This window comes from Pan troglodytes, chromosome 4 (genome assembly GCF_028858775.2).
Source record: "Pan troglodytes isolate AG18354 chromosome 4, NHGRI_mPanTro3-v2.0_pri, whole genome shotgun sequence".
NCBI classification, from domain to species: domain Eukaryota; kingdom Metazoa; phylum Chordata; class Mammalia; order Primates; family Hominidae; genus Pan; species Pan troglodytes.
The window spans coordinates 92,077,496-92,211,283 of NC_072402.2; the positions used below are offsets into that span (position 1 = coordinate 92,077,496).

Sequence of the window (133,788 nt, forward strand, 5' to 3'; positions counted from 1 at the left end):
AGGATGGGGACCAAGAGTTAAGGAATGTCGATAGCCTCTGGAAGCTGAAAAAGTCAAGGAAATAAATTATTTCTTCTAGCCTCTAAAGAGGAACACTGCAGCCCTTTCAACATTGGGATTTTAGTTCAGTGAGACCCATATTGGACTCCTAACTTATAGATCTGTAAGATGACGAACTTTTCTCGTTGTAAGCTGCCAAGTTTGTGGTAATTCAATACTTCAGCAATACAAAAATAATACACAGCTCAAAAGCCTCAGCTATTCAAAAATCTACATTTCAATGTATTATTACCTTTCAGGATCCAGATTGTCAATGGACCTTACCACCAATATCCTCTCCATCTACTCATATATTGTTCAGATAAAACAAAGTATGGGAACTAATCAATCTAAGAGCATACTAAATCTGGGCAAAGGCTGCTTTTCTTTTTTTTTTTTTTTTTGAGATGGAGTCTCCCTCTGTCACACAGGCTGGAGTACAGGGGTGTGATCTCAGCTCACTGCAACCTCCCCCTCCCAGGTTCAGGCAATTCTCCTGCCTCAGCCTCCCGAGTAGCTGGGATTACAGGTGCATGCCACCATGCCCGGCTAATTTTTGTTTTTTTAGTAGAGTCGGGGTTTCACCATGTTGGCCGGGCTGGTCTTCAGCTCCTGACCTCAAGTGATCCACCCGCCTCGGCCTCCCAAAGTGCTGGGATTACAGGTCTGAGCCATCTTGCCCAGCCAAGACTGCTCTTTTTCAGGTGGCCAAGGCAATTTTCAAATGTGATGTGATTTCTCTTATTTTTTACAAACATACAAACCTTCCCTATGTGGAATTAGTGTCTATATTTCAGAAAAATTAAGTTTCTTGTAAAGTGACTTTATTTACCAGGTGGTCATTTATGCATAAATTTACATCTTTTCATATAATAATTATGTAGTTTCCTAGAGCCAATTTAATTTCTCTTAAAATAATTTATTTTGAGATGACCGTTATCTGATTTCATATGTGGAAATTCATAGAATGCAGAAATTCCAAACCTGCATTTCCTAAATATTTTTCATAAGACCTTCTATATAAATAATTCTGACCCATTTAGGGAATAATCTAATTTACTTGAATATTTTTTCTGTTAATCTACTATAAAACAAAGAAATAATATATGGATTAATTACAATCAGAGATTTTGGTTACAACCATGGATATATTATGAATGTTCACCTCTTGACACTAGATTATAGAAGAAATAAGACTGAAGTGAGGGATTTAGGAGAAATATACTTACATACACAAACAATCATATATATATATATTTATAAACATACGTATGTGTGCAACACATACATAGTGTATAAATAATAATTTTATCAATCGCATTTTCACATTTGTTCTTAAAAACACCAAATAAGTCAGTGCCTTCTGTATCTCTTTAGAATTTTTGTAGGTTTGATTTTAAATTAAATAACTATATATTTCAGTTTAAAGTTATCAAATCAATGTCTACTATCTGATCATATTTATTTCAGAAAAAAACTGTGTATTTGAAATTAATAAACAACCTATAATGTTGTTTACTATGTATTAATCACGATTTTAAAAACATACAACAATAGCAAACAAACTTGAACAAAGACATGCAACTCATTCCAGAGGAATGAGAGATGTTTTTTCCAAGAAACTAATTTTCATCTCCTCATTATTTATTTTAATGTCTCCTTTTTACCAAATTATACAAATAATATGCAAATAAGTGATTAAAATAACATGACAAAATCATAATGACCTCTAAAAATTATGACGAGCTGCAAAAAAGAATACTCATTAACAAGGTTGTACAATTAATTTTGTAAAAATGTTCCAAATGCAATTTGGCAGAAGAAAGATGCACAGGTTCCAGAAACAATTTATAGTGTTTATTGAAACATGCATATTTCCCAATTAAAATCCACTGATGAAATTTTTAAAATTTAACTTTTGAATGTCTTTATTCTATTTTATTAGATAGTTCTTTATCTTCAAATATAATACTGATAAATCTGAGGACTTGCCAAGTAATATGCTGTGATAAGTAAGAATATTGGAATTTGTCCCTGTACTATTCCAGGTAAACATTGATGAGAATAAAAGATATATACAAAAGTAAATAATTCAGATACTAAAAATTTAGATAATTAAAGAATTTTAAAAAAAACCAGAAGTATAAACATAGAAACATGCCAAAGTTCTGTGAGAAAGATTCCAAGTAACACATTTGAGAATACATTAAGGAGCAATATTATGAGTACATAAATAATTCTAAACAAAAGATCATTAACGCAAGTGAAAATAAATATTAGGAAGTTTAAGTTCCTACCTTTAGACCAAAGAAGCTAACATAAATTAAGAAAAAATATACAAATGCATAGGGTATAGAGTTCATTAGGTAGCCCCTACCATCAGACTTGTGTTTATTATTCAGTACTGAGGGCATTAGAATCCACAATGGATGAGAGAAAAACATAAACAAAGGACCAGGGCAGTGTAGTCCTAAAGAAAACCTACTATAGATTTGCAAAGTTGCATTAAGTTAGTAGGTAGGCGAAGGACAGAATACCTGTCTAACAGAACTCCTACCATCCCGTTTTTCTTTTGCTTTCTGTTTGAAATCATTAGTTTATTTCCACAATGCCTCACAAGGATATTGCCCCAAATGAACATACCTGGATGAATTTCATTAAATTATATGGATGTGTAAAGCATATTCATATACATTCTCTCTACATATATAATTATAATTTGCCCAATTCTCTGTGCCTGAATATTTGAAAAGGATGTTTGATCAGCATCTAATTGGACTATGAGGGAGCTGGTGATAGGTCCTACCGTTCACCAACACTGGGCTCCCTAAATTATAAGGGGACGCAGTGCGGCGTAGCAGTTAGGAGTTCCATTACTCTAGAGTCAGACAGACCAGATTGCAATCTCAACTCCACCACTTACTAAATGTGTGACCTTGGCCAATATTTATATTATCCAATTTACAGCTACTCCAACTGTTGTCAAAACAAAACCAGTTATGATAATGCTCCCTATCTGCTAAAACCACTGTGAAGGTTAAATCAAATAATCCCTGACCAATGACAGACTGATAATAATCCCTGACCGCTGACAGACAGACTAAGAGAGAGGGAGCGAAAGAGAGAGAGAAAGAATGCTATGTGAAACAAAATCTGCAATACTAGCAAAAGAAAAAAAAAAACCTTTTATATTGGGGAAAAAAAAGAAAGAATAAGGATTTCAGAAAAATACTGCTTATTTTTCTTAATAAGAGTCTCATAGTTTGGATTTTCTAGAAGTAGAGTTTAAGACAGTGATTCATATGCATACATTTTATTGGGCATACTTCTGTCAGACAAGGCCAATTCTCTGGAGTGAGCTGACATCACTTGGCAGCTGGAGATCACTCACTGACCCAGTAAAGAATATCTCGGTAGGGCACTGTCCAACCCTTGCAAGCCTCAGATGAATATGGCTCTCGCATTAAGTTCACCATATCCATGGTTACAAAACGCTGCCCATTCATAGCTCAATGTGGGCAACTGTGCAATTGGCATTATGCTTCAGAGCCGAACTTTATGAAATACATTTTATGTTGCCAAACCTTCCACTGGGAGCTTTAAAAAAACATAAAAATAAAAAGGTTTAAGAGGAAATTTTAATACACTAACAGGCCACTTAGAGAATATTTCAGTGTTCAAATGCAAATTCTTAGCATGGTATGGTTTTTCAATTGTTAAAAAAAATTGAATTCAAAAACTGTATATATAAAATGTTACATTTTTCTCTAAATTAAGAGTCTCAAACTCCAGTGAAATTAATTTTAAAATTCTTAATGTCAAATACATATATTAGCAGTTTTTTAAGATTAAACATAGTCTATTTATTTATGAAGCTGTTTGGACATTTTACTATTTTTCAGGTGAACTATCTGGATTCTGCTTACCTAGACAATGTCTATTGGACTTTTGACACGAATTATTACACTCTTTATCTTCCACGGTGAAATAGTTCTTATTACATTAGACTACTGGTTTAAATTTTAAAAATATTGTAAATGTATGAAACAACAACATATATGGAGAGTTCTATAAATTATATACAATGACAAAGCTTGGGAGATAATTATTGACAATGTTACTGATGCTATACATTAGTTGAATTGCTAATTAAAAATAAATGTCATGGTCGGTGAGGTTTCCCACTTAAACCATGCATTGTGTCTCCTTTGGGTACAACCATTTAATTTTTTTACTGATTTTTTTTTTCTAATCCATGCATCAATTTTCATTAATTTGATTTCTTCCTTTTATCCTTCATTACATAAAGTTAGTTTTACCCTGGACTGATTTTCTCTACACTGGATAGTGAAAGGTAGTCTGAGAGATTAATCTTGTATTCATTTTTTTCATATTGCACATTAGGGACTTAGTTCATTTATACTCATAACAGACTCTCACGGACTGGTTAATTTATAATGAACCATGGTTCATGGTTCTGGAGACTGGAAATTCAAATGCATAGCAACGGCATCTGGTGAGTGCCTACATTCTCTGTCATCCCATGGCAGAAAGCAGAAGGTCAAGAGTAGGCAAAAGCAAGCGAGCAAGAATGGGCCAAACTTGTCTTTATAACAAACCCATTCTCATAATAACTAACCCACTCCAAGGAAAATGATATTAGTCCATTCATGAGGGCAGAACTCTCATAATTTAATCACCTCTTATTAGGCCCTAACTCCCAACACCATTACATTGAGAATTAGGTTTCCAACACATAAACTTTGGGGGACACATTCAAACCATAGCAGGTATATAATTAAATAAATGGTTTTGTCTAGCTCTGAATTACTAGATATGGCAGAAAATCATTTCTACAGTTGAGATTTTAAATGTATAGCATCTTGAATTCCTCTATTGTTTTTATATGCAAGTTCTCTTTATGTATCAGTGAAGAGGGGCTAAAATATTACAGAAAATTGTTTTAGATTGATGATTAGTAAATTGCAAAGCTTGTAATGGTTTATCTGAGCAGGGTAAGCTATTCTAAGCCCACTACCTCGTATTAAATAATGTGGAGAGTTCAACAAAACAGAATTTTAATCAAATTATAAATACTTATTGGTAGTTGGCTCTCTTTCTCCCCTTAGTATTCATTTGGATTTTAAAATTGTTTTAATTGAGAAAAATTGACATTGCCCTGACTTGCCTACCCTTTTCTTTGCAGCTGAAATTTCAATGCTACAGAGAAGAGAGAACAAGATAAACATGTTTCTTCATCTTAACATACCTCTGTATAAGTTCTTGCATTCAATTACACATAATCAATGTACAGAATGTTCCTCATACAATGGGCATTCCACCTTGTATGTGCACACACGGATTAAAAATATAACTTCTGTACAAATTATATTGGCAGCTTCTGTGTCTTACCTTTAAAGACATGTACATGCTTGCATTTCCATTTTTGGAGGATGGACATTTAATTACAATTTTAGATTTATGGTCCAACATAAGGGAAATAATATAGCTAAAAATGAAAGAAAAAGATTCTGAGCTTAATTTCTGGGTGATGTAATGTTATGTACAACAACCCCCCCATGACATGTGTTTATCTATATAACAAACCTTCGCATGTACCCGTAAACCTAAAATATAAACTTTTTAAAAAGATTGATTCCAGCATTAGGAAGTCAATGTTTCTTCTTTAAATTGCAATCTAGAGAAAGATGCTACTATAGTTTTGCCTTATTATTATATTTGTATTTTAATATTTTACTATAAAATGTATTTTATTATGATTATGATAATTTTAATTAAAAATCTCAATAACAAAGTCCTCACAATTTCATATATGTCCGTGATATACTAAAGTTTCTGCAAGTATTGAAAAGTGCTTAAAATGAGAAGCAACATATATGTTGTTGATTATCATCCAAAGGCTATGAGTAAAAAGCAAGGAGTGCTCTAGAAGGGCAAAAAACCAGACTGGACATAGAAAGACTCTCACCACATTGACAAAAGGTCCCTATTATATTTTTAAATTAAAAATAACAATAATTATTATATGCATTCATTCTTAAATACTACCTAGTAAACACACATTTTTAATCAGTGATTGGATTCCATCATTTTCAACCCTTCTGTAACCTTTAAAAACTTAAGACATGTTTACCTTGCCTATCCAAACAACGAGATGGTATCAATGGAGCATACAGAATACTTTGGTTTGTGTTGATATGTTAAAAACAAGAAAACAAACAAAAAACCAATTGATTTTTATTTTAGGACAGACAGTGGAACAAAGATATAAAATAATATCTGCCATAAACCTTGGCACAGCAGTGCTGACGTGATCTTAACATCTGCCTATATTACAAAAGGGAAGTTAAGCTTGAATATGAAATGTGAAAAAAATAGCCTATTCAATTAAAAAGACTGATTTGGGAGGTGAACATTAAACACTAAGCAAATGCCCTTAGTGAGTTGGCAGGTGGTTAAAGAAATTACAGCAAAACGGTGGACTCCAGAGTCCTGAAGGGGTAATCAGCACAGTGCCTGAGATGAAATGGTTAGGAAGCAGACTGTGATGTCTATTGCCAGAAAGATGATCAATGGTATGAGATATTTTGCACTCGAATTAGACAATAATGTGGCTCTTCCTACTAAAGCATAGAATAAAACATCATCTTTCACCTCAGCTCCTGGAGAAGATGATAATGATTTTAGCAGAGTTCAAAAGGAATAGTGACTCAGGTTTTAGAGAGAGCTGCCAGGTGAAGCAAACAAGCAAAACAATTGCATGTTTAAAAAATTAAACAAGTAGCCAACATTTGGAAAATTATATTATGGAAAAGAAAAACCTTTCCAAATTTGCAGGATAAAGTCTCTGAAAGTGTCGAAAGGGACTTAAAATGAGAAGCTACAAATATGTTCATTATCGAAAAATGGCCATGGGTAAAAAAGCAAGGAGTGCTCAAGAAGGGAAGAAAAACAAAATGGAAGAGACAGACTAACACCACATGGATAGAGACTTTATTATATTTTAAAATTATATACAGTAATTATTATTATATACAGTCATTCATAAATTCTATATAAGTAAATATACATTCTAATCACAGTGTTTGAATTCCATTTTTCTCAAAACACACACACACACACACACACACACACACACAAACACACACGAAAAGCCTGTAACCTTTGAAAGCCTAAAATGTAGGAGTTCCTCCAGGTACTCACTTCATAGTTCAGATGGATCTTACCAGATTATTAGCAACAAGAATTCAGTGCCTATATCACAGTTAAAATTATAGTTAAAATATTTAATAGAGGGACACCCACCCTCAATGCAGGTGGGCACCATCCAATTGGTCAGGGGTATGGATAAAACAAAAATGCATAGGAAAGCTCACTCTCCTGGACCTAAGACACCCTCCTTCTGGTGCTTTTGGACATCCAAACTCCAGGCTCTCTGGCCTTGGGATTCCAGGAGTTGCAAAGTGGCTGTCTGAGTTCTCAGGCCTTTGGCCTCTGACTGAGAGTTATACCATCAGTTCCCTAGTTCTGAAGCTTCAGGACTTGGAGAAAGCTACTCTACTCTCTTCCCTGGTTCTCCAGCTTGCAGACAACCTATCCTGGAACTTCTCAGCCCCCATAATCGCATGATCCAATTCCTCTAATAAATGTAGAGATCTCTCTCTCTCTTTCTCTCTCTCTCTGTATGTGTATGTATATGCATGTGTGTATATATATATGTATACGTGTAGGTTCTGTCTGAGAGAACCCAGCCTAATACATCATGCAGCATATTATCAGAATAAAATTTGATAATGTATGTACAATGCTGAACACAGCATCTTGTATTTAAAAACATATTCAGCATCGAGTTACTGTAACTGCTGTCATTGATGCCTCTTCTTCTAAAATGAGATGCCATCACTTGTAAAATTATTTTTAAAAGATATATTTTTAAATGAAGAAGTCTTTTTATATGTCAAATAATTTACTTTACATGTTTAAAATAGTATAGCTCACAAAAAATGTTGGCTCATAACAACTTCTACTGAGTATGTAAGAAAATGGTTTTGAAGTTCAATCTTTTTTTAAAAAAAAAGATGTATGAATGTATTCAAAATTTACATGAACACTCAGCTATGTATACTATAAATATTTTCCAAACTCCATGAGCTGATTAATTAAAACAGATCCTCTAGCCAGGAAGACAAGCATATGAATACAACAGTCTTTCTTTTATCAGTTCTCCTGAAATATCTAGTATAGCACATAATAATTTTTATATATGAGTGAAGGTGGTTTCTATGTCCAATTAGCAATAATTGTGCCTCAGGTCATCTTCATTGACTATGATACTGCCACTCTGAAAAGCTGTCTACATCCAAATATTGATTTAATTTGGCAAAAAAACAGGCAGGCTTAGAAAGTGTTTTAGAACAGGACAATTAAATAATATAATATTTTCTATAATATTTCATTTTCTTATTTCTTCTCAAGATCTCACGACAATGGATATAGTTGCCTTTTTATCTCAAGAAGTATAAATTTTACAAACATAAAAGGTATGTCTCCCTTCAATATTTCCTCTTAATGCTGAGTGCAAAATTGGTTCAGAAAGAAAATTGCTGACATTAAGCTAGGATGTGACTTGGCAACTGATTGCAACATATTTCTATAGGATGCTGTGGGATGTACTGAAAAAAGGATGTTTTAGACCCAGAGAGACTGTTGCTGTGTTCCCAGGGAAATGGAAAAAAACAAACAAACATAAAAACAAAAAACTTCATCTTGAGCTCTACTTCTTGACTTATATAGAACATGGAATAAAGAAAAAGTTTTCTATTCATCTCTATACTTCAGTAAGTGGAGCAATATTATTGGCTTTGCATCATTTCATCAATTAAGGAAGGTCTTATAATAGCATACTTCAACTCTTTTAAATATTAGACAAGGGGTTTATTCACAAAGTATTTTTTATAAACATATGTTTTAGGCATAAAGTTTATTCATCCAAAATAAAGATTCCCATATTTCCATCTACTATTTTTCAATCATACTTAGTATTAACCAATAATAATTTATACTCCACTACTGATACTTGCTAATTGAATTACACTTCTGATGATCATTTTTTTTTCAAATGACATAGTGAGAGTTATGATCGGTTATTTGGGTTGTAAGGATTGAAAACATACCTAGATCATATAAATTTGTGAAGGTTTTGCCATCACAAGCATTATAGGGAATAATGAACATCAACTATCCTACAGCTAAACCTAATGAAGACCAAATTTCCTCCAAGGTCAAAACAATAGTTCTTTGTGCTCAAAAGTGGTTCACATAATTGATGCTGCATTGATGCTGTCTATAGAGATTCTAGTTTTCTCCACATTTTCTCTATTTTTCAATTTCCTTTCTTTTCACTGGGGTCTATTGTTCTTTAACAGAAGTAATGGCCTTTTGTAAATATAAAATTTTCACGTTGTAAGCATTGTTTCCAAGCTAGCTGCCCATCATCACGTTTTGGCTAGTCCCAGTCTCTGCTCATAGAACACTTGTCCACACTCTAAATTCTCTCTGTTCTCCATAGCCCCCACTCATCTAATTCCTATAGTCTTTTAACTCAAAGCCTTCAACTTATGTACAGCTTTCTCTGCCTCACGTTTCAAGCTTAATGCATCATCTTAATTCATCTTTCGACATCTATTTCTACTACATGCTGCTCTTTCTCTATCTTATATCTCCCAGAATATGTTTTATTTCAACAAATTGGTAATCTGTGCCAGGCATTGTTATTAGCAAAATGATAAGCCCTGCATGTAGCAAAGTTCCTTCCTTCACTGCATATGCATTAATAGCTCTGATTAGTCCACTTAAAAACCATTGTTCCTGTCATGCAGAACTCCATTGCCAAGCCACACAACACCCAGACAGTAGGTTAGCAGCTCCGTGGAGCAAGGTAAACATGTTGATTCAATTGACTTTGGGCAGAAGGGTAAGATTTTGTCTTCAGCTTTTCTCATGAGGAACATATACAACCCAAATGGAAAAACCCTGTATCCTCCTGCCCAAGCAAATAATTCGATAATAAATAATAGCTTCCACTAAAATATAATGAAGTGGTTACTTTGATAGGTAATAAAGTATGTGTTGTTTTCCTTTAGTTTTCTTTTTAAAATGTATGTTAACCTTGCTTCAGTTTGGTTTTCCAGAGTATCCTGCATAAATGGACACAAACCACATTCACTTTGCTATGTGGATGGGGGAGATGCAAAAGGTGTCTTCAGTGCATGCCCAGATATTCCCACATGTTCAACCTTCCACTTAGCTCCCAATAAAACATGTTTCTTTTTTCACAACTAGGAGAGCTCTCCTTTTCATACCTCTGCAGTGACATGATGGCATACTAAATAGAGAAGTAAAAGGTTCATATGAAACTGTAATGTAAATATTATTCACATATTGAAATTCTGTAAACAGTATTAATATTTTTCCTGTGATGCTTTTAAATTTTAATATTCTGTAAAGTATATTTTAAGCATTCACAATTTGGATTTATTCATGATAAGAGTATATTTTACCTGTAATAGATTGGGAAATATATACATATGTGTGTGTGTGTGCATGCGTGTGTGTGTGTGTGTGTGTATTAATATATTTTCCTTGAGACTAGTAGTGAAGGCAAAGTTCTGAAACTGAATTTGCCAAAATGGGATTAGATGTGTGAGGGATTTATTTGGATAAACACTTTTGCAAGGTGAGGTGGAGGAAGCAGGAATAGACACAGCCTTCAGCCACAATACTTGTAAACCTTATGAAGGAGGAAAGAAAATAAAAAAGATTAGGTAAAATGAGTTTCAGATAGTAGCACAATACTTAACATATTTTGGCAGGCCAATGGAGAGTTATCAAGCCAAAGTTTTCCTCCATATTGAGCAGGAACAGCACCTCACTATGCTTTGTGATTGGCTGACAACAGCTGTGAGATGGGGATTTTGGAGTATAGGTAGTGATGGATACAAAGATGAACCCCAGGAGCTGTCAGTCAACCGTGATAGTCACTAGGGGAGATATACATGAAGCAGTCTCATGACAGTTACAAGCCTTGACCTTTTATTTTATACTAAAGTAAAATATAATTTTATTATGAAGACCATCGGGCCACCTAGTTACTATATACCAGTTGCTATGGTTTGAATGTGTCCCTCAAAATTCATGTGTTGGAAAATTAATCCCCAGTGCAACAGTGGAAGGAGGTGAAATCCTTTGGGAAATGAGTATGTCATGATGGTGGCATCCTCATAAATGAATTAATGTCACTACAAAAAGGCTTGAAAGAGGGAGTTTGGTCCCTATTCCCACCTTTGGTTCCTTCCTTCATGAGAAGATACAGTATTTCTTCCCTCTGGCGGGTGCAGCAACAAAGTGCTCTCTTAGACGCAGACACTGAACTACAGGTGACTTCATCTTGGATTTCCAGCCTGCAGAACTGTGAAAAATCAATTTCTGTTCTTTATAAATGACCAAGTAGTAAATATTTTGTAATAGTAGCACAAACGAATTAACACAATTGTGAGGAAATTATTTCTGTAACATTTTACATAACAAAATTCAGCATTTTATAGGTTAGTCTATGAAGTAGAGTTATTTATTTATGTACTTGAAAGTTCTACTAATCTGCATGTCCCTGATAATTAAAGATGTTGAGCATATTTTTTAATGTACCAGTTGGCCATCTGCCTATCTTCTTTGAAGAAATGTCTGTTCAAATCCTTTGCTCATTTTTTAATCAGATTATGCATGTTTTGCTATTAAATTGTAGGAATTTCTTATATATTTTGAAAATTAATCCATTATCAGATATATGGATTGCAAAGATTTTCTCTCATTTTATAGATTGCCTTTCCATTCTGTTGACTGTATCCTTAGCTCTGTAGAAGTTTGCTTGGTTTTTGTTTTTCTTGTTTGTTTTTAGTTTGATATAGTCCAACTTGCCTATTTTTTGCTTCTGTTTCCTGTGCTTTTGATGTCATATTCAAAAAGTCATTGCAAATAGTAATATCAAAATGATATTACCTCACTCTTGTTAGGATGTTGATTTTCAAAAAACCAAAAGATAAATGGTGAGGATGTAGGGAATTTGGAACCCCTGTACACTGTACATTGAGAATGTACAATGATACAGCAACTACGCAAACAGTATGGAGGTTCCTCCAAAACCTAAAAATAATAGAATTACCATGCGATCCAGCACTCTTATTTCTAGATACATATCCAAAACAATTAAAATCAGGATCTTGTAGAGATATCAGCACTCCCACATTTATAGCATCATTTTTCACAATAGCCAAGATATGGAAATGACCCATGTCTATGCCCATTGGCAGATGTATGGATAAAGACATTGAGGTATATACATACAATAGAATATTTTTCAGTCTTAAGAAGAAAATCCTGCCATTGGTGACAATATTGATGAACCTAAGGGATCTTATGCTAAGTGAAACAAGCCAGTCACAAGAGGACAAATACTGCAGAATTCCACTTATACGAGGTATCTGTAATAGTCAAACTCACAGAGGAAGAGAAGACCACAGTAGTTTCCAAAGGCTCTGTTGTGGGGTAATGGGAAGTTTTTCAAGGAATATGAACTTTGTTGTGCAAGATAAATACATTTTAGAGAGCGGCTGTTCAATATAGTGCCGATAGTTTATACTATAATATTGTGCATGTCAAAATTTGTTGAGGCTGGGTCTCAAATTCAGTCTTCTCACCACACACATACACACATAAGGGGTTTAAAATAAATTTCGGGGCATCTTGGATATGTTTATGTGAATCATATCCAAGTAGTGTGGTGACAGTATCGGGGGTGTTTGCATATGTTTAAACTCATTAAAATATACAAGTTAAATATGTGCAGTTCTCTGTATATAAATTACCCTTCAAATAGCTGTTAATAAAGTGCTCTTTAATATCATTGAAAGTGCATTAACTGAAAATTCAAACTTCAGAAAATATATTAATGGCATGCAGCCATTAGTTGGTATAATTTCCTATGGTGATAACATCTCTCTCCTTAAATTCAGTACATAAGAACTGATACCAACTGCAGTTAAATAGTGTCTACCTTATTTTGTTATATTTTATATATCAATGTGTTCAAAAACCCAGAATTAAAATTTAAAGAATCTTAGAATATTTTCTCACTTATTGACAGAATTACAGATTCAATTTTTCTGATAGTTTATGTTCAGCCATTGCTCCAACTATCCCAGAGATCGAGGGAGGTCTCAATAACTTATGAAGCATCATTATGTATTAGACATATGATGGTTAAAATGCCAGCTCTTCAATTTTTCCTTTATTTAAAATGGGTTCCAGGCACACACTGCTGTGACAGCCCTTCCTTTGTAAAGAATATAATCTGCCAACCTTATTCGCAAATTTTAAACCTAGAGCTGTATCCAAAAGCTACCTATAAAGTCATTTATTATGGGTTTTGCTTGACTCATTCTGAATACCACAGGGTAGTTTTAGAGTTTAGGGTTTCCACCAAGATATTTTCATTAAGCATATACTAAAATAGAGTTTTCTTACTGAATTTTTTTCAGCAAGTTTATAAATCTCAAGTGCAGAGCTTTCTGTAAGTTATTAATCAAAAATTAACTGTGAATATATCTACAGTATAATATATATATACATGAATATATTATATACTATAAATTCTGAATTCCTGAAATTAAACACTGGTTTTATTAAGTCAATTGTCTAATTTCCCCTGGTAGGGACATTTGTATATTTCTAAACCAAACATTCCATTTTGTTATGTGTATCAGTTAAGATGACCTATACTATACTGCAGTAATAAATAACTTTCACATCTAAAACCAATTCAGTCTCTATAATAAGTTTGCCAGGAGACTTAGTCATTTAGGAAGACAGCTGATAAAAACTCTGTCACAACTCATGCTAATACAGCTCATAAGGGACCACGGGAAGGCCTTGTAAAAATTCTTTCTATCCAAATGACATTGGTCTAAACAAGTAGAGTGGTTTCATTTACCTTCGAGCAGAGTGAAATACTGCCATCTTATTATTTTTATAGTATGAGAAAAACTAAAGTATTTGTGAGCAGCCTAATAGTTACATGATTGATAACATTTGTATTCACAATAGTGCCAGTAATAGTACCCAGAAGTATATTATGTTTCCTTTCAAACTACCCATAAACATACCCATTGATTAATCATTGGGTATATTTATTCAACCAAGGATATAGCATGTAATACTTCCATCTGGTTTGATATTTTCTATGTGTGCACCAGAATTTCATGAGATATTGTCAAATGTTATAATAAAATTAATAAGCTCAAAGCCCATGCATGACATTTAATCTATTCCAAAAGAATGCCATTATGAAACTTAGGAAATATAGTAATCCCTCTTATCCACAGAGGATACATTCCAAGACCCCCAGTGGTTGCCTGAAACTGTAGGTAGTTCAAATCCCATATATACTGTACTATGTATTTTTTTCTATACATACATAGCTATGGTAAAGTTTAATTTATAAATTAGGCACAGTAAGAAACTAACAACAATAAAAATGATAAAATAGAACATTTATAATGTACCATAATAAAATAGATGAATGTGGTCTCTTTCTCTCTCTCAAAATATCTTGTTGTTATACACTCACCTATTTTTAGACCCCAGTTGAATGCTGGTTAACTGAAACCAGGGAAAACAGCCATGTACCCCGGGTCGGGGGGTGGGCGGGGGCAACTAAACATGCTTTGTTTATTCTGAAGTTCTCAAAATCCTAATAATTGAGTAATTTTATTCTTTCCCTGTGTAACTCCAGGCAATTTATTGAACCTCTATGCACCTAAGATTCAGGGATGCAATGAGAATGATAAAACTGCTCTATCAGCTGATTTATGTGAGAATTAAATCAGCCAATGCATGTAAATTCCTTAACTTGGTCCCACACAGAAAATTCTTTAACGTGTTAACCAATACTCTGTATGAAGTGAATGATATCATGTATATTATTTTGCAAACTCCTATTTTGCATATAGGTGCAGACATAGCTTCAGGTAAATACATGCAAACTAACTTATCTTTTAATATCTTAACATTTTTCCACTATAAGGATACAAAAACTATTCTACCAATTCCCTGTTGAAGACACTCATGTTTAATTCTGATTTACTTTGCCATCATAAACAATGCTATGAAAACATTCTTGTGTATCCAGGATCACATATATGCCTTTACTTCTGTAGGACAGGTTCTTTTTAAAAATATTTTAACTTTTAGTTTAGGTTCAAGGGTGGATTTTTAATGTACATGCTGAGACTAGCACATATGTATACTTTTGCACTATGAAAATATCAAGAATTTTTTTCTCCAAGTGTAGTAACTTACAGTTGCACTAAAGTATATAAGATTTTCTAGGTTCATTGAAATTCCCTAAGAAATACTATACACTCTTATGATAAAAAATATATGTATAAAATTTATATTAGATTTCCACATGTATGAATTTAATAAAGCAACTTTATAATTTTTCCAGAAGCCCAGCACAGTGCCTAGAATGTATAATTTCACAGTATATTTTAGTTAAAATATTATAATGATGCCAATTGAGGGATGTATAATATTAGTAATAAACACTGAAATTACAAATATACTACTTCTGATATTATCAGGCCTAACAAAAACAAACTTAGGTGAATGTTATAAAATCAGTTACACATAAAAACATTATTATTAGCTATTACCCACTACATATTTTTCAAAATTCTGTTGTTGATTTAACTCATTTGCTAGATTAATATAATAGTCTCATTCAAGACCATAAAATCAATTTCCCATTTATTTTATCTATATTTATGACTAACACTTTAAACCAAAATTTGAAGTGAATGTATTATAAAATAATTAGTATAAAATAAAAGCTATTCAAAAGACATATACTTCTATTGTACATTCAGCATATTTTAGAAGGGTAATTATTTTTCAATCAAGGTTCTATCATAGAGAAATATAGACCCAGATATCTATCAAATACATGCAGTATTTCTTAAAGTAAATATAGTTATTAATGTCCTAATTCCATAGAAATATTACTCTTAAAAATTCTCAACACTAGTGATTTCTGAAGGAAAATACTGAACATTTTAAAGAGGGAAATTTATATGTCTGAAAATGAATGATACATTTATTTTAGTTCACTCATATGGCATGTAACAAAACTTTCCGGAAAAAGGAAACACATAAATTTCACAATTATGTATAACAGAATAAACGGTTAGATGCTAAAATTTTATATTTATAGAATGTACTTATTGTCTTCATGCTATTTTACATACATATAAGCAGTCAAAATATACAAGATTAGCTCTACAGAGAAAAAGTAAAATTGTCAGAATCTTCTTTTTGATCTTTGCATTTCTTTTTCAATAAATACTTCCAGCTGTTCCGATGATTATTAGAACATTGAGAAAAGTACTCAAATATTATCACTAAGTACTCAACTCCAAACACTAGTCTTTTTTCACTAGCAAGTAGGAATAGTTCCCTTTCCAAAAATCAGGGACAATATCAGAAGACAGCTCATCCAAGCAACTTATTTATGAGAACATCATAAGTTGATTAATCATACTGAGTCAATACTTGACATTCATTTCTAAGATTAGATGTTATGGAACTCTCATCAGCCTCTACAACAGATATTTAGGGATGTCTTCTGGCATAAAGTGATGTGTTGGGGAAAATATTTCAAATAAGAAAACCAGAACAATAGAAGAAAAATTACAAAGGAGTCTGCAGAAGAGGAAGTAGTGAAAGTATTCTGTGGTCAGAGATGTGAGTCAATGTTTTAGTACTTTTTGTTCTGCCGTAACAAAATATTTGAGACTGTGTAATTTATAAAGAACAGAGACTTATTTTTTATAGTTCTAGGGGCTGGGAAGTGCAAGATCAAATCACTGGAATATGTGGCATCTGGCAAGTCCCTGGTCTCCACTTCCAAGATTGTGTCTTGCTGCATCTTCCAGAGAGGAGGAACGCTGTTTCTCAAATGACAGTAGAGGGGAAGAACCAAGAAAGATAAGTCACTTCTAAATGTCCTCTTTCGTAAAGGCATTAAACTCACTCTTGAGGTAGAAACCCTTACGGCCTAATCACCTCAAAAGTCCCACCTCTCGGCTGGGCGCTGTGGCTCACGTCTGTAATCCCAGCACTTTGGGAAGCCGAGGCGGGTGGATCACGAGGTTAGGAGATTGAGACCATCCTGGCCAACACGGTGAAACCCCGTCTCTACTAAAAATACAAAAATTAGCCGGGCATAGTCATGGGTGCCTGTAATCTCAGCTCCTCAGGAGGCTGAGGCAGGAGAATCGCTTGACCCAGGGAGTTGGAGGTTGCAGTTAGCCGGTGGGTACTTGAAAATATTGTAGGAATAATAATCCTGAGTGTTTCAAGGTCTGAGATGTGGCTCGGCTATTAAGGTCTGAGATGTGGTTCTACTACTTGTGCAATTTTAGAAACAAAATTGAATTTTTTGTAACAGTGTTCTGTTGTATAATAGAGGTGTGTCAGAGTCTGAGATCTTTAAAGACAGTTTGAATTAGTGGTAAAGGTCATTGTCTTTAAAATCAAACTGACACTCTTCTGAATCTCTAGTGACTCATAGTTAATTACAAATGGTGATAAAAGTGGAGACAAGATGTTGATGCTGTGAAGAAAGATAATTATTCATATTACAGATTCTTTGTGTCAAAATGATAGTTTAAACTACTATGTAGTTGGATTGATGGAGTGACAAAAGCTAAAGAGAATCAAGACTCTTTATGACTTTGTTTTATGGCATCATACTAAATCTGAAAATTTGATTATTGATCACTGAACTCTAATAATAATGTTTCCTACTACTAACAAAGGGCATCAAAATCATAATAATTGCATTTAGGTGCCATGGAACGATGAACCTAAAGGGCTAACATTATAAGGACAGGGATAACTCAAAGCCTGTGAAGAGACTTTAACTTGGGTTTTTCCATCTTGAAGTGAACAGAGCACAGCTTTAGGATAACACAGAATGTAAAGCAGAAATTCCCTTGGGAAATCAGCTAAGTCAAACCCATTAGTTTGTTCAATTGGCCCTATTTTCCTAGATAAATCACTTGTAATATCACCAGACACATTCTGCATAAGAGAATCTTGACTAGAAATAAAAGTGCTACAGCAGCTCTTAGTATGTCTAAAGTTAAAATTGTCTGAAAATGTACATTATGGACATCCTCTTATGATGAAAACGGACTTTTTAACACAACTATTTTGAATCACATTCTGTGCTAAAAAAAAAAAAAAAAACTTACCGCTTTTTCCTTCTCATTGGTTATGTGTGTACAATGGTATTTTCTTAATGATAGAATAAATGATGAAATTGATCTGATGAAAACACCTAGTCTTTGCTTCTAGAGAAATTTATTCCACTAAATCCCCAAGCCAAAAAAGAATGGGTCTACAGGATTTAAGAAGGCATTCCATTTAAGAGCGAATATAATTTTTCCAATGGATTATTTTTCAGTGCAAGGTATCTTTGAAAGCACTATCAGTTCACCTTTCTATGAGCTGTTAGATGTAACATTAAAGAAATGTCTGAAAATAAAGCTGTTAAACTGCACAGACGTAAAGTTCAAAATTTCTTAAAGCACAGTATAGGTTGAATCCTAAAAATATAGATAATGTCATCTCAAAACCTTTTTAAGAAAATATGGGCATCTTTCATAATTTAGGCATAGCAGTTCTCAGCTACTAGACATAAATTAAATCATTGCATTGGATTTCCTAAAGGAGTTCAATACTTGAGATAGAACCATCAATTAGCCATTGGACCAGGTTTTCTGTACCTAAGGAAAATTAGACAGCAAAACACTGAAAAATCTAGCTGTTTATAAACTAAAAAAAACAAAAAACAAAAAACTCTACTTTGCCTTAAAAATAAAATGTAATAAACTATCCCTGAAATATAGGAAGATAAATTAGATGCATAATATTGCTCCATCACAAGTAACTGCATTTCATTGATTCTTGGCAAGGAGAAGAGTAGACTGGATATATTTGGGGAAGATATTACTTGAGAAAAGACATTCTAAATCTCTAGACTTTGCTAATCCTATACAATCGTAACATCATTTACTAATTACTTTCATAAGAGGTGTTTCCTGCATGAATTCTGGTAACAAAATTCAATCCATTTCATAGTCAATTTATATTAAAGAGCAAGAAAAAGTATTAGAATAACGTCATTGCATCCTATACGTGAAGAGAACAAGGCCTGAAGGTATCACATTTTAATGTGATGGTTTTTTTGAAAAACAGAATTATTTGCAGCTTTTTGACTCTAGATATGGATAGCAAAGACATTATGCTTCTAAATCATGTTGGAAATTCTGTTTTAAGTCAGGAACCAGTTAAACAGAATGAAGCTTTATTATAGCATTAATATTTTGGGTGCATCATAGATTGGTCTTGAAACTTTAATGCTTTTACTTTAGATTAACTTAACATTAGGTTTTTATTTTCTATATTATCTATTTATCTATCTACATTTTATTTTCATGTGTGTGTGTATATATATATATATAATATGTATACATAGATGGACTTATTACAAGGTTTACACAATTGTGGCAGCTTATTAAGCAAGGCAGATGTCCACAGGGCAGGCAGTAAGAAAAGGAAGATCAGGATTAAAACTCCATAGGCATGAGCCGAAACCTGTTTCTCACAGGCAGCAATCAAGAAGGAAGATCCAGGGGAGAGAGAGAACAATTGTATACTTATTAGCTCTTACGATGTTTGCTTCCAGGAAATGACTAAAACTTCTTTAAAAGGCTTTATGATGTATTAATTCAGGCCAACCCATAAACAATTCCCTTTTATTTAACTCCAGTAAACTGATTGTAGACTTTAATCATATCTGCACAGCCATTTCACAGCAGCACTAGAATTTGTGCTTGATTGAATTGAGTTGTGGAGATGGTTTTTTTGGTCTACATAGTGTTGACAGGGTTCTGGACTAAAAAACAAATGAATATATTTGGAGCTTTAACACAACATATTAGTGTAGGTTTCTTGATTTACCTCTCCATGGAATATCTACATCTGGTGTCTTATCCTCTAGATACTCTAAGTGGTCTTCACTTCAGTTGGATAGCTTGGGCCTCCATACAACATGGGAACTGAGCTGGGTGTCTAGAAAGGAAAGTGGAAAGTACTGGTCCTCTTAAGTCCTTGGCTTGCAGTATTACCTCTTATCACATTCTTTTAATCAACGTGATACTCAAGGTAAGTCCAGATTCAAGGTGAAGAAAATAGACTCTGCTTCTTTGAAGGAAGAGCATGAATGTAAAAGGATTGAGGGAAACACTGGAATCCATATTTGTAGGAAACCACATTATAGCTTCAGTCTTAAACAAGTCACAATATCCCCACATGCAAAATACACATGTCCTCCTTCTCAAGAACCCAGTACTCCATCCAATTGCAATATAATGATGGGCACCATATCTGGATACAGATGAGTCTCTTTGGAATGTTTATTCTTTTTCTGGAAACCGGTAAAGTCAAGTCCTTGTTAGCTTCTCCATATACAAGCAATGTATAATGGTGACATAGGGTCAGGAAAACTGCGATAGACACCCTTTTTCACAACAAGCTGAAACTGCAGGCTCATTGCAATCAGTGGCCAGTAGTAATTCCGAAATCCAGCCTGGATTTCCAGGAAACCCTACTCAAAAGACAAGGAATGTTCCTTGATTAGGGTATATATCTGCCATCTTAGACTAGTTTTCTAAACAAATCCTTGTCTTGGCTTTTTTGCTAAAATCTCTGGCATTTTTATTTCATTGTCTCAAGTAACCTCCATTTAAAAAAGAAATATACCATGTTTGTAACTGAGCAGTTTGCTCAACCAGTTTGCTTTGTGTCCACAGATAGTTGGGGGCCCAGAAGCCTTTTTGCATTTTGAACTCCCCCACTTATTTTAGTAGAAGCTGATGGTGCTTTTGACAATAGGGTTTCCTAAAATCTTTATGGAACTGCTATATAACAGACTGTCATTCTCTCCATTAGAAAAAGTTCTTCTGAGAAGAATTTAAATATTTCTGAAGTTTAACAAAGGGTTGTATAGCAACACTATTGATTTTATTTTGACTCCATCAGCATCCTGGATGTTATCTTTCCTTTGGGGCTATTTCTTACTTTTAGGAACTTTTGCCAGCTTAACCTGCTAGGAATGAGAAATAGTTTCCAACCTATAAAATTTTTGGTTAGAAATATTTTCTGTAATTTTGCTTAAAAATGAAATGATTTCTTATTTAACTCCTTCTTTTTCATGTATTACTTTTTTTTTTCTTTTTTTTTTTTTGAGACAGAGTCTCACTCTGTTGCCCAGGCTGGAGTGCAGTGGCATGATCTCAGCTCACTGCAATCTCCGCCTCCAAGGTTGAAGCTATCCTCCTGCCTCAGTCCTGCTAGTGGCTGGGATTACAGGCATGAGCTATCATGCCTGCCTAATTTTCATATTTTTAGTAGAGATGAGGTTTCACCATGTTGACCAATCTGGTCTCAAACTCCTGACCTCAGGTGATCCACCCGCCTCGGCCTCCCAAAGTGCATGTATTACTTTTTAAAGTTCCAATTGGCTTTTTTGTATTGCTTTGCCATAAGCAATAAAAAATTCTATCTGGAAATCTTCTTGGACTGATCTACAAATTCATCAGGTACATTTTTAAAAAATATCCATGTTCCCACTGTTGACAGGGCTGTCAAAATTCTGCCACTACGGTATATGCCTTGGGATTTCTTCAGCCTTTAATAACAATTTTGTCACTAATCTTCCAGACTTCCCTAACATTCTCATAACTGGCCTTCCAGCCTCCCCTTTCTAATGCCGAGCTCATATGTTTTTGATTTTGTTATATAGAACCTTAATTTATAAGTATCAACTACTGTTTCATGTAGTTATTTCTGTGAAACAAACCAACCCAAAATTTCATGACTTAGAAGAACAATCGACAGTTCTTCTGCCACATGTACTACCAGCTGGATTTTTTCTTATGACTGTTTTTGACTGGTGGCCGAGCTGAAGAGGAAGGACCACAAATGCTTTGTCCACAGGACTGACACCGAGATCTCTTGACTATCCCCCATGTACACTTTCTTTCCACACATTGTTTTATCTTCTAGGGCTTCCTCAAATATTCTCAAGGCCAGTGAATATCCTGGACTTCATTACAGTATAGTAACTAGGCTCCTAAGGATGAAAACTAAAGCTGGCAGTCCTCTTAAAGCCTGAGCTCAGAAGTCTAAGAAGGTCACTTCTGCTGTGTTGCCCATGTCAATACAAATTAGAGAGTCAGTCTACATTTATTCAGTGTGAGTGAAAATACTCTACCTCTTGATGAGAAAATTAGCATGCATTAATAGTAATGGGAAAAATTTTAAAGTCATAGATACCTTTATTTTTCTTTCTGAGTATGTATAGTATACAGACCATTTCTCAACATCTCCAACAATTGAAGTATTTTATTCATTTTGTTTGTCTATATGTGTTTATGTATGTGTTATTATTTTCTTTATCCACTCATATAACCAACCATTTAATTATCAAGTGGTAAGTAAATTATTTTGTTTTAAATTTTTCAAATGTGTTCCTCCATTTTGGCATTCTTTTAATTCATTTAAAAAATCATTTGCTTGTGCTCTTACTCAAGCAATGTAACATTTTTTATTTTTCCAGTATCATCCCTATGATACAATTTTCCCCATTGCTTTCAGAATTGTTCCCCCATTGTTCCAGAAATGATCAAATAAAAATTTGATCAGTTATCACTTTAATGGGTTTTACTAGGTTTCTTAACCTAAATTCAAACTTCTTTGTGTTTCAAAGAAAGGGCCATTATAAAAATACTTCCAAATGCTTTTTCACTTTTAATTCCCACCTAGAAATCCGTTAACACTACCATGCCAGCCCCCAAAAAACTACTTTTCATTTTGTATGTATCAAAATCCCCATGACTCCTTGACAGCTTATCAACCATAGAATTTTCTGGAAAAATCCTTCTCTAAACATTTTGACCCATTAATTCATAGCTCAATTTTGCTAAGTCAGAGATGGTTATTTCTTAATCTCAATCCCCTGGCAGACACAGACAAATGTCTTCTAAGCTTACATGTCTAATTGGATATGTCACTAACAAAGCATTTATCATGCTGCACAGTGACTTTTAATTTATCTTTATTCCTCTCTCTCCTTAAATATTTAAGTTTCATAGGATCACACATGAACCAGCATCTGAGAAACCACGATACACATAGGAGGCATTCCATAAATGTTGCCTAATAAATTTCTTACCAACTTCATTAAAATGTCCATAACACATTAAAAACATATTTTATATAAAATAAGCATGTATTATATTAGTTATAATTCTTTGGGTATATTTTAATAAAAATATATTAGTAATATTTAAAGACTATGCAATATATGAAAGAAATTCTGGTAAAATCATACCGACTGAGAAAATATCAGCATAAAGCTTTTTGTAAAAGTTTAACTTCCTTTGCAAAGAAGCTAAATATGACTATCTTCTAATGAAAAATTTAACTTCACCAGCTAGTAACAATACTATAGGAATATTCCTGTTATATAAATTCCACATTTCAATTGAAGAAATAGAGTCACTTTGTTTTCAAAACTTTGTTTGTGGTTTTTAAGCAGCTGCTGTTGAGCTCACTGTACTGTAAAATGCAGTAAATGGCTTCATTTCACTGCCAACCTATTCATCTGTGCAGTAAGAAAAGTGGTGTGCTAATTTCTTGATAGCCCAACTGCTTTGTGAAAAAGTAGAAAGCACTGCAAAATTTACATTACAAAACAAAACATGTTTAACACTGTTCTTCTGCTAGAGAAACAAATTTGTTTTCGCAAATATTTATATTTTAACAGGTCTCAAAAGGAAAAGTAGCTTATTTCCAAAGGGCTGGGGGAAGTTCAAAGTTTATAATATCCTCTTTCCACTTGTCTTTTGTCATATCTTTAAAGTAAATCTTGATTACAGGCTGTTAATGCTCTGGGATTTGATCTTATACTGGGCTGTGCGAGGCTGAAATTAACCCATGACCCTTACAGTGAAGGAATAATAAGAAATACAGTGCATTTTAGAAAATAAAACATTACAAAATTGAAAACCAGGCACACCATTACATGGGAAGTCAACAAAAAGAAATACCGAAAGAGGGAGGAAAAACTAGGGTATAAGGAAACAGGAAAGAAACCAGGGAATGCAATCGAATATAGAGGATTGAAATTGGGATAGAAGTCAAAGCTGGGAGTAATTTTCTGAACTGTTTTAAAATTGCACAGGTGCCACTGCAGAGTAGGTACAGCTTTTAACATAGGCTGGGAGAAAATTACAAAAGGAAAAAGACTAGCCTGGCACAATCAATAAAGTACTAAATATGCACAAATCTTGAATTTAAAAGAAGAAAGGCAATCTAACACTTTTGAGGGCGAAATGACTTAGATAAATCGATCTTTTTGTTTGAAATTAAAATAAACGTTACTAGTGCATTTTCCAAGGTGTGGGCATTTTCTGGAAATTGTTCTATTATTGAAAATTTATTTTTTATTTAGTTGAATGAAAGGATGAAACTTATCTAAAATGTATTTTGTTTAAAAAGTTCTAACATCGTTTCTAAATCTATACAATTTTTCAGCCAGTGTTAATAAGATATTCAATGTATTATTTGTTCCTAAGCCTAATGAGATCATGCTATGACTGTCTTAAAGAGAGCAACATCTACAAATCCTTTTCAAAAAGAAAATGTGAAGAAAAACAAATAGGACTTTGTATATTTGTGTCATATAAACCAAGTTTTGTGGTTGTCAATATTATATAACAATATAAAAAATATAGAGACAATATTTGTTACTTAAAAATATCAGATAAATGCTTTAAGAACTTTTTTAAACTTTCAAGTTCAGGGGTACAAGTGCAAGTTTGTGGCATAGATAGAGTTTTGTCAGGGGGGTTGGTTATACATATTATTTCATTGCCCAGGTATTAAGTGTATTACCCAATCCTCTCCCTCCTTGCACCCTTCACTCTCTGAAAGGGCCCAGTATGTGTTTTTTCCCTCTATGTGTTCATGTGTCATTTCATTACAGCACTAATCACAATAGCAAAGCCAAAGAATCAACCTAAATGCCCATTAGTGATAGTCTGGATAAAGAAAATGTGGTACATATACACCCTGAAATACCATGCAGCCATAAAAAAAGAATGAGATCATGTCCTGTGCAGGGACATGGATGAAGCTGGAGACCATTATCCTCAGCAAGCTAACACAGAAACAAAACACTGAATACCATGTATTCTCACTTATAGGCTTTAAGAACTGTTCCACTCCTGCTGAGACCTACTAACATGGTATAGCCATTAATACTGTCAATTTGCAAGCTCAGCCCTGTGAATTTCTCATGGCCACAAATGACTTAGATTCACTAACCAGCCAGATCTTACAATAGTACTGTGGTTAGGACTTCAGAACCTAGCAGGAGTGCTGCAAGTTGATGGATATAGTCACACTGGAAGCTACAGTATTCTTATAACCTAGTAATATTCAGACTAAAGAGTATACAAGAAACATCTGAAAAGATTATTATAAATGCATATTCCCAAGCATCTCCTCTGGTTTCCCTGATTCTACAGGTGTTGAGTGGGACCCAGGAATCTGCTATATAAAAGCACCTCAGTTGATTTCCAGGGAGTCACCTAGGGATCATACTAGAAAAAATGCTAACAGTTCTTTGCCTTCTATTTATTTTTAATTGTAACTTTTAATGTTCCTAAAAGGTTTGCAACCTGTCATTTCCATAGATATGTCCTCTCTGCCAGACAGTGGATGTCTCTGTGTGCCCAAACCTGTTCTCTGAATTGAATAAACCATCTGATACCAAGACCTGACAATTTGTTTCATCTTGAACAGGGCCAATGAATTGAATAATAATACATTTTTGCATCATAGTTTTGTTTCTGAAGAAAAGTTCATATGCATAACTAGGAAATCAAAGAAAAGTTTCTTTAAACAAATAATGATGAGATTCCAGGCTGTTGTTTACATTCTCAAATATCATTATCATTTTATATTCAGTGCCTTTATGATAATGCAGCTACGTGTCCCTTAATGATAGGTATATTGTTTGAGAAATGCATTGTTAGATAATTTTGTCATTGAATAAAGACGATAGAATGTTGTATTACTCAGTTCTCATACTGCTATCAAGAAATACCTGAGACTGGGTAGTTTGTAAAGAAAAGAGGTTTAATTGGCTCATGGTTCTGCAGGCTGTAGAGGAAGCATGGTGGTTTCTGCTTCTTGGGAGGCCTCAGGAAACTTACATTCATGGTAGAAGGCAAAAGAAAAGCAGGGACATCTTACATGGCCAGAGCAGGAGCAAGAGGGGCAGGAGGAGGTGCTATACACCAGATCTCATGAGAAAACTATCACTATACAGTACCAAGGGGTGATGGTGTTAAACCATGAGAAACCACCCCCGCGATTCAATTACCTCCCACCAGGCCCCATCTGCAACATGGAGGATTACAATTAGACATGAGATTTCACTGAGGACATAGATCCAGACCATATCAAGTCTACACACTTAGGCTATATCATATAGTCTTTTGCTCCTAGGATACAAACCTGTGCAGCATGTTACTATACTGAACACTGTCAGAAATTATAATACAATAGTAAGTATTTGTGTATCTAAACATACCTAAAAATAGAAAGGTACAGTAAAAATACATTATGAAAGATTTACAAAATGGTAAACCTGTCTAGAGCACTTACCATGTGTTCTACCAAGATCTTGCAGGACTTGCTCTGGGTGAATCAGTGAGTGAGACGTGAGTGAATGTGAAGGCCTAGAATATTACTGTCCACTACTGTAGGCTTTATAAACACTATACACTTTGACTACATTACATTTATTTTAAAAAGTATTTATTTAGTATCAAATTAACTTTCACTTATTGTAGCTTTGTACTTTATAAACTTTTAATTTTTTGACCCTTTGTCTCTTTTGTAATAACACAGCTTAAAACACACATTGTACATACAACTGTACAAAAATGTTTTCTTTCTTTATACCCTTATTCTATAAGCATTTTTCTATTTTTAAATTTGTTTGTACTATTTAAACTTTTTTGTTAAAAGCTAAGACACAAACACACACATTATCATAGGCCAACACAGGGTCAGGATCATCAATATCACATCACCTCTTTCACTTTTGCATCTTGTCCCAGTGAAAAGTCTTCAGAGGCAGTAAGATTCATGGAGCTGTTATCTCCCATGATAAAAATGCCTTTTTGTGAAATACCTTCTGAGTGACTGCCTGAGGCTGTTTTACAGTTAACTTTTAAAAAAATATTTAAGTAGAAAGACTACACTCTAAAGTAGTGATAAAAAGTACCATAGAATAAATACATAAATAGGTAACATACTCATTTATTAGCATATCAAGTATTATATACTATACGAAATTGTGTGTGCTACACTTTTATACAACTGAAAACACGGTAGGTTTGTGTATACCAGCATCACCACAGACATGAGTAATATGTTGCACTATAACATTACAATGACCACGATGTCACCAGGCGATAGAAATTTTGCAGCCCCATTATAATTTTATGAAACCGCTATAGTAAATGTGTGTCATTGTTGACTGAAACATCATGTGGTGCATAACTGTAAATGTAATGCAACTGTAAGCAACCAGAAAAAAAAAAGGACAATCTTTTACAGGGTGTTTTTACTTCCAAAGTTATTCAGGGCCTGCTGGGTGGAGTTGTGGATTAAGAAGAGAGAGTGAAGGGGAAAAGGAAAAATTGCTTATGAAAGAAAAGTGATTAAAAAATAGTCACAGAACAATAGCAGAAGGGAACACAGAGTAAGTTCTGTAGTCAGAGAGTTAGCAACTGTGCTCAATGAGAGTGATACTGAATCTTAACTTTGGTTTTTATTTTATTTTTTAAACTGAGAGATAATGATGACCTTTATAGCTTATGTGTTGCTTTGTCCAGTAGACATGAATATAACGGCTTTAATTATGAAAGACTATTCATGGTTTTATGATTTCATGGGCTTGGCTTGTCTACCAACATCATCGTGTTCTAAATTTCACTGTGTTATATGAATTTCTAACGTAGAGGTCGTATTTATCACAGTCAATGGACGTGTCTGTGAAATACTACTTTGTCAGTCACTCTTCATGACCCATGCTATGATAAATTTGCATGAAGGCATCACCTAAGCCACTGTGTTAAATTATGGAATATGTTGAGAATAATGGTAGGACAAAAGACCCATATTTTTTATTAATGCAATTTACTGTATCTTTTCGGCTTGATCACAATTGTGCTTACTGAAAGTTCAGCAATGACTAAGATACATCTGATTTTATCTCTGTTATTTATGTCATTTTATCATGTCAGATTTCTTATTAAGAGGCATAATACATCTGAAGTTTTCAAAGAAGTGGTGGGAAACCCAATCTCAAATAAAGGCAATCCCAAAAGAATGCTGAAATATTGTGAAGTATAAATAAGTGAAATATATGTGAGTCTGTGAAAAAAAAATGGAGAAACATTAGATTAATTCTAGATATAAAGTATACATTGTAATCATACCCTGATGGAAATCAGATACCTTATACTACCATGTAGTACCAGACCAGTTCATATCTGCTGAGTTTATCATCAAGATCTTCCAAAACAGTGTTTGCATATACAAAAGTCAAGTTATAAATAGAAAACCCTAATGTCTTAACCTTTTAATGGGAGATGTATGTAAAGATAAAAAATAAAAATCCTTTACAAAAAAAACAGCAGTACTTTATTTTCCAAAGCCATATAGATGGGTTAGCATCCATAAAACTCATCTTTCTCCTTCTTTCCATCCACTGCTGATGTTACAGATTGCCTGACAATCTAGACAAGTGTTTCTCAGTCCCAATCTGTGCTCAGGTTCTGGGTTTGGAATATACTTTCACATGACTAAAGTAAAATAAGAAAAATATAATGAGTTTGTCATAAAGATAAATTTATTCAATTTATAAAACCACTCATTGTTGTGACATTATGACCTTCCAACCTTTTTCTTTCAACATTGAGGCTAATTTTAAGATAGCTTTTTGTTGTTACTGTTGTTCATGTGTTTCTTTTGAGATTTGACATGACTTTTCAAGATAAAAGTGAAAAATAGTTATTGCATGTCACATTCCAAAAATTTTAAAAAATATATATACTGATCTAATACATCAGGAAATTCTAGCAGAGTTAGTCTGCTCCATTCTTCTTAAGGAAATGAAAGACAGTGACTGGCAATCTGTTACACATAATTATTTATTTATTCTTCTTTATTAAACAATTTGTTGTGACTTTGGAGAAAAAAGTGGATTCTTTTGTCTCACTTTGTGACATTTTGTGAACTAATTTAAATTAACTTATATTTGATTTGATGTCAAAACACTCTGGGTCTTTTAAAATGTCAAATTTTAAAATGCTGACATTTTCTTGGAAAGAGCAAGGACCTGAATAATTAGGAAAAAACTGGTCACACGGAGATTCCAGTGTAAAACACAGTTCATTTCTGCAGATAAGAATGTTGCCCTTGAAAGCAAGAGTCTTTTTTCAATTCAAGGCTAGAATTACCTTCAGTATGAAGCCTGATTCCACACTTCTTTCCTCTCATGCTGGGGAATATCGAGTATTCTATTGATTTGTTTTGAATGAAACTCTTCATGGAGTTTCTCTATCAACTTAGCTGATAGCTACTGTTCTTAGCAGTTTCAGAGGCCCTGAGAAAACACTAGTAGGAGATCCACCTGCAGGGGTGCCTTCAGGCAGCCAGCCTACTGGTGGGATTGCTGGCAAGGTTTCAGCAAGAGCCACACTGTGAAAGTTTGAGTTTTTAGTTCTTACAGAACGTGGGGTATATACTGCAAGCCTGGAGGCCACACAGGTCAGGGAACACACGGCAGGCAGGAAGAAAGGGAGGTAAAAAAGTTCTGGAAATTAACAGCATATATGAGAAAAAGGCATGGGTCACCTTAAATTCACAGGCAAATGCCAGAATGGTCATTTTAAGGAAAGCAGAGAGAAGGTGGGGAGCCCAGGCTTCTAGGCAGGAGAGATTCCTTTAACTTCTTATCTGTGGCCACAGGCTTGAACCATTTGTGCTGGGTGTAGAGCTGAAAACTGTGTAGAACTGAAACTGTACTGCTCTTGGTCTGAGAAAGTTAAACGTGTATTCGAAATGGATGCTAAGGCAACATAAATTCATAAGCATTTACTGTATTAGTCTGATCTGAATCTTTATTACTAATCATACAATCTCATTATTCTCATCTGTGAGGTTCTTGAGAATAGGAGCTTGTCACGGTCATCTCCACCCAACACTTTTAACTGTGCTTGCTACATGGTAGGCCCTGAATAGGTATTTCTTGAATTAATGTTGAATGAGAAAATGACAAGAAAATACTAAGAATGCAGATTTTAATCCAGAGTAAAGATGAGAAAGAAATTGAGATTTTTACAGAAAACACTGACTCTTAAAAAAAGACTCGTACTTCATATAATTGAAACCAGTTGAAAAGTTGCTATAAAAAATTTTGAAAAGGAATCTGTGTAAAAATTATGTAAGCATTTGGAGATTATGAAAGGATGGACGCATAGGCAGAGAAAGACCTGAGAAAGAGGCTAAAGCTGTTTGTTGTTATAAGAGGGATAGAAAAATAGATTGAATATTACCTTTATTTAATTAGATAATTTGACTTTTTTAGGTATAAAAGAACGTTTTCTTAACTGTTTTATATGGTTCGTGTGGTAGAATATATTATAAAATGGATGAAAAATACTTGGTTTAGTTTTTTTTCTAAAGGATATTTATAAATTTAGAATAACAATGGTGAATAAGAAGTGATGGCTCTAGCTTTCTTTACCCTGCCTTAATTTTCAATGCTTTAGGGAAATCTAAACCTAGTTAGCAAAAAATGCCTGTTAGAAGATCCATAAAATTAACATGTGTTTACAGCTAATTCCCAAAATAAAGGAGAGATAGGTCAAATTAAATCAATTTTAGCTATAAGTAATCCTGTAAATATAATGGAAATGCAATAGTGTATAGAAATGAGTATTGATTATGTGTATATTTATCTTAAATATGTATTTAATCACGTCACCCTAATTTTTTTTTTTTTTTTCCGAGATGGAGTCTCACTCTGTCACCCAGGATAGAGTGCAGCGGCGTGATCTCGGCTTACTGTAACCTATGCCTCCCAGGTTCAACAGATTCTCCTGCCTCATTCTCCCGAGTAGCTGGGATTGGAGGCGTCCACCACCATGAACAGGTAATTTTTTGTATTTTTAGTACAGACAGGGTTTCGCTACATTGGCCAGGCTGGTCTTGAACTCCTGTTCTCAAGTGATCCACCCGCCTCAGCCTCCCAAAGTACTGGGATAACAGGGGTGAGTAACCCTAATTTTTCTATGATCTGAAAAGCAGGAGACAAAAACAAGAGGAAGAGAAAAGGACATTTGTTTCAATGATCACAAGTCATAACCTTGTAAACAATTAAAATAATTGAAATATCCTCACTACTACACTTCATTAAGCTTAGGATATAGACATCAAACGCTGTGACATAAATTGCATCCCCCACTTATCCACAGGGCTTACCTTTCTAGAACCCCAGTGGATGCCTGAAACTGTGGATAGTACCAAACCCTATACAAACCATACTATGTCATTTTGATAACCAAGTCTGCTACTAAGTGACTCACAAGGAGGTAGTGTGAGTGTGCACAGCCTGGATACACTGGACAAAGGGATGAGTCACATCTCAGACAAGATGAAGCAGGGTGGTGCAAGATTTCATCACCCAACTCAGAACAACTCACAATTTAAAACATGAATTGCTAATTTCTGGAATTTTTCATGTAGTATTTTCAGAATGCAACTGACCTCTGAGTAACTGAAATTGTGCAAAGTGAAACCCATTGATAAGAGGATCCTACAGAATACTGAGGGTGAATTTTTTAGGAGACGTGATGGATAATGTGTTATACTCTTAGAGTTGTGTGGTCATGACTTAGGCATGAGGTGTGCAGAGTTCCACCCTGTGCCCTCATCTCTGCCTGGTGAGACTGATGGCACCTGACACTGGCAAGCCAGCCCTAGAGCAATAAGTTTGAGATAGTTCCAGGGTTATAGTCAGATCATTACAATTGGGTACAACTTGTGACCTTTACTGTGAATTCTAATTTAAATGTAATCAGAGGTGTGTAAAGCTTTGATTTTCAAAGCTGCCAATATGTAAATCTTACCTGATTTTCAGTCATTGCATTTCAAACCAGCTGGGCTTCAGTGAAATTATTTTATGCCCCTGCTGGGCCATAATGATATGATTTTTCACCTGATTTGAAACTCATACAGATCTACATGAAATTGAAACTGAAGTGAAATGTGTAAGGAGTCAACCACAGGAACCTATGGTTATACATATGTATGTGTGTGTGTCTACATATATCCAGCACAAATTATATATTTATATGTATACATATATACATATATAATTATTGTTTTTTTCTCAAGTCATTGCTAACTGAAACAGCAGGCTACATACTTGTATAATCTCAGCAGGCTTGCCACAGTAGTTAATCTCACAGTCTTATCTGAGGACAACTGGGCATCATAATAAAAGAAAAGGGTCATTACTAATTGTGTTCAAGGAGGAAATATCCACTGTCAATTTATTAGGTTACAGTTATTGCTGATGGAGAATACGGCTAAAATTATCATGAGTCATGTTATTAGAGTCAATTTTATTTTCTTTTATTTCCTGTTATAAATGATAGATGGTTCTTAAACTCAGAAATTAAGATCTTTAACAAATTAAAGTTATTAGCAATTTTATATTTGAATTTTAGTGTGAAAGAGACATGGTCTCAGAGAGGATTTCCTTTTACATTTTGAAAAAAATATAAGCAGCTCAAACTAGAATATTCCTCTGGACATGATAATCACCAAGAAAATTATTTTAGATTAATGAAATAAATATTTTTAAGGAAAAAATAAATAAATAAAATGGGTCTTTAAAAAATTATGACTTTAATTTGTTGAAATATTCATTTTTGCATATAATTCTCTTTATGATTAAAAAAGATGCAATTTATGTATTTTAACATTCTTCACTATGATAGCGGAATAAAAAGTATGAAGCACATGTTGTCTAATAATTAAGTGTGCTAGACATCGTCATTTCAGCCTCTATGGACAATATAGCTTTGAAATGTGCTCCTGGTTTCAGCAGTTGAGATCTTTTTGGCTTTACCCTAGCAGGAGAAGAAAACTAGAATTGGTTTGCACACAGAATATTCCTCCTCCCAGCAACGCTGTTGGTTTTGTGCAAGAATTTTAACATTCTCTTTCCCATCCTTTATTATGATCAATACAATCAGTTCTGCTGTAACACTTGTAAAAACTGATCCAGGCTGCTGAGCAAGCTGCTCTGCCACTTGGACCATATGATCCATTAGTTCCAATGGAGCCTGAAGCGTCAGTTGTAGATAAGAATACTGTTTTTATCCTGTGACAAGTGCCCATAGGTGAATCATAACACAGTTCTTTAGGATTTTTATCAACAGTATGCTATCTTTTGCAGATAACTACTCACCTTGTGAGAGACAGACCTTGGCCTGCTACTGGGCCTTAATAGAAACTGTGCACTCGACCATGGCCCCCCAAATTATCATGACACTTGAGCTGCTCATTATAAAGTAGGTGTTATCTGACCCACTAATCTATTAAGTTGGACATGCACTGCAACAGTCTATTCTGAAATGGAAGTGGTATATACATATGATCAGGCTCAAGCAGGCCTTGAAGGCCCAAGTAAGTTACAAGAACAATTGGCCCAAATGCCTGTGGTGTTCACACCTGCTACACTACCTTCCCCACATCTGTGGATTCAACCAGCCATAGATCAAAATTATGTAAAAAAAAAAATGAATTTCACCTGTAATGAATGTGTATAGATTTTTTATCTTTTTTAAACAATACAGTACAACAACTATTTACATAGTATTTACATTGCATTAAGTATTATAAGTAATCCAGGGATGACTTAAAGTATACGGGACAATGTGCACAGGTTATATGCAAATACTACATTATTTTATATCTGAAACTAGGTTATCCATGGATTTTGGTATCTGCAGGAGGTCCTGGAACCAATCCTCCACGGTTATCAAGAGATGATGGTACTGATTCGTGGACTGTAGCTAATGGTTTGGCCAGATGGTGAAAGACTTAGAACAACCATGAGTGAAAAATTAATAACAAAAAAAAAAATAGTGGAATAGGTATGAGGATTGACCTCTCTAAATGGACAAAATATATAAAGATATTTGTGTTTCATGTAAATGCTCACCAAAGACTGATCTCAGAAAAGGAGGATTTTAATAATCAAGTGAATAGCATGACCCTTTGGGGGATTCCATTCTGCTTTTTTCCATACTCAATCCTATCATTCCCCAATGGGCTCATGAACAAAGTAGCCATGGTGTCAGGGATTAAGGTTACGGCTCAGCAACATGGACTTCCACTCACCAAGACTGACCTGCCTATGGCCACTGCTGAGTGCCCAGTCTGTAGCAGAGTCCAACACTGAATGCTCAATATATCACTATCCCTTGGGGGTGATCAGCCATCTACCTGGCGGCAGATTGATTACATTGGAATGCTTCCATCATGTAAGGGACAGTGTTTTGTCCATAATGGAATTGATACTTACTCTGGTTGGATTTATCTTCCGTGCATGCTATGGTTCTGCCAAAACTATCATCTGTGGACTTATGAACAGAATGCCTGCTCTACTCCTGTGGTATTACATGCAGCATTCTGACCAAAGAACACATTTAATAGCCAGAGAATTATGGCAATGGGCCTATGCTTGTGAAATTCACTGGTCTTATCACATTCCCCATCATCCTTAAGGAATTAGCTTGATAGAACAGTTAGATGTCTATTTTGTTTGTTTTGTTTTTGTTTGTTTTGTTTTGGGACAAGGTCTGGGTCTATTGCCCAGGCTGGAGTGCAGTGGCGCCATCTCAGCTCACTGAAACCTCTGCCTCCTGGACTCAAGCCTTCCTCCCACCTCAGCTTCCTGAGTATGTGGGACTACATGTGCGTGCCACCACACCTGGCTACTTTTTTGTACTTTTTGTAGAGACAGAGTTTCGCCACATTGCCCAGGCTGGTCTCAAACTTGTGAGCTCAAATTATCTGCCTGCTTCGGCCTCCCGAAGTGCTGGGATTACAGGTGTGAGCCACCACGCCTGGCTAAGATGTTTTTGAAGACCCAGTTTCAGCACCAGCTAGGTGGCAGTGCCTTGCAGGGCCAGGACTAGCTTCTCCAGAAAGTTGTATATGCTTTCAATCATATCCAATATATAGTACTTTTTCTCTGATACTCAGGATTTATGGGTTCAGGAATCATGGGGTGGAAATAAGAGTGGTACCACTTGACATTCCCATAGTGACTCAGGAGCAAAATTGTTGCTTCCTGTTTTGTAACTTTATGCTCTGCTGGCATGTAGGTAATCAGGTTCATAGAGAGGAATGCATGTACCAGGAGACACAGCAATAATTCCATTGAACTGAAAGTTAAGCCTGTCAACCTGGCCACTTTGGGCTACTAATTCTGAATCAACAGGCGAAGAAAGGAGTTATGGGGTTGGCTGGGGCAACTGATGAGGGCTACCAAGGGGAAACTGGGCTATTCCATCAGAGAGGTAAGGAAGAGTAGGTCTAGAATATGAGTGATCTCTCAGAGTATCTCTTAGTTTTATTATATTCTGTGATTGAAATAAATAGAAAATTATAATGCAATCTGGGGAGAACTACTTATGGCATAGATCCTTCAGGATTAAAATTTTGGTCACTCCACCAGGTAAAGAACAATAAACAGCTAAAGTTCTTGATGAAGGCAAAGGGAATACAGAATGGGTAGTAGAATAAGTTAGCTATAAATATCATTTATGACCTCGTGACCCTTGGGGATTGTAATTACCATGAATATTTTCTTCTTATTTTGTTATGAATACAGTTGAGAGTATATATACATATATTGAGCAAATAGTTTTTTTTTAAAATTATTCCCTTATTATGTAGTTTCTTGAGGAGCATGGCATCCGGCCATGGATACTTTAAGAAAAGTATCCAAAGGAAGGAGAGGTGATTGGGTGAGCATACTAACCAGTTCTTCCGAGAGTATATTTGTCTTGGTAAATCAACCTTAAACTATGTTAAACCCTCAGCTACTCACTCAGAAGATCAATCGTGGTAGAGTCATAGACTTTCTTACACATGGGATTCTAATATGCTAATACATCTTACAAGGACACTCCTCTCAAGAATTCCAATTTAATCACTTGCCAGAACCAAAATATACTGTAGAGTAGTGCCAGCTCAAGGCACTATTTTTTTACATAGACATACTACACAGGTCATCTAATTAAATGCAAATTGAAGATTAAGTAGGGATTCAGGTTAATAGGGTTTAACGTATTCCTCTTTTATGGGCAATATTTCTGATATTTTTCTAACTTCAGCTTAGCAAAAGACATAAACATACCAAGTATAGAGGGCATCACTCTATTCTTGGTAGAAGTTGTGCTGACACTGCTAAAATTGGCCTTTATAAATTTCTGTCTTTGTTCTAATTGTTATGTAGCCACTTTTTTGACTTAACATATTTTTCTCTTTTTGCATGTAAATGCCTTCAATACAGATGAGGTTCAACTGTTTCTTTACAAGATAACTCCTGGGAATTTTATCTTTAATATTTTTGTTTAATATTCAAAGTTATCTCTTTTCTCATATTTTCAGTATTATTTTACTATCTCTCCAATAATATGTCTATAATTACTGCTGAAGTTTTACATTTTAAATATGTTAATTTGGCATTTGTTTTAGATCTCTGGATTCATAAAATTTGCTGATTTTTCTGTTGGGAGATATAATGTTTTACTTTCAGATATATAGATGAGAATGTAGCCTACACATTTTTCTTAACTTGTAATTTTGCTTTGATTTTGGTTATGATTCCTTTGATATAAAATATATTTTCATTAGTAAGTTCTCAAATCATTGTTTATTTCCTTTTTTAATTTATTACCTTGTGCTTAGAAACCCCTTTCTATGCAGATAGTATATAAGTACTGTGTGAATTTGCTTTAATATTTACATTATCATTTAATTTTAAAAACTTATCTTGGAAAGTGAGTAAAGAATGAGAATTTCAACTGATTTTTCTACAAATATTTTAACTGAGGTCATACTATTATTATCTTATTACTTCTTTCTCCATTACCTAATGTCTTAATAACATTTTTAGGAAAAAAATACTTCATGTCATTTGATTCATCATCATATATTTTATCATATGCATGAAACGATTTCATTATTTTGAATATAATTCACTTTTATATTATATTTTACTGTGTCACTATGACACCTTTATTTGGTCTGCAATATTTTACTACACTAGCCTTCAGAGTCTTAACCTCAATGATTAATCTGGGATACCCAGAAATAACAAGAAGTTAACATTATAAAATAGAAATCAAAATAGAAAAGTGTAAAGAGAATGAAAAAAGGGTGACCCTATAAAGCTGTTTAAACTACTTCCAATTGCCCTTTTGACATTTTACTTATCATTTTAAACCCATCAGCTTCTGAAAAGCATTTAAGTTATTACTTTTGTGAATGATAGTAATTTAATTTTTGAAATGATTCTGAATGAATTTGTTGTTGCAAAAATTTCTGTCCTTGTAACCATTTTGCCATTATTTCTCAAGGTAAGTAAAAGGCAGATATCACTAGGGGAAATGAAGGGTATGATGTAGATTTCTTTCCCATCAGGATAGAAGGAAAAATGGAATGTCTTTCCTTGGTGGAGTTGGTGGAGAAGAGAAAGCTGCAAGGACAAGGCAAAAGTCCTTTCCCAAAGATCCAACATTTCTACTCACCAGGGTAGAAACAGTGTGGATGAGGATACACAGATGTCAGGATACAAACAAATACATCTACTTGTTTCTTTTCTTGAGGAGGGAGGTAGAAGCAAAGGAAATTTTGCTCTACTTTGTATTTGGAGAATATTATAGATAGAGTGCCTTAATCAATGTGGGTTAGCTTCAGGAGAAGGTATGTAATAATTTTATTTGTTTCCCTTATTTTATCTCAAAGAAATGGAGTATATCTCTCTGCGCTGAGCTGCCTGGAACTGTGGGGGAGGTGTCATAAGCACCCCTGTGGCTGCCACCACTGGGACTGCACTGGGTGAGACCAGAAGACTGCATAGCAATGGGTCTCACACAAGGCCCACTGTAACTACTACCTTGCTATCACCTGTCTATATTCATTTGAGGGTCTAGGGCCCTACAATCAACAGCTGGTGAAGTCAGCCAAGCTTGTGCCTTTCCCTTCTGGGTGGAGAGTTCACCATGGCCCCGGGCAGGTTCAGAGATACCATCTTGGAGCCAGAGCCTAAAGTTGAAAACCTTACAAATGTACCTATTACTTTATTCTACTGTAGTTGAACACGCACCCTAGCCACAAGCCAAATTCCTTCCAACTCTTCTCTTCCCTTTACACAAGCACAGTAGTTTTTCTCCACGGCCACCGCCACAGGCCCATTAAGCGTATTGCCAGATACTGCTGATTTTCACTCAAGGTCCAAGCGTTCTTCAGTCAGCTTGTGATAAATGCTTCCAGTCCTGGTACTCACCCTTCAGGGCATTGGACTCCCCTCTAGCCCAGGACAGATCCATAAACACTGTCCAAGTGTCAGTGCCTGGAATTGGGGATGTCAAGAACTCACTTAGTGTTCTACCCCTCTGTGCCTGAGCTGGTATGTACGCTGCAATATAAAGCCTACTTTACTCTTCCCTCTGCTTTTCGCAAACAGGAGTCACTCCTTGTATCCACCACAGCTACAAATGTACTGGATGACACCTGAAACCAGTACATCTCAGAGTCTCACCCAAGGCCCATGGTGTGTACTATCTGGCCACTGGTGCTAATTATTCAGGGCCCAAGGCCTCTTTAGTCAGAAGCTGAAAAATTCTGCCAGGACTGGGCCCTTCCTTTCAAGGCAGTGGATTCCATTCTAGCCCAGGGCACTTCTAGAAATGTCATCTGGGAGTTGGTGTCTGAAATAGATGCCTAAGGACACTTCCTGATTCCCGATTCCATGGTGGTTCAGCTGGTATCCAAGTTGCAAGACAAAGTCATCTTCACTCTTCCCTCTCCTCTCCTCAAGTGAAATGAAGCAATCTTTTTCAGTACTGCATGCTGCACAGCCTGGGGATGAAGAAGAGGTGGCACAAGCACCCCCACGGATGGCGTAGCTGGTGTTTCCTTAGGTTGTGAGCCCCCTAAGTTTACTGGCTCTAAGCCTATCACAGCACTGAGACTTGTGACCTAGACTGCCTTTCAAGTTTGTTCAGAACTTCAGAGCACTTTGGCCCATGGTGTCAAGCCTTGCTGAAACTCTTATTCTGACCACTGGAATTGACAATTCTCTTTTGTCTGGGGCTGGTCTATATGCTGCCTCCATGAGCATCAATTGAGTTTTGCCTGCTGTTGCTTTCCACTGGGGTCAGGGCAGCTCTGGGTTCCAATACAGAGTCCCACAGTCACTTCACTCTCCCTCCACGAAACACACAGATTCTCTGTCTGTACCACATGGCTGCTGGGGAATGGGGATGGAATGGCATTGGCTTGTAAAGACTGTCTTTTTTTTATCTTCCTCATTGCCTCTTTCTGTGATATAATATTAAAACCACACACTCTGATAGCTCACCTGAGTTTTAGTTATTAGGAAGGTAGTTTTTGTATAGATAGTTGTTAAATGTATTGTTCTTATGGGAAGGACAATCTGTGGAGAGTTTTATATGGCCATCTTGCTCTGCTTTCCTTCTAATTCCTCTGTCGGAATTTTATTGATCAGAGACTGGGAGGTTAGCTGTGCAGGGTCTCTTGGTCACTGGATATCCAGCTGCAATCAACTGAGTATTAGTAATTAAGAATCCTTATTAATGGCCTCCTGATGGTAAGTCTATTTTTATTCAGCACCTTGGTTCTTAGGATGGAAGGTAACCGAATGCCACTTATGTACTTCTAGTCATCCCATTTCTTTCTTTATGGTAGTAGTTATGTCTTGACATTCTCTTCCCTCTTCCCCAAATCTACTTCATATAATTGCTTAGAATAGTAAGAGTTCATCATACTTGTATGCATTTTTCTGTATTTTGAGAAAAATATTTTAAAATAATACTCACATATTGCCTTGATTTCATAGAAGGCTGAGATGATACTATTTTCTCCTAGAGATTTGAAGACATTTCTCGTTTTAGTATTGAGTGTTGCATAAAATGTGAAGCAAATTTAATTATGGTATATATTGTATAATTTTATAATTCTTTTAAAGGTTTTCAGAATTTTAATTCAACGCTAAAATAACAGTAGAAATCGTTTTGAAAGATATTTTGTCATTCCTACTAAGCCCATTTGGTGGATTTAATTTGAGGATAGTGTTTCTCTTCAAGTTTTCACATATTTTGTTTTAATTTTGGCTTCCATTTTGTTCTCTATTAAGCTCCTGCTGGAATGCGTTCTGAAACGTACGCTAGTCACAGATTAGTCTTACTTGTTTTCCATAGATACTACTTTTTCCATAATGTGGTTCGGGTTTTTCAAATTTCATGTTTTGTTTTGTCAGACATCTGGGCTTGATTCTGTGGTTCACTACATCAATTGTTAGCCTTGTGTTTTACACATAAGTAAATTTATCAAGGCACAAGAATATAGGCCAATATATAAATATCAATTGTATTTCTAGACACTAGAAAGATCAAGTTGAAAATCAAATTATAAAATAATGTTGCATACAATAGCATAAAAATGTAAAATGCACAGAATAAATATAACAAAAGTTTGTAGGACCTCTCGATTGAAGATTGCAAATTTTAATGAAAAAAAGTCCTAAACAGAGTGATATACATTTACAAGTGTAGGAAATCTCAACACTGGTAAAATTTTAATTCTTTCCAAATTAATCTATAGATTGAATGCAGAACTCACCAAATCGGGGCAAATCTATAGCTTGTGACCCATCAATCACACTCCTGAGCATATGCTCAAAATAAACTAGTGCATATGTTCACCAAAATTGCATAAATTTTCATATAAATATTTTTCTTAATAGCCAAAGTTTAAACCAGATCAAATGTCCATAAGAGACATTAGAATGGGAAAATTCATTGCCACAGTGTGGATGAATCTCCTATTCTTAATATTAATCAAAAGAATCAGATACAAAAGAAGGAAAACCATATGATTTTATTTATATGGATTTCAAAACAAGTAAAATTAATCAAAGATTACAAAAGACAGAATGGTCGCTAACCTTATGCTGAGAGAGGGAGCAGTAATACTAACTAATTGGAGGGATAAGGAACTTTCTAGTGTTGAGTACATTTCTATATTTTTGTTCAGTATTGGTTACAGAAGGATATGCACATTTAAACATGTATTAATGTATCAACTTAAGACTTTTATAATTTATGAAAATTGAAACAAAATCCCTCATCAATCTAACATGCTACTGTATAAGGTAAATCTCTAAGAGAAAGTTTTACAATGAGTCCTTTCTCAAGCTTATTAGGTAATGATTTGTGTGAACTGGTTTTCAGATAATATGATAAGAGACAAGCAAGTGAATTGGTTCAGATACCTAATTTAGGAAAAGATTAGCAGATAATAACCAGGCTTAGGAGGAAGTTGAAAATACCTTGTTGAACTAGGATCTTTGGCATAATACAAGGTATGAAAAAAATTATTAGCAAAACTTCAGGAGAATTTTTATAAGAATATTTCCACTTAAGATCATAAAATTTGGCAGCCAAAGTAATTATTTCACTGTACATGCAAATTTTATCTTTCATTTGCCCTTCGTCAGAATTGAATCATTAATCTGTGTATAATAAAATGACCCATCCACTTGAGCAAGAGAAATTACCTAAGATATTTTTAATTATTCTGTTGGAATACAAATATCAAAATATTGAGGCAGCTGAGAAATCATGGGAAATACTTTAATACTTTATATAGTAGGTACACCCATGAATTCATTACATCCAATGCTGAATCCCCTCCCAGTCAATACAGTAACTTAATCAATTCATATTTACTCTCTTTTACTTGAAAACTCAAATATTGTTGACTCAAATATATGTTGAAACATATAAATATAATTGCAAATTTCTCTGTTTCTTCCTAGGCCAATTGTTCGTATTTTATTGTGTCTTGCTAGTGTCTTGCCAGAAACATAGAGCAGTCATTAAATAGATGGTCTTTTCTCCAGTTTTCCAAGCCTCCAGGCCTTCTCTTACACTCCCACTAAGATAATACATCTAAGGTGCAAATCTAATCACACTGATATTCTCTGCTGATAATTCCCCACATGTGTAACAATCATATAAATGTACTTTATTTTATTTAAAGTATATGAATATGTCAAAAATCACTAAAGATGCAATTATTTTATAAATGGCACATTGCCCTAAGTTATCATCTGTATATATTCTGGCATTTACATATTTTTCTTTGCATGTATTTATGTAAATATTGACATATTACTAAATTGAAGATAAGAACTGCTACAATTTAGCATCTATTGGTCCTTGAGCTATGTTCAGCAGCCAAACAGATAAAAATGAAAATCTTTAGTCTTCCAGTTGCATGGCATACATATTGAACTTCAATAAAATAATTTCACTAACACCTACAATAGTAATTTGTATATTATGATAGTCATCTAATATCCTTTGGTAAAATTATAAAGTTTAAATAATGTGTAATATACCTATAATGCTGATCCCAAAATATATAAGCTGTTTTGTTAGTATGTTTCCTGCATTTATTGGCTAATAGCTTACCAAAGGTATGAAGCTATTATATTTTCTAAGAAATACCAGTATAGATAGTCCATTATTCCATAAACCAGGAGTCCCCAACCCTTGGGCCATGGACCATAAAGCCAACAAAGCTTCATCTGTGTTTACAGCCAATCCTTATCACTTGCATTACCACCTGAGCTCTATGTCCTGTCAAATCAGCAGCAACATTAGATTCTCATAGGAGCATGAACCCTATTGTGAACTGGACATGCCATGTCAGTGTCTCCCATCACCCCCAGATAGGACTGTCTAGTTGCAGGAAAACAATCTCAGAGCTCTTACTGATTCTACATTATGGTAAGTTGTATATTCGTTTCATTGTGTATTACAATGTAATAACAGAAATAAAGTGCACAATAAATGTATTTGAATCATCCCATAACAATTCCCCCACCCCTGGTCCATGAAAAAATTTTCTTCCATGAAACTGCTCTCTGGTACCAAAAAGGTTGGGGACCGCTGCTACAAACAATACATATTTAGATATAAAAACTAAATAATACTGATTTGAATAAAAATTATGAAAATAATCTCTTTGATTTACAAACAAACTATATCATTGTTTTTATCAATTAGGTCTAATGAGTAACATAATATAAAATAAAAATCAATGATCTCTTAAAGTTCAAACAATTCGCTACTGCAAATTAGCTCTGAAATACATAAATTATCTTAAGAAAAGTAGTCAATAAAAACAATATTTTTTCCAAGTAATATACTGACCAATTATAAGAGTAGGAGTCCTGTTCCAAAATTATAGATTCAAGGTTTTTCAACTATTTCTACCTTAACTCAAAGATTTGAAAATCCCATCAGCTAAAGTAGAAGGGGTTTACCTAATTTTTAGGTTTAATATTTTAATAAATTAGATATGAAGTTTATTCACTAGTTACTAATTAAATTATTGTCAATTAGTTTTGATAAGCCACTCAAATAGCTTTAAAGGGAAAAGAAACTTATTCAACAGATTTTGTCTTGAAACAAACATTGGGAATTGCAACCCAATCAATATTAGAGTTCAGTTTTAACAATGGATTCCATTTATTTAGAATGTAATTAAAATTACACATTTCAAGTAGAAACTTTACCAACTAAAATATTTTTTTCTAATTCTCACATTACTGTTTAATATCTAGTTATTAAACAGTAATCACTAAGAGTTGTCCAACACTAATTAGACACAAGTTCAAATCTGATCATTTCCTTTCAATCACTCTGGTAAGTACTCCTCTTTTTTTCCTATACATTAAGCTTAACTAGATACATTTTTTGCTTCATTGAGTTAGCTCTTTTTAGCCATTATAGTATTAATGTATTAGGCACATATTGATGCTTTACAAAGGCTTTTGAACTTCAGAATTTTCCATTGAGATAAAATCATAAGTGATCATTAACATGTATACTTACAAATCATCAGAGAAATGCAAATTAAAACTACAATGTGGTATCACCTCATGCCTGTTAGGATGGCTATTACAAAAAAGACAAAAGATAACAAGTGTTCTTGAGGATGTCAAGAAAAAGAAACTCTTGTACTTTGTTGGTGGAAATGCAAATTAGAAAACAATATTCATGTTCCATAAAAAACTGAAAATAGAATTAATATAGGCTCCAGGAATCCCACTTCTGTGTATTTATCCACAGGATTTGAAATCAGTATGTCAAAGACATGTGTGTATTTCAATGTTCATTGCAGCATTATTCATAATAGCTAAAATGTGGAATCAACCTAGGTGTCCATCAACAAATAAAAACATAAATAAAATGTGATATATATACACAATAGAATGGCATACAGCCTTTAAAAAGAAGAAAATTCTGACATTTATGACAACATGAATGAACATGGGGAATATTATCCTTAGTAAAATATTCCAGTCAAAGAAGCACAAATACTTCATGATCTCACTTATATGTGTAATCTAAAGAATTCAAACTCATAGAAGTACAGAGTAGAATAATGGTTGCCAGAGACTGTGGGGGAGAGGGTGAGGAGAAAAGGAAATACTGGTTAAAGGGTACAGAGTTTAAATTAAACAAGAGGAATTAGAAGATCTATTGATATCATAGAGACTATAGTTAATAATAATGTAATTTATATTTCAAATTTGCTTAAAAAAATTTAAATGTTATCACCATAAAAAAAAGTATATGAAGTAATAGATATGTTAGCTTCATTTATTCACTCCACAATGCATATCTATATCAAAACATCTCCTTTTACTCCATAAATATATACAATTACTACCTGTCAATTAAAGTTTTAAAAATTAAAAAATTATAAACTATTTTATCAGTTAACCAGAAAATACCCAAGATATTTTACATTAATTACTTGTACAAACTAAGTTTCATAAACCTTAATAAGAAAACATCACAGATCCAAGAATTAACATTTTCTGGAAGAAACTTTACATGCTATAGGAAGCCATGGAATCTTCCACTCTAAAGAATATAATTGGCCTAGAGATTATCAAATTGAGCTTAATTATCTTTAAAACATCTATTTTTATCAAGTACATTATTTGTATTTTTACACTGAATTTTTGAGCAGTATACTTTTGAAGAAAATATGTTATTTCATGTTTTTAAAATGTTCAAAATTAACTTCAGATATTAAACATCAGAACAGAAATTGATTCTGGGAAAATGGCAACATGGACAGGATTTTGTAAGATACTGGCCAGAAGAGATCAGTGTGCTTAAGTAAATGAGTATATTGGCCCTGTATTAAGATGCCCAATCTCCTCTATCTCAAAAATACCAAAACGAAACAACAAACAACAGCAGAAGCACTGAAAGGGTGTTCTTATTCCTCCTGGGCTCTGAAGACTGGGATATAGAAAGGTTTCCTCCAGGCCCAGTGGAGCAGTGATAACCTGCTTTCTTGATGGTGCTTGTTGTTTGAGAGAGAGACTATTTGCCTTAAATTGCTTATAGGACTGTGATGACACAGAGAATGGAATTAAAAATTTTTCTGCATAGTGGAGGACTCAGGGTAGTTTAAAACCAACAAACAAAAAATACAATCACAACAACAACAAAATGATGTTTATTTCTATTGGACCTCACCTCTCCATTCCAGTCAATGGAGATTCTGGTTTAAGCGTATCCAGTAGAGCCTAGACACTGAGATTTTGAAACGTCTTACCAGTTGATTCCAACATGGAGCAAATTAAAAATCACTGGGAAAAGGGAGCATATGCCAAAAGCTATAACTAAGGCCATTTGAACTGCAATAGTGGAAAAAAATAATAAAAACCTCCAATGCTTGCACATCATTCTAAGAGGGGATGATTAAGAGGTCAGAACAAATAACACACATGTTCAAAGAAAAATAGTTCCCAAAAAAGGAAATTACAAATTGAATGGAAAAAAAATGAATAAAAGGTTAATGCTTTAATTGCTCAAAAACTTTTTCTAAACATTTTCCAATTAAATTATTCAGTAGACCCTAATGTCTATCACATTGTGAAGGTGATATGAGTGATCATCATAAGCAAATCATTTTTGTCATCTCTGTAGTTCATTTTTCTCTTAAACTACATCAAATAGGTTTTGGTTACTTGAAGGCAAATCATTTCTTTGATCACTTCATGAGATGGTCAGGGAGTGAGAATATTTGTTGCCGAAGCACCTGCTGTGTGAACATTTCTGCACACCAAGTGATGACAGGAGTTGAGGTGGAGAGGAAAGTGAAGAGAAATGTAGGAGTTTTGAGTGTTTGAAATAACTAAATTGAAGTTTGAGTAAATAAATTTAAATAATTTTTTGTTTAATTCAGGAGTTAAAAGTAAAAAATAATGAAAATAGTGATGAAAATAGTGAAAATGAGGTTATTATTTTACCAGGGTTGTACGATTCACCTTAAGCTAGTTTTGAAGTTTCCCATTCCTTTCTGTAGTAAATCTGTATTCTAAGCTGGAAATTAAAGAGATAGGGGAAGAAATGGAACTGAGTGGTTATTTATCCTTGTGTCTTTGGACAAGTAATTTGGATTATGAATGGCAGTGACAAAGTTGATTTGTAATTTGTATTCAGAACTGCTTTCAGGTGGTAAGAGCCTTTTGGTGTGTGTCCATGAACCATTTAGATAAAAGTAATTTTTAGCATTAGATATACTGAATTAATGCACAAATACACTGACAATTTTATGTATCATAGAACGCATTTTCTACTTACGTTCATTATGGATAAAGAAAAGGTAGTAGATTTTAAATTCCTTTAACACATATTTGACTTCAGCACTCAGAAACACTAACTATTTTTATTAAGTGTACATACTGGCTGCTTATTAAACGGTACGTGAAAAAACATTTTGTTTTTCACAAACTACAATTGGCCCTTTCCTTAGGGTATTATAATGCAACTAATTCAATTGTTTTCCTATACTGTTAACTCTATTCTCCAACACTAACATAATTGTAATAAGAAATAAAACAAGCTGTTCAAAAGATTTCTTATTCTACAAAAATGGCCCATATGTTCTTCGGAAGAAAATCATGTAAACTTCTAGTTACTATTTTCAGAATCATACTGTTTTCTACCTTCTCCTAAAAAGTATTCTAAAATTAACTCCCCTTGAAATAATAGGATAAAGATTATGCCAATGATTTCTAGATTTTGAAAAATAAACATTTTAGACTCAGGCTATAATCAACTTAATCATATATGTAAGATTTTTTTCAGTGATTTTTTTTTTTTTTTTTTACTTAGGAAACAGTAATGAAAAGTGTCTTCCTTATACACTGGTACCAAATAGTTGTGTTTTTATTATTTTTAAAATTTTTATTTTAAGTTCAAAGGTACATCTGCAGGTTTGTTACATAGATAAGCTTGTGTCATGGGAGTTCATAATAAAGACATGGAATCAAAATAAATATTTCTAAATGAGTCATGCTGTTTACTTTTGGAGGTGCCTATAATGAGAAATTAATAATATGGCCAGGCATCGGCTCCCAATGCTTTGGGAGGCCAAGGCTGGTGGATCACCTGAGGTCAGGAGTTCAAGACCAGCCTGGCCAAGATGGTGAAACCCCATCTCTACTAAAAATAGAAAAAATAGCCAGGTGTGGTGGCAGGTGCCTGTGATCCCAGCTACTCGGGAGGCTGAGACAGGACAATTGCTTGAACATGGGAGGCGGAGGTTGCAGGGAGCCGAGATTGTGCCATTGCACTCCAGCCTGGGCAACAAGAGTGAAACTCCATATCAAAAAACAACAACAACAAAAAAAAACAAATAAAAAAAAACCAAGAAATCACTAATATGATTAAATGGTATTATGTGCCCCCATGCCTTCTAATGCATGGCCAGTGAGTTCTGGACTTTTCCTCTCTTTTCCTGGCAAGAAAGATGCAGTGCATCTTTGTAGGTAAGTAAAAGTGTGTGTTTTGTTTTTCTTTAAAAAAGTTCTTAGAAACTGGATAGATATTTTTTGGAAACTGGAGAAACCTAGGTCAAAAGCACATAGGAGAATGATGAAGAATAAATAAAAACCTGAAGAGACAATGGTAACTGGAAGCCTAACATAAAGTTTAATAACAGATCCTGCAGGTACATTGCCCAGAGTATGAAACCTGACTCTACCACTTACTAGTCTGTGATGTTAGCACAGTTAGCTACAATTTCAGTACTCAATATACTGATCTGTAAAACGACCATAATATTGGCCACTGCATAACGGCCACTATGAATATTAAGCGGATAATATTTCTAAAGTATTTAGAATGATGCACAGTCCATAGTGTTTATTCTGTAAGCATATGCTCAATATATAATGAAAGGCAATCATTCTTTCAAGTTTTCTTATTCTTTCTCACATACACTTCTCCGTTTTTTCTATTTTTCTACATTTGTAAATAAAATGGCTTTCTCTGATTTTTTAATGTGTTATTGAGCACATACGTTCATGCCGACAATAAAGACAGATCAATGTTTTTGAGAATACTGACTAGTTTAAAATTTAAGGCAATGATAATTTATTGGCTAAATTCATATCAAGAATCTAGTGGTAATCCCATTAGCTATAAGACAGTTTACATGCTGTACTATGCATTTATTCCTTTTTTCTCAAATTATGCTGAAGCAAACTAGGGACTGTCATAAATTAGAAAGAAACAAAGTCGCATGCAATAAGCAAATTGCTTGCAACAAATAAACGGTTGACTATGTGAATTTAATTGTATACTTTGAAATAATGTTCTACATCCCATGAATTTTATATAATTGCATTGATAAGTAACTTGCTAGTTCTTAAAATAGCATACTTCCAGAAAGCACATAACTAATAAATTGTTACTACATACAAAAATGGGATTATTCATTTTTAAATCATAATAAATAAATGTCTTAAAGCCCAATAACTGGCAAATTACAGTAAAAACATTCTTTATCTACTAACACTTCACTGTAATAAAGTGGTTTGCCAAATCATTCACAACAAATTGGGTCTCCAAAGATACAATTAATTTAACTGACATTCACAAATCAAGAGCAAGAATGACAAAATACAAAATAATAAATAACTGAAGACAATTCTGATGATGCCTTGATATTGACAATGAAAACGTTTCTCTAAAAATTGTAGAAACTTAACCCCTGAGCGGGTGTTCAGGCATAATAGGAACTCGGCAATGTTACCAAGTTAAATGTCTCAGCCCATATTTATTTTATAGATGGCCAAGCTTCATTATTTGTGGATTCCATATTTGCCACTTTGCTACTCACTAAAGTTTATTTCTAACCCCAAGATCAATATCACACTACTAATGACTAAAAGTCATCTGAGGACATGTGCAGAGTGGCAAAAAATGTGAGTGCTCAAAGTACACTTTCCCAACTGAGTTCACACAAGGTAACAGCGCGCTTTCTCGTCTCAGCTCTCATAGGATAAACAAGTGTCCTTTTCACGGTCTATTTAATGTCATGTTTTTCCATTTTTGTGCTTTTTGTTAGTGATTTTGCTGTTTAAAATTACTCCCAAGCATAAGGGTGAAGTGCTGCCCAGGATAGGAAGCACAAGACTGTGATGTGTCTTATGGAGAAAATGCATGTGTTAGATTAGCTCCATTCAGGCACTAGTTAATGGTGCTGTTGGCCATGAATTCAACGTTGATGAATCGATACCAGTGATACACCCAAAAAAAGCAACAGGAAACTCACTGACCTGCACATGACGCTGCTCCAGAATGTCTTAAAGTAACATCTGCATTGAGTGATGAGGCTATCGGAAAGATAGAAAGAGGTTAAATTTGTGGGTTCATAAGATAATGACCAATAAGTAAGCTCAGTGGACAGCATTGTTGTAAGGCTGAAAGCCAAAGAAGTTGTAGGTCATGTGACCCAGGGTCAGGGAAATGTTAGAAAAAAAGGCTGGTGATTTACCATTATACAGGAACACTGCATATAATTGATTAGTTGTGAAAAATGGACATGAAATAAGGTCTATTTTAAAAGAAACACACATAAAACAAAGTTATTTGTTGATCAGTAAATGAAAACGTCACCAGCAACTCACAGGAAAATCAACCCTGTATTTCTCCCAGAAGCAGTGGCACAATATTTTCTAATTATATATACATACACACACGCACACACACACACACACAGAATATATATGTGTATATATACATATGACTGTGTACATATGCATATACATACATATATAAAATCTCTGTTAGGCTACTAGCTATCATTAAACTTTTAGAATGATATATAATTCATATATATGTACAATTTATATGTACATATTCCTAGTGAAATAGGAACCATTCTCTTATACTCTTATTGTTCAATATCTGGAATGAATATATTTTCCTGTTTTTTTATGGCCTTCAGCTACTTCCTCTTTCAAACAATCTGCTAATCACAAAATATCTGCTCATTTATTTTTAAAAACTCCATTTGATATGGAAAAATATTATACTATGTTAGATTTTTACTTAAAAACAAAACATTTTAAAACAATCAACTCATGACCGGGTGCGGTGGCTCACGCCTGTAATCCCAGCTCTTTGGGAGGCCAAGGCAGGCGGGTCACGAGGTCAGGAGATGGAGACCATCCTGGCTAACACAGTGAAACCCCATCTCTACTAAAAATACAAACAAATTAGCCAGCCGTGGTGGCACATGCCTGTAATCCCACCTACTCAGGAGGCTGAGGCAGGAGAATTGCCTGAACCTGGGATGCCAAGGTTGCAATAAGCCGAGATTGCACCACTGCATTCCAGCCTGGGTAACAGAGCAAGACTCCATCTCAAAAAATAGATAAATAAATAATAATCAAAAATAATAAATTATCAACTCATATGATATGTTTTGGCTACTTAAAATTGTGTTTAATATTTTCTCTCTGTTCTATTGTATCTTATTTCTTACTACACTTAAATATGCATTCTCTATTAAAGTATTGTGGCTTCTTGTGTTTTGATAAACTTTATTCCTTTTCTTATCTTGAATTTGCTGATGGTCAAAGCATGGGTAAAACTCAACAACAAGCATCAGGGTAGAGAAACAAAAATGCCAGGAGGTAAAATTTTTCCAGGTTCTGTGCTGGTTTTTGTAGCTTGAAGTCGAGAAGTCTAATGCACAGTGTCAAAATGAACATTGTAAACTCCACTTTGGTTTTCCCGAGATTCTGTTATTGATATGAGTAAAACATGTGAGTAGAAATTATGAATTCTTTATGGAGTTATGTCAGTAGTGATGTTTCTGAGAATTCACTCCAAACCCAATAGCCAGTTGCTGGGAATATAAGAAATAGCAATCAGTAACCTAAGGGAAGGGAGAGACACAAACTTGCTGGAATTTCAATACTCTTGTCACATAGTCTGAAATTCAGAGACATGCTTGATTTACTGGAGTGTTTGGATCTATAGATGCTTCTCAACATATAGTGAGGTTTGACTGGTAAACCCACTGTAAATTGAAAATATCATAAGTAAAAACTTCATTATATTCACCTAACCTATGGAACATAATAACTCAGCCTAACATAACTCAGACATGCTCAGAACACTTACATTATCCCACAGTTAGGCAAAATCATTGAATATAAAGTATAATTTATAATAAAAAGTGTTTAATATAATTTACTGAAAGCTATACTGAAAGTGAAAAACAGAATGATTGCCTGGGTACACACATAGAATATATATGTGTATATATACATATGATTGTATATGTATGTATATACATATATATATATATTCTTTCTGTTAGGCTACTAGCTATCATTAAACTTTTAGAATGATATATAATTCCTATATATGTACATTTATATCTATATATTCCTACATTCAGTAGAAGTACGGTTTCTACTGAATGCATACTGCTTTCACACCATAGTAAAGTCAAAAATTTTATGTCAAACCATGGCAAATTGGGGACTGTCTATAATCTGGAAGAACAGCCCAGGAATATAAAGGAGTTCAAGCCTGAACTGAAAGGGAAATAATGTAATTCAGGGTCAAGGTGTCAGCGAAGGCTGAGTACAGGACCAGGATAACACAGATATGAGCAATAAGAAGGCTAGTGTTTTTATATAATATTCTCTGGCCAAAATTTTGTCAGGGAAGAAGTAATCTTAGGGCAATAGGTGGAAGAAAATAGCAACTACAGCTATTGAGTATAAGAGAGACACGTTGACCTTTTTGCCTATAATACTTTCTCTACATACCCCCCATATACTTCAGCACCCACTCACAAATAACGAAATAATAGAGTTGATATATAGTCATATTATGTGTTTATCCTATGGTTGATCCAATAAAAATTGAGGACAGATAATTTATATAAACTAATTGTTCATTTATTTCTTTCCAGTTTATGTTAGTTGCTTTCCATTTTATGCTTCATTTATTTGTGTTAATTTCCATTTATAAATATCAGCAAAGAGTAAGAAATCAATTGTACTTAAATAATAAAAGGAATACATATGTTTTGTCTCAATCTGGCCTTAGAGTCATTAGATCAAACATATTAATCAAAGATATTAAAGCTTTTACATTTTTCAAAAACATTTTATTTTGAATTCTGACACACTTTGGAAAATAATATTTATGTTTTATACTTATAAAATTTGCACAACTGCAAGCTCTTTATCTCCATACTTTATTTTTAACTCCTTTAAGCCCACTCATAATTAAAACCAGACCTTTTCCTATACCCGCACAAAATAAAACTATAAATTTCAGATTTGTGTAATATACTAGAGAGGATAACACAGTATTTGAGTGTAATGGTGATCATCCCTCTCCCTTTCAGAATTTTGTGACAATAAACAGAGAGTTTTGCATTACTTTAAATGTGAAAGATTACCTGTCTTCTCATATTTTATTCATTAATTCATTCAGCAAATATTTATTAAGTTATACTATGTGCTAAGCATTGTCCTAGGTTTGGAAGATCTATCACTGAACAAAACAGACAAGCACCTCTGCCCTCAGGAAGCTTTAATTATAAAAATGCCACCAGAGAGATGAAAGATCAAAACTACATTTTTATTTGTAAATCCAGGACAAGAAAAATGTCTGGTTTACAATATGTGCTAGAGATCCTGAATAAATCTTTTCTACACAGAATTATACTTATCCTCCTACATATTAGGTGTTATTGGCAGCTCCATAATTTATATATGAATGAATATGGACTTTTTTTCTGCATCACTTTCATTGTGTTACATATTTAGAAAAGTTTCTAACAAATGTTGTCCATAGATTATGTCAAATTCATAAATAAATAATGATTAAATATTGCCATATCTGAAACAAAATACATGAAAATGTACAAATATATATTTTTTATACATGTATATATGTAATAACAAGTGCATTATGGAAAATATTTAACACTTTTTAAATAAGAATTATTTCTAAGAACTAATAATAGAATATTATTCCATGCAACATTCATTACAAATAAAAAAATTCATGACCTTCAATACATTTCTAGTTGGTCACAGAACTTCTCCAACAGGACAGCTTTTAAAATCTGCTCATTTTTACTCATTTCATTTATTCAAGAAATACAATTTAAATTTTATTCTGTTTAACAAAAAAAAAATTCTAAAATCTTCTTTTCTGTGTTAATGGTTAAAAGCCTTTTTCTGCATTGGAAACCATACTTGATAATTAATATGTTAAGAACACGATTCTTCACCCTCCAGGGGTATAAACCTTTTTTCTTGAATAATTATTCACATATAACTCACTAAAGTGGGTGGCATGGAAAGAAAAACAGGAAAAAAAAAAAAACAAGTGAGGATACAGGGAGGCAAAACGATTTTTAAGTATGACAAAAAAAAAAAAGAAATTGGTCTATTTGGGCTTTATCTGGCACTTAGCAGGTTTTTAATAAATGTATCTTTGAGGTGTAATCCATCAAACTGCAAGTAGTATATCTATGAGGGGTTTCACAAACAGGATTTTAGAATAGGATCACACCAGAAACACTGTGCTCCCAGTGTGTGAGCAACTGGTTATATTACTCAAATATGATAAATGTAGATGAGTCATTATGGCTTAATTTCTTAAAACAAGATAGGCTTTGTGCAATTATTTAAGATTTTAAGTATAGTACTTAATAAATCTCTATTAGGAAAAGGAAAGAAAACTGTAGAAAGATTAAAATCATTTAATCCACTGGACCATGTGATTGAATGGGTTCAATGTTATCTATATTTCACATATAGTTTCTTTCCCATCTCTTCAATTATTAATGGCAAAAAAACTTTTGATAAATGTAGACAATTCATATCAAAGATGATTCCTGTTATATGAATAACTAAAGATAAATTGCTTGCAGACTATTTGAGGGCCAAATTGTCCATAAAACCTTGTTTATTATTTCCAAACCATAATGAATTTACTTTACATTAAAATAAAACATTTATTTACAATGTTGAATATAAGACAATTGTTTTTATTAGCTTATATCATGTCTTGTTATTGTTTTTACCAAATAATCATAGGCTATTTAATTATTATATATATGTATTATCTTTGAAACTTGAAGTCAGTGATCTTAAGGAAAATTTCCTTTAGATCCTCTCATTATAGTGATGCTAGTATTTTACAGGCAGTATATACAGAATAATACTTATTAATTAAATGGCCTCTCTCTCTTCTAAAGGAAGCTGTGCAACAGGAAACTGGATTCCTTTCATCTGTATATGGAATAAATCTCTTCTTTGGTCAAAAAAACATTGTTCACACACAGTTCAAGTGACTTAAGGGAAATTAAACATAAATAAGATAGCCTAGGGAATGGCACATGCCAAATTAATGAATTTATTGTGATTTTATTTTGTTACAGCAACTTTGTTGTGTGATTTGAATAAATTATCTAATCTAATCCTCAAAATATTTAGGTAGTTATTTTGATTATGCCCAGTACTGAGAAGAAACAAATTCAAGCAACGCAGCAAGGATCGTTCTGTAAGTGGTGAAGCTGTGTTTCAAGACACACGATCCAATGTTTCAGAAACTGGAATCTCATACACTAAGCTCTGTTGTCTGTCATTAACTAGTGCTCCAATCTTAGGAATGAGTCAGTTCTATTTGATGTAAGTATTTGTGATATTTCATTAGGTTGTCAGGTTGATCAGAAGTGGGAATTTATTTTTTAATATTATTTCTCTAGTGTTTTAATAATAAAAGACAATCCAACGAACAAAACAAAACATTTCTAATTCCAAATAAAGTTCCTGATATATTTAATTTCAACCTAGTTTTTCTTTGAACAATTTATATATCTTAAAAGATATTTGTGATACGAAGGAAAATGCTGACCTAAAGTGTAATAGAAACTAAATTAATTTTAATCTGAGTAGTGAGACAGAAGTTGAGAATATCTGAAAATCTGGGCTTCTTGCTTTATGAATAGAGTTGTCTCCTTCAGGCTCTAAACTCAGGCTCCATTGAGAGTAGCATTTATTGACCATGTGATGTGCATCATGAACTGCTAACATTGTTTTTCTCATGCCCTTTAAATTCTCTCAACAATCCTATATTGTATGTCTTAATATATCCACTTTATAGATAAGGATATAAACATTCACAGATGCTGAAGTAATCAGAATTCTTTATCTAGAAACAGATTCAAGCAGCTTTAAATTCTAAGCTCTTTTGTTACACACAATAACTCCTTTACAGAACACATTATTAAAAATTAAATTTTTAGCTAATCTATTATTTATTTCAGTAATGATATATTAATATTCTCATTTTTCAGATAATTACTGAATATTATTTTAATAGATTTCAATCACAGAAAATGTGTTGGATTGAATGATTTTGCCTTATAGAAACAGTTCTTCTTTAGGTGATGATTTGGCAATCAATACAAAGTAATATTTAGCTGTTATAACATTGTTTGATAGTGTGTGGAAAAGGTCATTTTTATCATGGGATATACATAACTCAACTTAGATATTGTGATGTATGACAAATCAAATACTTTAAATAATTAATATTTCATATTTTAATTGATAGTGAACTTTATGCATTTCTTTTTTTAAACTTATTTTACATTCGGAGGTACATGTGTAGGTTTGTTATATAGGTAAATTCATGTCACAGGGATTTGGTGTACAGATTATTTTGTCACCCTGGTACTAAACTTAGTACCCAATATTTATTTTCTTTTTTTGTATTTTTTTATTTTATTTTGTTTTATTTTATTTTATTTTTTAATTTATTTTTTTGAGACAGGGTGTCACTCTGTCATCCAGGCTGGAGAGCAGTGGCACAATCTTGGCTCACTGCAACCTCCACTTCCTGGGTTCGATTGATCCTCCCACCTCAGCCTCCTGAGTAGCTGAGACTGCAGGCATACACCACCACACCCAGCGAATTACTGTATTTTTTGTAGAGATAGGGTTTCGCCATGTTGTCTAGTCTGGTCTTCAACTTCTGAGCTTGAGCGATCTGCCCACCTTGGTCTCCCAAATTGCTGGGATTTAGGGCGTGAGTCACTGATGCCTGGCCCCAGTAGCTATTTTTTCTTATCCTCTCTCCTCCCACTGTCCACCCTCAAGTAAACTCCTGTGTCTGTTTTTCCCCTCTTTATGTCCACGTGTTTTCATCACTTAGCTCCAATTTATAAGTGAGAATATGCAGTGTTTGGTTTTCTGTTCCTGCATTAGCTTGCTTAGAATAATAGCTTCCAGCTCCATCCATGTTCCTGCCAAGAACCTGATCTCATTATTTTTTTATGGCTGCACAGTATTCCATGTTGTATATGTACCACATTTTCTTTATCCATCGATGGGAATTTAGGTGGTTTTCATGTCTTTCTATAATGAACAGTGCTACAATGAACATATGCATGCATGAGAATTCATGGTAGAATCATTTATATTCCTTTGGGTATACATCCAGTATTTGATTTATAGTAAAATGATTATATTCCTTTGGGTATATACCCTGGATAGCTTGGTTGAATGGTAATTCTGTTTTTAGCTCTTTGAGGAATCACCATACTTCTTTCCCCAATGACTGAACTAATTTACACTACCATCAACAGTGTATAATCATTCCCTTTTCTACACAACCTCGCCAGCATCTGTTTGTTTTCTTTTTTACTTTTTTGGTAGCCATTTTAGATGGTGTGAGATGATGTCTCAGTATGGTTTTGATTTGCATTTCTCTAATAATTAGTGATACTGAACTTTTTTCATATGCTTGTTGGCCGCATGTATACCTCTTTTGAAAAGTGCCTGTCTATGCCCTCTGGCTAGTTTTTAATGAGGTTGTTTGCCTTCTTCTTGTAAATTTGTTTAAATTCCTTATAGATGCTGGATATTATACCTTTGTCAGATGCATGGTTTGCAAAAATGTTTCCTTTTTGTGTAAGGAAGGCGTCCAGTTTCAATCTTCTGCATATGCAAGTTATCTCAGCACCAATTATCGAATAGGGAGTTCTTTCACCATTGCTCATTTTTGTGTGCTTTCTCAAAGATCAGATGGTTGTAGGTGTGTGGCATTATGTCCAGGCTCTCCATTCTGTTCCACTGATCTGTGTGTCTGTTTTTGTACCAGTACCATGCTGTTTTGGTAATTGTATCCCTGCAGTATAGCTTGAAGTTGGGTAGCATGATACCTCCAGCTTTGTTCTTCTTGCTTAGGATTGCCTTGGCTATTCAAGCTCTTTTTTGGGTCCATGTGAATGTTAAAATACTTTTTTTTCTACTTCTGTAAAGAATGTCACTGATATTTTGATAGAAACAGCATTGAATCTGTAAATTGCTTTGGTCACTATGGCCATTTTAACACTATGTGTTCTTGGTACTTATGAGCACAAATTTTTTTTTCATTTGTTTGTGTCATTTTTCATTTCTTTGAGCAATGTTTTCTAATTATCATTGTAGAGATCCCTGGTTCCTTTAGCATTTTCTTCTTTTTGTGGCAATTGTGAACGGGATTTCATTCCTGATTTGGCTCTTGACTTGGCTGTTGCTGGTGTATAGGAATACTACTGATTGTACATCAATTTTGTATCCTGAAACTTTGCTGAAGTTGTTTATCAGATCTAGGAGCTTGTGGGCCAAGATTATGGGTTTTTCGAGCTATAGAATCATGTTGTCTGCAAAAAGAGATAATTTGACTTCCTCTCTTCCTATTTGGATGCTCTTTATTTCTTTCTCTTTCTCGATTGCCCTGGTCAGGACTTCCAATACTATGTTGAGTAGGAGTGGTGAGAGAGGGCATCCTTGTATTTGTGTGGGTTTTCAAGAGGACTGCTTCTAGCTTTTGCCCATTCAGTACGATATTGGCTGTGGGTCTGTCATACATTCCCCCTATTATTTTGAGGTATGCTCATTCAATATCTAGTTTATGGAGAATTTTTAACATGAAAGGATGTTTAATTTTATTAAAGCATTTTCTGCATTTATTGAGATAATCACGTGGTTTTTGCCTTTAATTTTGTTTGTGTGATGAATCGTATTTATTGATTTACGTGTGTTGAACCAACAACATTGCATCTCTAGGATAAAGCTTACTTGATTACAGTGGATTAGCTTTTTGATATGCTGCCGGATTCAGTTTACTAGCATCTTGTTGAAGACTTTTGCATCTATGTTCATCAAGGATATTGGCCTGAAGTTGTTGTTGTTGTGTCTCTGTCAGGTTTTGATATCAAGATGATGCTGGCCTCATAGAACAAGTTGGGAAGCAGAACTTCATACTCAATTTTTTGGAATAGTCTCAGTAGGCATTATACCAGCTTTTCTTTGTACCTCTGGTAGAATTTAACTCTGAATCCGTCTAGTCCTATACTTTTTGGGTGGATAGGCTATTTATTGATTAATTTTTGGAGCATGTTATTGGTGTGTTCAGGGATTCAATTTCTCCATGATTCAGTTGGAAGGATGTAGGTATCCAGGAATTAATCAATTTCTACTAGATATTCTAGTTTGTGTGCATAGAAATGTTCATGGTATTTGCTGATGGTTATTTGTATTTCTGTGAGGTAAGTGATATGATCCACTTTGTTGATTCTAATTGTGTTTATTTGGATCTTCTCTCTTTTTTTCATTAGTCTAGCTAGGGATCTTACTAATTTTTTCAAAAACTGAATTCCTAGATTTGTTGATCTTTTGAATGTTTTTCCATGTCTCAGTCTTCTTCAGTTCAACTCTGATTTTGGTTAATTCTTGTCTTCTGCTAGTGTTGGGTCTGGTTTGCTCTTCTTTTTCTACTTCTTTTAGTTTTGATGTTAGGTTGTTAATTTGAGGTCCTTCTAAATTCTTGATGTGGTCATTTAGTGCTATAAATTGTCCTCTTTACACTCCCTTAGCTGTGTCCCAGATATTTTGGTGTATTATCTTTGTCTGCATTAATTTCGAAGAATTTCTTGTCACTGCCTTAATTTTATTATTCACCTAAAAGTTATTCAGAAGCAGATTGTTCAATTTCTATGTAATTGTATTAGTTGAGTGATTTTCTTAGTCTTGAATTTTATTTTTATTGTACTGTGTTCGAAGGGCATGGGTGGTATGATTTTGTTGTTTTTGCATTTGCTGAGGACTATTTTATGTCTAAGTGTGTGGTTGATTTTAGAGTATGTGCCATGTAACGATGAGAAGACTGTAAATATTGTTAGTTTTGGGTGAAGAGTTCCGAAGATGTCTATTAGGTCCATTTGGTCTAGTGTTAAGTCCAGATCCTGAATATCTTTGTTAATTTTCAGCCTCAATAATCTCTCTAATACTCTCAGTGGGGTGTTGTAGTCTTCAAATATTATTGTGTGGGAGTCTAAGTCTCTTTGAAGATCTCTAAGAACTGGTTTTATGAATACGGGTGCTTCTGTGTTGGATGCATATATATTTAGGATAATTGTGTCTCATTGAATTGAGACCTTTACCATTGTTTAATGTCTTTCTTTTTCTTTTTTGGTCTTTGTTGGTTTAAAGTCTGTTTTGTCTGAAATTAGGATTGCAATCACTGACTTTTTCTTTAAGAATGCTGAATATAGACCCCCAATCTCTTCTGGCAGGTCCATTGTTAGACTGATATGATTCCCTTTGTAGGTGACCTGCCCTTTCTCCCTAGCTGCCTTTAACATTTTTTCTTTCATTTCGATCTTGGGAAATCTGACGACTATGTGTCTTGGGGATGATCTTCTTTGTAGTATCTTGCCAGGGTTCTCTGTATTTCCTGAATTTTAATGTTTAGCTTTCTGTTGAGGTTGGGGAAGTTTTCATGGACAACATCCAAAAACACGTTTTCCAATTTGTTTATTTTTTCCCCGTCCCTTTCCAGAACACCAACGATTCATAGATTTGACCTCTTTACATAATCCCATATTTCTTGGAGCTTTTATTTTTATTCTTCTTTCTTTATTTTGTTCTGTCTTATGTCAGAGAGCTTGTCTTCAAGCTTTGAGATTCTTTCCTCAGCTTGGTCTATTCTGCTCTTAATACTTCTGATTCCATTATAAAATTCTTGTAGTGTGTTTTACAACTGTATTAGGTCAGTTAGGTTCTTTTTTTACATTGGCTATTTTCTCTGTCAGTTCCTATATCATTTTATTGTTATTCTTAGTTTACTTGGATTGGGTTTTGCCATTCTCCTGAATCTCAATGATTTTTGTTTTTATCCACATTTTCAATTCTATTTCTGTCACTTCAGCCACCTCAGCTCTGTTAAGAACCCTTGCTGGAGAACTAATGCAGTCATTTGGAGGTTATGAAGATACTCTGGCCATTTGAGTTGCTGGAGTTCTTGATTTTGTTCTTTCTCATCTCTGTGTGTGAGTGTTCCTTTAGCTGCAGTATCTTTTCTGGGTGTTTTCACAGAGCCAAAGCTTTGCACAGGGTCTTTATTCGTAGCTGACTTTTTTGTCTTTTGTATCTCAGGGGTATGTTAGCAAAGTATTCTTGGTATTGAAGTTTTAGGATATGATCCAGTAGGTGACACTTAGGTGTAATGATTAGTAATAGGCTCTTGTTCAGTCATGTGGCTCCCCTATATTTCTCCACAATTGCAGCTATGCTCCCTCTCAATGCTCTGAAGGTGTGGGCTCCCCTCCTACTTGAGTACTGGCTGTAGACAACAGCTTGGCACTTCCAGGCTGCTCATCACAGGTCTGGGGTGATTTCAATGTTTATGTTCCCTTCTCAACTTAGAGGCAGCAGAGGAAAAGACCTTAGCAGTGGTTGTGGCCAAGGGTCTTGCACTTGTCTCTTGGGGCTCTACCCCAGATAGTTTCAGAGCATCAATCACTCAGTGCAATCAGCCTGGGATGGGATTCTCTGTTGTCTGTCCAAGCCAGGGAGGCCCTGCCTATTGATGAGCAAGGGGGAGCAGGGCTGCAGCCCATGGGAGACAGACTGGCCTCCTCTCTTTGTGTTGACTGCAGCTTGCTGGGGCTAAGATACAGCATTTAGGATCTTTGCTCTTTCAAGAGAATAGTAGGGGCAGTACCACTGCAGAGGCAGTGGCAGAGGGGTTTTCAGTGGCCCCTCAAGTGACTCCACCTCCAACATGGAGTTGCTGTTACTGGCGGTGTTGAGTCGGGGGACTAGGGCAGTTGCACTGCTGGTGTGAACTAGAGCCTCTGCTTGTTGGGTGGCAGGGGTTCCAGGGCTCACAGGGAAGAGAGACTGAGCTCCTTTTCATATGGTATCTGTGGCATGCTGTAAGCTTGAGTGCAGCCTTCAGGCTTTTTGTTTCTTCCCCAGGCTGAGGGCAGCAGGGGCAGGACCACTGCTATGGCAGTGGCAGAGGGATAGTCAGTTGGCTCTAGGAGCCTTACCATAGAAAATCTCAGAGCCACTGTGGTTTTGCACCAGGGGTCCTGTCTTAAGAGTGAGGGTGGAGGTTCCCAGGGTAGAGGGACTGGATTCCTCTCCATATGGTGCCTGCTTTGTGCTGGCAGAGCCAGCTTAGAGACTAGGCCCTTTGTTCTTTCCTCAGCTCAAGGGCTGTTAGGGCTGTACTGCCAGAGGGTTTGTGGCTTGATTTTGGAATTTTCTCCTCAGAAATTCTGAGCTGACACTCACTGAAGTAATCAGACAGGGACAGGGTATTTGTGCTCCAGTCCCAGGTCAGGTGACCCTGTTCAGTGAGGTGAAGTGAGGACCAGGACCTGTGTGGAGGACAGTCCATCAACTTTTCTGTGAGGCGGCTGCCCTGTGCTGAGGGCCCAGAACAGCCCCTTGTCCCCCCAGACTCTCCCAAGCTTGGAGATGGCAAAGGCAAGGGCTGCTAGACAGCAAGGATGGCAGCTTATCCCTCCCACTTGGAGCTCTGTCCTAGATAAGTGCAGAGCTGCTACTGGCTTGATAGCCTCAGCAGGGGGTTGTTTGAGACCCAGGCGAGTGGTCCTGCCCAGTGAGGAGAAATAAGATAGGTGACCCACAGTTGTTTTGTTGTTGTTGTTGTTGTTGTTGTTTGCAGTCTGACTGCATTTTCAAAGGGCAGCAGTGCTGTGCTGGGGGTCTGCTCCAGTCCCTAGTCACCTCGTACTCCCTAAATGCTGAAGGCAAACAACAGCTAAGGCTGCAAAACAGCAAAGATGATGACCTGCCCCTCCCTCTGGGAGCTCCAACCCACGGGGGGATGGGGCTGCTGAAAACACCAGCAAAGGATGACTGGAGACCCTGGTCCTGCCCAGTGAGGAGAAATTTCATCAGGGACTCGCATAAAAAAGCAGGCTGACTCCTTTTTCGTAGGGCAGCCGCACTGAAGACTACAACAGCCAAGGCTGTGAAACAGCAAAGATAGCAGCCCATCTTTCCCTCTGGGAGCTCTGTCTCAGGGAGCTCAGGGCTGCTACTGGAGTCTGGCTGAAGTCCCAGGACAGTGGGTCTTATCCTGTGAGCTGCCCTGGAAGCCGGACCTGCAGACCATCACCGCTCAGCCCCCTGGATTCAGCCTCTTTCCTGTGGGCATGTATAGGACTTTAACCACCCCCTCTGCCAGAGCGGCAGCTGCTACTGCTAGGATGTGTGGTGACTCCAAATGTACCATAGAGGTGTCTCTGCTAAGACTCCAGGTAGCTGTGCATGTCAGACTGAAGGTCCTGGTGGAGTAAGTCAAGTGAGGGGATCTCCTGACCCCCGGGTTGCAAAGATCAGTGGAAGAAGTATAGGTCCCCGCGGTCTCTCATTCACTCTCTGTTTCCCTGGGCAGGAGAGCCTCCCCTAGCTCCATGTCACTCCAGGGTGGACAGTCATTTTGCCTTGCTCCTCTGCTTTATCTGTGGCTCGAGTTGTTTTCTTGATTAATCCCAGTCCATGCACCTATATGCTTTAGTTGAAAGTGTAGTATTTACATACCCCTTTTATTTCTCTCCATGAGCACCGTGGCATACTAGTGGCTTCTAGTCCGCCATCTTGGACCGCCATGTGTTTTTATTTAACAAATAAGAAATATAATTATAATAACGAATATAATTTGAAACACATCTGCATTCTCCAGATTCTAGCAACTATCAGATTCTAACCTTGGGGGAGTTGTTTAACTTCTCTGGGTCTCAGTTTTCCCATCTGTAAAATAGGTCATCAAAACTATGTACATGTAGGGTTATGAGTATTAAATGAGTTTGTACATATATAAGAAATAACAAGTCAAGTCATGCACACAGAGCCTGATTAATGTTAGCTGAAGAGTTATCACCTATCTTTTTTCATAGTAATCCTGTTGGCTATTATTATTATTATTGAATATGTACATGTTTTCTTCCTTGTCATTATTTCTGTTTTTTAGCTCTTTTTTTTTTGAGGAGTCTCGCTCTGTCGCCCAGGCTGGAGTACAGTGGTGTGATCTCGGCTCACTGCAAGCTCCACCTCCCAGGTTCATGCCATTTTCCTGCCTCAGCCTCCTGAGTAGCTGGGACTACAGGTGCCTACCACCACGCCTGGCTGATTTTTTGCATTTTTAGTAGAGATGGGGTTTCACCGTGTTAGCCAGGATGGCCTCGATCTCCTGACCTTGTGGTCCACCCGCCTCGGCCTCCCAAAGTGCCGGGATTACAGGCGTGAGCCACTGCACCCGGGCCTGTTTTTTAGCTTTTAAGTTCAGGGGTACATTTGCAGGATGTGCAGGTTTGTTGCCTAGGTAAACCAGTGTCATGAAGGTTTGTTGAGCAGATTGTTACATCACTCAGGTATCAAGCCTAGTATTCATTAGTTATTTTTCCTGATCCTCTCCCTCGTCACACCTTCCACCCTCAGTTAGGCCCCAGTGTGTGTTGTTCATGTCCTTTGCAGGGACATGGATGGAGCTGGAGACCATTATCCTTAGCAAACTAACATGGGACAGAAAACCAAATACGGCATGTTCTCACATGTAAGTGGGAGCTAAATGATAAGAACACATAAACGCATAGAGGGGAACAACACACACTGGGGCTTATCACCTATTTTGATACAACAATGCAAAAGGAACAGTTAACATTCTGTGTAAACAGTCTATTTTTTTCAATAACTGCATGCGCTTTACTTTCTAAAGTAAATTGTAGGCATTTGTTTTGTCATAAGCTTTATGTTGGGTATTATTTCAATCGCATTACAGGTTTTAAATTAGAATCGGGTCATATGTATCTAATAAGTTCCATACCGCATACAGATTTCGTTTATGCTTTTGTTTTGTTTTTCCCACTAAGCTTGTAAATTTATTAACTAAAAGATTAGTATACCAACTGTAATATAAAGTCATAAATATTACTATTTTTATTAAATAATAACAATGAAATTTAATTTTGTTGGTTGCTTGAAAGATGGAAAAAATTGCTTTTATGTTGCTTCATGTAACTGCTTATTGGCTTCTGGAAGAAATATGTGCAAATTTTTGTTGCATAAATGTGTTACTTCCATCATCATTAGCCATGGCTTGATTACTGGAAATTATTATTTAACCGATGCAAGAGAAATATCAGCAAGCTTCTTTGCAATTTACTATTGAAAGATTATCATTTAAGACCAGAGAACCAATCAATATACTATCTTCATTAGGCTTTTGAGATGAAGAATCATCACTTGTCAAAGAATAATTCACATAATTCAGATAGATATAATTTAACCATGTGTAAACAAATAATCATAATGTCAAAACATTTTTAATGTATTTTAAATATTTCACTTAAAAAAGATCAGAAAATTATTTATGTTTAAAAACTAGATTTAAAAAAAAGCCATGAAGATACAAAAGCATAGTACATAACAAACTGACACATAAAGCAAACACATGGATCTTAAGTTAAATATTCTATAGACACATAAAAAGTCTTTTAAAATATTTTCTAAATTTTCTCATCAAGTATCTTACACATTTTAGTGCAGGGCAACAAACATTTATTTAACAATTGTGATTTCAGCAATCTGCTATGTACTGGGAGTAAAAGTTTCAATAAAATGCATTTGCTATCCTCCAAGCACTTACTGATTACCAGTAGAAAGACATAAAGTATATTATATTAGGTCTTAAAGAGGGATATTTCCACCAGTGGTAAGTGAGCACATAAGGGACAATTAGCCTACCTTGAATTTCAGGGAAGTCTTAACAGAAGAATTCTCCCTGTCTGCCAGGCGCAGTGGCTCACACCTGTAATCCCAGCACTTTGGGAGGCCAAGGTGGGCAGATCATGAGGTCAGGAGTTCAAGATCAGCCTGACCAATACGGTAAAACCCTGTCACCACTAAAAATTCAAAAATTAGCTGGGTGTGGTGGCACACAACTGTAGTCCAAGCTACTCTTGAGGCTGGGGCAGGAGAATTGCTTGAACCCAGGAGGCAGAGGTTGCAGCGAACCAAGATCACACCACTGCACTCCAGCCTGGATGACAGAGCGAGATTCCTTCCAAAAAAAAAAAAAAAAGAAGAAGAAGAAAGAAAAGAATTCTCCCTATCAACCACATTTCCCCAAATGGAAATATAAAAAATGTAATAGCTATCATATGTGCCTTATAAATGTCAGCCACTTCAATTTCAGTCTTCATACCCACAGCAATACTGCAAGGGAGACAATGGTATCCCCAGCTTATGGATGAGAAAACTGACATTTAAATATACTTTATGATTTACCAAGATTGCACATGAGAAGGTAAACGTCCACAAATCACATATAGAAACAAAGAAATCATGGTCTTTCCAAGTTATTAGTAAGATTTTATATACTGATGACATTCCACACATTGATCTTAGTTTAAGAAAATTCTGGTAATCATAGCTAAGGAATGAATATTTACTATCTTGACTGGATAATATTTACATTGTCACAAAAAGTATATTCTTACTGGTGATTTCCCTATAAGGTCAAGTGAGCGAGAGAAAGATAAAATACCATCATGTAGTAAGATGATCTACGGTAACAAGAAAGGGTTCTCCCACAATAACTGAAAACCTTTGTTGATAAGAGCCTTTGGCTGAAGAACAGCACAAATTCGTGTTTTTTATTTTGTATATTCAATACTTGGAAGTTTCTGAAGTACACTGTGATGATTTTACATGTTTTGACATAGCACCCTTTGTTATGCACACTTTAGAAAATGAATTCCCTCTAGATATAATTTTATTCAATTATATTCACACATTTTGTTTGAAGTATCAATGTAATCATATGTAGTGAATAATACAGGTACATAAATATTTTAAAATAAACACCATATCCCATTATCTTCTATATACACTAAGCATGTATTTCTTATTTCTCTCATCTTTTATAATGGGATTACTCACGAGCTTTCTCTACATTTAATCCATGCAATTGATAAAAGATAGAATAATCATATATTTATTTTTCATGTAGCTCAATATTATCATTTCAAATGTATTACCAAAAGCAACACTGAAAATAATATATATGTTGAAAATAATTAGAAATTTGAATCCAGATGGCCTTACATCACTAAATGTAGCAATAGTACAATAGGAAAATGGCAAACAAAGAACAGTAATAGATATTGCTAAAATCTAATTCTAACACTAGAATTAGGATAATTCTATACTAGAATCAGGATAATACTCCTGAAAATTATAAAATTAAACTTGGTCATCTGTTTACTGAACACCTTCACTAAACTACATGGTAGTCAAAATAATAACACACACAGCTAGCATCTTGGTGCAGCCAAAACTTCTTGTGTTTGTTTTTTGTTTTTGGGGTTTTTTTTAGATAGAGTCTCTCTCTGTTGCCAAGACTGGAGTGCAGTGGCGCGATCTCGGCTCATTGCAATCTCTGCCTCCCAGGTTCAAGTGATTCTCCAGCCTCAGCCTCCCGAGTAGCTGAGACCACAGGCAGGCGCCACTGCGTCCGGTTAATTTTTGTAATTTTAGTAGAGAAGGGGTTTCATCATGTTGGCCAGGCTGGTCTCGAACTCCTGACCTCAAATAATCTGCCTGCCTCAGCCTCCCGAAGTGCTGGGATTACAGGCACAAGCCACCGCGCCCGGCCAAGATTTCTTAATTAGGGAAGGTTTGATGCAGACTGATCAGGTGCAGCCCACCATCCTGGCTAACACGGTGAAACCTGTCTCTACTAATACAAAAACAAAATCAGCCGGGTGTGGTGGCGGGCGCCTATAGTCCCAGCTACTCAGGAGGCTGAGGAGGGAGAACGGCTTGAACCCAGGAGGTGGAGCTTGCAGCGAGCCCAGATGGCACCACTGCACTCCAGGCTGGGAGACAGAGCGAGACTCCATTAAAAAAAAAAAAAGAAAGAAAGAAAGAAAAGAAAAGAAAAGAAAATTCACTGGGAATATTTCAGATATTCTCTTTCAGCTATTTTAAAATATACAATATAATATGTTAACTAGAGTTATCTTACTGTACTATTGAACACCAGCACTTATTTCTTCTGCATGTCTGTACCAATTAAACAACTCTTCATTCTCACCCTCCCCAGCCTCTGGTAACCAACATTTTACACTCTATTCCCATGAGATCAAATGTTTCCGCTTTCACTTATTAGTGAGAACATGCAACATTTGTCTTTCTGAGCCTGGTTTATTTCAGTTAGCATAATAACCTCTAGTTCCATACATATTGCTTCCAATGATAGTATTTTACCATATTTTATTGCTGGATTAAAAAATACATTGTATATATAAAATACATTGTATATATTTGTGGGTATAGGCATACAGACACATATGTATACATATAACATTTTCTTTATGCATTCGTTCATTGATGGACACATGTTTATTCTACACTTCAGCTACAGTGCTGTAATAAACATGAGGGTGCATGTACCCCTTTTATGTGCTGATTTCCTTTCCTTTGAATAAATACCCAGTCGTGGTATTGCCAGATCGTGCAGTCATTCTATTTTCAGTTATTTGAGAAACATCCATACTGTTTTCCATAAAGGCTGTAATAATTTATATTAATTTATACTCCCAATAACAATGTATAAGAGTTCCCTTTTCTCTGCATCCTTTCTGGGATTCTTTTCTTTTTTTTTTTGTTTTTTTGTTTTTTTTTTTTGTTTTTGATAATAGCCGTTCTAGCTGGGGTAAGATGATAACTTTTTGTGGTCCTGAATTGCATTTTCTGATGGTTAGTGATGTTCAGTGTTTTTTTCATATACCTGTTGGCCATTTGCATGTCTACTCAGACCTTTTAGCCACTATTTAATGGAATTATTATTATTATATTATTGTCATGATATTGCTGTTTAGTTGAGTTACTTATTTTGGTTATTCATTTCTTGTCATATAGTTTGCAAATATTTTCTCCCATTCTACAGGTTGTCACTTCACTCTGTTGATTTCCTTTTCTTTGCAGAAGACTTTTAGTTTTATAAAGTTACATTTGTCTATTTTTTTTTTGCCTATGATTTTGAAATCTTAGCCATAAAATCTTTGCCTAGATCTATGCCCTGAAAGTTTCTCCCTGTGTTTACTTCTAGTAGTTTTATAGTTTCAGATGTTACATGTAAGTCTTTAATCTCTTTTGAGTTGATTTTTGTATATGATGAGAAATAGGTGAATAGTTCCATGGTTCTGCATATGGACATCACGTATTCCCAGTACAATTTATTAAAGAGGGCATCCTTTCCTCAGTGCATGTTCTTGGTGCCTTTTCTGAGAATCAATTGGCTGTAAATATATAAATTTATTTCTGGATTCTCTATTCTGTTTCATTGGTCTATATGTTTGTTTTTATACTAATATTATGCTGATTTGGTTATTACAGCTTTGTAGAATAGTTTGAAGTCAGGTGTTGTGGTGCCTCCAGCTTTATTCTTCTAACTCAGGATTGTTTTGGCTATTTAGGGTCTTTTGTGGTTTCATACAAATTTTGGGACTGCTTTCCTGTTTCTGTGAAAAAAAAATTATTGGTATTTTGATAGGGATTGCATTGAATCTGTAGATTGCTTTCGGTATTACAGTCATTTTAACAATGCTAATTCTTTCAACCCATGAGTATTAGATATCTTTCAGTTTGTGTCCTCTTTAATTTCTTTCATTCATGTTTCATCATTATCCTTGCATAAAAATTTCACTAACTCGGTTAAATGTACTTCTAGATATTTTATTTCCTGTAGCTACTGTAAACAGAATTGTCTTCTTTATTTTTCAGTTAGTTTATTATTGATGTACAGAAACACTATTCATTTTTGGGCTGGGCACCGTGGCTCATGCCTGTAATCCCAGCACTTTGGGAGGCCGAGGCAGGCGGATCACCTGAGGTCAGGAGTTTTGAGAACAGCCTGGCCAACATGGTGAAAACCCATCCCTACTAAAAATATAAAAATTAGCCATGCGTGGTGGTGGCGCCTGTAATCCCAGCTACTCAAGAGGCTGAGGCAGGAGAATTGCTTGAACCAAGGAGACAGAGGTTGCAGTGCATTTTTGTTGGTGTTTAGTCTCCATTTTGTATAGTTTTGCTCTGATATGTGTTATTACTTTCATTCTACTAATGTTGGATTTGGTTTTCTAATTCCTTGCTTTCTTAATTCCTTGAGGTGCATTGTTAGGTTGTCTATTTGACATATTTGTATTTTTTATGTAGGCATTCATTATTATAAACTTCCCTCTTAGCACTAGTTTTGTTGGATCCCAGAGGTATATATGTTGTGTTTTTTCTCTATTTGTTTCTGGAATTATTTTCTTTTTAATTTCATCATTGAGCCAGTGGTCATTCAGGATCCTGTTGGTTAATTTCTATGTATTTGTATTGCTTTCAAAGTTCCTCTTACTATTGATATCTAGTTTTGTTGCACTGTAGTCTGAGAAAATATTTGAAAAATTTTTGATTTTTTAAAATTTGTTGAGACTTGTTTTGTAGCCTAACATATGAGTTACCCTGCTAGAATGCTGCATATGCTCCTGAGAAGAATGTGTATTCTGTGACTATTGGATAAAATATTCTGTAAATGTTAGGTTCACTTAGTCTAAAATTCAGTTCAAACTCCAACACTCCACCCACAGCATTTGACACATTATGTGAGTGGAGTGTTGAAGTCCTCAACTATTATTGCATTGGAGTCTATCTCTGCCTTTAGATTTAATAATATTTGTTGTATCTATCTGGATGTTGTAGTGTTGGGTGCCTACACATTTACAATTGTTATAGTCTTGCTGAATTGATACCTCTATTATTATATAATGACCTTTTTCGTCTCTTTTAACTCTTTCTGACCTAAAGTCATTTTTATTGGTATAAATATAGCTACTCCTGCTAAATTTTGGTTTTCATTTGCATGGAATGTCTTTTTCCATCCTTTCACTTTCATTTTATTTGTCTTCATAGATGAGATGAGTTTCTTCTGGACAGCATATGGTTGGGTCATGTTTTTCTTAATCCATTCAGACAATCTATATCTTTTTAGGGGGTAACTGAATCCATTTACATTCCAGCTTATTATTGATATGTAAAAAGTTATTCCTGTCAATTTGTTAATTATTTTCTGATTATTTTGTGTATCTTTTGTTCCTTTCTTTCACTTTGTTTTTTATTGCAATTTGATGGTTTTCTGTAATAGTAATATTTAAGCCCATTTTTTTCTTAAATTTCTGTATCTGTGTGTGTGCTCTGTAAGTGAGTATTATACTTCATGTGATTTCATGATGGCAAATACTGGCCCTCACATCTAGATGTAGAATTCACTTACGAAGGACCAAGACTCCCTTCTTGTAGGATCAGTCTCGTGACAAATTCTCTCAGTTTGTGCTTGTCTGGAAAGGAGTTTTTCTTCATTTTTAAAGAATAGCTTTCTAATATAGTATTCTTTGCTTCTTGGCTGATTTTTTTTTCCTTTCAGGACTTTGAGTGTATCATCCCATTCTTTGCTGGCTTGTAAGGTTTCTGTTAGAAAAACCCTGTAAGTCTGATGGGCGTTCACTTAAATGTGACTTAGTGCTTTTCTGTTCCTGTTTTTAAAATTCTGTTTTTGACTTTTGATGGTTTGACTATAATGTGTATTGGAGAAGACATTTTTGGGTTGATTCTATTTGGGAATTATTTGAAATTTCTGCATTTGGATGCTTTTATTTCTTGCAAGACTTGGGAAGTTTTTGGCTATTATTTCATTAAGTAGGTTTCTATGACTTTGTTTCTTCTTTCTCTGGAATGCCCAAACTCAAACACTTGTTGTCTCTGTGGAGTCTCATATGTCATGTGGCTTTCTTCATTATTTTTTATTCTTTTTTTTTTTGATCTGACTAGATTATTTCAAAATACCTGTTTTCAAGTTCAACAATTTTTCTTCTGCTTGATTTAGTCTTATTGAAGCTCTTTTTGTATTTTTGTTTATTTATTTAATTGTTCAAGTTCAGAATATGTTTGCTTTTGTATGATATATATCTATTTGTTTAATTTCCTATTCAGATTATGAATTGTTTTTCTGATTTCTCTGTATTTTTTTTGTGTGTGCTCTTGTATCTCACTGAGTTATTTTAATGTTATTATTCTGAATTATTATTTAAGGATTTCATAGACTTCCTTTTTGTTGAAATCTGTTGCTGAATAGATAGATACTCTTTTTTTCCTTTGGAGGTGTCATGTCTCCTTGCTTTTTCTTATTTCTTGTGTCCTTACATTGAAATCTGCATCGATGTAACAGTTGCTTGTTCCAATTTATGGAATGGCTTTCATAGGGAAAGACTTTCTACAGATGTATCTATTACGTTGATTGAATACGATGCTTTGGCTTTGATTTTCAGTGCATGCAATAGTGCAGTCTCTGTATGATTTCTTTAACTGTAATCACTATCGTGGTTCCTGTGAGTTATTCAGTGGCTTCAGCTGTAGTTGTTAGTGGAGACTGTGGCGGAACATTGCTAAGGATGGCGACACAAGCTGGGCCAGTCCTCAGGCCCCAGTGGTGGCAGCAGTGGGCTGAGCATGTCAGCCCTTGTGTATGCAGTATACATGGGTACTGGTGGTAGCAGCTAGAGATAGACCATTTTGAGGGCCTCCAGGTGGCTTTCTTAAGCGTTTGCATTGGCACCAGTAGGCTGGAGAGATCCTCTAGGCACCAGTAGACTGGACAAGCTCTAGGCAGCTTATACAGCATCTGTGATCAAAATAACAGTGGTGTGCCAATCCTCAGGCTTCCAGGTAGTGCTTGTTGGGAAACATGCCAGCAGCAGTGGTGGCAGCAAGCTTGGCGGGTCCATCCCCAGGCTCTCGTTAGGGGTGCACAGATGACAGTGGTGGTGGACAGGTCGACCTCTAGGACCCTAGAAGACACATGCCGGTACTGGCAGGGGTGGCACCAGGTGAGCTGGGCCTTACCATGCACACAGACTGTGGAAGATGTTTTTGTCAATCCCCAGCCCCGTGGCTCATGTGTGTAGGCATGAGCAGACTGGGTGGAGCAGTCCACTGGCCTCCAGAAGGCATGCATGGGAACTAATGGAAGTCGGGGGAGTCAGATCAACCCCAAGCTCCCAGATAATGCACACAGGCACTGGCAAGAAAGGTATCAAAAGGAGTGGTCTTTTTCTGCATCCCCATGATAGTTTATCAGGATGCAGGTGGTGGTAGGCAGGACATGTAAATTCTCTTGTCCCTTACCAGTGTTCTCAGGTGCTGACAGCGGGCAGGCTGGATCTGTTTCCAGGTCTCCTGATGGTGCACCTTTGTGCATCAGCAGTGATAGGCAGGGAAGGCTGATATCTAGGCCTCACATCCGCAGTGGTGAAAAGGCCTGGGCCTTAGGCCACCAATGGTATATGTTGGTACAGTCTGTGGTACGTGGGGTAAGTCAATCTCCTGGCTCCTAGACGACACTTGTAGGCACTGGTAGGGACAGCAGTGGTCAGAGGGGGCCTGTCCTCAGGCTCACTGATGATGCAGGCAAGCACCAGCTGTGGCTGGCAAGAGGTATTGATTTCCAGGCCCCCAGATGGTGAGATTCAGTGGGAGCAATGGTGGGTGGGACAGGTCTGCTCTTAGGTCCACAGAAAGTACCTGAGCTTCAGGTCTCTAGGCCCCCTGAAAGCTTGTACAGATATGTGGCAGCCCTACTGCTGGGAGGGGGCAGGGTTGCTGTCAGGGGCAGTATTCCTGTGCACACTGCCCTCAGGCTCTGGGAGGCATGTGCTTCAGCTCCCTTTGTCCCAGGGACAGTCTTCTTACTGAGTTTCACCACAAATTCCCTTGGCTATACGAAACTGCATGGGCTAGACTGCTGGAGATTCATCTGCACCGCTGGTCCACCCAGTGCAGTGATGCTACAGTTTTCTGGGTAGACATACAGAGATGTCAATGAGGATCCAGGGATGTGGAGACACAGGGGCCTTTTGGGTCCCAGGGCAGGATGTAGTCTGGTGGGGGCTGGGCTCTCTAAATGGCACCAGGCTGCAGTCGTTTGTGTCTCAGGGAAGTGTGCGGGACCCAGTACAAATTCATTCTCTGGAACCATGTTATTGTGTGGACTCTCCCTAGGGAGTGTGGCAGTTCCCTAACCTGGTCCCAGAGACAATGATGGCTGAGGCTATCTCTGTGGCTAGTACCACAGTAGTCTGCAGTGGGAATGTGAACTACTGGGATCTGTCACTTACATATTTTCTGCACTGGAAGGTTTCTCCTGGTTCACAGCTGGTCCCAGCCTGGGAGGATGCTTCACTTCCTTTTGCTTCTCTGCCTAAGAGGTTCCCTGACACTTCCCTGCTGAATTTTACTGTTCTGTGTTATACTCTCTATTTGACTTGTTATTATCTACTATTTGACTTGTTATTATCTACTCACTGTTTTGGTCCTTTTTTCCAGAGGAGGCGAGTGCTAGGTGCCTTTAGTCAGGCATCTTGAAGCCCTTCCCTATGTATTTTAACTATAGCTTAAAAAATCAACAGGAAAGTAAGAAATTAGTGTAGTAAGAGTTATACAGGAAATAAACGTCTTAGAGAGGTCCAATTTATATTTTATGAATACTTCAATAAAGTTATATTTCCTATGAACATTATTTAATGCTATTATTTATAAAGTTACTTTCTTTTCTCCTCAAAGTTTAAATGAAATCTGAATCCATAATATACTGGCCACCTAGTTAATGAATAATGCTCAGAATATTAATTATATTGTGAGTATGCATATATGAACAGAATAAAATTCTAATAGGATTCATTTTTTCCTTTTTGCTTTCATTTGAAATGTATTAAAATTGAGTACTATGAAATTGTGTAATATCTTTAGAACTTAAATTGTTAAATAAACTTATAAAAATGCAATAAGACTTAACCATGGTATGTAATTGAGACAAAAAGGAGGTGCAGTGTAGTGTCCCTGGGTCCCCGGCATATTTTATTAATGCAAACCATGGCCTGATAGACTATTAAATACAGTATCACAAACCGTAATTTTTCAAGAGACTTGTAACAACTAGTACAGGTTTACAATATATTGTTTTGAAAAGTAAGGACAGCAAAATAATAAAATATCAATGATACACAGCTATTTTAATATTGTAAAACTGCAAATGTATATGAGCAGATAAAGATCACTCCTTTTAACTTTAGCTTCATTGAAAACTCCCTATTTTGTTCTCATTTTTCTCCTTTCATAACTGACTGGTAAAATTTTATTTATGGTCTACCTACAATGCTTATAGAGCAGTTAGTAACCACCAGAAGAGTTCATTAGCACTGAATCGCTGCCTTGTGGATTTAGTGACACACATGCAAAGCTGGGATTCAGCAAGAAACAGATGAATTTGAGCCATTTTTGGACCACAGTGCAAAATGCTCAAAAGGTAATATTCCTAGAGGAAAACAATATGCATCTTAATAGGTAACATCCATCTCTCCCATCTTATTAAACATTACCAGTCATTTTCAGCAAACTAACACAAGAACAGAAAACCAAACACCGCATGTTCTCACTCATAAATGGGAGCTGAACAATGAGAACACATGGACACGGGGAGGCAGGCATCAGACACCGGGGCCTGTTGGGGGGTGGGGGACTGGGGGAGTGATAGCATTAGGAGAAATACCTAATGTAGATGACGGGTTGATGGGTGCAGCAAACCACCATGGTACGTGTTTACCTATGTAACAAGCCCGCACGTTCTACACATGTACCAGATAACTTAAAGTATAATTTAAAAAAATTAATGATACTATTGTTTCCCATTTCTCATTAGATTATTTCCCTCCCTCCCTCCTTCCTTCTCTTTCCTTCCTTCCTTCTTTCCTCCCTCCCTCCCTTCCTTCCTTCCTCCCTTCCTTGTTTCCTTCTTCCCTCCCTTCCTATCTTTTGTCTCTCTATCTTCCTTCCTTTTTTTTCAGATACAAGTCAAGAGTTACATTCTATAGCAAATTAGAAATGTATCAAGTTATTGTAACTACTCAAATGGCCTTAATTTGCTTCCTGCAAAGTCCATTAATAAAAAAAGAGATAATTGTTCATCTGTCAAATTCAGGACATATTGCAATGAAATACTGATAGAAATGTAAAGACATAATTATAATTCTTTTCACTGTTAAAAAAGTAAGGTTCTAATGTGAAAAAAAGTTTTAACTATTATAACAGTTACTGTGCTGTAGCTAAAATTGTAAAATAAAAAACGAATTTTACATTTATAAATTACTTAAAATATGTCTCATCAGTTTGTTATTAGAAATCAAAGATGATATAAGTGGAGTATAAATGAGACCCCAAAATAGCTCTCTGCTCCTTCTCTTTTCATTCATTTATTTACCATGTATCATGCCCTTGTTCAGTGCAGCACAATAATCTTGTGATATGTCTGTCATCTCTCTCACAAGAGTTTCTGAGTTAGAAAGAGTTAATGATAAATCCATTGAGATTCAGGCATTTGGATCAGATAATAAAACAAATTAGAACAATTGAAAGAGCAGACATTATCTAATGTGACTCATAAATTTGAGAAATCTCAGAATTGGCAAATAGACTAGTCCAGAAGTAGTAGCAAAGCTGAGCTTTATTATTAAAAAAAAATTCAACAGTGTTTTTTTTTAATAATTCAAAAACTAAAACACTAAGATGACTATTTTACAAAATTGAGAAGTTCTTAATTTTTATCTAAAATAACATGTATTTAAAGAGCTTTATTAGTCAACAAATTTATTAATTCTATCAATATGAATGATTGACCTTCATTCATATGGATATAGCTTGAAGAGTTTTATCTACTGTGTGCCTGATATGTCTTTAAATTTTGACATACTACAGTCAACAAAACATCCATGTGCATATGTGTAAATGCAGTTGATCCAGAGAAAGACTGGCATGATATATACCAGCATATGGACTAATAATTCTTTGTGATGGGGCTGTCCTGAGGACTGTATGATTGAGCATTATCTCTGGCTAATACACACTAGAGGTTTTCTTCACTCCTTCTATTTAGATAAGGCAATCAAAAATGTCTCTATACATTGCCAAATATTATTCTGGGGTAAAAATTGTCCACATTTGAGATCCATGTAGGTATACCAACAACTTACAATATAATTTATTTAGGGATAAGAGAGTGTTACAGACGAAAAAAAGAAGGTGAACTGGCCTTTGAAAACACACATTTCTATGTCAACCAATTTGAATCTTTTTTATAATTTGGAGATGATTTTTGTGGATTACTTATGTAATTTTAAGAAACTGGTAAAAAAAAATCAAAGATAAGCACCTAAATGCAAAAGATAAACAGAAAATACTCATATTGCCTATGTAAACACACAAAAGTATGATAACTAGTATATTATCTCTTTGTATTCAATTCCTTGATAAGGTTTGACTGTGACCCTACCCAAATCTCATCTTGAATTGTAGCTATCCATAATCCCCATGTGTCATGGGAGAGATCTGATGGGAGGTAATTGAATCATGGGTGGGATTTTTCCATGCTTTTCTCATGATAGTGAATAAATCTCATGAGAACTGATGGGTTTTATAAAGGGCAGTTTCCCTGCACACGCTCTCTTGCCTTCTGCTACGTAAGACATGTCTTTGCTCTTCCTTCACCTTCCACCATGATTGTGAGGCCTCTCTAGCTATGTGGAACTGTGAGTTCATTAAACCTTTTTTTTTTTCCAATAAATCACCCAGTCTCAGGTATGTCTTTATTAGAAGCATGAGAATAGACTAATATAGTCAATTGGTTGCACAGAGAATGCAGCACTGCTGTAAAGATACTCAAGAATATGGAAGTGACTTTGGAACTGGGTAACAGGTGGAGGCTGGAACCATTTGGAGGGCTCCAAAGAAGGTAGAAAAATGTGGGAAAGTTTGGAACTTCCTAGAGACTCGTTTAATGGCTTTGACCAAAAGGCTGATAGTGATATGGACAATAAAGTCCAGGCTGAAGTGGTCTCAGATGGAGATGAGAAACTTGTTGGAAACTGGAGTAAAGGTCACTCTTGCTATGCAAAGAGACTGGTGGCATTTTGCCCCTGCCCTAGAGATCTGTGGAACTTTGAACTTGAGAGAGATGATTTAGTATCTGCTGGAAGAAATTTCTAATCGGCAAAGCATTCAACAAGAAGCAGAGCATAAAACTTTGAAAACTCTATGGCCTGATGATATGAGAGAAAAGAAAACCACATTTTTTGAGGAGAAATTCAAGCTGCCTGCAGAAATTTGCATAATTAATGAGGAGCCAAATATTAATCACCAAGACCATGGAGAAAATGTCTCCAGAGCATGTCAGAGACATTTGAGGCAGCCCCTTCCATCACAGGTCCAGAGGTCTAAGAGGGAAAAATAGTTTCCTGGGCCAGGTTCAGGGGTTCCCTGATGTATGCAGTCTTGGGACTTGGTGTCCTGTGACCTACATGCTCCAGCCATGACAAAAAGTGGGCAACATACAGCTCAGGCCATTGCTTCAGAGGGTGCAAGCCCCATGCCTTGGCAGCTTCCACGTGGTGTTGAGCCTGTAGATGGACAGAAGTCAAGAACTGAGGTTTGAGAACCTCTGCCTAGATTTCAGAAGATGTATGGGAACACCTGGATGCCCAGGCAGAAGTCTGCTACAGGGGCAGAGCCCTCATGGAGAACCTCTGCTAGGGCAGTGTGGAAGGGAAATGTGAGGTTGGATCCCCGCTGGGGCACTGCCTGGTGGAGCAGTAAGAAGAAGGCCACCATATTCCAGACCCCAGAATGGTAGATCCAACAGCAGCTTGCACCATGTGCCAGGTAGTGCTGCAGACACAACGCCAGCCTGTGAAGGCAACCAGGAGGGGTCCTGTACCATGCAAAGCCACAAAGGCAGAGCTGCTCAAGACTATGGGAAACTAACTCTTGCATCAGCATGACCTGAATGTGAGACATGGAGTCAAAGGGGATCATTTTGGAAGTTTAAGGTTTAGTGACTGCCCTATTGGATTTCAGACTTGCATTGGGCCTATAGCCCCTTTGGTTTTGACTGATTTCTCCAATTTGAAATGTGTATATTTACCCAGTGCTTGTACTCCCATTGTATCTAGGAAGTAACTAACTTGCTTTTGATTTTACAGGCAGAAGGGACTTGCCTTGTCTCAGATGAGATTTTGGACTGGGAATTTTGAGTTAATGCTGGAATGAGTTGAGACTTTCGGGGACTGTTGAGAAGGCATGATTGTGTTTTGAAATGTAAGGACAATGGTATGGTTTGGCTGTGACATCACCCAAATGTCATCTTGATTGTAGCTGCCATAATCCCCTTGTATCATAGAAGGGACCTGGTGGGATGTAATTGAATCATGGGGGCAGGTTTTCCCATGCTGTTCTAATAAAAATGAGTAAGTCTCATGAGATCTGATGGTTTTATAAAGGGCAGTTTCCCCCGCCAACACTCTCTTGCCTGCAGCCATGTAAGACATGCCTCTGCTCCTCCTTCACCTTCTGCCATAATTGTAAGGCCTTCCCAGCCATGGGGAACTATAAGTCCATTAAATCTTTTTTTTTAATAAATTACTCAGTCTCAGGTATGTCTTTATTAGCAGCATGAGAATGGACTAATACATTCCTCTTCAAATTTGTTTACAGAATGAGAGAAGAATTCTTGAAATAGTGTTCTGTGTTTAAAATTTATGTTAAATCACAACGTTGAGACAAAAACCATCTAGCACACAATGGAGCTTAGTTTTATATTATGAGAAAATCTTGTTAATTTTATCCTGTCACAGTTTCATCATTGCTTCTGTAAGCCATTAGGAAGCAATGGATGATTTATAAATGTTTTGTAAATACAGGTAGAAAACCAAATGGAAGGAATTATTATAAAGGAAGAGGACAAAGAAGTTTCCTCCTTTCTGATGCTGCTCACAAATTATCTTGAGTTCAAAAAGTAGACATTTTTAAATGACTGATAAATCATAATACATATTAAAATTTATGTATAAGATAGCTAGGGTCCCTAAATTAATTAATTATCCAATAGTCTCAACAATTTCTAATATCTAAATTTGTGATCTGTCTCTATCACAAAACATTGCTACTTTTATTAGACTGGTTTAGATATGTCTAAACAAAAGTAAACTTTTGCTATAGATGCTTGCATTATATACAATTGGTTTTGATAGATCTTCAGTAATGAAGGGAAGGTTATGTTTTCACTGTTTTTTTTTTCTTTTTTCTTTTTTTTTAGACAGAATCTTGCTCTATCGCCAGGCTAGAGTATAGTGGTGCGATCTCAGCTCAATGCAACCTCCACCTCCTGGGTTCAAGCAATTCTCCTGCCTCAGCCTCCTGAGTAGCTGGGACTACAAGCACACGCCTCCATGCCCAGCTAAGTTTTGTAATTTTAGTAGAGACGGCGTTTCACCATGTTGGCCAGGATGGTCTCGACTTCTTGACCTCATGATCTGCCTGCCTCAGCCTCCCAAAGTGCTGGGATTACAGGCATAAACCACCATGCCTGGCCATGTTTTCACTGTTATAAATAGTGCCTCTGTTACTGTTGTTTTGCTTTAGCTCTACTTTAAGTTAATAATGATGCACCATGTATAGATGACATAACTGGAATCTATACCATCTAGCCTTTGGTAATATAAAATTGGAATATAAATCCAAAATATTTCTCATTATCATTTAAGCTATAGAATATTCTTTACTATGAGTGGCATTTTATGCAAGCAAAGACTTACAAATTATTGTAAGTTTGTTAACATTATACAGGAAATAAGACATTGACCTTAAATATAAGAATCTAACTGCTAATATGTACTAATTTGGTCATCTTTAATTTGATGATGCCAACTAAGCAGTTTAAAGCCCACAGGAGAGTTTTACCCAGACATAGGAACACTAATGTGCTAAATTATATAAATGTGCATAAAAATTTAATCACCTTTGGAAATTCCTCACCTATGTTGTGTTGATTTATGAGCTGCACAGTTCCCATTTTTTAAAGGAATTTTTAACCATTTGGAAGACTAAGTCAGATGATCACATACCATAAAACTGTGTTTCTTAAGTCATATTAATTCAGACATCCAATGTGTTCTCAACAGATGTTTGGGAATGAATTTGTGATCTAAATTCTAATATGGTGAAATAGGCTTATGGCAATTTTATTGTTGAACAATAACTGTTACAGAAGCAACAAAAAGGCTAAGCAAAAAAGGCTGCAACCACAAAGAAATATCCAAACTGCAATGTGTGCTTGGGATACAAGTGTAAACTAATGTTAAACACTCCTGATGTAAATGCTGTCTCTGTCACTTACTATTTTTGTTACTTCACGTAAGTTATCTTTACCTCTATCTTATTATAGTTAAAGATAATAATATAACTGCCATATGACTACCATAACAAAATGCCACAGATCTGTGACTTGATAGAAATATTTTTCTCATATTTATGGAGATTAGAAATCCAAGATCAAGGTGCAGGCAGGGCTGGTTTCCCGTAAGATCTTTCTTGTTGGTTTTCAGATGGCTGCCTTCTTACTGTGTCCACACGTGGCTTTTCCTCTGTGTGTGTCATCCCTGGTGTCTCCTCCTGTTTTTATAAGGACACCAGTCATATGGGTTAAGACCCTACCCTAACAGGCTCATTTTGACATAATCATTTCTTGAAAGACCTTATCTCTAAATACCATTATATTCTGAGGTTCTGAATTTTGCGGTGACACAATTCAGCCCAAAACACCTCACTAAACCTTAGTTTGGCTTTATTTTCTGAAAAAATTGAGATAATATTACTTATATGACAAGATTGCTATGAGAATAAATGGGATACAACATGCAAATCACTTAGTATAGTGACAGGCACATTTTAAGTATTTAATAAATATAATTTTGCTGGTATTATAATTGTTATTATCACTATCAGCATATTATAATCTCATCGGGATTTATTTTGTGTTACATTTAATAATAACAGTATCCTATTTCATGTAATCCTTATTTTTTTATTTTTTATGTTTTGAGATAGGGCCTCACTCTGACACCTAGGCTGGAGTGCAGTGTCAGGAATATGGCTCACTGCATCCTAAACCTCCTGGGCCTGGATTCTCCCACTTCAGCCTTCCACATAGCTGGGACTTACAGGTGCAGACCACCACACCCAGATTATTATAACTGTTATTATTGTATTTTTTTGTAGAACAGGGGTTTTGCCATGTTTCCCAGGCTAGTCTCAAACTCCTGAGCTCTATTGATCCACCCGTCACAGTTTCCCAAAGTGCTGGGATTATAGGTGTGAGCCATTGCGCCTGGCCCCCTTATGTTTCTTCAACATATTTCCTGAACTAATTACAGACTCGGTGAATTCTTTCTTGCTTTGTATTTTGAGAAATATAGTGATAAAAATTATTATCCTCACTGACAATAAAAAAGCAAGTTATATTTAGTTGGGCAAAGGCATACTGTTATTTCAAGTGTCAGATTAAAACTTGAACTATACTTTTCATAGAAAATAACCATGTTAATGATCTGTATTCTTACATGCATATGAAAAAGGTGAATTGTGTTATGTAAATCAGGATAACAGAGATTATTCTATAATATTCTCCAAATAAAATAACAATGTCTTGATACAATAAAAGTTTATTACTTGCTCAAGGAACATGTCAGTTGTAAGTCTGTATATGGGAGGTGGCTCCTGTGCTCACTGTAGTCATTTAGGTATCTGGGCTTGTTTACTAACTATATCACACATTCTGCCAGATATTGTGGCGTAAGTAAAGAATGTTCTTGAAGCTCTTCTTATTAAGTAAATGTCTTTCCTATAAGTGAGATGTTTAATGCACTTATAATTTTTCAGAACTAATCCTGTGGCTGCAGTCACCTACATCAGAATCAGGAAGGATAATTCTATTATATTTTCAGAATTCAGTGAGGTGACCATATTTGAATACATAGTGAACAAAATTAATTGCTACTACAATTGCAGTCTCTCCATGTCTTAAATTCAACTCATGCATTTTGACATTAATGTTTTTACAACCATAGGACAAGTATCCATGGGAATGAATACACACACACAAACACACAAGACAACATATATTACTGAATAAAAATCAATGACTAGCAAAGTTATTATAATAATCTCTATAAAAACCTCATCCCTAATAGTTATAACATTATATAAAATAAATGTTATCCATTATAACACATTGTTTTTATCAAAACGCAAATTGTTCTTGAAAGAAGAAAGCCTCTATCTTTTTTGATGATAGTTAACAAAAAATTATCTGTTGCCAAAAGGAGCCCTCATAATAAAAATTCATAAATTTGCAACACTCCAACAGACTGTTAAACAATGATGGATGCTGTTAGAAATAAACCAATATTAGCAAATGAAATCATTGACTTAAAATGTTCTAACATTAATAACATAAAAAGAGCTGGCTTAAAGAAATGACATGTAAGCTTTGTAACAAAACATTATTATAATTGAAGGAGTTCTATTAAATTAATCATAGCCACTGATTCCTTAAAATAAAAGTATATTTAAAAATTAAAATCATTATTTTTATTTTGAGCCCAAGGCTTTGATGATTATAATAATCATAACTCCTAAAAAATTAATTAAATTGCATAACCAATCAATGTATATTCTGTAAGTTCTTTATCCCGTGCTATAGCAATAGCAAAACAAAGGAAGAAAACTAAAAAGAAAGGAAATAAAGTAAGGTTTTATTATACATAAAACCTGAACAATGAAAAGTATCAAGAGTAACTAAAGAAAAAGTTGTATGTATTTTTCATACTTAGGTCCACTCTTGTTCTTAAATTTCCAAAAACTATCTCTATATATGTTAAAATAGAAAAAGCCTGTGAAAAGTTACATTTTTCTCCAGGGCAAACAAAAGTTCATTGTCTTGTGAAATGTAGAATTCCAGATTTCCCACAGTGATGGATTCAGAAATAAAAGAAAATATTTGAATAAATGGTTTATCTTTTATTAAGTAATGGTTCTTCCTAAATATTATTTATTTTATTTTATTATTTTTATACTTTAAGTTTTCGGGTACATGTGCACAATGTGCAGGGTATTTACATATGTATACATGTGCCATGCTGGTGTGCTGCACCCATTAACTCGTCATTTAGCATTAGGTATATCTCCTAAAGCTATCCCTCCCCCCTCCCCCCACCACACAACAGTCCCCAGAGTGTGATGTTCCCCTTCCTGTGTCCATGTGTTCTCATTGTTCAATTCGCACCTATGAGTGAGAATATGCGGTGTTTGGTTTTTTGTTCTTGCGATAGTTTACTGAGAATGATGATTTCCAATTTCATCCATGTGCCTACAAAGGACATGAACTCATCATTTTTTAAGGCTGCCTAGTATTCCATGGTGTATATGTGCCACATTTTCTTAATCCAGTCTATCATTGTTGGACATTTGGCTTGGTTCCAAGTCTGCTATTGTGAATAGTGCCACAATAAACATACGTGTGCATGTGTCTTTATAGCAGCATGATTTATAGTCCTTTGGGTATATACCCAGTAATGGGATGGCTGGTTCAAATGGTATTTCTAGTTCTAGATCCCTGAGGAATCTATACTTTTTCCTTACTTCTCCTTCTGCCAAAATCTAGTACTTCCCCATGTGGACCTATAATAGGATTCTTCAGAAAAACAGAACCAACAGATTCCAATTGTGTGTGTGTGTGTGTGTGTGCAAAATTTAACAACAAATCTTATGTATACACATAAGAGAGATGCAGACAGAGAAGTCCCAAGATGGGCAGTCAGCAAGCTGGAGACCCAGAAGAGCTGATGCAAAAAGCTCTAATCTAAAGACTAGAAAGCTCCACCCCAAAACAGCCAACGTTTCAATTCAAGTCTGCAGGCTGGAGAATTCCTATATTGCAGTTCAAGGCAGTCCAGCCAGAGGAATTCCTTCTTACTCTGCTTTTTTGTTATACTCAGACCTCCAATTGGCTGGAAGAGGCCCACCTCAACCAGCTCCCTTATCAGGCTCTCACATGCTCAGTCACAAACACTTCCCTGAATTTCCCCAGAGCCAGATACCAAACCTCACTCATCTCTCCCCACTTGCTATACATTACCTATCTCTTACAGCTCCATCCTGAGGTTACTCTGTCTCTGGGTGGGCCACCTTGTGTACCCTGCCAGGCAGTCTTCTCTCCTTTGGGGTTGAAAGTAACATAGAATTTGCTTTTCGTCTATGCAAGTGCCCATGTGTTGGGTCCCATCATCCAAACAAGGAGGTATGCACATCTGTACATATAAGTGCATACATATCTATCCTCTCCCCACAATATCTACCCTAGTTCAATTTGCAATTATTCCTATGTTGAACTGTTAAAATACTTTTCTAATATAAACTATCCATTCTGCAATTTGAGATCCCAAATATTCTTTATAAAATAAATCACACTGTGAATGCCTCTGCTTAAAATTATTTGTTCAGGCTTACAAACAGTTTCAAATTTGAATCCACGATAGTTTTTCTGTTCTTGTACAGACACATTACTGGAACACAGAAACTTTGCATTGTAAAGCTCTCTGACAATAGTATTTCTATTCCCTGTATTGTCCTTATCAAATTCAGCTGGAAATTCCCCAGTTGTTCTTCAAAAACTAGCACTAACAGTATCTTCAACCCCTAGGATAAAATTAATAGCTGCTAATTCCACAACTGCAGCACCTGGCAAACACCACCAAAATGTATCCTATCAATATGTAACATGTTTATGTGGCTACATTTTTACTTCCCAATTAAAATGGACTTCCTGAGATAGTAAGTATAGTTTATTTTTTCTTGTATTCACTCTCAATTATATTATCGAATACCTGGCAGATAGGGCACATTCAATCATTTGATTTGTTGAGTTCAATTGACTATAACTTTTATATATATATATATATACACACACACACACACACACACATAGACTAACTAAAGGTGTGTGTGTATATATATAGATGTATATATATACATGAATATATATAGGTGTATACATATACACATACACACACACACAAAACCCTTTAGTTAGAATACATTTACTAATCTGGGAAGGAGACTACTTTTATTAAAAGTATTTCTTAAACTAAAATTTTGGGGCAATTATAAGAAAATGGTGAGATTTGTTTTTCTCCCACAACACAGCAAATATATCAAAAGTACCTGTCCTCATGCTTTATGTGGCCCAGAGATAGTTAAATATTGAAACGTGGAGATGTTACAATAAAACTTAAGCCCAGAAGTCATAAATTCAAGGATTCTCTCAGGTAATTTTTAACTTAACCTTATTTTTGCCATGTGAAATCAGAGAGATTTATACATAATATCCATCAGGAAAAAATTCTAAAGAAAATATCACTTTCACCATCTTTAGAAAAATTGAATCATATTTTTTAAATCCTGCATTTTTATAAGTTTATTTAGTGCCATAGAAAAAGAAACTGCTAGATCAAGATAAATAGACACGAATCCTTCATGCTTTGTAGATAGAACATTCTAGAAATTGTAGGTAGTGTGAAAACTCTGCACAATTAAAAAAAAAGCTCTGGGATAAAGATTGAATGAATGCAATAATTACTTAAGTACAGGATGAGCACACGTTCTGGGCCAGGTGGGAATGCAAAGGAGGGTTGGACATTAAAAAAAGGCAGGGAGACCTTATGAGAGAGCCATATGCTGACCAAAGAGTTCCTCAAATGTATAAGGGGAAAACAATTGGAATATAGCTCCAAATTTTGCTGTAATATCGTATGTATGTATGTAGGTATATATTACATAGTTTTTATGTATATTATATACGTCCCACCTGTGCATTGCATATTTCAACTAATTTATTATATGCAGTTTATTGCAACATATGACTCAGCATACCGATTTACTAAATCCCATGCTTTTATGACCCTCCTTCATGTATGGTTAAATAGAGACAACTGTACCCAGTAGCTGTGTGGAACACTTTTGAACGTGAGGCTGAGGCCTACAAAGAGTAGTTCAAGTAAATGGCAGCCTGGATCAGCTTGCTTTCTTCACATCAAAACTAGATAATCCAAATCCTATCTTTCACTTTAAGTCTAAATTTTGGTTTCCATGTACCTAAATACAGTTTTATTTCTGAAAATGGTCACTCAAAGTTTTAACTTTACTCATGCTTCCATGTTACTTTAAAAAAGTTATATATAAGAACTAAGATAAACACTATTATTTTATTAATAAATAAAAGCAATTGTGATATATGTCCTGCTTATACTCCTCAATATTCTTCAAAATACTAAATTCAGTATTTAGTACTTTAGTATTTCAGTGCAAATTTGACTTAGCATAAATTAATAAGAAAAGAACACTTCAGAACACAAAATAACATCTGCAAATAATGTTGTTGCTCCATTGCGGCTGCGCCCTACACACCAAGCAACATATGACCAGAGGCAGCATTTAGCACAACTCTCTGGAGGATATTTTGTTATTTGCTGTGAGAAAAGGGAAAAATGAAGCCCATTTGACAGTGGTAGAGATGAGACTCTAACCATTTTTGGTTTCTTTCCACCATTTATTTTGTAAAACGTAAGCATCCAGTTCATAGAGACCTGATGTTAGAAAGCTGTACCTATGAGTAACAGATGGCAGCTTGTGGGGGGTTGGAATACGCAGCAATAGGAGCTCGATATTCTGTATTTATGTATTCTTGGAGCTGATAAGCATTTGAGAGGCTTTCCTATTTACAAATTTGCAAACAGAAATAAATCATATTAGTCAACAGCTTTTATTTTCAATTTTATTCTATGAGTCATGAGACTTGGAGTATCGGAAAATATTGAAAAAGAATACATATTTATATAACTGTATATGCATATGCAATGTCTTCAAAATAAATACTGGATTCTTTCATTATTTTTAAGATGAATAAACTACCAAAATATGTATTATTGTGTATATTTAAGAAGAGGAAACAATATTTCCAAGCCTGTTAATAGTACATAAAAGAAAATAAGAATATAAAAATATTTTATTTTAAAATGTTTACCTCACAGTATTGATTTAGTTATTTAGTTGCCTCAAACATTGATTTAGGTTTTTTATGCCTAAAAAATTAGTTGTTTATGTCTTTTAAATCACTAAATTAGTCTGCAATCTGCCTATTGACAATAAGGAAAATAAAGTGTCTTATCTCACATCCTGTCACACCATAATTATATGAACATTTTCACACAGTTAATTTTGTTTGTATTCAGTTAGAAATACCTGCTGGGTGGGGATTATCATTACATTCAGGATATGCCTGATTTGCCAAAAGGCCAGAACTATCACTCAGCATACTAAAATTCTCTCAGCAACTGAACTACATTTAGAAAGAATGAAAATGAGGCATCTTCATCATATTAAAGAAAATATTAGCTAATTTTCAAGCACTTGATATACATGAATCTATGCAACCAGTTTAAATACAAAAGACATTCTTTTGAGTTCACCTGATATTTGAGGGATTTTACCTAACAAACTCTATTGACAGAGGAAGAGAAAAATACAGTTGGTGCTCAAACTCATCTTCTGTTTATCTAATTGCAAAGTGAACAAATCTCCCAATTCACAATATAAAACTACCAGTATCCAAAGCCCTAATTAAATACTTTTAGAAAAAACTACCTAATTTTAGCCTCTATCAAAAGTCAGAAAATATTATATCAGAACCATTGTCTAAAGAAAGTACAATTTCAACACATCTTGAGACAATTTACTTCTAGAAGCAACTACACTACCCTTGTCTGGGTAAAACATTTTATTATTATGAAACAAGATTGCTTGGGAATTTACAACTGCCAAAGGAAATGAAGTATGCCTAAATAATTTCAGAGGTATTAAGGACATTATTGCTTAATATTATTACATTTATTATTATGACCCAACTTAAGTCATATTCGAAAAGGCTGTGCTTGTGTGTTTGGTAATATTTTGGTACTAGGAAAGCTTGACATTCCAAGTTTTACTTTCCAGAATTACTCCCTAATTCCTGGAACCTGTGAATACATAATATTTCTTGAACAGAGGAATTTTGCAGATGTAATTAAGGTTGAAGATCTTAAAATTAAAAGATTAATTTGAAATTTATGAGTGGGTCCAATCTAGTCACAGGAACCTTTAAAAGCTGAGAGCTATCTTCAGCTGGAGAAGAAGAAATCTGGCAAAAGAGATGTCAGGGAGACTTAAAGCTTAAGAACTTAACATACATTGCTTATTTGAAGAATGAAAGGATGAAGCGATCAGGAATGCAGGTGGTCTAAAGCAGCTAGGTTTCCCAGCCAATAGCCTGCCAGGATAGCACAGGAATTTTGCCAGAAACACGAATGATTTTGGAAGAAGATTCTCTCTCAAAGCTTTGAAATAAGAGCCCAGGCTAACTGATGCCTTGATTGTAGTCCTGTGAGATTTGGAAAAGGGGAAGCAGTTGAGCCTACCAAGACTTTTGGCCTACAGAATTTTAAGAAAATATGTTTGTGTTGTTCCAAACAATGAAATTTGTGACTATTTGCTACAGCAGTGATAGAAAACTAAGACACTGATCCACAGAAAGAATGGGCTTCCTACTTTGGATAACAGGAGCAACATATCCAATTGTAATCTCTTTTTTGTTGTCCACTAGTATACTCACAACTAATTTTAAGTAGGATCTTTATCCCTCCTATAGGTGCCTTTTTCATTCCATGTATTTTAATTTTTTTCTGAATTTTTTAAACAATTTAATGATGTTTGTGTTTGCATCTTTAAAAAATTATATTAAGTTGCAATATCCTATTTAGAAATAAATGGAATATAAACATGAAAAATAAAATTAATTTTGTTTTTATTCATAGCTTCTGTCATTGTGAAATATTTAAATAGAGTCTACTGGAATACACAAAAGGCAAGGTAAAATAAATTAGGATTATATGTGATGAACATCAATTGTATTTCATAGACAATATATATTTTCTGCACCTTTGATGGCAGTAGACTGAGTTTTGGGGAAGATTTACCTCTCCTGTTTTATCTGAAATCTTGATGGTAGTGGCATGACATATATCTTACCACTTTAGTGAAGGGAATCTCTCCTAAGTTCTCTGCGGGGACATAGTTAAATCGTGGATTATCTGTTCTTACATAATCCATTTTAGCATTTTTTTTTTTTTTTTTTTTTTTTTTTTTTTTTTTTTTTTTGAGACGGAGTCTCCCTCTGTCGCCCAGGCTGGAGTGCAGTGGCGCAATCTTGGCTCACTGCAAGCTCTGCCTCCCGGGTTCACGCCATTCTCCTGCCTCAGCCTCTCCGAGTAGCTGGGACTACAGGCGCCCACCACCACGCCAGGCTAATTTTTTGTATTTTTAGTAGAGACTGGGTTTCACCGTGGTCTCGAGCTCCTGACCTCGTGATCCGCCCGCCTGGGCCTCCCAAAGTGCTGGGATTACAAGTGTGAGCCACCGCGCCTGGCCAGCATATTTTTATGTAGCCTTTAAAACCCATTCTCAATATTTTGCCTCAGATGTTCTAGCATCTCCACCTAATTTACTGTAAACTATTAATTTTTCTAAGGTTCAGCAAAACAAAAACGGCACTGGAAAAAGTTAAAAGTAAGACTTTATTTAAGGGTATTGTGAAAGGAATAGACACAATAATGGCGTATCAATTCAATGCTATTAAAGCAACAGAAAGAGAGCTTTCAAAAGGTAGAGAGAGTAGGCAGATAGAAGATATCAGGTCATCTGTATTTTTTCACTTGCCTTATGCAAAGAAATAGTTAGCATTATCCTATCTTTGTATCTTCAGAACCGGAGGTAGTTTTATAACTGGAATAAGATGCTCACTGAGAAAGTTAGTGTATTAGTCCATTCTCACGCCGCTAATAAAGACGTATCCGAAACTGGGTAATTTATAAAGAAAAAGAGGTTTACTGGACTCACAGTTCCACGTGGCTGGGGAGGCCTCACAATCACAGCAGAAGACGAAGCAGGAGCAAAGAACGTTTACATGGCGGCAGGCGAGAGCTTGTACAGGGAAAACTACGCTTTATAAAACCGTCAGATCTCGTGATACTTACTCACTATCACGAGAACAGCACAGGAAAAAGCCGCCGGTATGATTCAATTACCTTCCACCAGGTGCCTCCCACTGTAACACTTGCTGTCTGGGGCTTTGGAGGTCATTGGTACTCCCCGCTAGATGCTTCCGTGGGGCTCACAGAGTTTTGTTCCAGCTGACACCCAAAAGCGCTCACCTGCGTGCCCCTTCCCGGGAAGGGTTGAGCGCCGACAGGTTCCAGTGAGTGGAGTTTGCCCCTGCCAATGCTGAAGCAGCTGGCTAGCTCCAGTGCCTGCACTGCAGTTCCCACCCGCCAAGGGGTCAGGGGAATTTCCTGCTTCAGTATATTCCTCAAGTCTGAGATTTACTTACTTTTATAAGTGCCTAATTTGTAAGACAAAGCTCTCTTTCAACAAAGCATCAGCATTCTCCAAGTTGATAGATGGCTTACCTAAGTCTGTCTTTTTTTTTAATTTTTATTTTACTGCTTTGAACTTGAGTGTTCATATTACCTCCTCAACACTCATAATTATTTATAATTGCCATTTTTACAGTACTGCTCAAGTACTACACTATTTTTATAGCCCAGTATGGACCCTTAGATCTTTACTCCAACCAAATTCACAACATGTGGGGGGTCTTAGAACTTCGGATGTTTTATTACGCTAAGAGTTCTCACTCCTTCACTTATCACCATAAATAGCCAGAGGACAATTCTGTACTGGAAACCCATTATGAGAATCTGCCTTCTAGGAATCCACTTCTAATACCACTTGTCTTTGTTTTGATTTACCCAAAATCAACCTTGAGATGGGAATTCAAGTATCAGTGGTTTATTGGAAGGTAATTTAGGGAATCATAATAGTTGTGTGGAGAAGTTAGACCCCCCAAAAATATAAATACTCCATTAGATCATTTGAATTTTGATCCTTGATTTGACCCTTCTTTTCTTTTATATCAGGGGTCAGAAAACTTTTTTTTTTTTTTTTTTTTTTGAGACAGAGTCTTGCTCTGTCGCCCAGGCTGGAGTGCAGTGGCGCGATCTCGGCTCACTGCAACCTCCACCTCCCGGGTTCATGCCATTCTCCTGCCTGAGCCTCTTGAGCAGCTGGGACTACAGGCGCCCACCACCACGCCCAGCTAATTTTTTGTATTTTTAGTAGAGACGGGGTTTCACCGTGTTAGCCAGGATGGTCTGGGTCCCCTGACCTCGTGATCCACCCCCCTCGGCCACCCAAAGTGCTGGGATTACAGGCGTGAGCCACCGCGCCCGGCCAGAAAACTTTTTCTGTAAAGGGTCAGTTAGTAAATGTTTTAGGCTTTGCAGGCCATGTGATCTCTGTCCTAGCCACTGAACTTGTCATGGTAGCATAAAAACAGCCATGGACAATGTGTCACTGATTGAACATGGATGTGTTCCAATAACGTTATTTATAAAAACAAGCACTGGCCTGGATTTGGCCCAGAGGCCCTACTTTATTAATTCATACTCTATTTTATGTCTCAAGGACAAGAATCATGACTTTTTATCAATATAACGTAACTATTTGGCCAATTGTCTACACATAGATAATACTTATAGAGAAATAATAAAGGTTTTAACATATTTATAGGTGATATGGATGGTGACATTGCAATGATCTTTCCTCTTGCTTACTTCAATGAACTTGAAAATATGGTTGCATTTTAAAAGGTAAGCTGAAAATTAAAACACAAGATTGAATCATGAATAGTTATCTTCAAAGCAGAATAGAAATGCACCACCCAAACAAGCTTGGCAGTCACCTAATTTACTTTATTGCCCTTGATAAAGAAATAATATTTCCCCCAGTTGGTCAATTGTAAATAAATGGAAAGCAGATGAAGCAGAGAGAGAGGCAAACTTTGACTGAATAGCACTACTCTATCCAAAATAGAAAGGTGGAGCTTCAAGGATCTGACCTCATTGCCCCCAAGACAGGCAGAATGCTACCGTGGAAAGGATCCTTAGTCATAAATTTGCTAAATATTTTACCTAATTCCCGCTTGCTTTTGTTCCTTGTTATTTTACCAACTTTGATGGAAAATTTTTGTATAAAATGTATTATTATCCCGTTCATATTAAGTTCAAGCATATGCTTAAGTAAGCATGATACTACATAAGGACACAGCCTTAGATAGCAAATTTATTTTTTGTAAAAAAGCAGCACAGGCTGGGTGTGGTGGCTCATGCATTTAATCACAGAACTTTGGAAGGCCAAGGCAGGAAGTTCACTTGAGGCCAGGAGTTCCACAGCAGCCTGGCCAAATGGCAAAACCCCATCTCTACTAAAAATACAAAAATCAGCCAGGTGTGGTGGCGGGCCCCTGTAGTCCCAGCTACTCGGGAGGCTGACGCACAAGAATCACTTGAACCTGGAGGCGTAGGTTGCAGTGAGCTGAGATCACACCACACACTCCAGCCTGAGTAACAAGCGGGAAAACATCTCAAAAACAAACAAAAAAAAGCAGCACAAATTTTACACATAGTGAGTAAGAGGATGGCTAGAAGCGTGCTTTGAGGAATGGCATATTTATTAAACAAAAAGTGTGTACAAATGTATTTGGTATGTTGTATTAGCACTTTACACTTCTGTTACAAATGTTGCTTTGCATGAAATTTTTACACAATGAAAAAAGTACTTGCCTGAGTATTGTTATATCTTTCCTTTTTGGAAATCTTTCTGAGGAATGGGGAACCCCTTTCATAAGTTATTCAAACAATGCTCATAATTTCAGAATGAAGTATTTTCATGCATGTATTAGCATCACTCTTAGTTATTAGATATAAACAGCAAATTGAATGAAATGTTTTTTTCTCAAAATATGTAGACTAGTTCTAAATCGATATTTTAGCTCTTTCTTCAGCTGGACTATGCTCATCCTCCTTTCTAGTTGAGGTTATAAATTTAACAATGTTATTGAGAGGTGAAGCCAGCTGGGCTTCTGGGTCACGTGGGGACTTGGAGAACTTTTCTGTCTGGCTAAAGGATTGTAAATGCACCAATCAGTGCTCTGTGTCTAGCTAAAGCTTTGTAAATGCACCAATCAGCACTCTGTAAAAACTCACCAGTCAGCGCTGTGTCTAGCTAAAGGTTTGTAAACGCACCAGTCAGCACTCTGTAAAAACGGACCAATCAGCGGTCTGTAAAATGGACCAATCAGCAGGACATGGGTGGGGCCAAATAAGGGAAAAATAGCTGGCCAGGCGAGCCAGCCGCGGCAACCTGTTTGGGGCTCCTTCCAGCTTTGGAAGGTTCATTCTTTTGCTTTTCACAGGAAATCTTGCTGCTGCTCACTCTTTAGGCCTGCGCTACCTTTATGAGCTGTAGCACTCACTGCAGAGGTCTGCGGCTTCACTCCTGAAGTCAAGTCGGGGAGTCCATGAAACCACCGGAAGGAAGAAACCCCGGACACATCTGAACATGTGAAGGAACAAACTCCTGACACATCTTTACGAACTGTAACGCTCACCGTGAGGGTCTGCGGCTTCATTCTTGAAGTCAGCGAGACCGAGAACCCAGTGGAAGGAACCAATTCCAGACACATTATCACTATTAAACCTATGTCTGTACCTTCTAGCATTATATATAAAAAGTGCAACATAGAAAACAAAATTTAAATCCACAATTATTTAATGTTCACAACTTCTGGATTTATCTCATGTTGCAAACTATTTTTGTTACCCTATTCTTTGAGAAATATAAAACATCAGTATTTCATTGGTGAAATGTTCTTTATAGTAGTTTAAATAATAATTGCATACAATCACGTGCTATATGTATTCTCTCCTGCAATAAAGAATGGCATGAGCATAATTACAAGAATTAATGACCTTGCATTAGTGTAGCTGTAAATCAAAATCTGCAAATTATTTTAATTGCAGCATCCAGTTAAAATATTTTGGTCAATGAGCCTTTACAAATTGTATTAAAATGCGTAAAAATAATTTTGCTGTGCTATATATTATGCTAACACACATTTATGATGGGAGACTTTCAAATACAATCTTTCCTTTTTTTCTAACAGGATTATGCATTTATTTATCAACTTACCTGAGAAGATATCTAGTCTTAAACTGTCACTGAATAGATAAAAACATTGTGAAAAATTTTTTTTCCATATAAACCTATGTTTTCCAGTTACTAGGTAAGATGTACTAGTTTTATACTGTTGAGTAACAGATTATCACACCTTGCAGCTATAAAAAGCATACATTTATTATCTCACACTTTCTATGCATCAGATGTCTAGCACATTTTAGCTCCTCCTTCATTCAAGGTCCCACAAGGTTAAAGTTCAGCTGTCAACTGGGCTATCTTTTCTTCTAGAGCTTGGGGTTTTCGTTAAGACTTACATCGTTGTTGACAGGATTCAATTCCTTCTAGCTATAGGGCTGAGGTCACCATTTTCATTTTCTTTTTCCATGTTGTCCAGAGGATGCTCTCAACTCCTGGAGGTCCCCAACCAGGCCCTTGCCACGTGGCCTAGTACATGGCAGCTCACTTCCTCAAAACCAGCTGGAAAATATCTCTCTGTGGTTGCCGGGGCTAATGTCTTAGGTAACAATGATGAGAATGACTATCACATCATAATCACAGTCCCCGTTTACACTCAAAGGTAGTGTATATGCCAGGGACAGGATGCTGAGGTTTATCTTAAAATTCTGTTTGCCATGCTGCCCCAATTGCATGTTTCAGCCCCACAAGCAGAAAATGGTCTCTCCCTGGTCCCAAGAACATAATTGCTTGTCATAGTCCACAACCACCAAACTGGAAACTGATTAGCATTTACACTTGAATGGAATTAAGACTATCACTGCTAGAATGGTTCTTTATGGCTTATAAACAGAGGAGTTGAATAATTTCTGAAAATGGCTAGTTATGAAATAATTTTTTTGATTTATTATTTAAATATTCAGCCTGGACATCTCCTGATACTGATACCATGTTTTCTCATGAAGATGTATGCATACCCCCCTCTTATGAATTAATGAACATACGGCCATGACCCAAAATAGTTTTTCACCGTTAAAATTGTAAAAGTAAAATGAACAACTATTTACATCAAATTTTCACCTCATCATTTCGTTCCCAAACCTCCCTCACATATTCGCCTCAAGGTTGATAATTTTTTGATGATTATGAAAAATTTTGAGAAATGTATTGAAAATTTCACGAGGCAACATTTTTTATCTGAAATAAAGAAGAGAGTACAGTAATCCCACCAAATGATATTTAAGTCAGCAGAGAGTCAAGGTCAAAAGCAGAGAAATAGCTCCTTCAATCTGTTTTTACTGCAATATGTAATTCATTTGATAATGTTACAAATACAACCAGATCTAGCCAAGGGCATTTGTATCGGGTGTGATGAATTGTGTTTGACCTACTGGTACCACCCACTGAATACTTAACTTCTTGTATTTCAATAACTTCTCTGATAAACCACCTGGGCAACATTTGCAGTCTTTCAAGTTGTCACTTTGGGACATGAATTAGTGTTAACATACACATAAATCATTGCAGCAAGTCAAGAGGAACTGAAGCAGAGTGCTGTTGGCTTCGATACAGTCACAGCCGGAAACTGAAGTGGATACGTTCATGCAGTTAAAATAAATAAGTTCTACCTCTAACATATTTAATTCTTGTGATTTTCTGTTTTGTTAGATTCTACCAAAATTACTGTTCCTAAAATTAAAACCATTGTTGTTAAAAGTGAAGGATTATCATCATAAACAAACCAAGCTTTGTGATATTTTTCTTTTTAAAAGAAAACCTAAAGAACACTCAATAATGGAGGCCTCTCATTTTGGTATACCAAATTATTGAAAATTAAGAGTGATATAATTATCATCTGATGCTGCTACACCATTCTTTCTGTAAGCCTTCGAACCAACAGCTTCAGAGGAATTAATAGCAATACTGAAAAGGAATAACATCTTACTTATTTCATGTCATTACAAAAACTTGTCAAAGTCATTTTGAAACTTTGTGTCCTTTGGGGAGATCATTTAAAAAATAATAATTAGTCCATCTAGTACCTCTAAATAACAACTTTTCCTAACTTCCTCAAGCAAATTTATTTATGTTTTAAACATCATCATTAGACTATATTCATAGTCGTAGTTTTGTTTGATTCTATACCTTCTTTGAAAACAATCTATATCCCAATTTCAGTTTTTATCTAGTGAAAATCAAGAGTATCTATTAGTACAATAGAATAAATAAAATAAGTCTGTCACTTCTCAGTTACTTTTTAATTTTATTTAAAAGATATAATTGGATCTAAAAGTTTTCTGTGTTCGCTAATTTTTTAAACCAGGCACATTTAATTTCAGGTGACTTTTAATGAAAATCTGTTTTTAATATTTTTATTAGTATTTCTTCAAAGCATTATATTAAGTTTAAAAACATGGATAATCAAATATGTCATTTAATGTGAGTTTTGATGATGTTGGAAGTAATCCTTTGTAAATAAAAGATACTATGGAATTTCATACAGTTAAAATGTCATAAATCAGAAAAAAGATAATAAATAGCTTTCAGATACACTAGATGACTTAGAGATAAAAAAGATAATTACTGAAAATATAGTAATAGCCAGATTCAAATTAGACAAGTGAATTTAATTCACAGGTATATTTTTTCTTCCCACTAATACTTTACCAATAAAAGTAAATATGAGTAAAAGTAAAGATTCATGCAGACAAAAACAAGAGAGCGGTCTAAAGGTGAAAAGGCAAATAGGTGAGTGTTAACTAATGCGTGTGCCCAGATCAAACCAGAAAATAAAGGCGGTGATTGTCACCTGCATCTCGAGAGGTTGATGCTCAAGAGCCAGGTAGGGTCACGTGCAGGAGTGAAATGTTGAGAATGTCAATGGAGGATCTGTATCCTGAACACCAGGGATCCCCTTCTGGACAAAGACCTCTAAAATAAGGACTGGCAAGCTGAACAGTTACCAGGAAGAGGCTGATTGATATTAAGCAACCAACTGGACATTTACACATAGCCACATCGCATCCCCAGCTTTTGTCATGAGATCACTTCTCTTTTCTCAGGCCTAATGGGAAGTCTGAGGAGCCTTGTCTGAAAAACCTAAAAGATCATGGGGAGAAGTTTCCATCTATTGACATTTGAGTCTCCCCTTGCACAGTCAGCACTGCATAAAGTCATCAAGGTACAAGCCTCACCTATATATATGGATATTCCATTAAGTATTGTTAGTGGTTCACATCGAACTCATGCATTTAGTAATTCATTAGTTAAATGAATACCTATTGTGCATATATCGTGGTCCAGTGACTGCTCTTAGTGATTGGGATAAGTGAGTAATGGAGAAAGATCACATCTCTTAAGGTATTTATATCCTAGTTATGGGATGACCAACAGTAAACATTAGACATACAGATGCAAAAATTACCTAGTAGTAAGTGCTATGAACAAAGAGAAAAAGTGGAACTGCTTAAGAAGGTTCAAGAGTTCTGGGGACAGGAAGAAGTTATTATTAGAATGGTCAAAGGAGGTCTCATTTTAATGAGGTGAGGGAATTAGCCCTGTGGGTATCTCAGGAAAGAGAATTCCAGACAGAATAAATAGGCAGTTCAAAGGATGCAAGGATTGGCATGCTTACCATGTTTGAAAAGAAACAAGTAGCTCCCTGCGGCTAGAGAAAAGTAAGAAGGAAGTTGTTGGTTGTAGAGAAAATGGGAGAAAGATCTTTCATAAAGAATTTAAAATATAAATCGACTACTAAGGAGCAGGTTACACAAGGAAACAGAAAGTACTCAGCATGAAAAAGAAAAAAACATTAAATAAAAACTATAAACACAAGCAAAAGGAATTAGAGATAATGAAAGCAGCAGGAGAAATCTACACAAACCAAAATAACAATATCACCACGTTTTCAGAAACATGAAAATCAATTCCATCCATAAAACAGAAAGGGTATGACACTTGATTTTTTAAAATATCTACATCCAGACTCATTTTCATGTTTCAATCTACTAAAGAGAATCCTAATAGTGTGTGGTGGGGAGGAGGGAGAAGCAATTTAAACAAGAGGCATGAGCATAAAATTGAAATTCAACTTTTAAACAACATTGCTGAATGACAGAAAATTGAACAGAATTGTCACAACTTTTACAGAAAATGCTGTTTAAGATAGAATTCTGTTTGCAGCAAAATAATCAAAGGTGAAAAGCTATAGATAATTTGGTGAAAAAATGACTGAAATAAATTATTTCCAAGAACTTTCTTAAGACGATATCCTCCAGCAAAAGGAAAACTTAACTAAGAAGGAGGACATAGTATCCAAATATAGTGACCCCTATCCAGCACAAGTCCCCAAAATACACGTGTACAAATGTCCTACAAAACAATCAGTTTAGCTTGGGACAAGACAGTAGAAGACACAAAGTGAAGGGACAATGGGGAATAAAATACTCAATACTATAGAGTAATGATAGCATAAGAAAGAAAGTGATATTTGCATGGTAAAGTGTACAAAGAATAAACAAGACAATTTTTAGCTCAAGAAAAATATGTATAAGAAATATTTTTTATATATTTGGCCTTTCATGAAGTATTTCCATTGGCATTATCATGTAAATACTGAATATTAGTTTAAATGACATACACTTTTGACTACAGAGGGTAGGAGAGGAATAGTGAAGTATAAAATAATTCCATCTATGCATGTTATCTTGATTTTTCTTATTGTTGCCATAACAATTTACTACAAACAGTGACAAAAAAAATAATATATTATTTCACAGTTTGGTAGGTCAGAAGTCCCAGTGTGCTCAGCTGGCCCTCTCCTTCAGGTTCAAGACTAAACCAAACTATTGGCTGTGCTTCATACCTTTCTGGAGGCCCTGGGGAGGAATGTGCTTCCAAGCCTATTCAAGTTTGTGTCCACTTGAATTTATTTGTGGTTCTAAGACTGAGGTGTCTGTTTTCTTGCTGGCTGTCAGTTAGCGTGGAGGTGGGGGTACCCTTAAGTCCTAGAGGTATCTGTCTAGTGACATGTGGTGGTACTGCCACTGTTCTTTCTCTCAGCCTGTATAACTGCTTGCATTTTTTCCCATTGTTGCTGCAACAAACATCACAAATGTAATGGTTTTAAAAATACATATATTATTTTACAGTTGTCTTGGTTAAGAGTCCAACATGGATATTACTGGCCTAAAGTCAACATGTTGGCCTGGCTGCCATTTCCTCTAGCAGCTCCCAAAGAGCATCCATTTCCTTGTCTTTTCCATCTTTTTGAACCCACCTGCAATCCTTGGCTCATGCTCTCCTTCCTCCGTCTTTGAAAGCCAACAGTGAGTGTCAGGAGGAGTCCTGCCCACATCACATTACTCCTACCTTCTCTCCTGCCTCCCTCTTTCACTTTTAAGGATACTGTGATGGCACTGGTCCCACTGAGATAATCCAGGATAAACCTATTTTGAAGTCAGCTGATTAGCAACCTAATATGATCTGTAATCTTATTCCCCTAAAGTAACCTAACATTCACAAATTCTAGGAGATTAGGATTATGGGCGATTTGGGGAGACCATTATTCAGCCCACCACAGTCTCTATTCAGTCCATTCTTTTATTATTTGTATGTAATGAATAAATCACAACCTAGCATAATGGAATGAAGTACTTGTTGAGCACTGCAGATGTTATTCTGGACCTGAATTCACCATCCTTCTGCTGTCCTTAGCTCACAGCCTTGCCCCACTTACTTTACTGTATCAGGTCCATACCAATTCCACTTTTAAAGCCATCCTACTCGCATCTCGTGAAGAATGCTCCAAACTCTCTATAACCTCCCAGCATTTCTCATTATATTGTAAACATAGGTTAGAATTATTGCAGTAAAAAGAATCCCAAGATTCCAATGCTTCAACACAGCAAAAGCTTATTCCTTTCTTGTTAAAATTCCTGAAGCTCACAGCAACATTCCAGGTCCCAAGTAATGTATGTGATGACAGTTTTCCAGGTTGATGAAGTTCCATTATTCCGCAGCTACACATTTTGGAGCACATGGCTTCCTCAGTTATAACACAACAGGAAGTTTGAGCAGGAGGATCTCACAGTGTTCATTAAATGCTTCAGCTCAGATATGACATAGGTCACTTGTTCTCACAATCCATTTGCGAGAATTAAGCAATCCTTAGCTGTTGGCAGTGGGAGCAGGAAGAGATAATCCTCCAAGATTCATGAAAAGAGAGGAGAGGCAGGAGAGAATGTGCATTAACATTTTCCACGGTACTCATTTTCATAGACATGCATGACCTTTCTTAGGTGGGTTCAGTTAGCATCAATAACCTCTCAGATCTGATTTTGGGTTGCAACATTTATTCTTAAACATTTCTCTCTCACACTGAGTCCAGTATTATTATCCAAATCATCTTCATGCTGTCTGTCTCCCACAGATCAGGTGGTCCTATCATCACAGCTGCAAGTGATTTATCAACTTCATTTCTGTAGCCTCATTCTAATAAATATTTAGATTACAGGGTAAAAAATTATCTATGGTCTAAGTCAAACACCTCTAGGTAGTTTAGCCAAAAAAGTTGCTCTGTTTAAAAATACACTACAGTTTCCATCCCTCAATACAGCTCCAGTAGCTCCCTATAAAATATTGAAATGCTTATATAAATATTAACATCAATATGATTTTGTTTTCATTTTCTTGTAGCTGCACATGTTTATGTTGACATACCCAGTGCTATTCTGATTCATGATTGTATTAGTTTTTAAGTCAAATTTTTAACTTGTCTTAAAACAAAGTACATTTATGGCTGGGCGCAGTGGCTCACACCTATAATCCCAGCACTTTGGGGGGCCGAGGTGGGTGGATCACGAGGTCAGGAGATCGAGACCATCCTGGCTAACACGGTGAAACCCCGTGTCTACTAAAAATACAAAAATTAGCTGGACATGGTGGCGGGCGCCTGTAGTCCCAGCTACTCAGGAGGCTGAGGCAGGAGAATGGCATGAACCCTGGAGGCAGAGCTTGCACTTAGCCGAGATCACGTCACTGCACTGCAGCCTGGGTGACAGAGCGAGACTCCTTCTCAAAAAAAAAAAAAAAAAAGTACATTTACTACTTCAGTTTCCCAGGGTCAGAAGCCCAAGCATAGTCCATCTGGTTCTTTACTTAGGATCTCCCAGGGATGTAATCAAGGAGCCAATTTGGCTGCATTCTCACTGGGAGACGTGAAGCAGAATGCAGCTGCAAACACACGCAGGCTATTGGAAGACTCCATTTCCTCGTGGCTGTAGGACTCATGGCAGCTTGCTGTTCTAGGCCAGCAGTAAAGGGTCTGAATTCAGGGAAGGCCCTCCAAACTTGTGGGTGATTCCAACTGATAAAGACAGGCAACTTCTGATAATCTCCCTTTTGATTAACTGAAAATGGATTGATTTAGGGTATGAGTTACATCTGGAAAATCCTTTAACATTGCTGTTATAACATAACCTAAACAAAGGAGTGACACTCATCTCTTTCCCACATAATGTAATTTAATCATGAATGTGGCACCAGGAATTGGAGACCATGGGAGCCATCTTAGAATTTTGGTTACGGCTAGGATCCTGTCTTCATCTTTCAAACATGGAAGATTTGTGGAACGTCTCCTCTTTAAAACACCTGTAACATTTCAGGAGGCTGTGTGAGTGCATTGTCACTGATTGTGTAATGCTTGCGGTGAGGCTTTTCAATCTAAAAAATCATTTCTTCATTTCTGAAACATGCTTATATGGATTTCTGTGATAATTTCTCTCTCTCCATTTTTGATCTTGGGGGGTATTTTTCTTAGTTTCTCCTAGTTACTGTTTTATTTTTAAAATATAATTTATTCATTTGTTAATATATACTAAAATATTTTCAATTTCCAAGAACTTTTATTTTTATATGAATTTTTATTTTCTTCAGTTTGTTTGTGAGATGAAATTCCATGTCATAAAATTGTAGAGACTTTTGCTGTGCAGAAGCTCTTTAGTTTAATTAGATCCCATTTGTCAATTTTGGCTTTTGTTGCCATTGCTTTTGGTGTTTTGGACATGAAGTCCTTGCCCACGCCTATGTCCTGAATGGTAATGCCTAGGATTTCTTCTAGGGTTTTTATGGTTTTAGGTCTAACGTTTAAATCTTTAATCCATCTTGAATTGATTTTTGTATAAGGTGTAAGGAAGGGATCCAGTTTCAGCTTTCTACATATGGCTAGCCAGTTTTCCCAGCACCATTTATTAAATAGGGAATCCTTTCCCCATTGCTTGTTTTTCTCAGGTTTGTCAAAGATCAGATAGTTGTAGGTAAGCAGCGTTATTTCTGAGGGCTCTGTTCTGTTCCATTGATCTATATTTCTGTTTTGGTACCAGTACCATGCTGTTTTGGTTACTGTAGCCTTGTAGTATAGTTTGAAGTCAGGTAGTGTGATGCCTCCAGCTTTGTTCTTTTGGCTTAGGATTGACTTGGCGATGCGGGCTCTCTTTTGGTTCCATATGAACTTTAAAGTAGTTTTTTCCAATTCTGTGAAGAAAGTCATTGGTAGCTTGATGGGGATGGCATTGAATCTGTAAATTACCTTGGGCAGTATGGCCATTTTCACGATATTGATTCTTCCTACCCATGAGCAAGGAATGTTCTTCCATTTGTTTGTATCCTCTTTTATTTCCTTGAGCAGTGGTTTGTAGTTCTCCTTGAAGAGGTGCTTCACATCCCTTGTAAGTTGGATTCCTAGGTATTTTATTCTCTTTGAAGCAATTGTGAATGGGAGTTCACTCATGATTTGGCTCTCTGTTTGTCTGTTGTTGGTGTATAAGAATGCTTGTGATTTTTGTACATTGATTTTGTATCCTGAGACTTTGCTGAAGTTGCTTATCAGCTTAAGGAGATTTTGGGCTGAGACAATGGGGTTTTCTAGATAAACAATCATGTCGTCTGCAAACAGGGACAATTTGACTTCCTCTTTTCCTAATTGAATACCCTTTATTTCCTTCTCCTGCCTGATTGCCCTGGCCAGAACTTCCAACACTATGTTGAATAGGAGCGGTGAGAGAGGGCATCCCTGTCTTGTGCCAGTCATCAGAGTGAACAGGCAACCTACAGAATGGGAGAAAATTTTCGCAACCTACTCATCTGACAAAGGGCTAATATCCAGAATCTACAATGAACTCCAACAAATTTACAAGAAAAAAACAAACAACCCCATCAAAAAGTGGGCAAAGGATATGAACAGACACTTCTCAAAAGAAGACACTTATGCAGCCAAAAAACACATGAAAAAATGCTCATCATCACTGGCCGTCAGAGAAATGCAAATCAAAACCACAATGAGATACCATCTCACACCAGTTAGAATGGCAATCATTAAAAAGTCAGGAAACAACAGGTGCTGGAGAGGATGTGGAGAAATAGGAACACTTTTACACTGTTGGTGGGACTGTAAACTAGTTCAACCATTGTGGAAGTCAGTGTGGCGATTCCTCAGGGATCTAGAACTAGAAATACCATTTGACTCAGCCATCCCATTACTGGGTATATACCCAAATGACTATAAATCATGCTGCTATAAAGACACATGCACACGTATGTTTATTGCGGCATTATTCACAATAGCAAAGACTTGGAACCAACCCAAATGTCCAACAATGATAGACTGGATTAAGAAAATGTGGCACATATACACCATGGAATACTATGCAGCCATAAAAAATGATGAGTTCATATCCTTTGTAGAGACATGGATGAAATTGGAAACCATCATTCTCAGTAAACTATCGCAAGAACAAAAAACCAAACAGCGCATATTCTCACTCATAGGTGGGAATTGAACAATGAGATCACATGGACACAGGAAGGGGAATACCATACTCTGGGGACTGTGGTGGGGAGGGGGGAGGGGGGAGGGATAGCATTGGGAGATATACCTAATGCTAGATGACGAGTTAGTGGGTGCAGCGCACCAGCATGGCACATGTATACATATGTAACTAACCTGCACAATGTGCACATGTACCCTAAAACTTAAAGTATAATAAAAAATAAAAAAATAATAAAAATAAAAAAAATAAAAAAAAAATTGTAGAGACTTTTTTTGTAGTTCTTTCCCTGTTCTGTTTAAAACTTCTATGGTACCTGTGAGTTGTTCATTTTAGATTTGCTAGTTTTATTATCTGACTTTTATTTAGAATATTCATTCAAATGATTCATTTTTTTTTTGCTTCCCATTAACAATCAAGAGAGCAACATAAAATAATTGATTTAAAGCACTGTGTGTCGATCACACTTGTTGCATAGCCTGCCTCACTGTAAGATCATACTTCTGTTTCCTGGCTTTCATTGGATCACTTCCAATAACATGGTTCAATTTAAATTAAATTTTTATAAATATTCTGATTTTATTTTATGCCTTACCTCTTTTGGTCCTGCCAGAGAACATTCTCTGCTTTTAAGGACTCATATGATTTGACTGGGTCCATCGATATGATCCAAAATAATCTCCCATTTTAAGGTTCATAACCTTAACGTCATCTGCAGAGTTCCTTATTTACAGGTTCTAGGGATAAGGGCCAGGGCATCATTGGAAGTCCTTTCTTCTACATAGGTTGTTTAGCTTCCCCAGAAAGTGAACTTCATGACTTCTACCTGTATAAGTCTGGCTGCCAACATTTTGGTGGTTTAGTAATGAAAGAACTTCAGAATTTTAACGAATCTCTTTACTTTTAGTTTATTCTATAAACCATATCCAGTTTTGCCTGTTATCTCTTTTATTTTATTTTACTTTTGAGATGGAGTCTCGCTCTGTGGCCCAGGCTGGAGTGCAGATGCCTAAACACAGCAGAAACTTGGTAGGTGAATTCTTATCCATTTTGCCATTCTGCATCTTTTAAGTGGGGCATTCAGGACAGTTACATTCAGTGTTAGTATTGAGATGTGAGATACTAGTCTATTTATTGTGCTATTTGTTACCTGAATACGTTTTTTTTTTCGTTGTGTTATTGTTTTATAGGTCCTGTGAGACTTATGCTTTAAGGGGGTTCTAATTTTGGTGTATTTTGAAAATTTGTTTCAAGATGTAGAGCTCCTTTTAGCAGTTCTTGCAGTGCTGGCTTGGTAGTGATGAATTCTCTCAGCATTTATTTGTCTGGGAAAGACTGTATCTTTCCTTCATTTATGAAGCTTAGTTTTGTTGGATACAAAATTCTTGGCTGATAATTGTTTTGTTTAAGGAGGCTAAAAAGAGGACCCCAATGTCTTGTAGCTTGAAGGGTTTCTGTTGAGAAGAGTGTTGTTAATCTGATAGGGTTTCCTTTATAGGTTACCTGATGCTTTTGTCTCACAGCTCTTAAGATTCTTTCCTTTGTCTTGACTTTAGATAACCTGATGAATTTGTGTCCAGATGATGATATTTTTGCCATGAATTTCCCAGGTGTTCTTTCAGCTTCTTGTATTTTTATGTCTAGATCTCCAGTAAGGCTGAAAAAGTTTTCCTTGATTAATCTCTCAAATATATTTTCCAAACTTTTAGATTTATCTTCTTCCTTGGAAATACCAATTATTCTTAGGTTTAGACATTGAACATATTCCCAAACATCTTGGAGGATTCGTTCAGTTTTAAAATTCTTTTTTCTTTGTCTTTGATGGACTGGGTTAATTTGAAAGCCTTCTCTTCATAGTCAGAAATTCTTTCTTCTTCTTGTTTTATTCTATTTCTGAGACTTTCCAGTGCATTTTGCATTTCCCTAAGTGTGTCCTTCATTTTCGGAAGTTGTGATTGTTTTTTATTTATGCTATCTATTTCACTGAGGAATTTTCCTTTCATATTTTGTATCATGTTTTTGATTTTTTTAAGTTGGACTTCAGTTTTCTCCTGTGCCTCCTAGATTAGCTTAATAACTGACCTTCTGAATTCTTTTTCTGGCAATTCAGAGATTTCTTCTTGGTTTGAATCCATTGCTGGTGAGCTGGTATGTTCTATGGGGGGTATTAAAGACTCTTGTTTTGTAATATTACCAGAATTGTTTTTCTGGTTCCTTCTCATTTGGATACATTATGTCAGAGGGAAGATCTGGGATTCAAGCACTGCTGTTCAGATTCTTTTGTCCCAGGGATGCTCCCTTGATGTGGTTTCCTCCTTCTTCCTCTAGGAATAGGGCTTCCTGAGAGCTGAAGTGTAGTGATTGTTTTTGCTCACCTGGGTCTAGCCACCCAGAAAAGCTACGGGTCTCTGGGCTGGTATTGGGGAATGTCTGCAAAGAGTCCTCTGATGTGATCCATCTTCAGCTCTTGCAGCTATGTATACCAGCACCTGCTCTGGTGGAGGTAGCAAGAGAATGAAATAAACTCTGTAAGAGTCCTTGGTTGTGTTTTTGCATAGTGTGCTGGTTTTGTGTTAGTTGGCCTTCAGCCAGGAAGTGGCGTTTTCCAGAGCACATCAGCTGTGGTTCCACAGGGAGGATGCAAACTTGCCCTAGGGACATCTTGTTAAGTATCCAGGTTTCTCAGGCAGTGGGCAGGGCCATAGAGCTCCCAAGAGCTTATAACCTTTGTTTTCAGCTACCAGGTCAGTTAGAGAAAGACCACCAGGTGGAGGCAGGGATAGGATTGTTGGAGCTTAGCCTCTCCTTGGGCGTGGCTTGCTGTGGCTTGCTGTGGCTGCTGTGGGGGATAGCAGTGTGGTTCCCAGTCCAGTGGAGTGGAATTCCCTGGAGGATTATGGCTGTCTCTGCTGAGTCATACGTGTAATCAGGTAAGTAGGGGAAAGCCGGCAGTCACAGGGCTCACCCTGCTCCCATGGACTCTACAGTTTAAAAGGCCAGTCTCACTTCCACCATGCCCCCACAACAGCACTGAGTCTATTACCAGGCAGCTGGTGAGTGGGGCTGAGAATTTGCCCCTGACCCTGAGCCTCCCCATTGAGAACACAAGCCAACTCAAGTTTTTTGGCATCTCAGGGACCCTCAGCGGTGCTCTAGCTCCTTGAAAGGGTCTGGATTCTCTCAGCTTTCCTGGGATGTTCCTGTGGTAATTCTTGGAGCAAAAGTTCACACTGTGAGTCTCCACACGCTGGTCTGTCCATCTGAGTGGGAGGTGCAAGCTAGTTCAGCCTCCAGTTCACCATCTTAATCCTATTCAATTGTATTTCTTCCCAATGGATGGTAAGCTCCACGAGGACAGGGTTTTTGTTTGTTTATTTGTTTTGTCATTGCGTTATCACCAGTCCCTACATTGGTGCTTAGGAAACAGTAGGCACTCAAAAATGTGCTATTTTAATTATCGAATAAACAAATTTACTATATATAAACAAATTAACTATACAATGCTATGGGTAGCATTATAATGCAGTTCAATCTAATGAAGTTTGATGTAATGATATATATTGCATAATATTTAAGACTTTTCAACGCCAAGACTTCTACATTGCTAAAAAATTGACTTTTAATTTTTTTTTTTTTTAATGAAAGCGAATCTGTGAATTACATCCATGGGCATAAGTTTTTACCTGACAAAAGCAATATATGGGAATACGTGTTTCAAAGTCATATATTCAACTAAAAATTAATCTTTCAAATACCACACATGTTTTTTTGTCAGAACAAATTTCTTTCTTATCTTTGGCAAATTACATTTCAATTAGAGAATAAGTCTATATTCCTATTTAATTTCTCCCTCACCCAAACATTCCCCTATATTCCTAAGGACTTTCCCCTGGAATCCTTGCATTTTTTTAATTGTGTGGCAAGAATTTCATCACATAGTGAGGTGAAGCAGAGAAACACTGAAATGGACATTACGGTTGCTTGGGAATAAATGCTCACCAAAGATTAAATGGCTTAAAATTGTGGATTGCATATTTTGCAAGCATTTTCTGATATATTTAATTCATCTGAGGAAGTCACTGAAAATTAATAAAACTGGCTCATATGTGATTAACATATATTTGAAGTTTTGGATGTCATTCACGACCTCTTGGACTTACATTATTTGGATTTTCTTATTAAATAGAAATATCCCAACATACTAAAATATGTGTTTATAGAATGATATAAAAGACACCCTCCACCATAGTTAAACAAATGTTAAAAAATATTTTAGTTAAACTTTATTTCATTATTTTTAGCAATGAACCATAGACAGAGTAAAGTTCTGTTCATACCACTTTACTAGTTCTCTCTCAGAGATAAGCATTATATTGAAGTCAGTACAATTTCTACATGTCCAGTGTTTTTAAAATGTAATTTGTTTATTAAAGTTTTCTGTGTTTCAGAAATTGCATACATAGCATTATAATATATGTGTTGTTCTGGGAAAAAATTGTATATAAGATTATAAGATTTGTTAACCAGTTTTAGTAAACTTCAATGGGACTTTCTCTATATTTGTAATCCTCTTACTGATGCAACAAGGTTATTCACAGTTGATCTGCAGAGTTCTTTCTGTGATGTTAAAAGACAAACAAGATGAGAATATAGAGGGGGGTGAGTGTGGGGAGAGGGGACGAGGCTTTTCTCCTCTACAGGAAGGGCTGCACCCAAACTCAGATTCCCAGGGATCCCTGGGTGTTTTCCCCTGGCAGAAAGGCTTGTGACCTCCCATTGGCCCCAGGGCTCTAGATAGAAGGAATTCATAAGCAATTTATGTAAACAATTGGACTTAAACCTAGATCATCTTGCCTAAAAGCAGTTTATTTGTTCCTGCATTAAAATGTTCCTTCAGTGATTTAAAAAAAAAAGGGTGAAAAGGGGGAGAGTCACCCTTCAGAACAGAGCTCTCTGGCCTCCATCAGCCTCTCAGTAGGATAAAGGGAGGATGAGGAAACCATGATTTCTCTTGATTTGCTGCTCTTGAACTTGGGTTTATTTCCTCAGTAAAGCCTGTCCCTGAACTCATGCCATAGTGATGATGTGAAGTTCATTTCTAATTCTGCTACACATTATGCTTTTTTTCAAAACAGTGATTTTCGTAACATGACAGCTCACAATCAGATGGGAATTAATCCGTTGTACCATCTTTAAGGAAATGGCAGAAGGGGCCAATAAGGGTACCCAATACATGGAAGACATTCCTTATGGAAGCAAAGAGCACCTCCTAGAGGACTGATGATTAGGGTCAGCTGTGGGTAAAGTGGAAGCAGCTCTCAGGATGTGGGCAGATGATTGGAAGAGCAAGTGATTGGGAAGCCATGGTGACAGACACAAAAGTAATCCTGAGAGGGAAGTTTGTTCAGCTCTAGGAGAAGCTGCTGAAGCAGTGGTTGAACATAGAAACGCCATAGAAACATGAGCCACTGCTGACCCTGAATGGCTGGTCGTGGTGATGCTGTCTTGCCGACAACGGAAAATACCAAACTCTTTCTGCTTATGGGCTATTGACTTTGCTCTTCTCTCAGGCCTTTGAATGGCATACTCAAACTCAAACTATATCTTATCCCAAATGTTACATGTTAAGAGAAACCTTCGCTGACCATGTCTAAAGTGGCCTCTCTCAGCTTCTGACTAGCTGATCTTGTTAATTTATTCCAAAGCATTCATCACGATCTGTGATTATCTTTGATTGATTGATAGCTTATTTATTTATTTGTGTTCCCATTGGACCATCATTCTTTGTTCACTGTAACTATTATTGTGATCGCTGCTATGTCCAGGGACTATTCATTGGATTCTCAACCTCATTCCACCTAACACCCCTTTTTTTGTTTGTTTCTGTAGAAAAATTTAGAAAGGCCTGGATTAGTCTGTTCTTGCATTGCCGTAAATAAATACCTGAGACTGGGTAACTTAAAAAGAAAAGAGGTTGAATTGGCTTATGATTCTGCAGTCTGTACACAAAGCATAGCAGCTTCTGCTTCTGGGGAGGCCTCAGGAAGCTTCCAATTATGGCAAAAGGCAAATGGGGAGCAAGGCATCTCACCTGGCTGGAGCAGGAGCAAGAGAGAGAGGAGCAGGGAGTGGCTACACACTTCTAAACAACCAGATATCATAAGAACTCACTCACTATCGCAACGACAGCACCAAGTGGATCATGCTAAACCCCTCATGAGAAATTTGCTCCCACAATTCAATTACCTCCCATTAGGCCCACCTCCAACTTTGGGAATTACAATTTGACATGTGATTTGGTGAAGACACAGATCCAAACCATAACAGCCCCCTTATCTATCTTACTACAAAATATATGTCTATGCTCAATTTCAGAAAGTCAACAGGATGCTCAAATTATGAAAGAGAAATAAAAGGAATGTATTATTATAAAGGCACATATTTTAATATGTAAATACATTCCACTTCACAGTAGACTTACAATAAACATATAAAATAATGCAATGTATATAGTACAATATAATATATAATGAAGGAGTTAGATTCCTGCACTTAATGAAAAAATCAAGACTGCAATAGCCAAACACTGGCCCAACTGTTTTGTATTGGAAGCTCTGATATTTTGGTAGATAACACGTGGCAAAGCTTTGAACAAACCAGAGGACAATCATTCTTCAATTTATTTACTAACTTCACTTCTAAGGAAACTTCTACAAAACAGTATGTTTTTTTTTAATTTGTTACATTTTTAATTAAGACATGTTACAAAAAGTAAAGGGCACAAACCTTGAGTCTACACCTCGATGGAATTTTACCTGTGGGTACACATGTATATTCATCCCTCAGGAGGAGATAAAAATCAATTCAAGGACCTCAGCTTCCTCATGACCTTCTCAGATATCTACCACTCCAAATATAACCACTATTCTAATTGCTAATAGCATATATTAGTTGTACCTGTAATCTTTTGTTTATTGGTTATCTCTTCAACATTATGTCTGTTTGAATTATTCACGTTGTGGTGAATAGTTTTGGCTTGTCATTTTCATTGCTACCTTGTATTCCACTGTGTGAACTTATCAGAACATACTGACCTCTTGATGAATAATCTGATTTGTTGCCAGTTTGGGCTCTTAAACATAATGTAGCTATCAATATTTTCTTAATATGTCTTTTGATAGACATAAACTTCCTCATCTATTTTGCCTGTTTCATAGGACATAAGCGTACTTAACTTTAGAAGATATTGCCAAAATAGTTTCCAAAATGCCAGTGCCAAGTCACACTTTCAAGAGTTTGTGAGAAATTCTTTTTATTCAATATTTCAATGAACATTTGGTATTGTCATATTTTTATTAATTGCTGCCATTCTGGTGGAATGTATTAGTATCTGTTTTGTACTTATTTTGAAATATTGTTACCAGCCTTGGCTTTCATTTTCATTTTCTTAATATTATCACTTGATGAACAGAAGTTCTTAAATTTAAGGAAGTCTAATTTATCACTTCAAAAATAGTGTTTTTGTTGCAGGATTATGTAATTCTTTGACTATCCCCAAATAATGAAGATATTCACATATGTTTTGGTATAGAAGCATTATTATTTTATCTTTATGTTTATATTTATGATTTATTATGATATAGTCTGCGCTGTGTAATATAGGCATCAAGTTGAATGATTTTTATGGCCTAGTAATATATATATATTTTTGAGATGGAGTCTCGCTCTGTCGCCTAAGCTGGAGTGCAATGGCATGATCGTGGCTCACTGCAACCTCCACCTCCCGGGTTCAAGCGATTCTCCTGCCTCAGCCTCCCGAGTAGCTGGGACTACAGGCATGTGGTATTTTTAGTAAAGACGGGGTTTCACTGTGTTAGCCAGGATCGTCTCAATCTCCTGACCTCATGATCTGCCTGCCTCGGCTTCCCAAAGTGCTAGGATTACAGGTATGAGCCACCACGCCTGGCTGGCCTAGTAATATTTATGATAAGGACCATTCTTCCTTTTCAGAATGGACTCTCCATTCTCTTGTAGGTCTATCTTTGAACCAATACCACTCTATCAACATGTGTACCTTTAGAAATATAGAACAAAAGACATAACTAATAAGCCAATAATCCAGAAAAACGTAACTATAAAAAATATATTCAATTAACCAAAAGAAGACAGGAAAAGAGTAAAAGGACCAAATTACAGACACCACAAATAGTAGAAAATGTGAGACGGCAGGTTTAAACTCAACCATAATATTACACTTAAAGGGAGACATTGTCAGATTGGATAAAAAATGAAAGATCCACCCGTAGATTTTCTACAGGCAACACATTTTAAATATTAAAGACACAAGTTAAAAGATAAAATTAGATACACTGTGCAAATGCTAGTCAAAGGACAGCTGGAATGTTTCAATTTATATAAAATGCAGTATAGGACAAGGAAGACATTCCATAATGAAAAGTAGACAAATTCATCAATAGAAACAACATTTGTTCCAGCAAGAGGACAGCAAACAACAGAGCTTCAAAAATATCCCCAAATGAAGAGTGGCTTGGAAAGCGAATTCACATAAATTTTCATTGACAGAATATTCACAAAATCTAGACAGTGCATTACCTTGTTACAGTTTTTAGGTACTGATACACTACAGATAGTATGTCTTATGTTTGGAAAGCATTTGTGTCAGTCATAGTACCAACAGTATACAGAAAGCATGGTTACATTAGAAACATTTGTTTTCAAAAAGTACTAACTACAAGGGTTAAATGCTACGTAAGAAAATGAGATATTGCTCCTCACACTTGAGAGCATTAGCTGCGGGGGGCTGCCCATAGACCCCAACCTAAATGATGGATGAATAAAACGTACACTGACACACAGATATTCTGCTTTGCCAGTCCAGCTGAGTGTCCGACTGCCTGCACACCAAGAGAGGTTTGTCACTGCAGCTGGTCCTGAGCAGCTCACACTCCAGGCATTTATTTGGTATACAATTAACAACAGAAGCTTTGAGTCAACACATTTGTGGATAATTAACATGGTTAAGAGAGTAATTCTAGGAATGAATAAAGCTCAGGTACGGAGGTCTAAGGTAAATATCATTAGGGGACAATATCCCTGGTCGACCTCTCCCCGAGAGGGCTATCTGACTTAAAGGTTAGTTAATGGAGGTAGGGTAAACAGACTTAACTGGGGAGGCCTCTATTGTCCCTAATATTTACTCTATAATATTTCTGCCACTATCCTTAGTGAACCCCAAAAAGAAAACAAAGAGAGATAGGGCAGGTACCTAAACATGGATGATGTGACTGCACTTTGCTGGAAGAGATGAGTAAATGGTTACTGAGAACCCAAAGTCACGATAAGATTTTCAAAGAGCAGAAGTAACATATGATTGATGGTTGCAACTAGCTCAAGATGACAACTCAAAAAGGCAGCCAGAAGTAGACATACCCATGCCTCAATTTCCATTCTCCCCTCACTTTCCACCCACTCCCAATTTCTTTGCACGTTTCCCCATTCAGCAAAACCTACTGGATGCTAGATTGCATAGGAGCCTAGTCAGTGTCCTAGTCAGAGAGCAGAGCAAAGAACAAAACTTGCATTTATTGAGGTAAGTAGAAAACTTACAGCATGGTGCTCATAAAGAGATAGAAAATACTGTTTTTTACAAGAAAGAAAAACAAACACCACATATTCTCGCTTAAAGTGGGAGCTGAACAATGAAAACACATGGACACAGGGAGGAGAACAACACACACTGGAACCTGTGGCGGGGGATTGGGAGTAGGGAGAGCATCAGGATAAATAACTAATGCATTCTCAGCTTAATACCTAGGTGATGGATTGATAAGTGCAGCAAACCACCATGCACACGTTTACCTATGTAACAAACCTGCACATTCCGCACAGGTATCCTGGAACTTAAAATAAAATTAAATGTAAAAGAAAAGTGAAGAAAATGCTGTTTGTTTGTTTTTTTTTTTACAAGTGGAATCCAAATCGTGTGTCACAGGTTAAAATGTCCCTCAAAACTTTATATGTCTTGGTACCTCAGAATATGACCTTTTTAAATAATGGAGTCATTGCAAACATAATTAGTTAAGATAAAGGTCATATAGGTGTAGGGTGGGCCCATAAATTCAGTATGATTGATGTCCTTATAAAAAGGGGAAATTTGGACACAAACACACAGATAGCGATAATAGCATGTAAAGACTGGGTTATGCCGCCACAAGCCAAGGAACTATGAGAATCTAGAAGAGAGGCCTGGAACGGATTCTTCCTGGCATCTAAAAAGGAGCAAGGCCCATATGCACCTTGATCTTGGACTACAATTTAAATTTCAACGTATTTTCCTCCATCAACAGAATTTCTAATACAGCACATATGTATGGGAATATGTAATAATTGGGACACATAGAATTGTGCCATTAAATATTAGAGGATTCATTAACAGATTCTGTACTGGTGGAATCTTTAAACATGAGGCTGCTTGAATATTGTAATGCTTAGTGGTAGGTGTCCATGTGACTAGGCCTTAGTACTCAGATAGTTAAGGAAACACTAATCCACATGTTACTGATCAGTTAACTTTAATTAAAGAAACTGCACTAAGTAATGCAGCTGGGCCTCATCAAATCATTTAAAAAGCCTTAAGAGTAAAAAGAAAAAATCCAAAAAACCACACACACACACACACACACACACACACACACACACACACACACAGAGAAAATGCAATTTCCTGGTGAGGAAAACCCCTGCCTCAAAACTGCAGCATCATCAAGCCCTTCTGAAGTTTCCAGCCTACTGGCCTGCCTTATGGATTTCGGATTTGCAATCCACCGTAATCATGTGAGCCAATTCCTGTGTGTGTGTGTCTGTGTGTTTGTGTGTAATATATAATATATATAATGCATATTATATATAAAATAAGTAGAATGACAGAAATTGAGAAATACAGAATTGAGTGTATATATACTGTGTGTGTGTACATATATATGTATGTATGTATATATGTGTGTGTGTATATATATATGTGTGTGTGTATATATATATATATATTTGTATATATATATATAATGTTTCTCTGGAGAACCCTAACTGGTACAGACACTTCCCATTCTGTTATCTGGTGACACCTAATTGATACCGATGTTTCCCACTGCTTTTGAGCACAGGCTCATCTTTATTCTCCCTAGTTTCTGAAAGTTAATTTATTATTGTGTTATAAATGAACAACTATGACAATATTTCATTTCGCTTTGAATTTCTTATAATATCAGTCTCCTTATATATGTCTATTTCTCTTTTATAATTTTAGAAGCCTCTCTCTCTCTCAGAACCAGCTCAGTCTCCTTGATTTGCCCTGGAGTTCTCAGTGTCAGCTCCTCCCAGTGGGTGTGTGGCAAGTGGATCCAGATGACTCCTGCTCTTTTCTGTAACACTTTGTATCAAGGAAATATAGGGCAAAGACTCATGAATTAAGAAAATTTCTCATTTATAGCAAGAGCATAGAACTGGGTCACAGGAGTTTTCTTAGCTTGTCCTGAAAGTAATTTTATATAAAATTCAAGATTATCCTCACAATATGAGAATGTCTAATGATGGAATCAGAAACTAACTTTCTGCTGATAGATAGGTAATCATAAAAAGGGCACTCTATGGACTGATCCCATTTTAATTGAAGTAGGAAAGTTGTCATATGAGAATAACTTACACACTTACAAAGATGACTAAATTGTTACAATGTGCCAGAGATAACACTGGAAAAAGACATGAAGTAACCCAGGATCCGTTCCTTACCAGGGGCACAGATTTTGGAATTCTGGTGGCAGAAACTGTTTTTGGACACAATCCTGGACTGTTTTTTTATTATCTAAATCATGTTTATTTTCAATAAATATTTTGATATTAATATTTTAATCACTTAATAAATGTCTTAACTAAATTGAGTATAAAAATCTTACTATATTCCAAACCCAAGCATAAATATCTCCTTGTATCTGTTGTTATTAATTATTCCAACTTCTTAGAAGTAAAATAATTGAAGACTAGAGAGAGCAATGTGAAAGTATCTTTAATTTACTGTATTTTTCATCAACTGTAAGACTTCACTCCCTTTTCTAATCAGAATTATAAAAGTAACTTTTTTTTTGACTAATCTGACTCTAATTTTTGGCGGGCAATTTCATACATGTTACAATTTCCATAACTCCTCTTATTTAAAAAATAACCCTTAACCCTAAGCATTCCCAGCCTTCAAGCAGACAAAACTTTCTGTGAACCATCGTCCAACCGGTAAACACATCTCCGTGTACTGATGCTGTTTGTTTTGTCTATTTGTTGGTTGGTTTGTTGGTTGGCTGATTTCATTCCTCAGACTCAGCTCAATTTTATTTCTCTATTTTCTTAATTTTAAAGTTGTTGTAATTGTTTGACAGTTATCCAGAGTCTCTGATAGAAAAAGCATCCATCATCATTCAAAATTTTTAGCTTGTGAACTTTAAATCCAAAGTAAAGTGACAGTAAGTTTTTACCTCTTGTATAAATCAGTTCACAAACTAGTCACTTTTTCTCCCCTAAAGTTATCTTCATGATATAAGTGTTGGTTTCAGGCTGGTGTAAAATCCACAATTCTCTCCTTCTACCATTCATAGGTTTTAACAGCAGCTTCTGTAGCTTTAAAAATGTTAACACTGATAATTTCTATTTGTAATTGTATTCTCATTTCCCCCTTTGAATAAAGTACTAACAACATCTTGATTCACACTATTTTGTGTCTGTGTGTTCACACGTGTATGTGTGTATATGTATATATACAAACCTATGTGCAGTCATACATGTGTGTATACATATATGTATATATGTATATATACAAATATACACACATATATGTATATATACACACATGCACATCTATATACACATGCATGTGTGTATGTATAATAGAATAAATCATAGCAATTCCACATTTTATGTGATTTTCTTGATCTGTTTTCTAGGTATGAGGCTACAGGAGACTGGCTTGCCTCCATATTTTCTAAGCACATCTTTCTCCTTGGGTCCTTTCTCTGGTAATTCGAAAATATTTCATCCCTAAATCCACATTGATTTCTCACTTTCTTTCTAGTTTGATAGAAAATGTTTTCATATAATTGATACTTGCCAGTGATACTATTGAATTTTCTTTTTTCTTCTTTCTTTTCAATCCCAACTCCCAAATACCACTTTAAGTTTATAGTCTCACTTTTTCTTTTTTTTGTAATCTTGAAAGCTTGTGGTTTTTCCACTCCATACATATAATTCAAGAGAAAATGTCATTATAGAGTGAACTCTCAAAATGTGTCCAAAAAGATTCTTAATCAAATCAATGTGATAGTAAAGGTGCCATCAGCTCTAAGTTTTATAAAACGTCATAACTGTTGATTAGATATGATAGCAAGTTATCACCATTTAATTCAGTGCAGGACATTTCCTGTGGCAGAAAAAGCTTCTCACTGCAGAATTACTGTAATCTTCTCCAGAAAGCAAACTAAAGTAAAACATCTGAGTAAAATCCATCTTTTGGAGGAAAGATTACCCACTTTTCTGTAAGAAAACATGATACTCTCCTTTTCATAGAGTGACACAGTCAATAAGCATCCCATGGATAGTTAACAGTGTCACTGAAGCCTGTGATATTTCTATTACTTGTGTAGGATGCTTAGAAATCAATTCTTTTCAACATCAAGATATTTTGTTTTTTTCAGGAAAGAAAAAGGTCAGAGCAGGAAGGTAAGTATGTGTTGAAGTAATTCAGGGAAAATACAGACGGCAGAAGAAGAAATGCATTTGAAGAAGAGCAGTGCACAGAACTTACAACAAAACATATGCAAAACAACACCAGATGCTTCACTGCACTGAGAGCTCATTCTAGCTGCAGCATTTATATAATGTTCCTCTCTGGAGTAATCTGGTCTGACTGCACTATGTTTCTTAGCACCATAAGAATTCTCAGTTGTTTGTACTTTTTCTATTAGTCTTCATTCACATCCATCTGATAACTGGACTCCAGCTATGAAGAGAGAAGGTCTGAGCAGAGGCCAGGCCATAACATGGAAGGAACACTTGGCTCATATTCTTCTGCAAAGCAGAGGACTCACTGTCTGATTCCATGGTCAATTCCAGGTCTCCATTTACACCTAGAATGGCAGGAGCTCACATGGGCCTAGTAAAAGAAGCTGTATGGCCAACTTTTCTTGTTCCTATAACCAAAGCTTAAAAATTATATTTTGGGAAAATGGGTTTCCATAGACTTAAACATTTAACAAACCTTTTTGTATTCATGCTATTTATTTTACTTTTTCAACTGCTTTCTATAGAAAGAAAGCCTTGGGAACCAAAAATCACTTTTGTTTTTCATTTTAATTTTGATGTAGTAAAAAATTTCAGAAACTGTGCTATAAATGCTGTAGCCTATTACAGAGGCTTTGGGTGTTTTTCTTATTAACTTATGTCAGGCGGCCTTTGAATTTGTCTCTGTTTAGTGGGGGAAGTAACTCAGGGAGTGTGTAGTACATTTATTAAATGACATTTTAAAATTATACCAGGATTCTTGGCATTCAGAGCACAATATTTATTTGTTATCTCAAAATATCCCACAAGCCAATTATACAGTGGTTTATGATTATACATTTTCATTAATATTTATTCCTTCAGGATTCTTACCTGTAGATAGTAGAACCCACTCATTTCTAGAAGCTGGGGATTTACTACGGATATTAATTTTGTTACACACTCACCAGGAGAGGAGAGAAATAGGCAGGGATTCTGCATATTCAGGAACTACACACAAACAAAAGAAATCAGAAACATTTATGAACAATTATATGCAGACATTATTGTAGTGGAAATGCTTCTCTACTCTCACTGTCACCTAAAGTAATAGGGAATAAACCCAAAAACCCTGCTTCTGCTTTCCCCCAAAACCAGATATGACAGTGATGTCAGGCTTGCTAGCAGATAGGGTCTCCTGTGGTCAATTACTGTCTTATTTCCACTTTTGAGCGTCATAAAGACACATTTGATTGGCAGACACAAAAACACAAAACAATTTAGCTGAAAGCAAGCTTGAGAAATGCATGGTTTAGGTTTCAAGATTCTGTAATATAGGAAGACATGTAGAAGTAGTTTGAAAGCACATGAGTGTGACTTCCACTGTAATCTATATGTCAGTTGTTGTCACCTATACTTGAAATTTTAAATACATGTGGCTTGAATCTCATACACTCTAACTTACAGAAGTTCAATGGCTTCTCCACATTTTGTGAATTCCTGGGGGTTTAAATTCTCTTGGACACACATTAGTTTGATGATATACTGTTTCCATTAGGTAACTGCTCTTCATTTCAACCTGTATCCTGGGAATTCGGCATCTCTGAGTTGATCCAGAGTTGAATCAAAGTCTCAATCACTATGCATGCCTGCATTTATGTATTTTAAATATTCTTTTAGTATTTTGGTATATTTGAGAGGGGTTATGTAATTAAATTATGTTTGGCTTCAGCCACTACTGCCATCACCAATTCCTTCAGCCCAGCTAGTCGTGGAAGAGATGTTACTCCACCAACACACCCACAAATTCCCACTCATTTCTTATTTATCAATGTTTATCTACCTCTTCAGATAACCCTACCTCATTCAAGATACACTCCGAAGCCTCACATTTAAAACAAAATATATTCCCAAACTGGACAGCCCTCTTGGAAATAATTCTGTATCCACCTCTTAAAATATTGATATCTCCCCAATAAAGACATAAAGCCTTAAAAGTAAAAGTGAACTGATAACAATAATTTAAAAATAAATTATGTAGGCTGGGGGCGGTGGCTCACACCTGTAATCCCAGCACTTTGGGAGGACAAGGTGGGTGGATCACCTGAGGTCAGGAGTTCCAGACCAGCCTGCCCAAAATGGTGAAACCCTGTCTCTATTAAAAATACAAAAATTAGCCAGGTGTGGTAGCAGGTGCCTGTAATCCCAGCTACTCAGGAGGCTGAGGCAGGGAGAATCACTTGAACCCATGAGGTGGAGGTTGCAGTGAGCCAAGACTGAGCCATTGCTCTCCAGCCTGGGCAACACAGCAAGACTCTGTCTCAAAATAAATAAATAAATAAATAAATAAATAAATAAATAAATAAATAAATAATGTTATAATAACAATGCTCATTATAGAAGATTTTAAAAAGTGTTTATAAAATATAAAAATATAATTCTTGCTCAAACATTTTAATAGTCTCTCCAAAGAACTTAAATACATGTGAGGACAAATAAACTTATAATAGTAGGTAACATGCAACATAATAAGAGTAGCACAGGTACTATATAGTACTAGAGCTTGAAAAAATGGAGGTATAAATATGAAGGTGAAAATGATGATTGGTCATTGCCAAAGGAATACATATACTTATTAACTTGCTCTTCCATCCTGTAGACACGCTCCAATAAAGCAGCAAGTGAAGCAAATCTTTCTTTATAAAATTAAGGCTTGATATGCACAAATCATAATATTCCCCAGTTAATTTCAAAAGTGAGAGATACTGTTTTCAAAAATAAAAGTTGTATCTGATAATGTTTTGATGTTTGTATTTAAACACATTATAAACACCTGCAATAAATTCCACTTAAATGTATCTTTAATTTGCATATTATTTAATAAGACAAAGGCTAGTCAGTATTCTGATGATGAAGACTGAACATGAACTGTCAACAACTAAAATTCAAGGGTTTTAATTCATATTTCTCTTTACTTGTATATTAATTATTAAAAAGTTATTGGAATCAATAAGTAATACAGACTGTGAATCCTTTTAACATTCTAATTGCTTAAATAGTTTATCAATTTATGCAGAATTCTGTCAATCTCATGTAAGAAATGCTTATCTGAACTTCACGTTGTAGTGTTTGTTCTTTCAACTCTAGGATATTTTTCAGTTCACCTTTATTCCCCATTGTGTCTTTATTGAGATTTGCATATGGAGTTACTCAAAACAAAAGTATCAAAGAGTAATAAATACATGGGAGAAAATAACCAGTTGTTGAGAAAGGGAGAAGAGCATGTAGTTGATTCACTTGTGTCTTTTTATTCACTGATTGTCACTATTATTATAATTGATCCTAATGGGCCACAATAGAAAACATAAAAATTCTCCATTTAAAGCACCAGCGAATGCCTGATACATTTTCCACCGTAGCTTTGTAGGCTTCTGTCTTCTGGATTTCTCATTCTGTTAGTCTCATTCATTATCTTATCTTTGTGGATCAGCTTTAAAATGTCAGTGACTTCTATGTTTCTGCTTTTGGTTCTTTCGGGTTTTTTTATTATTCTTGTTCTTTTTGGGTTCTTTTGACTATCATAAATTATTTCCTAAATTCATATCTTCAGCATAAACAACTGTCATAAGTACCAGAAAACCACTTAGTGAACAATTATGAGAATCTACATCTATATGTCCATCAGAAATGCAACATAGTCATTTCCCAAACCACAATATACCTTTTTGTCTCCATCATTACTCAGCATCAAGATAAACTCATAATTAATCTCTGTCTTCACATTTACTCAACATTCATTTATCAAATCTTGTACATTTTATCTAAAAACTGCTCAAACATTTACTCTCATCTCCATTCCCACAGCTAATGCCTTTGCAAAAATATCCCACTATCTCCTGTTGCCACAGATTATTCTTTCTAAAGCATTACTAGTATTATTATTCTCAATGATATTATTTCTTTTTTTCTTTTTAAATTTATTTTTATTTTTTTCATTTTACGTTGAGTTCTGGGATACATCTGCAGAATGTGCAGGTTTGTTACATAGGTATACATGTGCTGTGGTGGTTTGCTGCACCTGTCAACCTGTCATCTAGGTTTTAAGCCCCGCGTGCAGTAGGTATTTGTCCTAATGCTCTCCTTCCCCTTGCCCCGCCAGCCTCCGACAGGCCTTGGTGTGTGATATCTCCTCCTTGTGTCCATGTGTTCTCATTGTTCAACTCTCACTTAGGAGTAAGAATATTTGGTGTTTGGTTTTCTGTCCCTGTGTTAGTTTGCTGAGAGTGATGGTTTCTAGCTTCATCCATGACCCTGCAAAGGACATGAACTCATCCATGACCCTGCAAAGGACATGAACTCATCCTTTTTTTATGGCTGCACAATAATATTATTTCTAAAGCATTATTCTTTCCACAAATATTCTTTCTAAAGTATAATTATATCATTATCATGATTTTATTTCTTTGATTTTTTTCCACAAAATTTTAGGGAAAATGTATATGCTATTAGAAACAAAAACAGACACTGATTTCATTGTTTCCTCACGTTCTGATCGCTTCTTAATGTGAAGTGCAAAATCACCTGCTATGCCGACTTCAGTGCCCTGTTCTACCTTAAATAGGCTGTGAACCCAAAGCTAAGCTCAAATATTCTCTTCCTTTTTATTTTATTTTACTTTATTTTTTCCTCTATTTTGAAATCTTCTTAAATTTTCACTGTGTTCATCACACCTGTATGCTCATCTTCCAATATGTTTCTGACTTTTCCATTTCCATGATTCTTAGTGCTCTAATCTTATTGCAGAACTTACTCATATTAATACTTATATTTATGTACATTACACGTAATTAAAAATATATAATTTTTCTATTAGATTTGACAACTTGAACATAGAAAAATAATCCTACTTACATATTTAAATTGCTCCTAGTAGATTTACTAGGATTTAAATAGATTTACTATTTAAATCTACTCCTAGTAGATTACTTGGAATATTAAGTATTAATAATATTTTTGGAATACATTAATTAATTTACAAGAATAATGTTTTCTATAAAACTTAACTCTTCTGGCTTTCAAATAAATAACCTCTTCCTCTTTGTAAGTACTAAATTCCCCATGAAAGTTTTGGTCCCACCTTCTTATTTTCTTTGTGACCTTAATATAGTAAGCATTGTCTCTCTTATTTGCTTTCTCAAGTTGTCTTTTTCAACTAATTCTTTCCCTTATCTACAGAAATATACTCTTTAACACCATTTACTAAAACAAAGGATTGAAATCTCTGATGCTCAGAGTATGCAGAATATTAGTTTCTCTCTCTCTCTTTTTCCTTTTCTGCCAAATTTCTTATAGAAAATAATCATCACTTTCTATGAATCTTTTCATCGCTGAGGGTTCCAAGCTGGTGAGCACAAGAAGCCCGGGAAATCCATGCAATCTTGCATATTGGTACCACTGGAAATTTATGATCTGCAGGCACAGCTGGGGCCTCAGGGAAGCTCTGCCAACCTTCTCCTTCTCCTTGGTCAACTTACCCTGTAATGGAACTCAGTACCTATTCCTATTCTGCATAGCTCTCCAATAGCCCCCCTCCTAATACTTCCTACCATTCACCTTCACTCTCAACACATGGCTCCGGTGGTTGTGAAACTCCCTATTTCTCCCTCCCACTAGCCACTATAACACCATTCTACTTTCAGTCTCAATGATTTTGTCTACTTTAAGGACCTCATGTAAGTGGAATCATATATTATTTGTCTTTTGGGTACTGGCTTATTTCACTTAACACAACACCCTCAAGATTCATTTATGTTGTAGCCCAATGCAGAATTTTCAGCCCTTTTTAAACACTGAATACCAATCCATTGTCTGTACCTACCAACTTTTAAAATTCCATTTATCTGTCAATGGATATGGGTTGCTTCCATGTTTTAGTTGTTTTGAATAATGTTGCTATGAACATAGGTGTAAAAATATCTCTTCAAGACCCTCCTTTCAATTCTTTTGCATATATATGCAGAAGTGGAATTGCTGGAGCATATGGCAATTCTATTTTTATTTTTCTGAGAGACTGCCACACTGTTTTCCACAGCAGCTCTTCCATTTTTCATTCCCACCAATAGTGCAAGAGTTCTAATTTCTCTTCTTCCTACATCCTCACCAACGGTTATAATCTTCTGTTTGTTTTTCATAGTAACTATCCTAATGTTTTTGAGGTGGTCTCTCACTATAGTTTTGATTTGAATTTCCCTAATGGCTTAGTGATATTAAGCATCTTTTCATGTGCTTATTAGCAATTTACTTATCTTCTTTGGAGGGAAGTTTATTCAAATGTATTGCCCATTTTTGAATTAGGTTGTTTGTTTTGTAGTTGTTGAATTTTTAGGAGTTGTTTATTTATTTTGGATCCTAATCTCTTATCAGATATATGATTTGCAAATATTTTCTCTCATTTTGTGGGTTGCTTTTGTGCTCAATTGATAAAACTTTTTGATGCACAATTTAAAAATTATGAATTTTAATTTTAACTATTTTTTCCTTTGTTTCCAATGGTTTTGATGCCATATCTAAGAAATAATTAACAAATCCTATGTCATGAAGCTTTTGCCATAGTTTTTGTCTAAGACCTCTGTGCTTTTAGAACATACAGTTAGGCAACATTTTTATTTACTGGATCAATGGATCATAGATTGAGTTAATTTTTGCATATGTTATTAGATAAGAGACCAATTTTTGTTTGTTTGTTTGTTAGCATGTGGATATCTAGCTTTTCTTCACCTTTTGTTGAAAAGACTATTTTTTTTTCCCCATAAGTGATCTTGGCATTTTTGTCAAAAATCACTTGCTAATATATGCAAGGGTTTATTTCTGTATTCTATTCATTACATTACTGTGTGTGTGTATATATATATATATATATATATACACACAAAGATATATATATCTGGCATAAAGATATACACACACACACACACACACACACACATATATATCTTTATGCCAACAGTACAGTGTTTTAATTACTGTGGATTTGTAGTAATTTTTGAAATCAGGAATTGTGAGTCCTCCAACTTTGTTCTTTCTTTTTAGAATTGTTTTGGATACTCAGGATACCTAAAGATTCCATATAAACTTTAGAATAATTTTTTTTCTATTTCTGCAGAAAGATAAGCAATCGGGATTTTAACAGGGGTTGCAATAAATCTAAAGATTACTTTGGATAATATTGATATTTTAACAATAGTAAGTTTTCCAATCCATGAACTTTTTTTTTCATTTATTCATGTCTTCTTTAAGTTCTTTCCACAATGTTTTATATTTTCATTGTATAAGACCTTAACCTCCTTAGTTACATTAATTCTTAAATATTTTATTATTTTTGATGTTAGTATAAATGAAATTGTTTTCTTAATTTCCTCCTGGTTTGTTTATGTTACTATTACAAAAAGCAACTGATTTTTTCTTGTTGACTTAGCACCTTGCTACTTTTCTGGATTTGTTTGTTAGTTCTAACAGGTTTTATTTTGTGGAACTTATAGTTTTTTTTTTTCAGGTAAGTTCATATCATGTGCAAAGATAATTTTACTTCTTCATGTTATTTGGATGTCTTTTTTTAAATTGCCTGATTGCTCTGGCTAATACTTCCAATACTATAGTGAATAGAAGAGAAGAGAATAGTTACACTTGTCTTACTCCCCATCTTAAAGGAAAAGCTTTTAGTCGTTCATCATTAAATATAATGTTCGCTGTGAGTTTTTCACATGTAGGTTTTTTTAATCATGAAAAGATAATAAATTTTGTTTATGTTTTTCCTCTTCATTATTTTAATATGGTATATTAAATTGCATTTTTTATGATAAACCACTCTTGCATTTCAGAAATAAATCTCACTTGGTCATGTTGTAAAAGCATTTTAACATGCTGCTAACTTGAGTTTGCTACTATTGTAGTGTCACTTACTGGCTTTAGTATTAGGGGAATATTGGTCTCATATAACAAGTTACAGAATGTTTTCTTCTCTTAAATTTTCTGGAAAAGTTTGAGAAATATCGGTAGTTAGTTCATGAAATGTTTTGTAGATTTTACCAATAAGGCCATCAAGCATTTTGTTCTTGAGAGATTTTTGATTACTGACTCAATCTCCCTACTAGTTATATTTCTGTTTAGAATTTTTGTTTTTTGTGGTTTATTCTTGGTCAGTTTAATGTTTCTAGGAATGTGTCTATTTCATCTATATTATCAATTTTCTTCATAATTTTGTTCAGTTGCTCATGACACTGTTATTCTCCATTTTATTTCTCTAAAGTCTGTAGTAAAGTCTACCCTTTCATTTCTCATTTTATTAATTTTAGTATTTTCTATTTTTTCTTAGTATATCTAGTATGTTAATTTTGTCAATTATTTTACAGAACCAATTTTTGGTTTCATACATTTTAAACATATTTTTCTCTTATTTATTTTGTTTATATCTGCTCTATTTTTTCATATTCTTTATTCAGCTAGCCTTGGGTTTAGTTTGTTCTTCTGTTTCTAGTTTCTTTTCTTTTTTTTGAGACAGAGTCTCACTCTGTCGCCCAGTCTGGAGTGCAGTGGCGCCATCTCGGCTCACTACAAGCTCTGCCTCCCAGGTTCAAGCCATTCTCCTGCCTCAGCCTCCCGAGTAGCTGGGACTACAGGCGCTCGCCACCATGCCCGGCTAATTTTTTGTGTTTTTTTAGTAGAGACGGGGTTTCACTGTGTTAGCCAGGATTGTCTCTGTCTCCTGACCTCGTGATCTGCCCGCCTTGGCCTCCCAAAGTGGCGGGATTACAGGCGTGAGCCATGGCGCCTGGCCTCTAGTTTCTTAAGTCATAAGTTTAATGTGTTAAATTGATGACACATTTTAAAAAACTGTAAGCATTTATAGCTATACCTTCTTCTCTACTACTGCATTCTCTATGTCCTGTAAGTTTTGGTATGCTGTTTTTTTATTTTTAGTTGTCTCTAAGTATTTTCCATTTTGGGGGGGATTTACCGCCTAATGTGATCTATCCTAGAATATGTCCCAGGTGCACTTAAGAAGCATGTGTATTATATTGTTGGCTAGAGTGTTCTTGTATGCCTGTTAGATCTAGTTCATTCATTGTCATTCAATAATTCTATTTTTTTAACTTATCTTTTGCCTAATTCTTGTACCCATTGTGGATAACAGGTTATTAAAATCTTCATCTATTATTTTAGAACTATTTCTCCCTTCAATTTTATTAATTTTTGCTTCATATATTTTATGGCCTGCTATTTGAAAAAGGTATATTTTTATAATTATTAAATATTGTACATTTACTAAAACTTTATTAATATGTAACAGTCTTCTCTGTCTCTTGTAAACTTTCTTGACTTAAAGTCTATTTTGTCTGGTATTAGTATGGCCATACCTGCTCTCTTTGGTAATTATTTGCATAAAATATAGTTTTCCATTCTTTAGCATCCCATCTATTTATGTCTTTGATTCTAAAGTGAGTCGCTTATAGATAGCATATAGGTGGATCATGTTTTTATCCATTCTGCCACTCTCTGTCTTTCAATAGTGAGTTTAATTTATTTACATTTAAATTACCGAGAAGGGACTTTACTCTGTAATTTTTCTGCTTATATTCTATCTGCTTTATGACTTTTTGTTACTTATTTCCTGTATTCTTCCTTCTTTTGCTCTTAGTTGATTTTTTGTAATAAAACATTTAAACACCATTTTCATTTTCTTTTGAACAATTCTATAGCTGCAATCTTTGTGGTTACCATAGGGATTATAACATCCTAAAGATACAAGAGTAACTTGAACTTACGTAAGCTTAACTTCAAGAGCATACAGTAACTGTTCTTGTAACAGGTCTATCCCACCCCCTTGGGTTTTTGATGTTGCAAAATTGCTTCTTTATACATTGTGTACCCCAAAACATAAACTAACAACTTTTTAATGCATTAGTCTCTTCAATTATATAGACAACAAAACTTGGAGTTATAAACCAAAGTTACAATAATCATTTAGAAAAGAACAGGTAGAGTTTTACACCCTTGTACAATAAATAATACATGTGTTATAATTGTCCGTATGTTTACCTGAAACATAGATCTTTCTATGTTTCTACGAAAAAAGATTTTTCTTTTTTCATATGGCATTGAATAACTGTCTGTTGTTCTTTTATTTCAGACTGCATGACTCCCTCTAGCATTTCTTGCGGGAAGGTCAAGTGTTTAAACATGATAATAAAAGCAAAACTCCCTAAGCTTTTGTTTAACTGAAAATGTCTTAATTTATTTCTCACTTTGAAGAACAGTTTTTCCAGTTATAGGATTCTTGGTTGACAGGTTTTTAATTTTTTTCTCTTAGTGCTTTGCAAATATCAACCCACTGCCTTCTTGCCTTCTAAGCTCTTATGGGAAATCTGCTAATAATCTTATGGAGAATTCATTGTATTTGCCTCTAAGCTTTTCTCCTGATGCTTTCAAAATTCCGTTTTTGTTTTTAGCTTTTAAAAGTTTGACTATAGTGTCTTGTTGTGAGTTATTTTGATACCATCCTACTCAGAATTCATTGAGCTTCCTGTGTACTTATATTCATGTTTTTCATAAAATGTGTGAACTTTTCAGTCATTATTTATTTAAATATTCTCTGTCTCTTTCTCTCTGTCTTCTCCTCAGCATTTTCACAGTGCATATGTTGGTCTTCTTGGTTGTGTCTCATAGGTCCCTTATGCTCTGTTCACTTTTCTTCAATCCCTCTGTTTTTTCAGACTCAATAAATTTTATTGTCCTAAGTTCCAGTTCATTGATTCTTTATTCTGGTTGTTCAAATCGGCCTTTGAACCCCTCTTGTAAAGTTTTCATTTCCGTTATTACACTTTTGACTCCAATATTTCTTTTTGGTTTTATTTTTAGGTTTTCTATCTCATTATTCTTATTTTTACCAAATATTGCATTATCTTCTTTACTTTGTGCATACCTTCTTTTAGTTCCTTGAACATCTTTAAAATAGTTGTTTTTGTACTGGGCATATATTAGTTGTTCAATAAATAGGTGTTCAGTGGAAAACAAAATAATCCCCATGTTTGGAATAATAGAATAATCACTACCTCACAAGTCCTCAGCTCAGAATTCTCCAAAAATTATTTCATTTAACATGCAAAACTCTATAAAATAAATATTATCCCATTTCACACATAAAGAAAGTTAGCTTAAATAGGGTAATTACATTAGACAATAATGACACACAATCAGTCAATAAGCGTCTATTGAATTCTGAAGCCCATGTTCTTTATAGTGTTGCCTAGTAGATCTGCCTTCAATTCTTTCTCAGGGACAGTTTTTATTTTTGTTTTGTTTTGTTTTCATTTGAATAGACCATATTTTCCTATTCCTTTGTATGCCTTGCGATTTCTTGTTTAAAGCTAAACATTTGAATCTAATAATGTAGTAAGTCAGGAAATCAGACTATCCCCTTCCACCATAGTTGGCTGTTTTCTGTTTTGTTTTTGGTTTTCATTTTGTTGGTTTGGATTTGTTTGGTCATCCTGTTGTGTAAACATAAGGCCTTCTCAAGTATTTTCTGAGCCTACTCCATTTCCTGGGTATGCTTGGTAACTTTCTAATTTCATCTGTATACATGGTTGCTTTTGAATATCCTAGTCTTCAATGTCTAGCTCCTAAATAGAAAGCAGAGAAAAAGGAAGAAGGAAAAAGGTACCAGCTCTATAAATCTCCTGAAAGACACATTACTTAGAGACGGAGAGGCTTGCAACATTGAGGGAAGTTGGGGCAACAGTGGCCACTATCTCTTCTTGTGCTCTTCTGTGATAAGCAATCAGTGGTCATAGTGCAGATCTCCAATATTGGAAGGCAGGGTCATTTTTTTCTAACCCTGGCCACCACAAACTATATGCAATCTATTCTAGAAATATATGCACAGCTGCCTGCCATAGGGCTTAAGAGCGGGATGCTAGCTGCTGCTGTGCTAAGAGCTTAAATGGACCAAATTAACTACAAATTAACCATCTAAGCTGTCACTGGAAGTTGTAAGCCTTCAATAGACTCTAGAGTTCTAAAATAGTTACATTAGTCAGATTCTGCCAGTGCAATTTTTGTCTACAGAGCAGAGATAGATTTTTGGTACATCCTACTCTGCCATCTTCCCAGAATCCCAACCTTTAGTTTTAAGTTGACTTATTTTTGTTCTTTCCACCTGATCAATTATATAACCCACAAATTAATATCCAGATTATTAGTTTCTGTTATATTACCTGCTGGTTCCTGAAAACTCAACATTATAAAGAACATGGGCTTTGGAATTCAATAGAAGCTTATTGATTGATTGTGTGTCATTAGACAACGTAATTACCCTTTTTAAGCTAACTGTCTTTATGTGTGAAATGGGATAATATTCATTTTATAGAGTTTTGCATGTTAAATGAAATAATTTTTGGAGAATTCTGAGCTGAGGACTTGTGATGTAGTGATTATTGTATCATTCCAAACATGGGGATTATTTTGTTTTCCACTGAACACCTATTTATTGAACAACTAATATATGCCCAGTACAATTCCTGAAAATGCTGGGGGGAAAGTGTTGTACAAAACCAGTTCTTTTCCATCATGAAGCTTATAGTGTAGTGGAAAATGCACATAACAAAAACAATGAAACAAGTTTAATTAGAGATAAATATTATGACACCAAAAACACCTAAGTTGAAAATTTAATGCTTTCCTAAGCTGCACCTCTTCTTATTAGGTTGCAGAGCCATGCAGAGACCTCATTTCAGAATGCTTTTTAATATTAATTTGTTCTGCTAATTTCCAACATAGGCACACTGGTTCTACCCATTATTACTCCTAAGGGAGACCCTCCCTAGTGATTGTTGTCTTTCACTGGGGTCCCATTCTAGTACTTAAGTGACATTATTTTGTTATATAGAGGCTCACAAAGCATACTTACAAGTTTACCACATTTCTGTTTGAAAATATAAAACTGAAATGCTCTCAATCCCCTATTACTGTCAGCTTGGCATTAAAAGTCTTACATATTATGAGCATTTCCCTTTTTTTCATTTACCTTCCTGGACCCTAAGTGTTCGGCCACCCATCTCACTTGGCTCTTCCTCCACACCCCTCTCCCATCACCCACCTCCTTTAACACTTTCCTTTTGCTTCTGTTGTTCCTCCCCCTCACTACCATCATTGCCATCTTCTCCCTATAAATTGCTTTTTATTCTCTTTGATAAGGATCACTACAAGGCTATCTGTAAAAAAGATAGCCTTTTTTTTTTTATAGATAGGTATTTCTGTTGTTCAGAGGAGCTATGATCTATCTTGACGACTTGTCGCTCTTTGAATTATTGACGAAAGCAGGTGCTTACTTAAGAACTCCTCATTTACCTACCAGATTGTAAACTCCTGGGTGATTGACTACCCAAACTGCACTACACTGAAAATACCAAAAACGCAAAGTAGCCTGTTCTTTCCTTTACTTAATTAAATGTACGGTCTGATGCAAAGAGTTGCTCAATAAATATCTGCTGAACTGAGTCAATTAAATCAAAGAAGTGTGTCTCAGGTGTTATAACACTTCACAATTTAGATTTTAATTGAGTGTAACTTCATGATCACACCTACCTTATGACCTTTTCAGTCTTCATTTACAAGATGCTTTGGCACATATTATAAATTTTTATTTGTATTATATGATGCTGAAGGTTGGAGCTACAATGACTACTGCCTGGAATTGAATGCCAACTGGGAATTGAAGCAGTTAAAGATTCTTATACAATTTGCTTTAATGAATGCAGAAATGCAGTATTATAAAGAAAAAGTAACTAAAAGGTTAGTTGACCAACCGGTGTGAAATTGAGATAAGCAACCACCTCCTAATTAGAAATTGAGAAAGACTGCATTTCTAGGGTATGGCTAATGTGACCCCATATGCTCTTCTCTTTTTTCTTTTGCTTTTTTGCCCCCCTGGAAGCATGTGGGAAATGAGAAACCAGCCTGGTCTTCAATGGTTTGCTTTGTGCTTCTTTATTATGGTCAGTCACAGCAGTTGAGCAATGAATGTGTCACTTTAAGAAGAAAATCTTCTTAACCTGGAAGGGATGAATCAGGTGTGAAATGCTCTATTTGATACATTCAGAGGGAAACTTTTGTAGATTAATGCCTTAAAATTGAAAAAAAAAGTTTTATACACTGAAGTCTGACTCAGACCCTGGTTCAAAAATATCTACAAACATCACCTCTTGTTCTTTAGGAGAAACAAAATTATTTACCATGATTTTCTAAAATAAAATAGATAACATTTAAAATAAATCAGTATAATGAGGTGTTCTTTAATTGATCCTAGTGATACGGGCTACTGGAGGCATTATTGTTTTTAGCAAAAAGCATTTGTCAGTGTATATAGTTTTGTTACTGAATATATTCTTACATGTTTGAATGAGAAAGACCCTATCATACATTGCTACTCTGCAGCAATTTTTATATTGCAATAGATAGCAGGTGAGGATCATTATAAGTATCAGCTGGTTAAGAAGGGGTAAATTTTTTAAATGCAAATATCAGCAGTATCACTAA

General features: G+C 35.6%; 1 long non-coding RNA gene across 1 annotated transcript; it reads right to left on the minus strand.

The window, feature by feature from the left end:
- Nucleotides 1–29,002: 29,002 nt before the first annotated feature.
- On the minus strand, nucleotides 29,003–96,095 carry LOC107966564 (uncharacterized). The gene is made up of 4 exons (XR_680240.5): nucleotides 95,917–96,095; nucleotides 50,381–50,437; nucleotides 40,536–40,580; nucleotides 29,003–29,186 (listed from the first exon to the last, which is right to left on the minus strand). It is a non-coding gene; the product is annotated as an uncharacterized LOC107966564 (long non-coding RNA).
- Between the last annotated feature and the right edge of the window lie 37,693 nt (nucleotides 96,096–133,788).